This window comes from Lontra canadensis, unplaced genomic scaffold (genome assembly GCF_010015895.1).
Source record: "Lontra canadensis isolate GAN:19392208 unplaced genomic scaffold, GSC_riverotter_1.0 scaffold36, whole genome shotgun sequence".
In the NCBI taxonomy this organism is placed as follows: Eukaryota; Metazoa; Chordata; class Mammalia; order Carnivora; family Mustelidae; genus Lontra; species Lontra canadensis.
In genome coordinates this window covers 4379754-4522023 of record NW_022631030.1, presented here as the reverse complement: position 1 = coordinate 4522023, position 142270 = coordinate 4379754, and the positions used below count along the sequence as shown (strand labels likewise).

The window sequence follows — 142270 nt, the reverse complement described above, 5'->3', positions numbered from 1 at the left end:
TATACCCACATTATCTCACCTGCTGGGCAACCTCCAGCAGGTTGGTGAGTGAAGGCTGGGGAGTGGGGGAGGGAGCACCCACTTACCCTGCTGAGAGGGCCTAGGGCCGAGCTGCTTGCCATCTGGCCAGTCAGCAGGAGCACTGGGCTGTCTGACCCACTGACCTCACCGTGGGACTCGATCTGGGGTGGGGTCCCAGCGGGGCTGGGCCATAGTTCGGAGAATCATACTCAGGGCCAGAAGGGACCACTGAGACTGAGGGAATCCAGCCTGCTCCCCTATAGAGGAGGAAAATAGGGCTCAGGAGGGGGAGGTGACTGGCCCAGGTTCCAAGGCCAGCTCGAGATGGAGCCAGACAGAGCCCAGCTCTCCTGACTCCCTGATGGATGCTGCCTTTGCTGGACTCCAGCCAGCCCGCAGTGCTCTCTGCCTGGGGACATGTCAGAACCCCACAGAAGGGCCCAAAGGACAGCGGGAGGGGGCGGGGTGTGGTACCCCAGGTGGGCCTTGAAGGTTCTATGTGGATGTGAACAGGCATAGAGAAGTGGGGAGCATCAGGGAAACTTCCAGAGCAAGGCAAGGGCCTGGCTGGAAGAGGCCAAAGACCTATGTATTCAGCGAGCATTTCTCAGCATGTATTTGTACGCCAAACGCAGAGGGTACTGTAGGGACCTAGGAGATAAGCCTGTACCCTCCGAGAGGAGCAGCTTTCACCTGTCATGGTCTTCCAAGCCCTCTAAGGAGTGTGCCCTGCTTGTGTGTCTCCACCATGCAGGGGCAAATAGGAACCCCAAGTTTCCAGTCTTGAACCCCAGTCTCCCTTGGGGGACCACCGAGGCCATCCCCCCTGCTGCTGCGTCAGTCCAGGGCCTGGCATCGCTGTTACTGATGGTGGTCAGTAAGGATGTGACAACACAAAGTGTGCAGAGGCACAGCCAGGAACAAAGCTCAGGAATGAGCCCCGAAGAGACCCGCCAGAGGGGATGGCTGCCCTGAGTTCAGGGTTCGGGCAAAGCTCGACCAAGCCCTTCTTGTGGGAATGAAGCCAGCGGGGAGGAGACTGGGGGGGATTGATTCATCCGATGCCACCGATCACTCCCTCCTCTTGGCAAGTCTCTATTCTCGCAGGTTTCCGTTACAATTTTCTGGCAACAAATGTCTACTGAGCACCTACTGTGTGCCAAGACACCAGGCCCTGGGGATGTGGCGGGGGGGAAGGACCTGGATCCCGCTCTGGGGGAGAAGTCAGAGGCATGAAAGACCACATTCCAAGCCAGAAGAGATCTGTAATGGTGGGGAGGGTCTGTGAAGCTTCCCAAGGTGGGAGATCCATGGGTGGAGAAGGGGAAGAGCCTTCTGGGGCCTTCTAGGGAACCGCACGAGCAAGAGTCTGGGAGTGTCAGGAGGAGGGAGGGGGGACATGCAAACATGGCGTGTCTTGAGGAGGGGCCCGGTCTGACACAGTCGGAAGGCATCACGTGTGGAGAGATGGGGACAGAGAGGCAGAATATAGATGAGGGGATGTTGAAAGCCAAGGCATTTGAACGAGATTGGGAAGGAGCAGGAGCTGGAGGAGGCGGCACCTTGTGAAGCACCCACTTGCCCCCGGGGGCCTGGCTGGGCGAGAGGGACAGAGCCATGCTGCCCCAGCCCATAGGCACTCAGCCTCTGGGGAGAAGACCTGTGGGGATGGCCATCATGGCGGCCACCGTGAGCCATGTGCGCAGCGCTTCCTGTCTCCTGACACAATTTCTCCTCAGTCCCACTGATTCTCCTAGCAAATGCTGTGAGGTGGAGGACTGGATTTTATTCCCCATTTGCCAGAAGGGGACTGAGGCCCAGAAAGGGGATGAGGTTGGCAGCGCCCAAGAAGACAGCGCGCTGACCCTCCTCATCCAAGACCAGGGAGGCGGCGTGAGTTTACCGCCGTGAGGTGGCAGCCATGATGTGTCATGAGAGGAAAGGGCAGCTTCTGGAACAGTGCGTCCAGTGTATGATTCTGGCTCTGTGTGAGGGAGGGAAGGTCGTGCGCAGAAATAGAGGGAAAATGTAGAGAGGAGAAAGTAAAAGAGGACATTTCCTCCAGGATTATCGGTGATATTTTTGCGCGGCGGGATCCTGGGCAGTGCGGGTTAAACCCACAGCAGTTTTCAGTCTTGCCCGGAATGCTTTTAGTACCAGCCATCAGTGTTTCTGTGATCAGCATCAGAAGAGTAGTTCCGGCAGAGAGAGGGGAGCAGCGGCCGGGAGTGGGGGCGGGGGGCCGTGCCTGTCGCTGACCGCCCCCGCGTGTCCTCTGACCAGGCCCCCAGGCCCAGGTGGTCCAGGTGAACGACTCCATGTACGGCTTCATCGGCACGGACGTGGTTCTGCACTGCAGCTTTGCCAACCCGCTGCCCACCGTGAAGATCACCCAGGTCACGTGGCAGAAAGCCACCAACGGCTCCAAGCAGAATGTGGCCATCTACAACCCAGCCATGGGCGTCTCGGTGCTGAACCCCTACCGCGAGCGCGTGGAGTTCCTGCGGCCCTCCTTCACCGACGGCACCATCCGCCTCTCGCGCCTGGAGCTGGACGACGAGGGGGTCTACATCTGCGAGTTCGCCACCTTCCCCGCCGGCAATCGAGAGAGCCAGCTCAACCTCACCGTGATGGGTAAGCTGGCCCGACCCCTCCCTCCCTGCTCGTGCGGGGGGCCCGGGGCCTGGCTATCCTCACCGTGTGCCTCAGTGGCCCCGTCATTCGCCTTGGGTTGGCCTGTGCCCCGAGCCCCAGGCGTGGCACTTCCGGTCCCTGCCAGCCCAGTGGGGCCACAGTTCACTGGGGGCTGGGGGCAGGGCCTTTGCCGCGGACAGAGCTGAAGATCGGGATTCATGTCGGAGCCCCCTGGGGGCTTTGTGGGTGGCCAGGAAGCAGATGCCACGGGGAGGGCAAGAGCCCTTGGCTGGAGCAGGCCGAGGCTCTGAGAAGGCCTCTGCTTGACAGAAGCGGGTCCCAGCCGTAGAGCAGGAAGGATGTGGGTTAGGTGTGAAGCTGTCTCTGGAGAAGTGCCAAAAGGCGAGGATGGCCAAGGGCGCGTCCGGGGCCTGCACACCTTGGGTGAGGCAGTGGAGCTGGTCCCATGGTGTTCTCCACTTCCCCGCAGCCAAACCCACCAACTGGGTAGAGGGTACCCAGGCAGTGCTTCGAGCCAAGAAGGGGCAGGATGACAAGGTCCTGGTGGCCACCTGCACCTCGGCCAATGGGAAGCCTCCCAGCGTGGTGTCCTGGGAAACACGTCTGAAGGGTGAAGCGGAGTACCAGGAGATCCGGAACCCCAATGGCACGGTGACTGTCATTAGCCGCTACCGCCTGGTGCCCAGCCGGGAAGCCCACCAGCAGTCCCTGGCCTGCATCGTCAACTACCACATGGACCGCTTCCGAGAGAGCCTCACCCTCAATGTGCAGTGTGAGCAGGGCGCGGGGCGGGCCGGTTCCCCGGGGTGGGCACCGCCGTCCCCTGCCCACCCACCTCCCCCCGTGCCAGCCCTCCCTCCTCTGCTTCTGTCTCCTACTGCTCTCCCCTCCCCACCCCTCCTTTCTCTGGCCTCTCGAGCCTTCCCCTCCCTCTCTTCCTGGGGGTGCTTTGGCCTCCCTCCTCTCTTCCCCCATCTCCTCCCTTGGCTCATCTGTCCTCGTCCTTTCCTCAGTCCCCTTGCTGCTTCTGCTCTGAGGGTCCGTGATCACCACCCTCTCCCCTTCTCTCTCCCTCTCCCAGCTGGTTCCATCCATGTCGCTGCTGTCCGCCCTCCCTTCCCTGTCCGAGGCTCCCTCACCCCGAGCCCTGCTCTCCTGACCTCCCCCTTCTCAACATCATCCCTTGCCCCACAGACGAGCCCGAGGTGACCATTGAGGGCTTTGATGGGAACTGGTACCTGCAGCGAACAGACGTGAAGCTCACGTGCAAAGCTGACGCCAACCCCCCCGCCACCGAGTACCACTGGACCACGTAAGTGCTCTGGGGCGGGCCGGGCTCCCGGCAGGGTCCCTCACCGGTCACAGGGAGATACCCCACCCTACCTCCAGGGGCATTAAGTGGGGAGGAAATCAGGGTCTTCATTCAGGTTTCTCAGTGGGAAGGGGAGGGGCCGCGAGAGACCCCGTGTGCATACACCCCCCATCTGACAGCAGCAGGGTCAGTGGGACAAACCATTCTGCCAGAGGGGGATTCCCTCATGATCTGCCTGCTTTCCTCTCCCTAATAAAGAATTTTGTCGTTTTCCTTTGGTGATCTCAGTCTGAGTCACTCCCACCCGAGCCCCCGGTATTTATTTTTATCGAGGTGTCCCCAGGGAAGCTGGCTTTCTGGAGCATCCCAGATCTTTCTTTGTTCCCATTCCTTCTCTCCAGCACCCCCAGATTCTCAAGGAGAGGGCAGCCGTCAGCCCAGCATGCCTGTGTTCATGGCATGCTTATCCCTTATCCCGTCCTCTGGTTCCTGGCTTCCCAATCTTTGAACCTGGCTCTCAGAGGGTCTGGTCCGCTCCTGCAGTTGGATCTGATGGCCTGAGCCAAGGTTCTTTCCAGAGAAAAGCTGGATGGAACACGTAGAAAGACTGGTGTGGGGAAGCCAAGAAGCAGGCTGACGTGATGGCCAGGAGATGGCTGCCACATTGCGTCTGTACTCTTTCTCCGGGAGGCAGAGGGCACTGGCTTGCCCTAGCTCACTCTCCCCCTCCATCCACTTCCTGGAACCAGAAGCGCTTCTGAAGGTGCAGGTCGCCAGGGCCGGCTTGCCAGTGTCAGCTCTGTGTGCCTGGGAGCTGCCAGGTCCAACAGAACCATAGCTTCATGGATCAGAAGGCAGTTCCCTGCGTTTCCCCAGGAGAAAGGCCTGTGATGTGTCTAGCAGAACAATGAGATAGTGAAATGGGACTCGATTCCTCCGTGAGGGGTCACGCGAGCAGCTCGTTAAACCACAACCCAAGAGACCAGGTCTAGTTGGAAGAGCACTGTGCCAGGAGTCAAAGACCCGGGCTCCAGTTATGTCACAAGGAGCTGTGTCCTTGACTGTGAACTTAAAGAGTTTCTCATCAGTTCAGTGGGGCAAGTACCTTCCGGTCCTGTCTGCATTTCAGTGCTGGGACCATTGAGTGTGAAACACAGGAGATTACAGTTGGGGCTGTTTTTCTTCCTTCCAAGACAGACCCTGCCCGTTACTCATTCAGCAAAAGGGCTGGGAGTCTTGGAGGAGTTGGGTGACACTGGGGCAGCTTCTGGCGGGGAGAGTCGTAACCATCTGCCCTGTCTCCCATCCCCGCAGGCTGAATGGCTCTCTCCCCAAGGGCGTGGAGGCCCAGAACAGAACCCTCTTCTTCAGGGGGCCCATCAACTACAGCCTGGCAGGGACCTACGTGTGTGAGGCCACCAACCCCATCGGCACACGCTCGGGCCAGGTGGAGGTCAACATCACAGGTAGGAAGCTGCCCCCTGCCTGGCCTCTCTCCCCCCACTCACTGCTTCCTCCACAGCCGATGTCCCCCACCTCTGGCTTGTGTCATGGCAGGAAGATCACATCTCCTCTTCCTCCTCCAATTCCCCCTTGAGCTCTGGCCATTGGCCTTGCTTTGCTTTTCTGTTTCCTCTGTTATAAGGCTCTGTGCGAGACAGGGTGATCCCCAATCAGAGAGGGGTCGAAGGGAGGCAGTAAGCGCCGTCTGCAACACTGCTGGGGGGATCGGGGGGTGGTCGGGGGCGGTGTTAGAGCTGCCCGTGTCCTGTGATGCTGGCAGCCGGAGCGCCTCTGTTTCTGCAGTTCAGGAAACCCACGTGGGCGGCCGGGCGAGGCTTACCTCAAGCAGGGACACTGGAGGGAAAACAAGGAGATAGCCCAGAGCCATGGTGGTCCTGTGCCCCCCGACTGAATCGCTGTTTTCCCGGCATCTTCCTGTGTGTCAGTGCAGAAGAGGAAATTCAGACACCTGACTTCCCGGGCCCAAGGGAGGGAGCACAGGAGCCAGGATGTTCTGGGGGAGGCCTGCCATGGGCTGTGAAAGGAGCCCGGGCGCCAGCGTCAGACAGCTGGGACGTGGACAGGTCCTCGAGGTGCCTGGAAGCCTTGTTGTCAGAATGTACGAAATGTGGGCCGAGTACCTAGCGCAGACCAGTCTGTCAACAAATGGCCCATGCTCTGTGATTAGTATCTCGATCTCTGTCATTATCATGATTAATGGAAGAATCAAAACAAGCCAATAGAGGGGTACAGCTGCCCTCACAAGTTCACAGCCGTGACGGGGGTGTCTTTAACGTCGTAGCTGAGCTGGTCTCAGGATAGGAAAGTGACAGAAAGAAGTGCCTGGCGAGGGAGGTGGTGTCATGCTGCTGCCGCCGCGGAGAGGGACAGGAAGTGACGTCAGAGGGTGCGTGTTGTGCGCAGGAAGTGACGTCAGAGGGTGCGTGTGCGCAGGAAGTGACGTCAGGGAGCTGTGGAGCCTGTGGGTGGTTGGACCGTGCTCACCGGAGGGCCGGCATAGGACTCGGGCACAGACTGAAGAGGCCTCAGCTCTGGGCCTGGGTCTCAGAAAGGAGGAGGCCTCCTTTGTGGGTATGTCCAGGCACAGCTGCCCAGGGAGCAGCCGGACGGTGTGTGGGGCCTGCACCGACCTGCCATCGGGACCACTCCGTCTCACCCTCACCCGGGAAGGTGGCGCCCCTGGTCCTTTGCTGCTCCCTTCAGCCCCCTGCCCTCTGCTCTCTGACTGGCTGAGGTAGTAGAAGCATCCGAGGAGGAACCCAAGGAAAGCTAAGGCGGCCTGTCCCCCAGGCTCGGGTCTGGGCTGGAGGTCAGGGCAGATTCACACGCTTCTCGGCTCCTGGAGAAAATGTGGGCCGAGCTCAGTAGGAGCCTCACAGGGGCCCGAGCTCTGGCCGGGGGGCCGTGGGGCAGACAAGGATGAGCAGTGAGGCGTATTGGTAAGGGAGCATGACCACGCCGCCACGAGTCGTATCCTAGGAGGGACACACAGACAGGCCCCGGTTGTGTGTGCCTGTGGCTGTGCCTGTCAGTCTGTCGTACAGAGATCATCACACGTAGCTCAGGCCAGATGCCTGCTCCGCTAGCTTGCACACGCCAAGTACCTTCCCCTCTGGGGGCCACCAGCACCCTGGTCCACCCCACCCCCAGCTGGGGGACCACTGTGTCGGCCTCCACCACTCAGGCTCTTTGGGGAAGCTGCGAACCAGGAAATCAGGGGAGGAGACTGAGAAACCTGGGAGCAGTGACCCCCCCACCCCCCCACCTGCCCTGTGATCCTACCCCTGGCATGAGTGGACCAGCCAGAGGCCCTTCTAGGCTTTTGGGGCCAAGGGGTGCTACCCACCCCAGAGGCAGGGCTGGGCCAGCAAGGGTAGAGCCTCCCTTCTCCCAAAGCTCAGGAGATGTGGGATGCCCGGGAGTGCAGGGTTGCTCGTCAAAGTCACACCAGGTCCAGGAGCAGGGAGGAGGGGAAGGGGGCACTTGTCAGGCCCAGACTACAGAACAGAGAGGAAAGAAGGCAGCTGTGGAGACGGGCCATCTCCTTGTGCTGATGGCTGCAGGGGTGCCCCGCATGGGATCTGTGGTCGGGCCTCACTGGCCCTATGGGCAGGGGGACCAAGCTGCCGAGGACTCCAACTGGAGGAGGCACATAGCCTCTCCTCCTGTGCTCCCCAGAAGTACTGAGCGGGACCAGGGGTGGGGGGTAACCAAAGTCACATGCAGGAGTGGTGAGAAGGGCCTTGCATAAGGACACTCTTACTGACAGCCCAGTCAGGCAGAAGTCGAGGAAGCATGACGCTCACTGAATCACTCACTGGTGGTCCCAGGAGCGGTTTCACCGGCCATCCCAAGGGAAGGAGGGAAGCTCTCACATCCCCTCTGGAGGGTTCAGCCGGGAAGCCGGAGCCTTTTCAGAGCTGCGTGTTCTTGGGCTCACGGACAATTTCCGAGCAGCCGCCAATACCACCAGACCTCATCCCGTATCAGCTAGTGTCTGTCACATTCTCTGGGGGCCCCATCCGAGGGGCACAGCAATGCCCTGGGCTCCAAGCCCCACTAGTCAGGAGGGAATGCATGAGCGAGACGGATAAGTGGAAATTTAATTTTTCATCCTGGCCATCCGTTCGGGTAATAGCTTTGCCCTGGGCGCATCTGGAGAGGAAAATGAAGAGCAGCTGGGGTGGGGGGGGAGGCGGCGGGCAGCAGGGTGTGCGCCAAAGGCCCGAGCGTGTACAGGGCACACATGTGCAGGGCACTGCCCCCACATGGACACACTTTAGCGCAGGCTTCTCAGGGCCTTGGGTCCTGGGGAAGGTGGCATTTGAGTTGTTTCTACAGGGATGAGTGAGTGGGCAGTGATGGAGGATGGGGTTCACGGGCAGGGGAAGCTTGTGGGAGCCGAGTGGGCAGCAATGGAAGGAGTGGGGCTTTCTCTATGTTGTCAAAGGGGAGTCTCTGGAGGGTTCTCAGCAGAGAAGCAGCGTGGGGAGGCAGGCGGCTTAGACCAAGCATTTGAGAGGCTGCGTGGATGGCACCAGGGGACTGGTTAGGGGCTGTACAGTGAGCGTGTCCCTAATGGGAAGCAGCAGGCCTGCACTGCGGCCACGGGGCCGGTGGGGACAGACACACCAGAATTTGTGTGTACATGTCCACAGCGCCTGGGGCCCTCAGATGAGCCCATTTCCAGGATCTGAGTGCTGAGGAGCAGTTTCCTGGGGCTAGCCCTGTAGTCCCAAAACAAACCAGCTAGCTCCCCTCCCTTCTCCCTCTGGGGGTAACGCGGAGTGTTGGGGAGAGGTGCTCAGGGTATGGCCTTGGCCAGACTATAAAGGGGCTGATGGGGCAGCGTCTAGCCCTGGACTGGCACTGTCTGGAGGAGAGTCTCCAGGCCGCTCCAGGGGCGGAGCAGGGAGGGTGTCTGCCCCAGTTCCCACTTGCAGTGACATCCCAGGTTCATCCACTGGGGGTGACCACTGCAGGGTGAAGGAAACAGGTCTTCCTCTCAGACTGGAGTTCTCATGACCAAGTGTTGGTGGGGCTTTGGGGTCCGTCTGGAACGGAGGGTGTGTGTGAGCCTGCAACAGCACGTGCCAGGGCGTGAGTGTGGGGGTGTGCCTCTGAGTGTGCAAACGTGCCTTGGCAAGCCGGCAGGCGCCTGTCTGTATGCTGAGTGTGCACACGGGAGGCCCGGCTGGTGGATGGCAGCGTGCGGGGGGTAATCAGTGTGCAGGTGGCTGCATCCAGGCCCCTGGGAGGGCTGGGGTCCAGCCCCAGCATGACAAGGCCCTGCCGATGACGCGCTGCACAGCTGCTGTGGCTACTTTGGGAGGTCAGGGCTTCCCACCCTCCCTGCGGCCACAGCTGTGCACCCTGGGAACTGTAGTTCTTCCAGCCTCCATCTCCTGAGGCCAGAGCGCTTCCCCCTGCGCCCTCACCTGGCTTCCGAAGTCCGTCTGCAGCACCGGGAGGTCACCTAAGCCCTTCTAACCTAGACTGGCTTGGACGCAAAGCAGCCACAATAACCAGGGTTCCCCTTGTTCCCAAAAGATCCTCAGGGAAGAGTAAACCTCCTTAGGGCTTAGGGGGAGGGGGGAAAAAGTGAAACAGAAGGATCTAGAGGGGAAAGACACCCAGAGGCTCACCTCTAAGACAAGCCTTGCCTTAACGATCCATTCAACAAATAACTCTTGATCTCTGGCCCCCTGCCAGGCAAGCGAGGTTCTTGGGAATACCTCAATGAAGCCAAGTCCCTGTCCCTCTGGAGTTAGTGCAGAAGGACAGACCGCAAACGACAGAGGAACCACATTCGAAAAATCACATGGTTCTGTTGAAAGTGACATGGAGAAAAGAGGAGGAGGATGAAGGGGTCATAAGGGCTGGGGTAGGGTTCGTGAGCTGCGGTTGGAAACAGGGCAGGACTCGGCGAGAAGGGGATGCAATGAGAAGTGTGAGCCAGGCCTTGAAGGAGGTGAGGGGGTGACCATGGGACATCTAGAGAAGAGTCTGCCGGGGTACAGGGCAGCCGGTGCCAAGGCCCTGGGTAAGCCTTGAGCAGAGTGAGCCAGGAGGAAAGGAAGAGATGAAATCAGAGGTGGGAGCGGAGAGGCCCAGGTCATGTCGGCCATTTTAAACTTTCAGATTTGACAGGATCTCTGTGGCTGCTGTGTTCAAAAGGGTCTCCAGAGGGGAAAGGAAGAATCAGGGAAGCCAGTTGGACAGCTGTTGGCAATAATGCACGTGACAGGGCGCCTGGGTGGCTCAGTCTGTGAAGTGTGTGCCTTCGGCTCAGGTCAGGACCCCAGGGTCCTGGGATCAAGTTCTGTGTCAGGCTCCCTGCTCCACAGGGAATCTGCTTCTCCCTCTCCCTCTCCTCCCACTCCTTCTCTCAAGCTCTCGCTCTCTTCCTCTCTCAAATAAATATTTAAAAAATTAATGCAAGTGATAGGTGATGATGGCTTGGATTAGGGATGGAGCGATGGTGGAAAGTAGTCAGGTTCTAGATTTACTCTGAATTCGAATTTACAGACTAATTTGGGACACAAGCTGTTCTCACGAAATAGGTTAATACAGCAAACTCTACCACACCCTGATTAGCGGGGCCCAAAAAATTCAGTCTAGTCAAGTAAAACATCAGAGAGCTTTATTTTTTCGTTGGATCTCTGCCGTCGCAGAAAGCGTAAAAATAAATATAGTGGAACTTAGACTGCACACAGCTATAACATACGTGAATAGAAACAGTCCCAAATTATCATGGGGCTGCCACTTCCCCAACCCCGCTCCTCTTTCATCATTCCTGCAAAAAAAAAAAAAAAAAACTTTAGCTGTTCAAAAACTGAAGAAATGGAAATGGGCATGAGGGACTGAGGAAGGGCATTCCTGGAAGGGCCAACAGCATGAGCAGAGGCTTGCAATAAAGAATCAACTTGGATGGTTGGGGCGCCTGGGTGGCTCAATGGGTTAAAGCCTCTCCCTCGGCTCAGGTCATGATCCTGGGGTCCTGGGATCAAGTCCCGCATCGGGCTCTCTGCTCAGCAGGGAGCCTGCTTCCTCCTCTCTCTCTGCCTGCCTCTCCGCCTGCTTGTGATCTCTCTCTCTGTGTCAAATAAATAAAATCTTTAAAAAAAAAAAAAAAAGAATCAACTTGGATGGCAAGGCTGGGGAGTTAGCCATAGCCAAGATCAAGTGGCATGATGGGAGCTCTGGAGCCCAGACTGGCACGGTCCGTGGGCAGTGGGGACATCATTGCTACTCTTTGAGGAAGGGAGTGATAGTGTCTACACACTGGAAATTAACCTGGTGACTGTGGACAGAGCAACTCAAAGGACACAGAGACCAAATGGAGGTGGGAGATTCAGGAATCTCCTACAGTAAAACCTGGCATGAAGTGATAAAATATTGAATAGGAAGAGTCAACAGGATTAGATGGAAAAATTTGAAAGGAAAGGTAGGTCCCTCCATGTGAATGCCTTTCTTATTCTCTTGGCCTCTCCAAGTCCTTGCCATCCTCAAGGCTTGGCATAAGTCTTTTCCAAGAAGCCTTTGCTAACTCCAGACCACAGTGTTCTCCCTCCCCTGTACTCCTGAGGCCCCTCTCTGCCAGTGCCCTTGACTGTCTGCATGCTGCTTTGTCTCTAAGGGTGTCATTTGGTTCCCCAGGGAGGCTGTTTCTTGTATTCTGTGACCAGCAAAACAGATGCTCCATAGATGTTTGTTGATTGGGTAGATGGATGGATTGGTAGAGAAGTAGATGGCTGGATAGGTGGATGGATAGAGGGGTAGATAGGTAGAGGGATGACTGGGTGGCTTGGTGGGTGGATGGATGGATGGATGGATGTTTAAGGGGGTGGATAGGTGAATGGATGGATGAGTGGGTGGGTGGGTGGATGGATGGATGGATGGTTGAGTGTGTGGGTGGATGGTTGGATTAGTGGATGGGTCAGTGGGTAGGTAGATCAGTAGATGGGTGGGTGGATGGATGGTTGGATTAGTGGATGGATCAGTGAATAGGTAGATCAGTAGATGGGTGGGTGGATGGATAGATGAGTGGAGTGGATGGGTAGATGGATGGATGTATGTTTGAGTGAGTGGATGGATCGATGGATCAATGGATTGATGGAGAGATGAGTGGGTGGATAGATGGATGTATGGTTGGGCGGATGGATGGATAGATGAGTGGATGGATGGTGGAGTGGGTGGATGCATGGTTGGATTGGTGGATGGACCAGTGGGTAGATAGATCAGTAGATGGGTGGGTGGATGGGTGAAGTGATGAGGTAGGTTAGAGGTGAGAACTGAAGAGTTAGCAGGCAGGATGAAAGCACAGAGGCTAGGTTCCTGATAGCTGCCTTTCAGGCACGCCTTGTGGAGGCAGCTCCCACTTTGTGGGGGAGCAAGTGTGCAGCCCTTTTAAAGGCAGTAAACAGATGGGACCTGGTGAAGCTGGAGAAGCTTGAAGTTCCAGGGAAACGGTTCTGGAAGTACGCAGTGAGGACAAATACTCAGTAAATATTTATTGGGCAGCCACTTGGTGACCTGCATGGAGGACACAGTGGTGACAAGTGGCTGTGCCTCTCTCTGCCAACTCCTTCCTGGTGGAGAGGCCAGAACAGGAGCATCTGGGTGGTCCCTGCTCAGCCACGTGACTGCAGATAAATAGCCTCCCCTTCTTTTGGCCTCTGTTTTCATTAGGCCTTCCAGGCTGGACTCCCAGAAGTCCTTTCCTCTTCTAGAGTCTCGGGCCTGCTTCTGCCTGCTGCAGGCAGCACCCCACCCACTCCCACGCAGGGGCTAGCTTCGCCCCTGGAAGGACGAAACGGGCTCATAGGAAGAGCAGGTTCCCTTAGAGCGGGTGATGCCCATTGAGGGAGTGAGCTGGCAGGAACCGATTCCCAGAGACCAGAACAGATGCCCAAACCATACACCTTTGCCTGGGCCTGAGTAAGGAGGGCTTCGAACAGCCTGGCAGCCCTCCCAGGCTCCCCCGAACCTGCCCACAGTGCTCCTGACCCGGGTCAGCCGTGGTCTCCGGTGCCACCCTGTGGTGGTGCTGGGAACCGCCTCCCTCCGCCTCCCCTCTGGCCCCCTTCAGCCTCTGGCAAGGAAGGCCCTTTAAGGAGAGGGAAGGGACAGCACAGGCGCTCCCCCAGTCAGCCTTCCCTCCCACCTCCCGCTTCCTTTCTCTTTCCTCCACCTCTCCTGCCTCCTCCTTTCCACCCTGTCATTGGGGTGCACGTTTCTGCACGCTCATTCTGCCATGATGGCCAGGGTGTGCCCCGGCACACTCCCTTGTGTGTATGCGTCGTCGCCGCCATGTGTGCACATGCGCTCACGCCTCACTCCTGCACAGCCACGCTGAGCGTCTTCTGCCCCTGGCCCAGGCTGGCAGTGCCCTCAGCACCCACCTTGCTCTGCAGGGCCAGACCGCTGGCGTCCCTGGGGCCAGCCTGGGACCCCGTCCTCTTCCATGTGCCCTAGGGAGCACAGTGAAATCAGACGTGGGCGCCCAGTGACCTGCAGGTGTCCAGCACAGGCTCTCCATGCAAAAGAACAAACTGGTGTTGCATCATTGGCTGGTGGCCTCGGGCAGGTCATTCAAGCTCTCTTAAGCCTCATCCCCTCCTGAACTGAATAGAAAGTAATAGCACACTTACGTCATGCAGTGCTGTGACGGTGACTGGCGGCTAGGGGGACACTGGGTCCATCGCACCACTGATGGGGGTGGTCTAGCTGGCACCACAGCCAAGGAGAAAGCCAACACGGAGGCTCTGGGGCTCTAGCACTCTCTGCTTCTCCTCTCCCTCCACCTGCAACACCGCAGTATCTTGGGCTCCTGGAGGGGTTAGGAGCTCCCCGAGGCAGGGTGGGGGCTCCTGGAGGGGGCGGGGGGCTCCCGGAGGGGGTGGGGCGCCCCCGGAGGGGGTGGGGCGCCAAGAAGCCTGCCAAACCCTGCTGCCCTTGGGCCTTGGGCCCGCCCGCTTCCTGGCCTTTCCATCCCCTGCCTCCCTGTCATCCCTGCCGACTCCCCCCAGGAACAGACACTGACACTGTCCCCCTCCATGTCTTTTCCTCACCCAGAGTTCCCCTACACCCCGTCTCCCCCGGAACACGGGCGGCGCGCCGGGCCGGTGCCCACGGCCATCATTGGGGGCGTGGCAGGGAGCATCCTGCTGGTGGTGATCGTGGTCGGCGGGATTGTGGTGGCCCTGCGCCGGCGCCGGCACACCTTCAAGGGTGACTACAGCACCAAAAAGCACGTGTACGGCAACGGCTACAGCAAGGCGGGCATCCCCCAGCACCACCCGCCCATGGCCCAGAATCTGCAGTACCCGGATGACTCGGACGATGAGAAGAAGCCCGGCCCTCTGGGTGGGAGCAGCTACGAGGAAGAAGAGGAGGAGGAGGGCGGCGGAGGGGGCGAGCGCAAGGTGGGCGGTCCCCACCCCAAATACGAGGAAGACGCCAAGCGGCCCTACTTCACAGTGGATGAGGCGGAGGCCCGTCAGGATGGCTATGGGGACCGGACTCTGGGCTACCAGTATGACCCCGAGCAGCTGGACTTGGCCGAGAACATGGTTTCTCAGAACGACGGGTCTTTCATTTCCAAGAAAGAGTGGTACGTGTAGCCCCCGCCCCCCTCCAGAGCCTCTGTCTGCGCCTCTTTCTCCCCAGCCCCCACCCGCACGCCCCCTGCCCACCCCCGTGCCCACTCCTCCGGGAGCTCGACAGAGACTCACCCAGCTGCCCAAAGCCAGCTCCACACTCCTGGGGAGCGGGGAGCCCAGGGCACACATGACCTGGCTTGGTTTTGATTTCCTCCCCATCCCTGGCCCTCCCCATGCTGTTGTGTTCACTGTGGCTTTGGTGTTGCTGTACCTTTTCTCCCCTGACCCTCCGCCTGCCCTCTGTGCGGGGAGCCCTATTCTCGTCTTGTGTACCTGGGCACCCCTCCAGGGTTTGGGGAGCCAGCCCTCCCCCACCCCCCAACACTGGAATCTGTTTTCGTCCTTCCCACTGGGGGTGGAGGGCTGAGGGGGGCCCTGAGGGGGAAAGCCCCGCCCTACCCCCAGCTGCTGCTCCTCTTTTCCCAGGGAGAGGGAACCCAGTCCTCCCTGCCACCAGCAGCCGGGAGCTTAGACCCTGGTCTAGACGGCCATTGCACCAGAGAGGCAGGGAGAGGCTTCTCCAAAGCACCCAGGGTTGTCTTGTTCTTTATGTGAATCAAGTTGAGGTTTCCACCCAGGGCCTTGGGCAGTGTATTTTCCTGGCGAGGTTGGTTTTACATTTTTTTTCCTCATTGGCTGACAGAGAATGAAGTTGGCCCAGCCCTGGTGCGTCTCTCCTCTTGACCCCTATCTGCTCCCCATGCAATGGGGCTCCGGGTGGACCCTGGCCCATGCTTCCCATATGCCTCTACCAACGCATAACACAGACACCTACATGCACACTCGCCACTCATGTCCACCCCTCGTTCCCCCGGGGGCCACATGCCCTCGCAGGCTGGACAGCGCCGGGGCCCACCCCTCTCTGCTCCACCTTTTCCCCTCCCAGCGGAGGATGGGGACAGCCTTCAGAAGTGTCCAGGGACAGCTGAGACCAGAGCTCCCTGGAGCCTCTACCCTAGATCAGGCTGGCCCCAAAATGCTTCTTTCGGCAGGGGAGTTTCTCCCATTTCTCCCTTACCTGTCAAGTGCTGGTAACTGTTGATTCCCCGGGAGAGTCAGGGCTGGGGTCCCTAGCATGTGCAGGTGTCAGAGGTGACCGAGTACCACCAGTCAGTGGGGAAGGGAGTCGACGGTAGAAGCTCTGCGAACACACACACAGTACAGCGGGCAGCCCACCTGCCAAGGCCAACGCAGACGTTCTGGGCTTGCCGGAAATGCAAGGGGAGTGGGGTCACGAGGAATCCAGATTCAAGAGCTCCTGTTCACCCCTCACCACCTTCCTCTCTCCCCTCCCAGCTCAGCTATACCTGGTCTCCATTCTGGGATGGGGAAGGGGTAGGGGATCCTTAGGGAAGCTTTCCCTTTGAGTTACAGGTTCCCTCCTTGAATGGGGCTCTGGGTCCCCATCAGTCACCCAAGACGAGGGCTTCCTGTCTGACAGTGGGGGAAAGGCCCCTCCCAGCCCTCTCCATTCCCCCAGCTCAAAGTGCCTCAGTTCCTCCATCTGCCCACCCTGGTCCCCCCAGCACTCTGGATAGGAAAGACCCTGGGATGGGAGAGGCAGGCTCATGCCCGCCCATTAGGGTTCCAGTTAACACAGGCTGTCCAGGGCTCTGTGGGATGGCAAGTGTTGGGGGGGCAGGCAGCAGACCACTCTGTGCCCCACGGGCACCGACCTACCCTGCCATAGGCTTCCCAAGGGAGCCCCAGCACCCCTTCCTCCCTTCCCTGGTGCTGCTATTGAATCCCTGCCCAGCCCTGTCTCTGCCCTGGCAACCCTGGGCCCACCAGCTGGGCCACCCTCACCTGGCCCCCACTGCCCTCACCCAGCCCTGGCTGCCCAGTAGCCACGTAGCAGAAGTCTGAAGCCATGCCAGCCCTGGGGCAGCTCTCCCCTCTTGGCACTGTGGGTACTGGATGGGGTGGAGCTGGAGGAGAACGTTCTGAGGTCTTTCTAGCCACAGGGCAGAGGGGTGTGGAGGAGCTGGGCTGCTTCTCCTGGCAGTATTAGTGTCCCCCTCCCCACCCAGGGCAGAGGGCTTTCTCCATGTTACATCCCACCTCACGGCACTCTGGCCCCTCTGTTTGGTCTCCTTGTCCCCGGGGGCCTACTTGATAGAGGCATTCTCTGTCTTCTGGAAACCATGAAACAAAGAACTCTTCCTCCTGTGTCTCCCTTATCCTGCACTGCCAATCCCTGTTCCTCCTTATATGATGTACTTAGGAGGGCCCCTGGGCCCAGCCAAAGCACTGAGTCCCCTTTAAGACACCTCCATACCCTCCCCCCAAGCAAAGCACAAACTGTGGGACCCATGCCACATGCATCGACCATGTGGGAGGCTGCTGCCTGTCCGGGAGCCCAGCGGCACTCCCGGCAAGGCAGCTGCTACTCGGGGGCCGAAGGTAGGCATGAGGCAGGCAGGGGTTGGCACTCGGGCCTGGGGAGGTGGGGTTTTCTGTACCCCGAGTCTGCAGGAAGGTCGGACCTGCTGCTGGGCTCCCTGACACAGCCCGCTGGCGGCAGGGAGGCCTGGCCCGACAGAGACGAGGACGCTCCACTTCTCCCTCATGCCCCAGCATGAGCTGAGCTTCTGCCTTTGCTGGAAATGAAATAAACTTGGTATTCCTTGTGCCAAGGCGTCCCCCAGTTGTCACCCTGCCTCTTGTTACCCTCCCTGTTCTTGGCCCCCCAACCCCCTGACCCCCACCCATTTCTTTTAAGATTTTGATATTGTTCTGATGTGTAAAAGCATCTGAGTCCCCTTTCATCAGAAGGAGCTGAAAAGCAGCAGCACAGGATCGGTGATCGTGAGCAGGCGAGCGCAGCCACCTCCAGCCCCGTCCACGCACGCACGGGGCACCCCCACCCCCCAACAGACCTAAGCACAGGTGCCCTGGGCATGCACAGGTGTGCACGCGCTGCCGTGGCAGAGGACTGGGCTGGTCCTGCTGAAAGCCCCACAGGAGAGAGGTGAATTCCCAGTGCTCAGGCCATTAGAGAGACTCATGGGAGCCTCGTTTCCCTGGACCTGTGCCCCCTCTGCCAACCTCCTCCTACATGCCCAAGCCACTGGTGCAATAATTTTTTTCTGCCATCCTCCGAGCAGAGGAATCGGGAATTGTGTTCGGTGGATGTGGGCAGCTCACCCGAGGGGCGGGGGTGGGGGTGCTCGCAGGCCTCCAGGGGCCCATACGGACCTCTGAAGCCCAGCTGCCACCAGGAGCCCGCTCCTACGAAGGACTGGGCAGGACCCTCCCAGGCCCCCGCACCCACAGAGAGCCCTGCTCTGGCCACGGGCGCCCCAGGGGGGCAAGCCCTGGGGTCCTGGGGCCTCTCGCTGCTGCTGTCCCACCGGAAGGCCAGAGGAGCCCCCGTCCCACCGGTGCTGCTGCTCTTCTGACCCCCTGCTGTGAGGAACAGGATTCTAGGCCAGAAAACAATGGTTTCCTCTTTTTGTATAAAATGGAAACAAAAATCCAGGAGAAGCTGCCACTCCTCACCTCTGAGTGCAACCCACTACCTTGCCTTCGATTTCTTCGTCACCATGTCGTCTTTGGTCCCGGGGACGGCCCAGCAGGTTCTCCTGGTTCTGACCCAGGGGGTGTTTGCATCACCCCCTTTTACTTGTATTAAAAAAAAAAAAAAAGATGGGTTGAAAAATGTACTGAGGAAAAAAAATGTACTTTTTTATAAATAAAGTGTTTAAAACAACCTTGCTTGTCTGTGTCACTCCTCACCTCCCCACGGAGGTTGTGCCCTGGTCCCCAGCCGTGGGCGTGGGGACAGGGTCAAGCTGGAGACAGGCTGGCAGGGGAGTGAAGGGAAAGGAGCCCCCACCCCGCACCAGGGGCCCGTGTTCTGGGACAGCGACGCAGACCCCTCCAGGAGCCCACCCCTGGTGTGAGGGGCCTGCCTGAGACCTCATCCCAGCGCACGAGCTGCCACGAGCTGCCACGAAGCCTCCCCCACCCCCGGGAAGACTGTGGGCAGCAGTGGCAGGCCCAGGTGGGGAGGCCTTCAGGACACGCAGCCTGAGAGGCTGGGGACGGGCTGAGGCAGCCCTCCCCCCACCACGCCCCTGCCGGCCCTAGTCCCTGCCTCCCTGCCCCACAGCAGCACACTTCCCCCTCTCGCCCACTCCCTGCTGTCCTGCTCCTTCCTGCCAAGTCCCCTCCTGCTGTTGTTTGGAGGAGAAAACCAGCACTGTCACACCTGTCATGTCAGACAGACTGGGGACAGGGGAGAGATGGGGAGCTTTATCCTTTCATCTTCTGTTTCGAGGAGACCACCAGGACCTGTCCCCTGCCAGCTCTTTCTGCCAGAGACCCAGCTCCTCATCTCTCCAGGGGACTGGTTGCAGGGAAGGGCTCCTCCTTCCTTGGTCACCTCCCCTCCCCACTCCAGCACCATCTGCTTCCCATCTCCTGGGCTGGAATGCAGGACAAATCCGTCTTGGGTGGGAGTGGCAGGGGCTTCACTCCCCCCCCCCATCATCACCAGTAGCATCTCCTTTCACTGAAATCCACACCATTTGCCCCTGAGGAAGGTGGGGGGCCGGGGGGATGCTGGAGGCCAAGGTGGCCACTTAGAAAGCCCTCCAGCTCATCTGGGCTGAAGCCCGTCCTCCACACCTAGGATCCAGTGAAGTGGGAAGGCGGGGGCAGGCAGAATCGGGGAATCAGGCGTGGAGAAGGAGCCAGCAGCTGTTGGCAGCTGGCTGGGCCCCTTGCTGGGAGGCCAGACCAGCACCCTAGACTGTTTAGATGCTGGTTCTCAAATGAGATGCAAATTGGTTGTTTAAGTGGTCACTTCCTCAGTTTTCTAGGCTGTCCGTTTAAGTTAATTTTTAATTTGTGCAGGCAATAAATGCTTAATTACATTATTAATATATTGGAAAAGAGCAGTGGACAGAACGTCCTAATTGGCATTTAACTAGAGCGTTCCGGCAAATTAGCCAAGACTTTCCCCGGCAGCGGCAGCGGAAGGAGGGCCAGCCAATTAGTACCAGGCACAGGCTCTCCGGGCCAAGGAAGCCAGATCCGGCCCCTTCCCCCAGGGCCCCAGGAGTACAGGGCACACCTCACTCTCTAGTTGCTAGTTGAGCTAGGCTCAGGAAGAACTTTGCTCGTTAGGCTCCTTCTGCCCAAACCTCAACCCTCAGCCCTGTCCCCACATCCAGAAGACAAAATGCTTGGTGACCTGGGGACAGGACCCACCTGTGTGGCTAAGGTCCCCCTGGGATGTGCCCACCACTGCCTTCAGCTGTGGGCCTGGGACTAAGGTAGCTGGGCAGCTAGAGCGCCTTTCTGGGTACCATGGAGGCCTCTCTCCCTTCTTCCTTACCTCGACCACTCTGATTGTAGGATGTTGAAAAGAATGAACTTGATGAACGGAAGAATTCATTGTTTCACTCATGCATGCATTCATTTATTTGGCCACTCGGGGCCAGGCCACTCCTGAGTTCCTGTAACGGTCCCGCCCAGAGTCCTTCTTTCAAAAAATTCCGAGCGTCCAGGGGTCCCAAATTCCAAAACAGCCAGTGCCTGCTGGCCACGAGTCGAAGCAGAACTGTGCATAAAGCCCTATGGGGAGCACAGAACAAGAATGTCTTCATTTTACTTGGGAAGGTCTGAAAGGCTTGTGATGTTTCCCCTGGGCCTAAAGGATGTGTAGGAGTTCTCCAGACCAGAAGTGTTTAAGAGGATCCCAGGCTAACTTGAGAATTTAGCATCTTGTATTAGTTCTAAACGATCATTCTAGCCCAACATGCTCATTCGGCCCAATGAGAACTGAACCCAGGAGAGGAAGCTAAGGCTTGGGGAACAGACCATCAGAACGCATGCGCTAAACCAGCTCAGGGGCCCAGAGCCAGGTCTCAAGCAGCAGGAGGGGGAAGAAAGCCAGGGAAGGGGGTGGCACCAGCCTAACTCTGGAGAACGCTAGACCCGACACCAGTTTCAGTTCGCTCACAGAGCAGTGTGAACCCCCGTGGGTTATAAACGGAGTTTGTGGGAGCCACATTTGGTGTCGAGCAGAAGAGATGGTAGGATTCTGACGCCACTGCCAATGTGCATTTTCTTCCACGCCACCGAGCAATAAATTCAATCCAGAAACTGTCGACCTGGAGGGAGCATCAGATCCCAGAGGCTAGGGGCTTAGTCCCCCAAGACTGCCCACCCCCCTCAAACGCCAGGGTCACATCCAACTTGTCACCTGTGCTTCTGACCCATGGGCTAGAAATCAAAGGTTCCTTGGGTTCAATTAATTTGCTAGAGTGGCTCACAGAACTTAGGAAACCAGTTAACTCAGTAGATCACCTGTTTATTAGAAAAAGCTGTAATTCCTAGAAGAGCTTCGTTTAAGTCAAGGTGCATGGGAAGGGGCGGGGAGCTTCTCTTCCCGCATCTGCGTGGGGTCACCAAGCCAGAAGCTTCTCCAAACCCTGTCCCTTTGGGCTTTTATGGAGGCTTCAGGACACAGGCCTGATTGACTAAATTATTGGCCACTGATAACTGAACTCAATCTCTAGCCCCCTCACTCCTCCCTAGAGGTCAGAGGTGGGGCGGAAAGTTCCAACCTTTTAATCACACGGTTGGTTCCCCTGGCAGCCAGCCCCCATTCTTAGGTGTTTTTCCAAACTTCATTAACTTAAACCCAGGTGTGGTTGAAAGGATCTCTTATGAGTATCAAGATACCTTTATCACGATTATCACTTAGGAAATTCCGAGGGTTTTAGGAGCTCTGTGCCAGGAACCGGGACAAAGACCAAACACATGCTTCTTATTACAAATCTCGATTATCCCAGGTGGTATCTGCCGTGTGTTTGGAGAATGGGAGGTAGGTGGGTCGGAGGGAGGGTGCAGGAGGAAAGGCTTCTGTGAAAGCTGGCCGGGAGACCCTGCTCCTGGAGGCACCTCGGCCCTGACGCAGTCCTGGGGCTCTACCTTGGTACTGGCTTCTGTGGTCCCCAAACCCAATTTTCTGCCCTGATTTACAGCCTGATTTACCCATCAAGTGGGCCAATCCCCACTCTACTTCCACACCACCAGATCCCAGCGGAGAGGCTGAGGCACTGCCCTCTTCCCTCCCTCCCCAGCACGCATGCGCACCACAGCGGAGGGACTCATCCTCGAGCGTCCCCAACTCACCTTGATCTCCAGGGAGGCTCAGGAACAGCCCTTCTGGAGAACCAGCTCCAGGGTACCATCAATGCACATCACAGACTCCACTGAGCCAAAGAAGTGAACCCTGCACACACATGCCTGAGTCACCGGGGACTTAAAAACATCAGTCATCCAGGCCCCAGCCCCCATTAGTGGAGTCAGAGCCTCTGGGTGCATCGTCAACAGGCCACCCAGCAGACTCTAATAGTGCAGAAGCACCGGCCATGCCAGGTGTCACTGAGGAAGAAGCAGGGCTTGAGCTAGGAAGCCGGGCGGACGGGTGGCAAGGTGGGTGATTTGGTGGGTGAAGCACGTAAGAGCTGGAGGGCCAAACGTGCTGTTCGTTGGGCTGTCAGCTTGATCATGATCGTCACCTTCAGCTCCGACACCTGGGCCCCGGCTGCTGGTGACAGTAGTGGGGGACAGTAGGGAGCCAGGATGGGGACCTACCTGTAGTCCTCGGGACGCAGCTCTCTGCCGTTAGACCGTTCCTTGGCACCTGTGTCTGAGTCCACGCCAGAAGGCAAAGTAGGATTCTGAGGTAGAAGACGGGGCAGGGGCTCCAACAGGCCCTCCTGGAAGGGAGACTCTTGCTGCCTAGTGTCCTGGGAGGAAGTGGACGCGCTTTTTTTTTTCCCCCCCAGTGAAGGCCAGTAGCAGTTCTCTGAGATGATGGGGGGTGCACTGGGAGAGGCAGAGGGGAGGATGGCCAGCCTGTGCCCGGAGAGCCCTCTGAGGACCAGCCCCAGGGAGCGCTAGAGGCCTTCTCTGAGGAGGGTATCCTGCTCCCCAGGGAGCAGGCCTTTGGGGATGCCTGACTCAGAGACAACATGCTGGGGTCCCCTCAGCCCGAACTCACACCCACGCTCCCCTTAGTGGCCAGCACCTTCCCCTTGTGCTAAGCTCCCAGCACCCTCAGCCCCAAGAGAGCTTCCATGCCAACAAGAGTCAGCAAGGACTAGAACCCACTAGCTGCCTTCCGCCACTAGGCTGTAAGCCTCTTAAAGACTGGGAGCACATCTAATTCATCCCCAGCACCTGGCCCAGGGCAGGTACACAATGGGTACCCCAAAATGGAGGAACCAAACTGAACTTCTCAAAGTGAGAGTCAGAAGACCTACCAGGTGGAATGGCCCAAACTCCCTCAAGGTAGGGCTTTCCTTCAAGCATCCCAGTTACCTCTGATGACAGGCAGCTCACTACCTCTCAAGTTAGGCCCACCATCATTGAGCAACTCCTCTATTGAGATAGAATTTCCCTCCACTAAGTTTCACCCTTGGTAATTCCTTGACCTTCCTAAGACAGCCCTTCAAATGTCTGGAGATGGTTAGTCCTGGCCAAACCTCTTCATACACTTATCCCTCTGCTGTAATCACCAGGCCACTTAGCAACACATCTGTTAGGAGCCTGAACTTGAGAGTCAGGCATACCTGAGTTCAAGGCTGGGCTCAGCTGACCAGTCATTACAGAAAAGCATTATCATAATGCCCCTCTCAGAGCAAGCTTTCAAAGTCACATCAAAATCCCGGTTACCTATAGACTTTGAATTTTTTCTCTTTTTTTAAGTTTTTATTTTAATTCCAGCTACTTTCAGTGTGATATTAGTTTCAGGTGTACAATATAGTGATTTAGCCCCTCCCTACATCACCTGATGCTCATCAGGACAACGGCCCTCCTTCATCCCCAACCCCTAGTTTACCCTTGCCCCCACCCCCTCTACCTATGGACTTTGGGTGGTCATAATGTATCAACAGAAATAACAAAATGGATTGTAACAAATGTACCACTCTGGTGGGACTTTGGTGGTAGGGAAAGCTGTGCATAATGGGGTCACAGGGTATATGGGAAATATCTATATCTTCCCCTCAATTTTGCTGTGAACCTAAAACCGCTCTTAAAAATTATCTTAAAAAAAAAAATGTCCCTGATACTCTACAGTTTGGAAAAACAACAACACAGCACTAGCTCTCTCTCATTCTGAGGACCGGGGATAAAATATGATTCCTGGAACAGATCTGACCAGCAGGGGATGGGAGATGGAGGTGGGGGGTGGGGGGGGATTATCTGCATGTCTTCCCTGAACCTGGCCCATTCCCTCTACATGGTGGATACAGCCAACCCAGCTGACCTCCGTAATGGTAGTGACACAGAACACTGGGTGGCGTGGGCTCAATCCTGGGGGTTAAATTTCTGGGTGGGTGGGTGGGTGGATAGACGAGTGGATATGTCAATGGATAGATGCGTGGGTGGGTGGGTGGGTGGATGGACGTATGACCGGATGGAAGGATAGACGGATGGGTGGCAGATGGATGGTTGAGGGGATAGGTGGAGGGGGGATGGAGGGGGGATGGATGGGTGGATGGATGAGTAAACCTTTGAATCCTTTTCATGTGTGCTACTTCTAGACAGGTATCTCTCACCCAGTACTTGGGCTATTTTCTCCCCTAAATGTGGTGATTCTCAGGTTTCTCTGCTATCCATTTACCTTAATGAGCGGGGTCAGCGTTTCAGCCTGGCACAGTCCTTTCAGATGATTCTATCCCCAGTTCTGTTCACAGCAGACATCCGTTGAAGCCGTGGCGAAAGGAGAGAGGCGGGCTTGAGGGTCCAGCTGACCTTGAGTCCATCACTAGTTGCACCATTTCTCAGCTGTGTGTACCTAAGGCAAGTTGCTTGCCTTCCCTGGGCTTTATAACTCAAGCTCTGAGAAGAGACTGCTGAGATGAATAAAAACCATTGTATATAGAGAAAGTTATTTATAAAGCAGATGATGGTGGCACCTACCAGAGAGGGCCGCTGCAGGGATTAAAGGAGAATCATCCCTTTGTAAAGACGTAACACAACACCTGAAGCAGAGTGAGTGCTCAGTTGAGTCAAGCTAGGCGGGAATTATCTCCTACTATCATTTTCCCCACGGCCTATCTGCCCTAAGCCGCCAACTGCGGCAGAGAAACGGGACCTGTCACGGAAATGACATCAGGCTTTAGGACACTTGCCAAGTCCCGGGAAGGAGCCCAGCTCTGTGCCCTCGTGGCTACATGGTGACCACCATGGTTTGCATCTTCCCCCAGGACCCACCAGCTCCTGGGAGGGACACAGGCATGGAGGGACTGGGATGTGTCCCTCCAAGGCATGGCCCTGATTGAGATCCCTGAGGTCATGTTTACTCCAGGGGAAGGGCTCCCAGTGTGTCCCCCAGAGTGGCATCTGCCGAAATGCCCCAGGAGACTCCTGAGGTGGGAAGCAAGAGGATGGGTCTCGGCTTCCATCTCTTTTATCTACCAGGATTCCATGTAAGGTTTTACCACTTTGTTGCCTTTAACTTTACTTTTTTTTTTAATTTTTAAAAAGATTTTATTTATGTATGTATGTATATATGGGTCCTTGCTGTTCAGGGATGCGGGGCTCGATCCCAGGACTCTGGGATCATGACCTGAGCCAAAGGCAGATGCATAACTGACTGAGCCACCCAGGCATCCTATGTGTTTTTTTTAATTAATACCGTACAAACAAGAGAGTGTACAAACCTTAAGGGTACAACTGCACACATACACACCCACGTCACGCTCCCCCCACCCAGACGTTCACTCAAGCTCCCTCCCAGACAATATCCCCATTTGGGAACTTCACGGGAAGAGAATCATACAAAGGACACACTTCCTGGGGTGTCTGGCTCCTTCCACCCCCCAGGGTGCCTGTGAGACGTATCCACGAGGCGTGTACCTGCTTGTTGTGTACCATTGCATTGTGCGACTCCACTGCCATGTATTAGTTGGGGCCAATTATGAATAAAGCTGCCACGACATTCTTATAGGTAACTCTGAGGCACGTGACCCTCATCTCTGATCGGCGTATACCTGGAGGGGGCCGATCATTCACAGGTCCGGCCCAACCGTCTTCCAAAGCCGTTGTGCCCACTTCTGCCCCCACCAGGGGTCCACGAGTGTTCGAGTGACTCTACTTCCTCACCTGCACGTGGCGTCCCCACTGTTCTTTCTGGGGCAGCCACTCTGGTAAGGGCGTGGTGGCGTCCCTTTGTGATTTTCGTTTGCCTTTCCCTAATAACGAAGGATATCAAGCACGTTTTCACATGACTAGCTGAGATTCGGGGTTTTAAAAGGATCCCCTTCGTGAAAACCCACTGTGGTGCACTCCCAGGAGGGCTTAGCGTCCGTCAGGCCATGCTCCTCAGGCAAGTCCCTGGTCTGGAGGCCAAGGAGGCCCTGGAGAGGCAGGACGGGATGGGGAGAAGCCAGAGGAGGAGGGAGGATGGTGTGTGCTCGGGGGCGGGGTGGGGGGGAGCGTTCCAGAGTAGCAAGAAGGGCCAGCCATTAGGCGACTCCAATCCTGACGCAACATAGAGATGTCCTGTGTGGTACATGAGGCATGGAGCACCCCAGTGGCTGCGCCGGCGGAGGCTGGCTGGGAAACCATCCCCCGCGGCCCGGATTGAGTCTTCGACAAGCAGGTTTCCCGCTGTTTCACAAGAAGGGCCTGTGAGCCACACCTCGATGCGGTTTCCGAGGATGACTGTGACAGGGTGGAGAGGACAGGCTGGGAGGCAGAGCCGGGTGGCAGGCAGGAGGCAGGTAGGCACTGGGAAGTGGCCAGACCGGGAGTTGGGCTCTATTTCCGTCATGGCTACTTCTCAAGCAAGGCTCTTCACCTCTGAGTCCATGCCTATAGGCACGCAGGACAAAGAGCCTGGAAGATAGGAGCTTGGCAGCCTGTCCTGGGGCAGCTTCCCGGACACCACGTGGGGCTGGGCTAGCAGGTGCCCTGGAGCTCCTCGGCAGCCCCGACAGCAATGGGTCACCATCTCACTTCCATCTACCGCCGTCGACCGGAGAGCAGGTGTCCGGAGTGATAGTGGTCAAGGCAGCTTCCGGAGGAGTCTGGCTTGCTGTGTGGGAGGGCGGGTGGACACCTGTCGGGCCATTCTCCCCACTGGAGAGAACCCCCACTCCGCGCTCCTCGACACAGGAGTGAAGGACCTGCCCGGCTAACAAAGACTCAAGCCCCTGCCCGAGCTGAGCAGAGAAGGGGGCCCCACTGGGAGATCACAACAAGAACGGGTGAGAATGTCTTTTCTGACAGCCCACTTAGGGAGTCCCAGGGTGAGGAGAAGGCCAGCCCCCCAGGAAAGACTGTGGCTGCTATCTGTCTCCAGGATTTTCCTCCAGAGAAAGGAAAATTGGGGGTTTCGATCCATGAAATGTGTCAGTCCCTTACAGCTCTTTCAGGACGCCTCCCAGCCCCTATGGGAACTGGGGCTCCCCAGCTGGAGGTACTGGCCTTCCTACAGGCTCTGGATAGAGACGGCACACAGGGCCATCCCGGCTGGGAAGGCTCACCACCTGACATTGCCCTTCCTCTTGCACGGTTCCAGTCATCACCTTCCAGCAATTGGGTCCTCCTTCCCCAAGCCTGGGCCCCTGGGTGTCACCCCAAGCCCTACACTTCTGGCCCTAAACCACCACACACTCAGGTTCCAAGCAAGACATTCACCGGCCTATTTTAGAATTATAAATCATTAAAACCAGAAGACCCTCAAAGATCATGTGCCCCAACCCTCAGATGGGGAAACTGAGTCCCACAAGGCTAATAACAGTGAGAATTTCCTTACGTTTCTATAATGTTACAAAATGACCCAAGATCTTTTACTGGGAGCTAAGACTTAAAATACCATGAAGGGGCAGCATCTGATAATATTAAACCCTCACCCCAGTCTTGGGAGGGACGCAGTATTATGGTCATCTACCCAAGACAGAGAAATGAAGAGATGAGGAGAGCTGCCCAGGTCACAGAGTTAGCGCATTGGGGTGGGAGGGGGTGTTCGGAAGCTGTGTCTCTAACCACTGTACCCCCTGCCCACTGTACCCCCTGCCCACTGCCTGCAACCATAGAGACTCTGAAAAGCAGAGCCGTGTCCTGACGGCAAGCCTGGAGAGCCAGGAGAGGGGACCCCGCCAGCCTCGCTTGTTGGGTTGGGGGGATCCTGGGCCTGAAACAAGTTTCAGTATGCCCACAAAGCAGCAAGAGCTCCAGGCGGTGCACAACGGAGCTCGTGGGAACCATGTTTGGTATCAGATGGAGTCATCCGAGACAGGCGGGGCTGACGGAGGGGAAAGGTTTCCTGGAAAAGATGGTATCGACGATGGCTTGGTAAAACGGAAGTGATCTGGAAAAGCCTGTCGAAAACCCAGCCCCGGGAGGACCTCCGTGTAACTGTTTGCAGCAGGAAACAACCAGACTAGGCCAGGCACCCTGGGCCTGCGGGAAGGGAAGCTTGGTGCCCCACGATTCTCACGAGTGGCTGGGGAGGGAAGCTGGAGGCGGGTCTTTCTGGCCCCATTTAGCTGATGATTAACCAGAGGCTCAGGAAGTTAAATGTCTTGCCCAAAGTCACCCAGGTGGTGAGGAGGAGACCATAACTTGGACCCAGGCCTTCTGACTTCAAGCCAAGTGCTCTTTGCAATGTACCGAACATCATATTAAAAAGAACCAAAATGCCACCGTGGCTCAGTTTCGCAATGCTTGTAACTTGCAAAACACACTGCACACGCGCAGTCCCATGTGAGGTCGTGCTCCGGGGTCTTGAAGCGGAGCCCAGACGCCAGTGAACACTGGTGGGCTGGCCCGCTTTGGGAGCTCACGGGCCTGGGTGCAGCCTCCAAGTCTGTCTCTTGTTAGCTCGGTGATGTGGGGCGTGGAGGGTAATGCAGGCGATAACCCCCACTTCAAGAGCCGCAGAGAGGGTCAAGGAGGGCGCAATCAAGGAGCTTGTGCACAGGACCCTCCATCTCCACACCTACCCACCCCGCCCCACACGTCCACCCAAATGCTCAGCCTCGGTGCTCATCAGACCCTCTCCAGCACTTCTTCCACAGAGGACCTGGAGCCCAGGTGTCCCCATTTCTCTTCTTGAGATTGTTTTCCCCTGAGGGGAAAACAGATGAATCAAATCATCTCTCCCCGAGGCGCCCCACAGTGCTGCTCATAGAACTTGCCAGAACTAAACTGCCCCACTCCCCACCTGTCCTGGATGTGTCCAGGTTTTGAAAGTCTTCCAGAACTCTTGAGTCTTCCGCACCCTCTCGGGTTTTGGAGCTCATTGCCAACCCACCCCAACACACCCCATCTGAGAACCAGAGCCCCTCCTGAGTGGAAAAGATTTGCACCTGCCACCTTGGCAAGGCCCAGAGAAGAGCCATTAGGTTTCATTACAGTTTAACATAAGCATTTTCATATCGAAATCCCTTCTCATTTCAATAACTCCAGACTGTGCTGTGATTACTCACAATATATATTTGATTTTGGGAGACTTTCCACAAGGAGAAGCCATGATGTGGGGTCCTGGGATGAGAGAGGGCCCCTTGCCCAGAATGGACAGACAGCTGGGCCATCAATGAGCACCACTCCCAGGGAGACAGGCAGTCCCTCAGCTTCTGGACCCCCAGTCTGTCATGCTAACATGTCCTTGGGGGGAGAGTGATGCTCCCATGGTCCCTGCTGAGGGCCCGTTAACTCCAGAATCACCTCTGGCCACCTCCTAAGTCCTTGCAAATGTGGCCCAAACTTACTTCCAGCTTGGTGGGGACAGAACCACAGGTGCCCAGAAGCTCTGCTCCCAGGGTCTCAGAAAGTGAATCCCAGCGAGAGCAGTCGGCACCTCAAGGAGCCCCGGGAAAAGCCACTTTGATTTTGTGCCTCAGTTTTCTTACCTGTAAAAAGGGCATCAATCCATATTCTGCCTACTTCCTAGGATTATACCAAAGACCTGAGAAAACAAGTGAAAGCCCTTTGTAAACCCTGCCTTTCTGTGATTATAAAGAACCATCATTATGTGGTGACCTTTCAAAATCATCTCCCACCCAGGAGCCATCAAGGCCCTGCTAGCATACCTCCCATGACAGGCACCTCACTTCCTTGCAGGGAAGCCCAAGCTTTCTGCCAGCAGCGCTGACCTTCAGAAATTTCTAGTGAGTCTGTGACTGGATGACAAATTACATTAGGAGAAGAAATAGGTTCTCCATGAACTCGGCCACTCCTGTGTTTTTATATTGCCTGTTCTCATTTTCTTAGTAACTTTCCTTTTGAAGCTTGCCCAGCGAAATAAAGTGCAAGAATGACTTGGCCCTATGGGGAGTGATTGATGTGGTAAGCAGACCAGGCTGCCAGGGCCACATACCTTGGAAGGGGCGTGATTTGAGGACCGCCCCCCAACCCCACATGAGCCAGAGCCTGTTGAGAGGGGCACCAGGAGGAGAAGAGCCTGGAAGAGCTGGAGGTGTAGCCCCTTACAGGAGATCCTCAAACCAGGCAGGGGAAACCCTGGGCTTTGTGGGGTGAGTGAGGGTCTTCTTGGGCAGCACTAAGAGAGGGAGTGATGGACCCCCCTGAACAGGCAGTGGGGGGCTCAGGGGACAGGCTGTTCCTGAGACCGGGGGCAGTGTGAATGTTGGAGTGGGGGAGGTGCAGTTAGACCGCTTACACCCCCATCTCCCCCTCAGGAATGTGCGTGAAATCCCAGTAACTCTCTCCAGCTGGGCCTGACCTTGGAGAGGGCTCTGAGACAAACCCCGTGGCAGGGGTGAGCTTCTGGGAAAGTTAGCCTTTTCTGTGCACCATCCTTTTTTCTCCTAACGACAACTCAAGGTGTAAAGAGCAGGTGGGAGGGGCTGGGAGGCCTGGTGACACTGGGGAGAGCATTCCAGATGACCAGAATGCCTTGTGCAAAGTAGAGTGTCACAGCCTCTCACACTGTCTGCATGTGTAAACACACACACACACACACACACACACACGCAGGCAGACCCTGACCCGTTGCTGCTCACGCAGGCCTAGACAAGTTGGGGTTTGTGGATCATGACTGGCAAGAGACAAGGGAAAGCTGAGAGCAAGGCTGAGAGGCCAACAGGTGGGATTAGAGAAGGGGCCCTAGCCCCAGCCACCTGGAGATGCCCAAGAAGCAGACATGTCCCTGCCCTACTAGAAACAACACTTACTTACTAAGCACTGACTAGTCACAGGTACCGTGCTAAAGGCCTGAACCTCATGTACACCTGTTGTTAGTCCCATTTTACGGACAAGGACACTGAGACTCAGACGGTTTGAGTGAGTTGTCTAAGATTATACAGCTGAGTAAATGGCAAGCTCAAGACTCAAAACTGAGCTGGCCTGTCTTCCTCTCCAGATGAACTTACAACCAGAGGCAGCAGGGGTCACGAACCGCACCGCCTCCCCCGCCCCCACCAAGCAAGGTCCTCAAGGGGGCTGGTCAGAGCCCCTCACTGAAGATCAGATTGCCTGGTTTCCATCACCAGTGAGCTGTGTGACCCTGAGCATTTCACTGACCTTCTCTGAGCCTCCACTTGCCCATCTGACAGCAGAGGCAAAGGGGTGGAAGCCTCAAATGAGACGATGTAGGAAAAAGTGCATGTACTATGTAAGTGACATCATGACAATGTGGCCCCAGGTATAGCTTAGGGAAAGTCTTCAAACTTCCAGGGACCAACATCACCACCACCAATTTACATTGATTGACTAGTGATGACAAAAAGAGTGACCATTTCTTACACGCGCTCTGTGCCAATCACCCTAACCCCTTCCATAATCTCCATCTGCCCGGGACAAAAGATCACACAGCCGGGACTCGGGAGGGAAGACGGATGGTGCCCATCTGGAGCCCCCGGTCTCCATCCAGGAGGTCTGAACGAGGTGACCGCAAAGTGACCAGAGATCAGAACCTAAGCAAATTCGGTGGCCAAGAGTAAAGGGTATTTGCACTAACGCTGATGACCCCAAGCAGACAGGGCTGAAGCACAGCGCAGTCCCGCAGCTGCAGCCCCAGCACTAGTCCAGGCCCACCTCTGGCCCTAGGCTAGAGAGTCAGGCCTCCTAGCTCTCTAGCCCAAGGGAAGGAGAAGATAGAGGCCTGGCTGAGTCCAAGCCACAATGGCCAGCCAGCCACGGACTGGCTGCATGGTTCCAGGCCTCTGGGTGGGTTCCCCCACCACCCAGGCTCAGGGGGGCTGAACTGGGGAAGAAAGCAAGCGTCCACTCCTGGGCAAAGGGAAGAGATTTCCACAACCTCCAATGTAAGAGCCAGGCAAGGAGTTCATACGGGGCCTCAGGGGGCCAGCTGGGAGGTTCATCTTGATGCTGAGGCCACAGGGCTCCAGGGCCAGCACTGCTGGTTCCCGAGCATGGAAGGCTGAGCCCGAACCCCCGCCGTCCTGCACTGCCCTCAGCCCCAGCCTCAGTGGTGCCCTGGCCTGGGCCGCCAGAAGCTCCCTATCATGGGTGGATGGGGACCTGCATTCTCACAGTTGAGCGTCCCTATAACGACAAGATTAAAACGAGTCTCGGGAGCCTTGTCTCCATCGGATACTCAGGGATGCTCGTGTCCCTGTGAAGCAGCTGGGCTGCCTTCAGACCTACCCAAGAGAGGAGAATGATCCAGAGCATCCCCACTCAAGCCCTTGCCAGCTGCCTCCAGCTGGCGGGAAGGAGCCACTCCTGCACACCTGGGCTGGAGAGAGGGCCAGGTGGACTCTGACCCACTGGGTGGGCCCGAGGCAATGTAACCAGCCCCTCCCCCACCCAGCCAGTCCTACCTCCCGGCATTGGGTGGGGCCACATCCGGACACCCAGCCTCCTCCGAGCTTCTGGCCCCCCAGAAACACCTGTTCTGCCTGCATCACTAGATGCGAGCAGAAGGCAGACTACCCCGGGAGAGCTTTGTGAGCAGAAGGGCCAAGGGCTGCCCCGAGGAGCTCGGGAAGAGGCAGCTACAGGGGCGCTCTGGTCTGTCGAGCTCCAGAGAAAGCAGTGTCTCTGTCCCCAGGCAGGGGTAGCGGGACAGAGCGTGTCACGTTACCTATGGATAAAGCGAAGCCTGTGAGTGGGGTCTGGCTCCTCCCCTGCCCCAGATTCCTGCTCTGTCTCCCCTTGCCTCCCATTTCCCAGCCACATCCCAAACTTGCAGTATCTCTCACACAGTCTGCGTTTCCCATAGGGTCCTTGCCACACTCCTCACCTTGCTGACAATGTTCTTCCGGGAAACTCCTATGAGCCTTTCAAAACCGGGCTCAGAAGGCTCCTCCTGTGCGAAGCCATGAGCTCCGGGAGCCCCCCACTCTCTTCTCCACACCTGTCCCGGGCCTGGGACAGACTTCCTTTGAGGAATCACAAAATAGGGTACTTATTTATATACATTTCTGACTTCCCCACGAGTCAGAGGCAAGACTGCCATCACCCGTCCCCGTGCCCTGCACACAGAAGGTGCTCGGGACGTGTTTGCTGAGCTGTTTGCTCAGCCACATGTTTACTGAGGGGCGACGGGTAGAGCACGCGGGTGTGCTGTGAAGCCACCGAGCACGGGCTGGGGTTCAAGACCACTGATGACAAGTGCAGGGTCAGGGTGGTGAGAGAAGCAGACATGGGGTATTGAACACGGACTGGAATCCGAGCTCCTCACAGTGCGGAGGGCAGATCTGGTTTCTCTCCCTGGCCTGCAGCCCCCCACCCCCAGACTGGACCCCAGTCTGTGTTTACCTCCTAACCGGGGAATCTCGCGTTCTCAGTCTAAGGGCAGGAAAAACGGGTGTGTTATCACCATGTGACAGGTGAGAACACTGAAACTTACAGGAGTCACTGGCTCAGCCCCAGAAACCAGCAGAAGGCAGTTGGTCCCCAGGGCCTGAGCCAAGGCAGGTGCACGCTCTGCCTGGAGGGGGGCTCCTGTGTCCCAGAAAGACCAGGCCATGCCCACCGAAGGAAACGAGGGACTTCAGAAGTCGACCTTGTTCGATTCCAGCCGTGGTGTTCCTGGCAGTGGGACTCCGGACAACCCACTTGACCCCTTTAAGCTTTCTCAGTCAACACAACCAGCCTCAGCCGGGCACCCAGCCTGGCTCACAGGAGATGCTCTCTAGAGGCCTGACCCCCTGCTCACACACAGGTCCCCCGCTCTCCCAGGCCCGGCTGTCTGCAGGTGACCAGTCCTGCCCCAAAGCCTGCGGCGCTGGGTGTGGGGGAGTGGATTTGTCCCGGTGTAACCAGAGAATGTCTGAGGGCCCAGCGCCAGGACTCCAGCGGGGGCCAGCACGGGGCCCCTGCCTCACAGCTGTCAAGGGGAGGCTCAGACACAAAGCAACACAGGGCGAGGGGGTCGGTGGGGATGTGTCTGGTGAGGGGTGAGGGGGACGCAGCTTCTCACCACACGAGGGGCCGGACCTCTAAGATGACCCGCAGCCTCATCAGAGAACGTCACCCAGATGTAGGCTCCCGCGCCTGCTCCGCCACCAACTGGCTGGGTGACCTCAGGCAAATTACTCAACCTCCCTGAGCCCCATTTTTCTCACTGGAAGTACCATTATCAAATTTCACAGCCTCGACATGATCCTCAGACAAACCCCACATCAGCACAGGTGCCTGGCACAGACTTCAGCCAATTTCTCTCGTCTTTCCCTTGTCGCCATGTCTCATTCTCCCTCCGCCTTTCTTTCTTCCACCAGGGTGGGACCCTCCGGAGGGATCAGGCAGGGTCCCGGGCCTCTTGGGATCTGGCACTCCTATTTTGTGAGGGTGGGATAGGCAGAGAGGGCAGTTGGGAGGGAACAAAACCCGAGTTATCCACTCTGGCCCTGGCCCTTTGTGGTCTTGGCCGCAGAATCCCGTCCACTTTGGCCCTTTGCCCTGATGCCCACAAGGGCATATCCGCGGTGTCACTACCATATGTCGCTGTCTGCATTGTAAGCATGTCCTTACAAGGACAGCTGTCTCCCTCTCCTGCTGAAGGGGCCCCAGAGTCCCAGGGGGCGCTCACCTGGAAGCAGGGAGGCAGGGCTGACAGGAACCGCTCTCTCCCTCCTGCCCAGATGCTCCGTGGGGCCGCCACCCAGCCCCCAGGGTTAGCTGGCTGGGGGAGGCAAGAAACCTGAACGCTGTGAGCCAGACAGGCTTGTGTCCCCCTCTTCGCTTTCCCACTGCTGCCCCAGCCAGTCCTTTGAGATGCCAGCCTACCTCGGCTATGCGGAGAGACATGGGGTACAGGTTTGCCTTGTGCCCCTAGAAACAGAATTCCAGGAGCCAGTGCCTTGTGGGGGAGGGGCTGAGGCCTCTGCACCCAGTGGCAGAAGCAGAGGGTCTCTTGGAAGATTTTCAGCAGAGATGCGGCCTGAAGAGGTTTTTAGAAAGATCACTGGGGCTCAAGGGTGGAGAAGGGCTTGGAGGAGACCAGACTGGGGCAGCGAGGCCAGGGAGGCTGGTGGCATCGACCAGGGTTGGTGGCACTAGAGCCGGGGAGGAGCGGCTGTCCTGGAGAGCTGCTGGTCAGGAGGAAGGAATGGGAAGAGGAATAGGAGGCAGCAGAGCTCAGAGGCAGGGCCCGGGCCTTGTGCCTCCCTGCTGCCCGGGGCCCAACAGTGCCTGGGACACTACAGAGGAGCAGGACAGGCCCACAGAACTGGAGCAGCAGCAGAGTCGGAAACCAGGGCAGAAGCAGGAAGGCTTGAGGACAAAGAAGAAAGGCCATGCTGAGATGCTACAGTTTGCAGGAAAGGGGGCAAGGTTTTGTTTAAGTGATCTCAGTTATCCTGGCCCGGGGAGTCTGTGGCAGTTAGGAGACAGTGCTGGCAGAGAGCCAAGGATCCAAGGCAAGGTCTCTGGAGTCCCCATCACACACACACGTACACACACACAGACACCGCCCTCCCGAGGTGGCCACGGCCCTCCAGCTGTGGATTGACAGATGCTAGGGACAGACAAGAGCCTTGCCAGGGAGACACTGCAGACTCGCTGGGAGCCACGGCTGGTGTGGAGGTCTCCCCCAGACCCCGCCTCTGTCAGGGCCCCGGGATGGCACAGAGAGAGAGGCAGGTGCTTGTCAATCCCGCTTCAGGAAAATTGGCTCCATGATGTTTATTGCAAACTGCAATTTAGCGCCTCTATTCAGGTGCTCTTGTGTTTAATTATATATAATACGGTGTAGGGAGGAGAGAGGGAGGAAGTACATAGGATTTTCTCACCAGTCCCTTCCTCGCTGCACGTTGGAAGGAGCAGAGGTGAGAAATGGAGCCCAGCAGAGGGAGGGAAGGGAGAGGCCTGGCGCTGCCCTGGTCTCACAGGCCAACCTAGGTCATCAGGGCCGCTAGCGAAGCAGCCTGTGCTCCAACCCCCCTTCCCTGGCTCAGGCTCCTTTCCAGCAGCCTCGCAGTGTTCTTATCTTCAGGGACAGCCAGTGGCTCCAGCTCAGACTGAGAACTTGGTCAACGAACCTTCACAACCCTCCAGGACGCTTTCTTCATGATGCCCAGAGAGACGAGACGGAGTGATTCGCCCCACCCATCACAGAGCAGGCTGAGAGGGGCTGCTTGTACCCAGCCCCACTTCCTACCCCTGGGGCTAATGCCCCGGGGCAACAGCCAGGTGCCCCCAGACAGAGGACGGCCTTTCCAGACAGAGGGCTTCGACAGTGGCCCTCCGGGTTCTTCAGTTTCCACAGTGGACAGACTTGGTTTGCCACCCACCCAGGGTCCCCATGCAATCTCAGAGTTTCCATCTTCCGTCCCGTCCTCCCTCCCTCTCCAGAGCTGCGAGGGCAAAGCACCAATTAGTTCATTTGCTTGTTTAATTGGGTAGGGAGGGGAAGAAAATTAAACTCCTCAACAGGAATCCTCCCTGCAGGGCCAGAGAGAGAATGGGGGGTGGGGACCCCCATCTCTGAGCACCCCTCTGCCTGCCCTGGTTCCCCCCTTTCCCACCCCCACCTCCATGCCCCAGATCCCCAGATCTGAGCGGAGTCTGGGATTAGAGGGCCCTGGGGAGGCGGAGTAGGAGGTCTACCCACCCTAACTGGGGCAGCCCCTCCCAGAACTGGAGCATGGGGGGGGACGGGGAGGGGGGAGCCACGGGGAAGGGGAGGGCAGGGCACCGCCTCAGGGTCTGATTCTTCTGCTTTGTGCCCCCTCTCCTACTCTGAGAATCCTCTCTCTCTTCCTCTCTCTCTCTCTCTCCCTTCATCTCCTGGCTTTAGAAAAGCCCCTCCCCCGGGGGGGGGCCAGGACGCGTGGCCAGGTTCCTAGGGGGAACCGTGGCCGTGGTCCTCATCCTTGCCGTGGCTCTTGCTGTCCTCTTACTGCATCACCAGCAGCAGAAGAGCCGGCTGGAGACAGACAGCGGCGGGTGAGTGTTGGCAAGCCCGCTCCCCTGCCCACCCAGACGCCCCCTTCAACAGCCGGGGCCGCTCAGAGAAGCAGGTGTGCGACCGGGATCCGCGGCTTACAGACAAGGAGACCATAGGTTAAATACCTCCCACGAGTCTACCCCAGCAGTGGACACGGGTGAGGGCAGAAGTCCATGAGGAACGAAATATCGACGAGTTAAGTAAAAACAGCGTCAGGAATAGGGCCACACAAGCTATTCTGGAGCACGAGGCAAAAGGAAAACTCAGTAACCCCAGCCCCACCTTTTTTTCAACACGTTGGTATTTGGTTCATGGATTTTTGCCTGAATTTGGGTTTTTTTTTTAAAGATTTTATTTATTTGACACACAGAGAGAGATCACAAGTAGGCAGGGGGTGGGGGGGAAGCAGGCTCCCCACTGAGCAGAGAGCCCAATGCAGGGCTTGATCCCAGGACCCTGAGATCATGACCCAAGCCGAAGGCAGAGGCTTTAACCCACTGAGCCACCCAGGCGCCCTTAATATGGGTTTTAAATATATTATATTACAATAGTATTTATTGCGCCATCTGAGATTTCTGGTTCCCCCAGGCCACATAGAGACCTCCCTCCCCTCACCCCGGTCCTAGCCCAGGTGCAGCCTCTGGATTTCCTGCTGTCCTCCAAGATAGGACCCCTGAGACTCACAGGGTTCCCACACCTAGGCTGGAGGGAGGGACAGGCTGGGCTGGGGCAGACATACCCAGGAGCCTCCACCCAGCGGTGCTGGGCGACAGCGCCCCAAGCTCTGACCTGCCTGAAGACAGAGCTCCGGGGGCCACCCTGGGAGTGGGGCTCGGGGACCGCTCACTGGCAGATGGCCTGACAGGAACAGAAACCCTGTGTGTGAGTCTCATTCTGTTCTCCCAGGACGGCCCTGCCCTCCTCCCAGAAGCTGGAGCCTTCTCCCGACAGGCACAGCCACCGTGCACCTGAGGACATCCAGGTGGGCCCGAGTCCCTGGAAGGAGGGGGTGGGAAGGAAAAATGGGAGATGGCCCCAGGGTGGGACCCAACCCAAAAACAGAGCCCTCCCTCGTACACGGGTCCCTAAACGGACCCCAGCACACAGCTCGCAAAAGGCCAGGCCTAGGCGACAGGCCGCTGCCCGGACTTTCCCCCTTCCCCATGCTGCAAAATGACACACTAGGACCGTCAGGCCCCAGCCAGGGCCCACAGCTCTTCCTCTATCTCTCAGCCTCCCACTGCATTTGTTCATTAAAAGCAAATCCTCAGGCACCTAGCAGATGCCTGGCCCCGTGCTGGTCCCTTGCGCCTCCTTCCTCCCAGACAGGCACCAGCATGGTGAAGGCGGGGATGCGGGTGTGTGTGAACAAGCTGGGGGTGGGGGGAGTGGTCCAGGAGGGCTGCCTGGAGCAGGACAGGGGGAGCAGGACAGGGGGAACAGACTGTGTAACCGCTCGCCTCCTCTTTCAGATTCTCCACCTGGAGCCAGGGAAGCCCCCACAGCCGCCGGAGCAGGAAGAGCTAGAGCAGCTGCCCCTTCAGACCCCCTACTATGATCTGGGCACCTCGCCCTCCTACCGCCCCTCGGTAAGGACCCCCAACCTCCGGAAGAGTGCAGCCAACCCAGCTGCACCCAGCCAGGGTCCCGCTGCCTGGAAGGAAAGTGGACACAGGAAGCCCAGGAGACAAGGCAGGGAGGGCGCTTATCAACCTGCCAGGGAGGGCAGGGGTGGCCCTTCGTGTTCGCACACGGCAGGTGCCCTGGGCAGAGCGGGGCTTGGACAGACCAGGGCAGGAGGGTATGGTTTCCCAACCTGATGACCCGCTCTCCCCTCCACTCGCCCCAAGCCGTGCCTTTCAGCTCTGTGCCCTGCACCCAGTCCCCAGTCCTGCCAACTACCACCCAAAACCCACGGCAGCCCCTCTCCCTGGCCCCACTCCCAGCCGCTCAGAGGGCCAGGGTCCGCTTGAATGGCTGCTGCCTCTGCCCACAGCTTCTGCCTTTCAGCAGACACGGGGCTGGGCGGCGCCCGTACAGTGCCAGCCCAGAGACCCAGGCCAGACCACCTGGGCCCAAAGATAACACATTCTCTCCTGGCACCCGTGGGAGAGCCAGACCTTTGTCTTCATACAACACAACCATCCTCCCTCTCTGCTGGAAGTGCCAAAGTGAGTCCATCTTGAGAAGCCAAATCCTGCCCCTGGGGAGGGAGGGAACGAGCGTTCCCAGGTGGCCTAGCCCAGAGGACTCAACCTAGGCCCTACTTTGAGATTCTATGCACGGTAGAAGACCACCAGCCATTTACTGTTCCTCCCCCAACCTAGAGACATGAATGTGAGCTAGAACTCACTGTGGACAAAGAGTCCACTCCTTAGACAGGCACTAGACCGCCCCTTCCCATGTGGGGGTGCACACCGACCCCTGTGTCCCAGCATGCACTGCGCAGCCCTGCCCGTTCCAGCAGAAGAGACCACAATGGCAGTGTGAGCATTTGCTGTGTGCCAGGCATTTTGTGGTGAGGTTTCAAGCCCTCTTCTGCCCAACCCTCACACCAACCTATCTTGTGAGTCCTGTTGTCGCCCCCATTTTCTAGAGGAGGAAACTGGGGCTCAGTGGAATTGAGGGTTGTCCAAGATCACCCAGTGAGTGCTGGGAAAAGTGCTATTCCAACCCCTGGTCCTCCGGCTCCCCAGTCCGGGCCCTAACCACACAGCAGCCACGAGGACGAGCATACCTATGGGGCGTCTGCCTAAAGACAGAGGAGCCCGAGGAGGCTGGCAGAGCCATCTTGGGCATCGGGCTTCCTGTCCACAGCAGAATGCCCAGCTCTGCCTCCTGGCTGTCCCTCAGCTCCGGGGGCGCAGAGAGCACACAAGGCAGCCCCCAGAGCTTGGGTTTTGTGTCCTGAGTTGGGTATTGGCTGTCACTTTGGGCCACATAATAAGTACAGAGATTTAGCTCACCCACCCCTCCTGAGGACGGTGAGAAAGAAACCCGTTCCCAGGCCTGAACATGGTCAAGGTAGGAGGGAGTGCAGAGACGCCGAGAGTTCCAGAAAGGAGAAAGCCGTGCCCCGTTCAGGATGCTCTAAATCTGCCTCATTCCTCACTCAGCCCCTAATCTAGAGTGCATAAACTTGCCAGAGCCCTGAGAAGGGGAAGGGAGGGGAAGAAGCAGAAATGGCAGGCGGGGGCGGGGGGGGGGGGGGGTTTTGGGGGGGGGGGCGCTGAGGCACAGGGGGAGGGGTAAGTGATGGCAGTTACTGATTCAGAAAATCATGGAAGACTCCAGTGGGACCCCCTGAAGAGGGGGGCCAGGCTCGGCATAAAAATCGCTCTGATGTAAGGGGACAGCTGCAGCTGGCCCCAATCCCCACTAATGACTTCTCAGTCCTGCTCACTGACTGCTGCCCTCTCAGCCTGGCATGCACAGCCCTCCCTGGGGGCATGGGAGGGGCCGGGCTCGGGGATAGTCCCACCACCTCGGACCCCCACAATGCACACTCGTCCTCTCTCCTACACGCCCCCGACCCCGGGACAGCCCACCTCGGCCCCACACCCCCAATACACACTCCCCTTGGCAACCTTCTCTCTCATACAAGCCCCCGACCTCAGCACGTGGCTCTGACCCCATCCGCTCCCTAACAGCCCTCCCTTCCTGGCCTCTGCTCATACTGGATTGAGGGAAACCCGGACGAAGTTTGTGCATTTGAGAAACACAGTAAGACCGCTTGGGACAAAGAACAGAGGGAGACAGCTGCTACCCACCAGCCACGGGCAGGCGGGGCCAGGTGCCAGGGACGCCCTATGTCCTGAACAGAGGCCACGCGATTAGGGCACTGAGGCGGATGGGTGCACATGAGCGTGGCCTGTAGGGTGGCGTAGGGAGATCAGCTCTGGCGTCCTGGGGAGACACTGGTGTTCTCACCAAAAGAAGTGTAATTCCTTTTGGCCTGCAGAGCAGTTGCTGGGCCGAGAGCGGATTTATCCCCAGCACTTGGGGCTGTTGACACAGCAGCTTGTATACAACTCATGTTATTGATGTTGTCATCAATTCTCCTTCCCAACAAGTGGTGAGAGGGAGCCCGGCCGAGAGCATGCACTGTTCACGGAGGCAGGGCTCTGGAGGGGCGGGGGAGGGCTGCCAGAGGTTTGGGGGCCAAGAACTAGAGCCTCACCCAAGCTCGGTACGCCCCCCCACCCCACCCTGGGCAGCCCCATCGCCATGCTGCACACGTGCCCTAGGCCGCTGACCAAGCCTGCCGTACAGCCCTCAACCTCCATCAAGGTTTCTGGGCTAGGACACTGCTCAGGTGGCAGGTACCATTGGCAGACCTTGGTGGCTCTAGACTAGAACTCAGGAAGGACATCCAGAGGCTCCAAAGCAAGAGATCTAGAAGAGCTGGGAGGAGGAGACACTTCGGGACATTTAAGGAGAGGGCCCTGCATCTCCTCCATCTTGGGAAGACCAAGCCCAGAGCAGGAGCAGAAGACGGCACCGAGGAGTCCTGTGACCATTATGTCCGTTCAAGTCTCTCAAGACGGAGCCACCAAGACGGAATGAGATGTGCAGAGCTGCGGTGGGGGTTGGCGGTGAGGGACCAAGGAGGGAGCAGGCAGGGAGAGCCAGCAGCCCCTGCTGCAGGTCTGACACCCGGGAAGGGAGAGAGGAAGGAAGGAGCGTTGGGCGGGAACGTCTCCGGCTGCATCGAGGTCTACAAAAGCTTGGGGCAGGCCCCAGAGAGAGAGTCCTAGAGCCGCAGCTGGCTACGAGAGGATTCCTGCAGCCGCAGGAGGAGTCCTGCACCCAATCCCTGTCATGCTCTGTCCTTGGTGGGGGCGGCCTGAGGACAGTGATGGGGACTGTGAGCTCAGCACACACGCAGTGGTGGATCAGCCCCCAGCGGACCCGAACCGTGCGTGTCCATGGATGGGAGGATCCACCCTGGCACCACAGGGGTCTGCTCCCTGCTCCACGGGCTCCTCCATACCCCCAGTAGATCTCAGGGTCACAATTGGCACTCATCTCTCCTTTCCATACCTCCTCTAGCATCCCCTCGCTCAGCTACCACCTCGCTTGGCAGGTCTTGGTGGCTTACCCAGGGCTACGACCCAAATCTTCATTCCTGAGGGGGTCTGAGCCCCAGACCCTCATGCCCTCCTCAGCCAGGCTGCAGCATGTGCCCATTCACCATTAAAGGAGAAGAAGCCCCAGGAGTCACCTGTGCCCTACACACACCCCTTGCCCCCTCCCCGCAATGTGACAGCAGCCCCACCAAGAAGGGCTCCTTCTGGGTTGTCTGAACACGAGGAGCCCCCTGGGCCGGTGACAGCCTCAGCTGACAGTTCAGTGGGGCCCTCTGCCCTGTAGAGCCCACAGTTGTGAGAATGGGAAATACAAATTCTCCCTGGGCCCCTGGGAGTGATGGGCAGGGGGGCACTCCTGTTTTCCCTTGGGTCCCTGGACCTATATATTTTCCTGCTGGGGGCCCAGCACCCCAGAGGGGCCCTTCCAAGTCTTGCCACTGAACTAGCATGTCTCCCAGCATTTAGACGGGCTGCCATTTGATTAAGCCTACAGTAGTCAGCATTCTCTGGGCTCCTTTCTGCAAGGCAGACTGAGGAGTTAAGACAGGGACCACCCCTGCATCCTTCAGGGCTGTCATGATGGCATTAGTCTCTTCCCAGCCTCCATATGACATCACTTTTGACTGGCTCTCTTGGCTGGTGGGGGCAGTTCCAGAAGTTTCCACTTGGCTCTTGTCCCACAGACCAAGGCTCCAATGTGGTGTTAGCACCGCGATCCCAATTCTGCACTTGCAATGGGAAATGCCATGCCCCTTACCCATGATCTGGCCCATTCCCTGGGGTCCTTGCCAGAGTGTTGAACCCTATGTCCTGAGAAAGTGCCACCAAGTGAATGCATTTTTGCTTATGCTGTCTTTGTTCTGGCCCCTTTGGTCAAGAACACTCAAAATCCAACCCAGGAGGGTTAGCCGGGCCTCTGCTGTGATACGCTATTGGATGTGGTCCGTCCTCCTTCATCAGGCTGCTGTCCCCCCACCCCCCCGGCTCCTGCTGGGCTTTATCTTCCCTCATCAGCCAGGCAGCTAGAAGCAGAGGTGGGGCAGCTCCTGGGAAAGGTGCCTGCTGCCTCCCAGCGTCTCCCCATATGGAATGGTGTTCACTCTTAAACGGGGGACAGGCAGGCCACCTGTGTGCTCTGAGGGACACATCCATTTACCCTCACCTCAGCGGCAGAGTTCCAGATTTCCCCAGCCAGAGCCCTGACCTCAGCACAACAAAGCTGGTTCGGCTGGGCATCTCTGGAGCTTCGTGAGGCTTCTTCCCCAGTCCCAGGTCTGTTCTTCTGCCGGGTCCACTCCACTGTGGGAGGAAGTGGGAGCTCTCCATAACCCCCCAAGATGTTCCTCTGGCTCTCACACTGAGCGTCTAACTGTCGGGGGCCCATGGTTTCTCATTTTCCCTCTACAAGGGCCCACAGAAATAACCACCAGCCAACTCCATGGCTTCTCTGACACCGTTTCCTGCGTATCTTAAAGGCCTGAACCACTGTAGCTGATCCCCTCTGCCAGGATGCCCTCCCAGGCCTCCACTGGGACTGTGTTACCCCTGGGCTGAGTCCCACCTTGCCCTCGGAGCGGGTCCTAGCTGGCAGACCCAAATTCCTACTTCCTAAGACCGTTCCCAGCATCACTTGTGTTGGCTCAAGACTTCCCAGAAGAGACAACAAGACAAGATTTGATGTCCAAAAGCTTCGCTGGGTGGGGAAGGCCTGTGAAGGATAACGGGTAGGGAACAGGAGAAGGCCGGGACAGGCATCAGACACAGTCGGGCCCCAAGAAAGGGGAGGGGAAGAAGGGGGAGTGTGTGGGGAGAATCTCAAACCGCAGCCTGGCTGTGACAGCGTCAGCCAGGCCCGTGGGGAACCCTCCAGCCTGAGTCAGAGAAGTCCTGCCCCTCAGGAACAGGCCCCCACCAGAGCCTGGCCGCACTCCTCAGGGGCGAGAACAGCAGAGCAAGTATGGTCACGGCCATGCCATGGTGGCCGCTGGGTTGTCCCCAGACAGTGCCCCCCACAGCAGAGCTGAGTGGTGGATTTCCATGGTCAGTACCGCTTCAGACAAAATGGAGTATGGGAACTCCTAGGCATCCATGAGCTCATGGTGGGGCCGGTAGTTGAGTTTCCCAGGGGCCATCTCGGGGTTCAACTGCTACCCATTGCCCGAACTTGGGCTGGGAGATATGTGCCTTCTGGGATGAGAGGGGGGACCAGAGGCAGAGCAAAGCCAGTGCCCAGGCCTGATCCTGGCCTGCAAGGCTCCTTGACCTGTCGCCAAGGCATTCCCCCACCCCAAGCAGGGGTCAGGTCACTGCTCTACCTTTGAAAACAGTTCTATTAAGACTGAAGGCGAAGCAGCCAGGGCACCCTCCCTGCCGGAACCCAAGAATGAACGGGAGACCTCCCCTGCACCCAGCTGGGTGAGACGGTCCCGAACCACCTTTTGCCGTCACCCCCAATCTCTCTGGCCTCAGCGGGGGTCAGAGCCAAGCCGCTCCGTACAGACGGCACTCAGTTGGGAAGGGCCCACATAGAGAAGTCTTCTGGATGCTGATGGCCTCTCAGCTGTAGCCTCAGTGCAAACATCCCTGGCCTCCCAGCCGCTGGAAACACCGTCCCAAGGCATCCACACGATGGGAAGGACAAGAGGCAGGGCCCATTCATCCTGCTGTGCCACCGGACAGAGTGGACACACGGAAACGATAGTGTCTGCCTGCCACAAAGACACGATCACTGTGTCTATCCCCCACCTCTGCAGGATGGTCTTCACGCCATCCCAGAGCGGCAGAGCCACCCCTCCCATCTGTGGGAGTCTCCGCTTATACAGACCAAGCTCCTCCTGCTTCAGGGACTCTCAGGGGTGAGGCGGGTCTGTGCTGCCTCCAGCAGCTTCTCCTCTCAGCAGCTGCTACTCACACACTGCCCGGCTTTCCTTGAGCCCACCGTCCCATCCCTCCACCACCCACCCTCCTAGGCGCTCCAAATCAGGGCTTGGGAGCCAGACCTCCTGTCTCTTCAGCCCCCTTTCCCTTCCTTTTGGCTCCAGTCTCCTCTGCCCTCAACCTCCCCCCTCGCCTCCAGGCCAGCTCTGGAAGCACTGGGGGCTGCAGATGGAAAGGCGTTAGGGTGTGAGTTTCACTCCTGGGAAATCAGGAGCTAATTGCTCTAATCTTAGCCCTGCCATGTGTCCCTGACCGGTCACCGATGGGCACGAGATGGGCGTTGCTGAAAGGAACTAAAATCAGGACACTCAGCCTCCCTGCTATGCAGGGAGCCCAGCCAAGGGGAAGTGGGCACCAGCCTAGGTCATAGGGGTCTGCCTCCCATGGTGCGGAGCCCTCCTCCTTGACCCCAGGCTCCTGCCCTCCTGGCCAGGGAGAGCCTCCACCCTTGCTCTGTTGACAGGACCACCTGTCCATCTGTTTGACAGAGCTGTTTGATGGAGCTGAGGAGGAGGAGCTGGTGAGGAAGGCTCTAGAGCTAAGAGCTGGCAGGGCCTTGGAGGTCATCGAGCTACCCTTTTGCCTCGCTAAGTGGGAAACTGAGGCCGGGTGAGGGAGAAGGGGCTTGGCCCAGCCACAGCGTGAGTCATCACTGGAGCAGCAGCCCCTGCCCTCAGATGACTCTTGTTCTGATAATTGCCAAATCCAGGTAAGAATCAGCAGTAATGCCATGCCACTGAGCTCGGGATAGAAGCTGGAGCCCTAGGTTCCCATGATAGTGCAAATCCACGTACGTTTGCTTCCCCCCATTTTACAAATGAAAAACTAGGCTCAGTTGGGTCAACGAATCTCACCAGCCACAGCAAGAAGCTCAGCTCAAGTTCAAAGCCAGGTCTTCCAACCCTAAGTTGCATTTTAGGCCACCGCTGCTCTGCCAGCATCTTCCCTGGCACCCCGGGCACATCACCTCCCCTCTGTGGGCCTCAGTCTCTGCCCTCTGCAAAATGAGAATGTGGGCAGAAATAACCTCTTGGAGCCAACCACAGTGGGGCCAGGAGCAGGACCCACCCTGCCTCTTGGGGGGCCCTCCAGTGATCCACAGGGACACAGCTTAGCAGTGCATATAAATGCTTTGTGACCAATTTTGTTAACACCTTCACCAAAGCCCTGTGTTCTCTGTTGCCACTGACAGACAGACTGCTTTTCTGCTTCTCGCTCTCCCTCCCTCCATAGCTCATAATTCTCCATGGCTCCCTTTTCTCCCTCACTCCCACACCTCCCCATCTCATCCCAACGCTTGGCTCTGAGGCACTCTGTCCCTGTTTTACCCACCTTGCTCCTTTCTGCCACCTCTCCCTCTGCCTCATTTCTAGGGCTCTCACCTAAAGGACACAGACATCCACTATGCAGAGCTGGAGACCTCTGCCCTGGAGCTCGTGTCAGAGTCACGGACCACCGTGCCGGGGCCCGGAGAGGTTGTGGAATACGCCACCATCCAGCTGAGCCCACCCTAGTACAGGACCCCTAGCCACCCAGCCCTACCTCCGGACTACAGGTACACTCCGCCCACCACCCTCCCGCCCTGTTGGCCTCTCCTCACCTCCCCGGCAGGACAAATGCATGGAGGGCTGGAGGGTGCAGGGGAGGTGGGTGAGGCATGTGGAGGAGGAGGTACCCACCCCCAGGTGCCCCGGGGGTGCTGGAATACAGTCTCACTTCCGCCACCAATTTACTGTTACCTCGAGCTTATCATTTCCCCTCTGGGAGACTCAGTTTCCCCACCTGTGAAACAAGGAGGTCAGAACCAACCTTTAGGGCTCCTTCCTCCTCCAGTGGTCCCCATTTATCCTTCTGTGGCTCCCATGGGCACACACCTCTCCCAGTAGCCGCCTCACTGCCAGCATCATGGTTGGCCTCTTAGCCTCACCAGGCACGTGTGTGCTCCACTTTATTTTCTAATCATGGGGCCTCATGGTCAAGGCTGCGTGCTCCCATCTCCTCTTGACCTCCCTTGGCTCAGCTGAGCAGCTTGGTTCAACCAACCTTTAGTGAGCAGCTGTTCTGTGCCAGGCACCGTGCTAAGGGCTCCGGTTTCAGAGAGGGACAAGGCAAGTTCCTGCCCAGGGGCTCCCAGAAGGGTGGAGGATCCCTGAGCCCCTGGGCAGGAAGGGGGACTGCTGGGCGCTGCAGGGGCGGGTGAGCGGGGCTCTCTCTGCAGCCTGGGTCCTAGAGTGGCATGGAGGCCGCGGAGCAGAGAATCAGGGACACAGTAGGGTCACCGGGGATTCAGCAAACATATGAGCCTCCCTGAGGGGTTAAAGGAAACTGAAGGCCCCTCAAACTAAGACACTAGAATCACAGGGCTGGAGACTCTAGTCTGAGGGCGCACTGCTCCGGCGGCAGGTAAGCAAGCCTGAGCTCAAGGCCCTGTGCTTGAGCAGGATGGCGGAGGACGGAGGATGGAGAAGGTCAGGACTGGCCAGGAGAAACACAGTGGTGCTGAGCATGAGAAAAGTCCCAGGAGGCCGGTGAGGGCTGGCATTGCGGGGAGGACCCAGGAGGCACTCTTGGGTGACCCCTGTAGAACATTTCCTCCACTGGGTCCCAGGGCCCAGAGGGGCTGGGACTCTGCTCTCCAACCATCCCATGGGTGTTCTCCACCCCGCTGCCTCTCAGCAGCACCCCGTCTACCCACCGCCACCTCTACCTCCAGAATTTCACCCAGCCCCAAAGCCCACATCAGGTATGGAGGAGCGAAGACCCAGAGGGATACAGGGTCCTCCCCAAGGCCCCTGCTCAGCTGTCCCTGGAGAACCTGGCATTGTTCCCCTTTCTGAGGACAGGCTGGACAGAAGAGCTACAGCGGAGCCTTCTTGGGAGGTCTGGGCCCGGGGTGGGGCACAGCGGGAGGAGGGTGTGACGCTTACAGTGAGACAGGCTTGGGTGGGGAGGGGACAGGAAAAAAGGGCATTAATCCCATAAATCCTAATTTGGAAGCCCTCCCAGCCTCTCTGAAGTACAGGGAATTGGGGCGGGTATAATCCTGGGCGCTCCTGGCAGGAACCCAGGCCAGGGAAGGGTTCTGCTGCCGCCGCCCTTATCAGCTTTCATTTGGCACCGCCCCCAAATATTCCCACTGCCAGCAGAGCTAAGGGGTGCCATCGGATCCCAGGGAGGCCCTGTGTTTGGGTCTGAAAGGCGCTGGGCTGGGTTCCGGGTACCTAGGCAGCGTGGGTGGGAGTGCAGAGCAAAAGCACAGGGCAGGGCAGGGCCTTGAGCTGCTGGATTGGGAGAAGGAGGCTGCTGGGCAGGAGGGGGTGGGTTGGCCTCTCCCAGCTCCCAGCCCCTGGCCCCTTCCCACCATGTGTTCTTACTTCCCTGCTTACGGCAGCCCTGAAGGAGGAACTGCGATGTCAGACAGGAACAGGTGTACAGCCACGAGGGCAGACCCTCCCGGTCATGGAAAACTTGGGCCATGAACCCCAGAAGTCCAGGGGTGAGCACCTCACCTCCCTCTCACCCCATCCCTTAGGCCATTTGATGCCTTCAATGAGACCTTGGCCAGAAACATGTTGGAGCCTTCGGATCACTTGACCAATGATCAGCCAGCAGCCCAACTAGCCAGACAGAGGTGCCTCTGCTGGGAGAGGGGATGGTAGGAGAGGGACAGGTGGGCTTCATGGTGTAGGCTCACCCCAGAGCCCAGATTCCAGGGCAGAACGGCCCAAGCCCCGCTCCCAGGCTACTCTCTCCCATGCCTCCCCCCCACCCCGTGCCCCGAGGCCAAACTCAGCCTTTTTCCCTTTCTCCCCCTGGCCTGGCCAGTTCCTGTCTGCCCACAGCATTTCTGGTTTCTGTTTCCCCAGTCTCTCTTCCCCACCAGCCTTTCACTCTCCCTTCCACCAGCTGCTGGCTTCCCGGTTCTCATTCACACATCTGTTCTCTCTCCGGGCTCCTCACTTCCCCCCCTACCCTCCCTTCTCTCTCCCACCCTGGCTTCTCCTGGCCTTTCATCTCCCCCTTCCTGGAGCTCACCCCACTGAAGCTGCCGGTTCCAGAGGCCGGGACTTCAAAAGGAGATCAAAGCTGGGTTGCCCCATCAAAGCCTGGGCTCTACCAGGAACACCCCCCCCCTTAGACTATAACTCTCCTTGACAGGCCAGAGTCCCACATCCCAGCACCCCAGGAAGCACGTTCTCGGCCAGAGCCCCAGGCTGGAAAGGCTGCTGTGTTGGTTGGAAAGTGCCCAGTGCTTGGGATTCAAAAACCTAGCCGGAAACCTGATACAGCCAGCCCCATCCTGGCTGTGTGACCTTGGGTAGGTCACTGAACCTCTCTGACACATAGCCACTTTATGACTGAATGGGCTATTGTTCACCTTATGGGACTGACAGGTGGATTAAGGGAGGGGATGCAGGTCAAGTACCCGATACTATGCCTGTCTTACAATAGCCGCTCATAAATTGTTGCTCTGAATATTACTGCTCTTAGAAAGTCCTCCAGAAAAGAGAATGTGTCGAGACAAGAGCAGAAGTGTCCACGGAGTGAGGCCTGCTGCTGCCCTGAGAGGCAGGGATCCAAACATCTCAGTTTGGGGCCCCGAAGGAATGGCTCCATCTGAACCCGCTCTCGGCCCGGGCCCTCACCAGGCTGTGGTGATCACTTGGAAGCCCACGCCCCCTCCCAGCCACTGGGCCCTGCGGCCAGCCTGGGCCCTCCCAGCCCAGCTGCCCCTTCTCCCCAGCCCAGCCTTTGGCCCGGGTCCTCACTCTCAGCCTCAGCCCGGCCCCACAACCCTCAAGGGGATGATGGCGTCTGGATGGGGTGAAAGGTGGGGCTGAGAGGCCGAAGCTGCATTTAGGAAACTTTTCTTGGCTCTGAACATCAGGGAACTTCAAGGAGGACGTGACTTGAGCAAGTCCCTAAGCCTCCTGAAGCTTGTTTTCTCATTTGTAAAATAAGGGGTTAGCTGCTTCAAATCCCCCTTTGGCTGCAGGCTGTGCATACATTATAATTTTAAAGAACCAAGAAGGCAGAGCTGGAGGCTTTCTGAACCCCTCAGGACCAGGAGGCTAGAAGCTGATCTGCAGTCTACACGGCTTCCCACAGCCTGCAGCCCGGGCCACTCGCTGCCTCTCCCAGAGCCTCCCAGTCACACCAGCAAGTGACGGAGGCTCAGGGATGTGATGGGGGCATATGGAAAGGGGCATATGGGAGCTGAGAGCCGAGGCACACAGGCCGGGCTGGGTGCTGCCAGCCCACCCCACAGCCTGGGACCCTGGCACCTCCTCACCCCCAGCCCAACACTGGCCCCAACCTGGACAACTGCCCCCCTTCCTCCGAATCCCCTCCCTGACCCCCCTGTCCCCAGGCTCCCCACGGCAGGATCCCACCCTCCAGATCGCCTGCCCCCACACACAGAGAAAAACAACCTGCTCCCTCCCAGCTTCCTGGCTCAGTAAGCCCCCCACTCCCCGAAACACACACACCAGGGTCCCCTAGGTGCTGAGGGCCCACACCAGAGCTGCCCAGTCGCCCATGATAACAAATGAGCTCCACATCTGTGCCCTTTAGGGCACGAACCCCATACTGTTACTCAATATAATGTTACCTCATCTTCATTAACTTACACAGTGGCACAAGGCAAGGCGCCACCATACTGAACTGTACAGAGAGGCCCCCGAAACGTCAGGCCTCTGCCCTCTCCTCAGCAGACACACTCAGCAGTGGGCGCTGTCCAAAGCAGCCTTGTGGGATGGTGGGAGGCTGAGTAAGAGAAGTTCCTGCCCCCTGAGCTCCACACACTAGGGCAGCCTCGAGCAGCCACTGCCCAGTGGTGACCAGGCCCAGAGCAGGGCAGGCGAGTGGAGGGTGGGGCGCCGCCCTGAGCAGCAAGTTGTCTCTTCATGCCACAAACCCCTTGGTGGTGGTCTGCGGACTGGGAGCCCCCAAGACTGAACCCCGCTCCCAGGCCTTCTGATGAGTTTTCCCTTCCCTTGCCGGGGACAGCCGTTGCTCTGGGGACCCCTTGGCACCTCAGGTGTTCCTCCTCCTCTCTAGACCTGGGAGAGCAGGAGACCCCAGCTCACACCTGGAAGGGGCCTGGGAGCCAAATGGCCCCAGTCTTATGTTCAACACCATGGGAGGCCACGAGCAGCCTAGGCCAACCAGACCAGACAGGCCAGGCCAGGGGCAGAGAGGCCAGGGGCAGAGAGGGCAGGGAAGCCTTCCCCAGAGCCGGCCAGGCTCCACTGCTCATTAGGCAGACGCACTCTGGCCTCCCCTGTCTCAGCTGCCCTGGTCTTTGGTGGACCCTAAGAAACGGGGTTGGAGGGGCGGGGCTCCCCCTGCTGGACAGTCCTGGAAAGGACCTCAGCCTCCCCCAGCGTGAACTCCACTAGGGCAGTGGCTGTAGTGGCTGTAGTGGCTGTAGATGGGGTCTTGGGGACCTGGGGACCCTGAGATGTCCCAGCCAGGCTCAGGGATGTGGGCTAACCCACCTCCTAACCCACCTCCCAGCAGACGGTTACGGGGGGCGAGGGAGGAGATGCAGTAGGCATCTTTCTCACCAGTCCCCTTTCTCCACCCTCCCTCTGCCTCTCCCCTCTTTCCCTGGAACTCTGGGATGAGACCTGCCAGGCCCCTAACACTCCAGAGCCACCCTCACCTCTGGGAAGACCACTTGCTGTTGCTGCTTGCCCCCCTGCCCCCGCTCCATCACCCCTGGGGCCACTTCCTCCAGCCTCTTCACTGGCCTCCCTGAGCTCCTTACCTGCCTCTAATGGCCATCCACATAGAAGACTCTGGCCCCTCTCACATACTCACCCTGGCCCCCAGCTGCTACTCGAGGCCAGCCCAGGACAGAAGCCTCATCCTGCACCCCAGTACCCTCTGCCCAGACCCACAGATTCCACTTCCCTCCGGCCCCACACTTGAAGGGACAGGGGTGAATTTGTGAGTGAAGGATTGCAGTCCGAGCCCCCACCCCACCCGCCACGGACAAGTGTGTGCAGGTGTGCGTGCCTCCTACCACACACTCTCCATCCTCTCACAGAAGCTTCCAGACAGAGCTGCAGCCCTGATTCCCCCTCGGCCTCCCAAGCTGAGCAGCATCCAGGCCTCTAGGGCTGAGACCATGCCCCTCATCTCCTGCCCCATGGGGCAGTTCCCCCAGCTTTCCAGAACTGCTCAAATCGCCTCCAAACTCAAATAGCAAGCTCCTGCTTCCTACTCCTCACCGTCTCAGGCATATGAGCAGATCCCCTAAATGAGTCAAGCAATTCAGACCAGATCGTAGCTTCTGCTGGCCACTCAGAGCCTGGGTCACCTCTATCTCATTAGCTCCCCTTGCCCACTGTCATAAACAAGGAAGTCTAAGAGGCCTGGGGGCTCCTCGACCACGAGATCTTCAGGCAGGAGGCTCGCAACGCCTCTAGGCCAGTCCTGTGCCTATCAGGTCCTGCCTGGACTCGGGGAGAGCCAGCCCAGGAAGCCACAGAGAGAGGCTCCCACCTTCTAGACTCCTGGCCTAGCACAGGCTCCATCTCTAGAGCATGCTCCTGCGCCATTGATGGAGAAGGCCGTAGGGACATTTGGGCAGGACCAAGGCTGCCATCTCTGCCTACAGGCTACCAAACCCTGGAAGGGCAAGGAGGATGGGGGAGCAGTAAGGTCTGACTGCCACAGTCCCCAGAGCCCTGGACCAGGAGGCAGCCATCTCCAAGCTCCGAGTCTGCCTTCTCCTTACTCCTGGGCCAATGAGGGCCAGGGGACACCAGATCAGACTGGCTCATGGGAACAATGATGGGAAGGGGGCAGGAATGGGTCAGCCCTGGCAGCTTAGGAAAGCCTCCATCTTCTAGATAGGATAAACTCCTCCTCTCCTACAATGGCCCATCTCTTCTAGGCCTCCCTGGGATGAAGAGGCTTCAGGGGACCTTCATCTTCCCCACCAACACTTCCCCTCCCACCCAGGATCCATTATGGGGATCCATTGAAGATGAAGCCAACCCTGACAGAGGCCCAGGGAGCTCTGGAGGAGAAAGGGCCAGCAGAGGGCCAGGGCAGCAGAAGGGAGTGTGTAGATGAAGAGGCCTAAGAAGGATCTGGGCCCATATAACCTTTCTGGCCTTGGACGAGAAAAGCAGTTCATGCCATCACCCGTATTTCTAGCCAGCGTCCCATCCCCAAGCCTTGCCCCCACCAACCAGAGTGCAGTCCTCACCCCCAAACCAGAATTATGCACCCAGCTACGAGAGGTGTGCAGGAGGGCCACAAATGGACTAGGTGTCCCCGCACAAACAGACTTGTACAGAGAAGGTCCTAAACCTGCAAACATACAGACACAGCCTAGGCCTGTAACCTGGGTTCTGTCTTTTATTATAAGACAGGGTGGATCACTGTATCATTAATCACTCTATCCTGATTTCAACGAGACATTTGTCCAAAAGTGAATGGGACAGAGAGGCAATGGGCTGTGTGGTGCCACTAGGAAGGCTACAAAAGTCTGGACCGTGGTGCCCTGAGCTTTGCAGTGTTGTTTTACAGAATTCTGTCGTTGGCCTAGTTCCAACTTCTTCATCGATTCTTTGAATGAAGAAATTGTGCTCATCAAAAGAGACAGAGTTGAAAGGAATTTGGAGGTATTCTGTAGTTAAACTGGTAATCCAAAAGGTCTGTAAAAGATGTAAGGTGAAATCAGAACCCCAAATTTAAATTTAACAGAGATGAATATAAAATCCTTTATTTAGGTTCAAAACTCAGTCACATGCATTTGGGATTAGAAATTCCTCCTTTAGTTGTAGGTCATGTAAACCATTTCATCGACAGCCTATTTAAAATGAGGTTAACAGCTTTGGGAATTTGCTTAAGTTGGTAGATGGTTAACTCAGCTTACATCAATGATGTGACCACATCAATGTCCTGTTTGTTTGTTTGCTTGCTTGCTTTCAGGCATGTTTATTTGTTTTGTTTTGTTTTTGTTTATTTCTCCCCCATTAGCCTCAGTCTATGCACCTTGCCTTCAAGTCAGTTCGCCTTGTGGTCACAGCATGGCTGCCACAGTTCCAACCATCACATCTAGGTTCAGATTTCTAAGAGAAAAAGAGGCCAGCTCTTCTTCTGTCTTTTTAAAAGGGAGGGAATCTTTCCCAGAAGCCCCAGGCTTCTCTCCACTTCCAGAGCCAGAATTATGTCACATGGCCATATTTAGGCCACATTTAGGCCATTGCCTAAATCATTCATTGGGAGGGGAAATGGGCTCCCTATGACTCCATAGGCCAGTTATGATTCTCCCTTTGGCACATGGAGGGGGGTGGGTACTTGCTTCAAATTAGGTTTTGAGTTAGGAAGGAGGAAAGGGGATGACAGAAGAGAGATGATTAGTTTCCTCTTCACCACCACATCTGGGCAGCAAAGACTCCCTCAGGAGACTGGCCTGAAAGCACAGGCAAGGCCAGAGCAGGGGCTTCTGGGCCAATCCCAGCCTCCTTCTGCCCAAGTGTGGGCTCTCAGCCCAGCCTGGGACAGAATTAACACCCACTGTTGCAACAGACGACAACGGAGCCACTATTGTGCCTAAAACAAAAGGATCCAAAGAGAACTGTCCATTTGATTCCTGATTCAAAGCGCTTACAGTATAATTGGAGGAAGGAGACAGGAATACATGATGGAACCAAAAAATAGTAATTCCATTTTCATAAACCACACATGAAAATCAGCCAGCTTTCTCATGCCGAAATAGGAAAATAGTCGTTTAAGATTGGCGCTCAGCAGCGCAAGAGCGGGGACACAAGGAAGAAGAGCAGTGTTATTACTGTAACTACATTTAGTTAATAGTTATAGCTGGCAGTAACAACAACAAAAATGGCTATTTCCGGAGAGAGGAAGACCATCCCTTGCTTGGGAAGAGTCACCAGGGAGACTGGGCAGCAAGGGAAGATACAAGGAGATGACCTTCCCCCAGCAGATTGGTGCCCGCCTCACTTCTCAGATCTTTTTATCCTCGCTACATGTAAATTAGGACATTATATAATGGGGGGTGTTTGTTTGTTTGTTTAAGAATAGTAAGTCCTAAATTTCTAAGAGTGCCCTATGTGTTGGGCCCAGTGCGGGGAGCTTTAGATACATTATCTAGTTTGATTCTGAATGAGCCACGTGCTCTCTTGAAGCCCTCTCTGGAGTCACTCTTTCCTTTAATATTCAAACATGGCTCCACTCTGCCGGCTCTCCAAGATTCCTGAGAATTGCCAGGAATTACCTGGCATTTTCTTAACCACCCCCCACTCCCCCGCCCCCCTCACACACTCTGATTTCCTCTTCTTTCTCAATTTTTCTCTGAGTTCCAGAGTCTGTGTCTTTTTGTCTACATGCTGACTTGCAGAAGTGGGGATTCTGAAACCAGACCTGGGGTGGGGGCAGGGAGAATCCAGGAAGGCTGCCTGGAAGAGGGTGGGGGAGATTCTGCCTTTTCCTTCATCCCCCTCCCCCAACCCCAAATATTACTGATCAGAAGGTAGAACCTATAAGAGAATTTTACTGAAAGTTGGGAGGAACTGGAGAAGAGCTAGATGTTTTCTGAGGCTAGCAAACAGCTTGAAAGTTAAAAACCGACCTCCTGTCCCTGCGAGTCTCTCCTCTGCCCTCCGTTCCTCCTGAGCTGTCTCTTCAGCCTCTACCCTCCAGTCCGGCTGTTGGGCACTCTCACACCTGCCCACACCAGTTTGGCTCTCCCTGCCCGCATCTTCCTCTGGGGGCGAGGGCTGCCTGGAGAGCTTTATCTGTCACCCTCAAAAGGGTCCTTTTCCAAAACAAGGATCCCTGTCTCCCTGCCAGCCATTAGCGCCTTTCTCTAGAATGCAAAAGCAGCTAGAGACACACACTTGATTCACGACAATCTGCGACACAGTGACCACCGTTTACACAGGAAGGAACTGAGGCTTAGTGTGTGCACACTAAGAGAAGTCACAGAGCTCCAGTACATTTGAAACAGTTCTGCTGGCCCCAGACCCACCCCTTTTAACCATGACCTCATCTGCAAAGAGGCGAGGCTGGGGGAACCTTGGAGGTCAGGGAACGTGGCAGACGGAAAGCAGAGGCACTCGTGGAGCCCAGACCAGCTGAGCCGACCAGAAGGCCAGAGCAGGGCCGGAGGCAGGGAGCCTGGAAGGAGGCTGGAACAGAGGCAGAGCCCCCCCATCTTAGCCTGGGGGCCCCGGGGAAGGAGATCAGGGGTAGACCAGGAGCCTAAGGAGGAGGGAAAAAATAGACAAGTGGGTCAAATCCAACAGGCAGGAATCGCCCAGATTTCTGACAGGGAAATGGGTCTCTCTTCACTGAGGTAGTGACCATGGTGGGAAGGGGGGACGGTATTTACAGTGTGTCCCAGTTGGCACACGGGGAGATGGAGGTGCCTGGGAGACACCCAAGCAGAGACGTCCGTAAGCGTATGTATGTCGGGATATGGCGCTGCTGCTGCTGAGGCAAGCCCACACTGGAGAGGCGGTCATGGGCCTATGGATGGTAATTAAAGTCAAGGGGAGGATGAGCTCATGCAGGGCAGCCTGTGGAGGGAGAGGAGGGGGGCCTCAGATATAGCCCACAAGGGCTCCCGGGGAAGGAAGGGGCCCAGGAGAGCAACCAGACCATGGCGGGGGCCAGGGGGAGATGGAGAGCAGCCATTCAGGTCAGGGGACAGGAAGGAGGGACAGGGAATCCAACAGGAGGGCTTCCATGTTGTCAAAAGCCTGAGTCAGAGGCTTAACACCTGGAAGCCGATTTTTATTGGCTTGAAAAGTAAATGAGAAGTAGGAACATAGGACAGCAAGAGATGAGTGGGGAGGGGAAGATTAGATGTGGTCTGAAGGGATGGGAGGGCGAGGGAGAGAGGGTTTGGTTGGAGGAAGGATAAGGGTTGAACAAGCACAGGGGATCATGGGAAGGAGCCAGCAACGATGGGCAGAAGCACTGCGGAAGGCAGAAGGGAAGCCTCAGATGGAAACAGACCAGAGACCTCTGTAGCTCAGGGACAGAGGCTCCCACCAGCCTCTCCTAAAGACAGCCTCTGTCAGAAATATCTGAACCGACAGAAATCCACTAGGAAAGCTGCACCTGGGCACCAGCCGTGGTCCCAGGAGGGTCACAGAAGGAGCAGAGATGGCTCCTGATGGACCATCCCGGCCCCGCAGCAGGGCCGAGAGCCAGAGGATGGGGAAGCAGTGCCCGGGAAATGCTGTGGCAGCTCGGGTCCTCCTGGGCCGCCCAGAAGCCCCCGCCTGCCCTCCCTGGAAGGGCCTCCTGGAGCTACCCCTGCCGGCCTGCATGGACCTGGGCCTCTGGGTCCCTCTGCCCTCTGGGACTAACCTGTGTGCCTACAACTCCCACCCGGTGCAAAGCATCCTGGCTCCCAGCTCCTTGATGCATAGCAGAGAATGTCCGAGAGCCCTGGTGCCCAAAGAGCTCAAGCTCTTCCTTGAGCCTATCTTCCCCACAGCCTCCTGAAAGATGGCTTAGACCCAGCTCCTCTGGCCTCCCTTCCATATCCCCAGCTTGCTCAGTTCCACCAGCAAACCTGTTTCTACGCCGTGATTACGGCAGCGTTCGTGACCCATGCCGCTTCCTCATTTTTCCATGGAGCGCACCACGCGGACCACCCACTCCACGCCCAGCCCCTCGCCAACAGATCTGTCCCTGCCCCTGTGCAGTCTGCAGCCTCCTCCAGAACTGGGCCTGCCAACTTGGCTTCTTTTATCTCATTTATTCTAATGACAACCCTATGAAATAGGCATCGCCATCTCCTTTTTTTAAAAGAAAAAACCAAGGCACAACATGGTTAACGGCTCCCCAGCTTGTCAATGGCAGAACCTTGCCCTCCCCCCTTCAGAGTCTCCACCGCCTGCAAGTAGAACCCACCTTCTGCTTCTCTTAGCACAGGATCTCCGAGTTCCTGTCTCGAGAGCCACCCCTTCCCCTCCTTCTGTTGCCTCCTGCCTTCCTTCTCTCCCATCCCCCGACCGACCTTCGGAGGGAAGGGCATGTTGTTGAGTCCAGAGGCCCAGGTCTGAGGCTGGCTCCCTGACCAGCCGGGTAGCCTGCAGCAGGCTGTCCGAGTGGCTGCTCAGACCCCAGGTCCCCTCCTCCGTGAACTGAGGGTGCCGGTCTGGGCTCTGCCCTCTCCCAAAAGCACCGGAAGGAGTAAAAAGGTCGGTGATGCAAAAGGGCTTTCGAAGGCTCTCACGGGCAAGGGGTGCCTCTGATCAGAACCTTCTCCACGCACAGTCCCAGCAGCAGCAAATGACATGCTCACATGGGCCACAGCCACTGAGTTCCCTGGCCCCGGCTGCTCCCCCAGCAAGCCCTTCACTAGCTGGGTCATGAAAGGGTTTTCCTCTTCGCAGAGAATGTCAGGTGTCCTCTGACAGGGAGAAAAAGGAGCGGGAGGCTTTCCTTGAACTTCTGAAATCCCAGCCAAGAAAAGATGACAAGACTCGTGTTTAATGAGCATTTATTACACACAGGACGCTCGGCTGAGCACTGAGCGTGGGACCTCATTTATTCCTCACAGAGGTTTCAGACTAAAATGCCAGCATTCTTACTTTATAGAGAAGAGAATTAATTCATCCAAAGTAACAAAACTTTGAGGTCATGGATTTAGGACTTGGACCTGGCCCTGTGTGATCCAAAACTCATGCTTCTCACATGAAGAAAAACTCAAACCTGCCTAAAGTCCTCCTGAAAGCCATGCCCCCAACCACAGCCTTGGCCCTGGAACTCCCAGTAGTTGCTGCTTTCCCTCCCCAGCTGCCTCTGCGCTAGGGCACCTGCTCTTTGAGGACGCAGACCCTATTAAATTGTTCCTTGTGTCCCCAACCATCAGCACAGCACCTGGGCCATGGAAGGCATCGGCAAACATCAGCTGAATGACCAACCGGTCAAAGGATAATTTTTGTCTTAAGGATAAAATCATGACTCTCATATACAAATATAAACTCAACCTGTTTCCAAAATCTTATTTTACTCCCTAGTTAATGGGGGAATCAGTGAGGTGTTGAGATTGGTTCAAAGAAAAACTCAAAAGAACCTCAAATACAAATGTCCTCGTCTGCTCAGGCTGTCACACCAAAATACCTCGGGCTGGGTGGCCTAAACAACAGAATTTACTGCTCACGGTTCTGGAGGCTGGGAGTCCAGAGCCAGGGTAAGCATGGTAGGTGTCTGAGAGCTCTCCCTCTGTCTCTCTGGCTCATGGATGACTACATTCTGGCTCTGCCCTCCAAGGCCTTGGCTTGGGGTGTGCAAGGAGGTGAGGGCAGTGGCTCTCTGGTTTGGCATTTTACAAGGACACTAATCCTACCCAATCAGAGCCCCACCCTATGACCTCATTTCACCTCCCCTACCCGCCTCCAGGGCAGTTTCCAGCTCCTAATTCAGCCACACTGGGGGTCAGGGCATCAACATATGAATTTGAGGGGAGAGGGATTCAAGCATTCCGTTGCTAACGGTAGGAAATGCTTGCATTCCAGGGAACCCAGGGGGCATTTTTAAAGACAACAAGCATTTGCATTACAATTTCCAGAGCTGTAAAACACCTCAAAGACAATGAAAGGTTGAAAGAAAATGAAACAAAACAAGAATGTGGGGGCCTTTTGCAACGTTTCCCCCATAGAGTGATCAATGAAAACTGGTGTCAGAGCCCAGAGGCAGGAAACGCCCACTCCCCAGACGTCCCTAATGCCGCCTCCCTCGGACTGCGCCTTTCCATGCTTCCCTCCACCTCCAACGCCAGGGGGATGGTCCTACCATCGGGCCTCTAGGTCTTCCGACTCCCACCCACAGTGATACTAACAGCCAAAATTCTCGCATTTACAGCTGCCTTTGTAATGGAGTATCTCCTCTGTCTAGACTGGAGGAAAGCAGGTTGCTTTAACACTTCCTAAAAGGAGGCGGTCCTTGAATGCTGAGAGACTGGCTGACAGCCAGGGTACAGGTGGACTGGGGAGAAGAGAGCCCCGTGGTGCTTGGAGCCAGCCGCTCCCAACTGGCACTGGCCCATGGAGGATGTGCTTAGTTTAGGAACGAGGGCGCACTCTACAGTCCTGCTAGAAAGGGGCATCACCAGGCTGCTTGGACCCCAAGGGCTCCTAACCGAGCAGGTGCTATTGGAAAGTTTCAACCCTTGCCACAAACTGCACCTGACAGAGGACAGAGAAGGCAAGAGGAAGCACAGGAGTGTGGAGGAGGTTCCCACTGGAAAAAATCCATGGAAAGGGAACCCTGGGATGTCTCAATGCAAAATAGAGCCCAGCTAGCTCATTGGGAAATTCAATCCTGACTTCAGATCCTCTGGAAACCCAACCTTCGCTCTTGAGAAACAATTTCTGGTGTCTTTCTCTGCCTTCCTTTTATGAAGGCCAAGTTCTACCTGCAAAATGGAGTTTGTGGTGCAGATCCACAGTGTTTATCTCTGGAAAAACAGTCCATGCAGACTGGCGAAGATCCACATCAACAAGGGACTGCTCCCATCTCTAGACTGAACTAGCAATAACCTTGAACCATCTGGCCGGTGTCTTAGACTGCCGAGGCTGCTGGAACAGAGTATCATAACGACGTCGCTTACAAACAACAGAAATTTATTTCTCACCCTTCTGGAGGCTAGAGCAGCATGGTCAGACAGAAAAGAGAACAAGAGACATCTCTAGGGTCGTTTATAAGGGCACCGATCCCATTATGAGGGCTCCATCTCCATGACCTCATCACCTCCCAAAGGCCCCCTCCAAAGGCCATCACACTGTGGGGATGGGGCTGATTTCAACACAGGAATCTGAGGGGGACACAAGATATTGGGTCCATTGCAACTGGCCAGCTCCCACCCATCCCACCTAGGTGCCAGTCATCTTTCTAGACATATTAGCTTGATCATTTTCCTGCCTAAAACTTTCTGACCTCCCGTCCCCTAACAGGGTAAGGCCCATGATGCGCAAGGCATGCCACACCAGCACTGCTCACAGCCCCAGGCTCCTCTCTTCACTCCCTGACCCCCACTTTGTGCTCCAACACCACCAACTCACGGTAGTTCTCTGTCCACACTGGGCCATTTCTCCATGCCTCTACTCACGCTGTTTTCACACTTGGACAGTCAGTCTCACATCCTTTCCCTTACCAACTTACTAACTCATCCCTGAGGAGATTCCTTTCAGAATCCTCTATCCCCTCCTCCGACACCCTCCTGCCCCCACACATAAGCTCTCTGCTCCAGCACGGCCTTCTCCCCATTATGCATCACTGCTGTTCATAGGTCTGCACCCCCTTCCACTCAACCGTGGGCTCCCCGAGAGCAGGAATGGTCTCCCATACAAGGTTGAATAGTGTCCCCCTCCGAATTCATGCACACCTGTACCTATGAATATGACCTTATTTGGAAATAAGTTCTTTGCAGATGTAATGAGTGAAGATGGAATCATGCTGAAACAGGATGGGCCCCGAATCCAATATGACTGGCATTCTTTTAAGAAAAAGGAAATTTGGAAGCCGAGACCTACAGGAGAGAAGGCTGTGTGGAGAGACAGACTGGGGAGATGACTTTACAAGCAAACAAACCAGGGATTGCTGGTCACCACCAAAAGCTAGGAGAGGAACATGTCACAGATTCTTCTCTAGAACCTGAGAGGGAGCATGACTCTGCTGTCACCCTGGTTGGGGGCCTCTGGCCTTCAGACCTGTGAGGGAATAAATTTCTATTGTTTTAAGCCAAGGAGCTTGTGATACTTTGTTACTACAGCCCTAGGAAGCTAAGAGACATTTTGGTATGAGGGAGTGGTGTGCTGCTTGAACCAATACCTAAAAATGTGCCAGTGGCTCTGGAATTGGGTAACGGGTAGAGGCTGGAAGAATGTTGAGGCTTAAGGTAAGGAAAAAAATTAGACTGGCAGGAGGAGGTCATTGGTAGAAATATGGACGTTAAAGGTACTTCTGGAGAGATCTCAGAAAGAAAGAACGAACACGTTACTGGACACTGGAAGAAAGACAACCCTTGTTATAAAGAAATCTTTGTCAAATTGCATTCTACCATTGGATGGAGAAGTAAAACTTGGATAGTTAGTGGAGAGATTTCCAAGCAAAGTGTGGAGCCACAGCCTGGTTTCTCCTTGCCATTTATAGGAAAATGTAAGAGGAAAGAAATAAATGGAAGAATGAATTGTTCCCAGCATCTGATGTGGAAAATTCTCCACCTATCTAAACAGTAAGCTCTGGAGACAGGGTCAAGGGTATGACCGGAGAACTTTTGCTAAAGACTTTAGGCATGGTGACCTAGGGATTCAATCGACCACCTCAGCAGAAGTCTAGGAATAGAGGTGTGATTATCTAGAAAGGATCTGTGGAGACCCCTCATGGCTAGTGGTAGGGATACTTTTGACATACATTGGAGACCCACAAGATTTTAAAGAATTTTATATCACTAGAAATGCTAGAAGTCTAGACCAGAAGGAATAAGGATGGGACAAAATGAAGGAAGAATGGCCTGGAAGGAAGAGTCACAGAGGCCTAGGCCAGAAGAGGAAAGCCAGCCCTGAGGGCCCACAGCAAGGATCATGCCACAGAAAATTATTCTTGGGCCCTGAAACCTAATGAAACTTTCCTTGCTAGATGGCAAACTTGCTTTAAACCAGTAACCCCCTGCCCCTCCACCTTCCATTTTTCCCCCTTCAGAATGGGAATGTCCATCCTATGCCTGGCCCACCACTGGACTTTGGACATAGATAACTTTTGCTCTAGTCTCCACAGATGGCAGGAAAGTCTGCCCCAGGAAGTCTCATCCTCAGAGCCCCATCCATGACCAATGTAAATGACTTATGTGATGAGCTCTGGAACTTGATAATATTTAGATGAGATTTTAAAGCTAATGCTATAATAGTTAAGACTTTTGAGGATGTTGAGATCAGGTGAATGTATTTTGCACAAGAGACAGATATAAATCTGGGGAGACCACAGGGTAAAATGTATTGGATTGCATATTGTACTTCTCCTCCAAAATTCACATCTACCCAGAACCTGTGAATGTGAACTTTATTTGAAATAGTCTTTGCAATTGTAACTGTGTCAAGATGAACTTACACGGGGTTAGGTAGTCCTTAAATCCAATATGTGTGGTGTCCTTTGAAGAAGAAGGAAATCTGGAAATAGAGACACACAGGACAGAATGCCATGTGAAGACAGAGCAGACTGGAATGATGACTCTGCAAACCAAGGGACACCAGTGACTTCCAGAAGCCACCAGAAGCTAAGAGAGTGTCATGGAACCAATTGCCTAGAAACTCTGAGAGAGCATGACCCTGCTGCCACCTCGATTTTGTACTTCTGGCTTCCAGAATTGTGACAGAATGAATTTCTGTTGTGTTAGGCTGCCCAGCTTGCGGTGCTATATTACTGAAGCCCTAGGAGATGAACAGCTCTCTTGTCAGAGCCCTGGCCCTCACTACTATTGCATAAGCTCCAGGGTCCAGGGGTCCCCTCAAGGCTGGGACCTGTACACAGACTGACCCTCAGCCGCAGAACCTGCCTGCCATCCCCATCTTTTTAGCTCTCAGGAAGGAACCTTAAGTAGAGAATGAGTAGATATTAGCCAGACAAGAAGGGGAACAGTGTTCTGGTAGAGGGAACAGTATCTGCAAAGAGCCAGTTGTGACAGAGAAGATTTCTCGGAGGAAGTGAAAAAAGATTATCAGTGAAAGGAAGGGAGTGGAAGGAGATGGAACCACAGGAAAGAAACCAGATTAGATCAGCAAGGCCCTCGCAGACAGACTAAGGGCACTGAAGTTCATCCTATGGGACAAAAGAAAGCCATTGGTAAGGCTCTAGGATACAGAAAATACATACATAAAACCCCTTACATATATAAATAGAGATGTAAGCCCTTACAGCTCAGCAGCAAAAAGACATAAAGACCAATTTAAAAACGGGCAAGGGATTTGAATAAACAAAGAAAAAATATAAATGGCCAATAAACCCATGAAAAGATACTCAACATTATTAGCCATCAGAGAAATGCAAATCAAAAGCACAATGAGACACCACTTTACACCCACTAGGACGGTAGAGTTCCCATATGACTCAGCAACTCCACTCCTACATATATGCCTCAGAGAACTGAAAAGATGTGTCCATATATAACTGTCCACTAATATTCATAGCAGCATTACTCATAATAGTCAAAGAATGGAAACAACCCAAATGTCCCTCAGTTAACGAATAGATAAACCAAATATGGCTTATCCGTACCATGCCTTATTTTATTTTATTCAGCCATAAAAAGGAATGACGTCCTGATTTCATGCTACAATACAGATGAACCCTGAAAATAGGCGAAGCGAGGGAACTCACATACAAGGCCATGTATTATAGGACAGCATTTAGATGAAATGCCCAGAATCGGCAAATCTACAGAGAACAGTGTTGACTAGTGGTGGCCGAGGACTAGGGGCATTGAGGGACTAAAGATGTGACTTCAAATGGGCACCTGGTCTCTTTCTGGGGCGATGAACATCTGCGAAAATGGATTCTGCTGAAAGCTGCATCATTCTGTGACAATACAAAAACACACTGAATTGTATACTTTAAAATGGTGAGTTTTATGGTTTGTGAATTATATGTCAATAAAAACAAAAAGTAAGCCACTGAGCAGTTTTTAGTCAGAGAGTGATGTGGTTTGTCTGCATTTTAGAAAGAATGTGCTCTGGGCCCTGGGTGGAAAACAGGCTGGAGGCAGAGAAACCCTGACGGTTATAGTCTTGGCGAGAGATCCTGCCACCCAAAGGAAGCGGCAGTGGGGGTGGACAGAAAAGGTCAGATCAAGCAGCATATAGGATGGGGGTGCCTGGGTGGCTCAGTCAGTTAAGTGTCTGACTTGATTTCAGCTCAGATCATGATTTCGGGGTCTTGAGATCGAGTCCTATATCGGGCTCCACGCTGGGCATGGGTCCTGCTTGGGATTCTCCCTCTGCCTCTCCCCACTCTCCCCCCTTTCCCCAGCTTGCACATACCCACTCATGTGCTTTCTCTCTCTCCATCAGATAGGAAGGAAGGAAGGAAGGGAGGGAGGAAGGGAGGGAGGGAGGGAGGGAGAGAAAGAGAGAGAAAAAGACGTGTAGGATGGATGTAACAGGTCCAAATATACACACTCCTAACAGGTGTACAGAAACATGACTCTCTTTATCTCTCTATAACTGAACTCCATTCTTATGGTGGTTTTTTAAAGTGTCCTCAGGACACCTGGGTGGCGCAATTGATTAAGCCTCTGACTCCTAATTTCGGCTCAGGTCACAATCTCAGGGTCCCGGGATGGAGCTCTGCCTCAGGCTCTGTGCTCTGTGGAGAGTCTGCTTGAGATTCTCTCTCTCCCTCTGCCCCTCCCACTCCTTGTGTGAACTCTCTCTCTCTCGCTAGAAGAAATACATTAATTTTCAAAAAAAGCAAATGTCCTCAAAATGTAGACCAAACTTAGTGACTTACTTCTAACTAATAGAATGTGAAGATGCGTAGGTAACTTTCAAGGCTAGATGATAACTAGATATGTCTGTCTCTCTCTCTGTCCCTCTCAACTACTCGCTCCGGACAAAGCCCACTGCCGTGTCATGAAGATACCCAAGCATGCCCATGAAGACCGCACATGGAAAGGAATGAGCCCTCCCATCAACACCCAGCACCAACTCGCCAGCCACGTAAGCGCACCACGCCAGAAGCAGAGCGGCAGAGCCAGTGAGGCCCTCGGGTAACCCCAGCCGCTGGGTTTCTCAGCTGTGGTTGCAGTCGTCACTGAGCAGAGAAAAGCTTCACCTGCTTTGTTTCCCTGGATTCTTGACACACAGAAACCATGAAAGATAACCAAAGCCATTGGTGCGCCAGGCCACCCTGTGCTGAGATCATCTGTTGCGCCGCGGCAGAGAACTAACACAGCTCCAAAGCCCTAGTTCTACTGAGAGCAGAGATCGTTTCCTCTTGCCAAGTAAAGGCAATCGAGTTGCTTTCCTTTTAAAAGTTAAGTCTCTTTAGGGTCAACGGGCAGGTGGTTCCAGACTCAAAGTTCAATGTCCCTATTGGGGCTTCTGGTTTTCTCTACCCTTGCTCCTCCCCAGGATGCCTAAGTCTATGTAACCCTGAGGGCTGGCTCGCTGTCCGTGGTCCTCAGGCAGCTGTTTCAACCTTTGCCACTGAAGTCGCTGTGGGTGGAATGACCTGCGATTAAGCAGGTACTCCTCTCCTGCTAGCCCTGACTTCTCCCACCAGCCCTCCTCCCACAGGCTGGGGGCACTCTGGATTTCCTGGATGCCAGCCACAGGCCAGGAACCAGCAGGGGCAGCAGCGGGAAGGGATCTCAGGCCCTCTCCGTCTAGAAGGTCCCCTCCTGCTCTGCGTTGTCTATCCCCTGCCAGTGCACGATGTTCTGGCAGTTCTGAAGGGGCGGGGACGGAGGGCATGAATTGCCTTGGACAGGGCAGGCTCACCCCGTGGCCTCTATCACCCCCTGGCATTCTGGTTCCTAAGTGCAAGCTGGGGGCAGGGGGACAGACAAGAGGCTCAACTGCTCCTTCTAAACTCTGACTCTCTGCCTCTTTGGGCTCTGCAGCTTCCTAGGAAGGAGCGCTATCCTGTGTGTTGGCAACTACCCTCAAGTCCTTGCCCTGGGGTTATAACTGTGTTTTCATTCACACATTCATTTAGTCCTTTTTTTCCAGACGCTCCTTGATCACTACTCTGTGCCAAGCATTTGCTTGATGCCAGAGACACAGAAAAAAACCCACTACTCATGGGGCGAGCAATTAAGAGGGACCAACATACCCAAATAATGATAGTAAAGTCTTCCATATAAAGCACAAAAATCAGTGTGTGCAGGCTTGGATACAGCAGGGAAGAGGAAATGATCACCTCTCCCAGGAAGCCTCAGGACGAGGGAGGTTAGGTCTCCCCAAGCCCACAAAATGTCAACAGAGCTTCCCCTAGAGAATGGCACCCAAAAGAACCTGGACTAGAGTAGCCGCAGTTAAAGAGAGAAGTCACAAGACTGATTTAAAGAGAGAGGGGCACTGTTACAAGGCACAGCAGTAGGCAATTCACAGGAGCACATTTGTAACCTGGGGACAACCCCAAGACCCCTTTAAGAGGCTGCTCAGTGTATTAAATGAGATACATCAAACACTCAACCCTGTGCCTCATTTGCAGTGAGCTACTGTGTAAGCACAATGTTAAGTACTATCCCTCATTAAATCTTCAATCTAATGTCAGAAGCCCCGAATGAGAATCAAGGTTGAGTCCTATAGATGTTTGCACATGGAGAAAGGTTAATTCAATTGGGGCATAAGCACCTACCACCTCCCTAAACACCCTATGGTTAAGTTTTAAAAAATTCAGTGATCAGCTAAGCCTTCTTGGAATTTAAAGCTAAACCGTTTCTGTCTTAAGCTCTAGATCTTGCCAATCAAAATCATTCTACTCATAGGCTGTTGTAGGTGCGTCTGCCTCAAGTTGGCAAATCCACCCCGCAACTCAACTGACTTCTTTGTTCTAGGCTCTAGCTGCTCTCCCCGGAGGCATGGGTGCCATTGACGCAGTGGGTGCAGGGCGCCCTGCCTTGCACTTCAGCTTAATATCTCAAAAACATTATTCAGCCTCTTGGGATACCAGCAGGATTTAAGGATGAGGCTTGAGGGATGGGGCATGAGAGGAGGATTAGATCCAAGGGGCTTGATTTATAGAAAGGTTTGTCTTTGGGGGGACTTCTTTGTCCCTCCTAGGAGAAACTAAGCCAGCCTACTGAACTGTTTCCGCTTGGTGGGAAATCGGATGGCGTGTATTAACAGAGCATCTACGCTATGACTGCTCTGTTCTAAAGGGTTCTCCCAAACAGTGAGGCAGTTTTGCTTTTGTGACTTCCGCCCAAAGCACCTCGTGGGGACCTCACCTGAGGGATGGAGTTTAGAATGGTCCAAGCTCTCAGGACGCTACTGTGAGGTCCTCATGTGATCCAAAATCTAGAAACGTGAGCCCATACTAGCCCGTTACTTGAACGCAAGCAGGATTCCTAGCATTCCAGTAAACTGATTCTGCTGGTTGTATTTCTATTCCTACCCTCCATCTTTTCAAAAAATGCAGTTAAATTTGAAAGTAGCAGCCTGTCCTTGGCCATATTTGGAGAACCAAAGAAAATATTTAACTTCAGCCTGAGCTGAAGTTAAAAGAGAAAAGCTGTCCCCTCCCTCTGAGGGGCTGGTCCCCAAGTAGACAGGAAACCCTGGGGAGGAGTCTTGGCTGGTGGGGAAGTCTCAGGAGATGGGGTAAGGCTGGGTTCCTGATTCTCCTGATCACCCCTGTTCCAATCACAGCTCCCTTCCTGCCCTGGGGGACCTATGAGAGCCCCCCATGCCCCCCTCTTTTTTTAAAGGGTGGGGAGGGCAGAGGGAGAGAGAGAGAGAGAGAGAATCTCAGGCAGACTCCATGCTGAGCATAGAGCTCAACGCGGGACTTGATCCCAGGACCCTGAGATCATGACCTGGGCAGAAATCAAGAGTCAGATGCTGAACTGACCGTGTCACCCAGTGCCCCCTCCTTGCCCTTCCAACACCCGCCCTGTCGCTTGAGCTGGTCTGAGTGGCTTCCTTTCTGTTGGTTCCAAGTCACCATCCCTGACTAGAAGAATGTCTTAGCCCAAAGGCACGATTCTAAGAGTAAGAATTCTGGGCAGAGAGGGGGGAAAAACCACCCTTAGACACTCGTGATGCTTGTCTTCCTCTCAGCAGGCCACTCGCTCCTTTGTTCATTCCACAAATATCTATGAAGTGCTTACTGTGTGCCAGGCACGAGGCATAAAAACGAATAAAGACACAGCCCCTGCCCTGTGGAGCTCCCTTCCGGCGGGGAGACAGATGGGTAAGTGGGTTGCGTGAGTGTTATGGGGATATCAGCAAGAGCCCCAACTCTGGAATTCCCTCCTCCAAGCCACCCCGTTAAAATTAACTCCACCAATTAAAGGCATCGTTAGAAGACAATGCTGCCTGTCTTCCTCTTTATTTTTAATTACAGGGCCTGGCCTAAAGTTGTCAAACCATTTATAATTAGAGCAGAGCTCGGAGCAGGAGGCTGGGAGAGGGACGGGAAGAAGGGGCGAGGAAGACAGGGGTTCCTGCCCAGCCCCTCCCAGTCCTCTGCCTCCAGTGCTGCCCCGCTAATGGACTGGGTGGCTGGGAAGCACTCTCCATTCGCTGTCCCCCCTGCTTCTCAGCGCATACCCTGATTATAGTCATTAGGGAGTCACCGGGAGCGACAGGAAGACAGGCGGCTGGTACCACAGTGGCCTGGAAGGGGGAGGCGGCTGCAGCTGAGACAGGGCCAGCTCAGGCTGGAGAGCGGAGCCTGAAGAAAGAGCAGGGGGCGAGGCTCCTCTCCTGCCCTCTCCCTGCAGGGAGGCATCCATCTCGCCCTAAAACAGCCCACAGTTGGCACAGCCAGATACTCATGACGAGGACGGGGCGGAGAGGCAGCCAGCCCAGTGCAGGGGGCTCTGCAGACAAAGGGGCGCCCCTCCATCTTTCCTCCAGGCGCCAGCTTGGCTTTCCTGCACCCTGCACCACAGACAAGTGCAGGGCCAACTCCCGGCACTTGGGGCAGCTGCTGGGAAGGGATGCAGGAGGGAAAAGGCCCGGAGCTGGCTTTCCATTGACCTGGTGGGACTGGGGCTCTCACCTTCACCTTCTGCTCAGACCCGGGGGGCAGAACTCCTCCTCTTCCTGTTATACAGGGAAGCTCATGTGACAAACAGGGAGGGTGGTTCAGAGGGGCCCAGACCCCCAAGTTCCCAGCCCCCCACTGTCATCTACCTGGGCCAAAGAGGGGTAGGATGGGGAGGCCAAGCAGGCCGTGAACTGCCCAGCACCATGGTTTCCCGCCCTCCATCGTGTCCCCCACCTGGGACCCCCTCCAAAGTGAGGACCAGGGCAATCAGGAACCAACCAACCAGCCTCCTCTCTCCATCACCCACCCTGACCTGCCGTGGTCAGTGACAGTGTTTTGACGGAATTCTACGTTCCTGGAAAACAGCAATTGTACAGAAATCCCCCACCTTTTTGGGTTCCCAGAAAAGACTCACTGCCGAAAAGCACACTTCCCCCTATGACTTAGATCAGACTCAAAGATGACCCCTTGTTTACCTAGGACAATGCCAGACACAACACCTGCAAACTGCCTCTTTCTGCTTCATAAATGATAAGCCAAACTATTTGTGCCCACTGGCCAATCTGAACAAAATGCCTGTTCACCTAACCTGACCAGGCCCACAGCTCTCCCCCAGACTTTGACCCCCTGCCCACCCCCCACAGCCTGAGTCAGCCTCAGCACCTGGGAACAAACACTCTGTTTAACCACCTCTCCCAGGAATTGGCTGACCTCAGAGAAGAACCTTCCCATCCAGACCACCTGCTGTCCCATCCCTTGTCTGGTTCTTCTGTCTTGTTTACCTTCCTCTATTTAAAAAGAAAAAAGTCCTTTCTGTCTGACCCTTGAGATGCTGAGGCCCCTTCCTCCCACTGCGGTTGTCTTTTCAAATAAAGTGTTTCCTCCATTCAGCCTGATTTGGTCTTTATTTGATAACAGCCCAGGAAAAAAGACCTGCCCTCTTTCAAAGGCCATGTGTCCCCAGTGACCTCCAATGACCCACACGCCTGAGCCCCTCTATGAGGAGCCTGGTTAATGGTTCATGGGTGGGAACTCCCCTCTCTCAGCTCCCAGCCAGTCTCCAGACACGCCTCTGTCAAGGCTTATGGCTCCCCAACAAAAGCGAGCATATCGTGAACATTGCTTACCAGCCACGCTCTGTGCGTTTCTCAGGCAGTTTCTCAACCCTCATGTGCTGGGCATGTTCTCAGCTATGGAAATTCACGCTCAGAGAGACACAGAGCTGATACGGACGGTGCAGAAGCGGGGACGGAAGGATGGCACAGCCAAAGGATGGCAGCTTTATGGGTCTACCCCACAGGCCTTAAAATATCATTTTCTCCTTGCCTCGCAGGTTCATTCTGAGGATTAAATAGCTTACTATACCCACAAGTGCTTAGAATAACAGTGTCTGGCATATGGCAGGTGCGACATAAATCGGAGCTATTGTGATTTCTAGTACTACTACAGTGACAATGGCAGGTGCCACAAAGTCAGGCAGGTTGTGTAGTGCTGGGTTAAGTAACTGGCCCTCAGAACTTACTTCTATAAGATCACACTGTTTACTTATTATGTTCCTTATTTATGGGCAACTAGAATGTGAACGCCACGAGGGTGGGGACCACCGTGGGGCTCCCTCCCTGCCGTACCTTCGCCAAATGCCTAGAATGGGTCCAGAACAGTTAACACTGTCGAATGAACGAAGGAATGAAAGAAGCCCAAGGCTTGTGCTCCTAGCCGTTGTGTTCTCAGCAACCTTCTTCTGGTCTCAGCCCTTCAGCCTCTTTTTAAAGGCAACCTAACTAGTTCCTGACCCAGAAGGTAAAAACAAACAAGCAAACAAAAACACCCAGTCTCTCCAGTCGCATCAGTAACAAACCCTTTATCCAGATACCGAATTTGTGGGTTCTGGAAATTTGTCACATGCCTCATCTGGTTTGAACCATTATAAGTGTTTTTATCATCTCTAGTTTAGAGGAGAAACTGGGGTCCAGAGAGGGAACCCCGCCTATCTGTCTCTCCCTCTTCCAACCCCTTCCCCCTGCCCCAGATCCTAGTATCCCACGGCTACCCTTCCCCCAGGTCCCCACTCCCCACCTGCCCACCAGACCCCAGCTCTGCATCACCCCTATCCCCCATTCCCCACGACCCTTGTCCCTGACCCTCGCCACCCCCACATAGTACCCAGTTTCAGACAGGGAGCCTCTGAACGGGGAGCCTGGCGTCTTCCCTTTCTGCTCTGCTAATTATCCTTTTAACTCGCACTGGCGTATTTTTGCCGTGCGATCTGCCGGTTTATTTTTATCCACCTCTCTATAATGGTATCGGGGCCGTTACTCAGGGAAGCTCCCGGCTCCGAGCTGCTCCCCAATTTACAATTGCAATTATGATCTCCGACAGAAACACATGCAGCTGGTGTCAATTTTAAGCAATATTTTGATCATAATAATTAAAAAAGTAACTTATGGCATGCACGCCTTGGATAAATTAATGTTATTCCAAGCCTCTGCTAAAAGGCATGTAAGGGAGAAAGGAGTGAAAACGGAGATGGTGCTCTGAGATCTCTGGGCGGCCTGGGAGTCTGGCTCCAGCAGCCACTGGCCTGGTGACTCCCGAATTAACTGGCACACTGAGTTTAATATCTGTGTGTCCTTCAACTTGAACGCTGCCTGTCCCCGCCCCTTCCCCAACACATGTGAAATTGATGGTTATTAAGGTATTTGGATATAAACAAGCACATTTTCTTGTCACTGTTCCCTGGGCAGGTGACAGGCAGCTGAAAGGATGTTCTCCTCTCTCTCTAACTTACTGTTCTAGACCCAAATGAGAGCAGGACCTGACGGCTTGGGGGAGGGGGTGGAAAATGGCCCAAATCCCTGATGTGCCTCCTTCCCAGAACACACAGAATGCACATAACCACCTGGACCCATGTACTCATTCATTCCCAAGTACCATTACACACACACACACACACAAATCTACCTGACCGACACAAGTTTCATACCCACATACACCACCACACACTTCCATCCACGGACAAGTCCACATAACTTACACAAGTGTTTATATAAATCTGCTCTCTCACAAGTGACTCACAATCACAAAACAGATATCCCACACTTTCATCGACATGCAAACTCACACGCGTATACACATGAACACACACACCTGTACCCACACATTGAGTGACAGGCACCACATACACAACTGTCTGTCCACAGACACGTGGCTCATAATCCCAAACAAGGCCCGCACACAGTCACACAACGAAACTCACAAACATGTGTGCATACGTGAACACACGCCCTGATGAATTCTCTCCCACACTCTCCGCTCTGCACAGGCAGCCCCACACCCCAAAGCTGGCCGGGCAGCGAGGTGGTGTCAGGGGCTGATCAGCTTCTGAGGGATGGTTGGCCCCACAGAGGGAAATGTATGGACACACAAACCTTCATATGCCAATCCGACAATTTACATCCTTTCTGAAACCCACCTAGGGTCTCCGGCTTAAGTCCCCTCATCTGGAGGGTCCCAGGCAGTCCTGTTCCCGCCCACTCTAGGCTGAGTGTGCAGAAGGTTGGGGATGGAGGAGGGGATGGGAAATTCCACTGTCTGTCAATAACAATTTACTTTCCCTTGTTTGTATGATGACCATCACTACTTTGGGTAAACAGCAAATAAGAAATCTATCTTTTTAATACTAAAAAGATTTGGGGTTTGGGGGTTTATTTTAAGATTTTATTTATTTGACAGAGCAAGTATGGGTGGGAAGGGGCAGAGGGAGAGGGACAAGCAGACTCCCCGTGGAGCAGAGAGCCCGATATGGGGCTCGATCCCAGGACCCTGAGCTCATGACCTGAGCTGAGGGCAGATACTTAACCGATGCTCCCAGGTGCCCCTAAAAAGGTGTTCTAGTAAGAAAACAACAGCTCCAGTCCCCCACAAGGCCTCGGACATGGCAGAGTTGGGTTTCCAGGTCTCAGGGTCAGATGCTTGGCTTCAAATCGCTGCTCTGCCACCCACTGATGAAATGACCTTGGAAAGAGCTTCATTCCCCTACTTCAAGAAGCCAGCACAGGGAAGTGAGGGGCTGAGTGCAGCACCTTGCACAGGGCAAGAGCCCGGGACACCTCCTTTGCCCAGGGTTTTGTCACTAACATCATCTGGAAGCCCAAGCTTCCTCTCCTATGGGAAAGCCACTTCCTTCTCTTGTCGGCCAGCACCCCCCTCCTTCTCCTCCTCTGCCTCTCCTGCATCCCTTCCAGGAGAACCCAGTCCTCCGGACCCTCCATGCCTGTCCTTCCACAAGCCTTCTTCGAGGCAACTGCCCCTACTATCATCTACTAGGATGGGTTGGGGCAAGCTACAGAACTGGGGGGTAAAAGATGAGTTTTGATTGTGAGCTCATGGAGTTAAGTCATCTAACCTCTTGGGAACCTCGATTTCCCCACTGGTAAAATGAGGAGAACGGCGCCTGCCTTCCCCACCGGGCAATGCTGAATGAGGTCAGGTCTGACTCTGAGTGCAAAGCCCAAAACACATGTCAGTTGTCATGGTAGACTTTGTCTTACCATCTGGGAGATCTCCTCTAGAACTGCAACCGCCAAGACAGCAGCCCGTGCTGGAGTCAGCCCCTCTCTCTACCACGCATGCGGCCCAAACCTTCCCGGTTCCTGCAGCTCCTCTCCTGCTGTTTGTTTCTTCCCAGACTCCATCCTCGGACTCTAAGTCTTCCCCTCAGGCTCCTCCCTCCATCCCTTCCCTCCAGTCATCACCACTGTCTTCTTCAACTTTCAAGGCTGCTTTTTCCCCTCCCCTCCTTCCATCTGCCCTGGCCATCACCCAAGCCTATCACCATTTTTCTGAAAATCACTGGCTGGTTCCCTGCCTCCAGCTTCTCCAACGGCTTTGTCCTGCTCTTGGTGGGGACTGTGTACCTTCTTCACACACACCAAAGGCAAAATCCAGTCGCTCCAGCCCCCCAAGTAAAGTCCAGATCCCTCTGCGTGGTTTCTAGTCTCCCCAACAATCTATCTTATTTTCCACCTGTGAGCAAAGTACAGGTAGGTGGCATTTCACCCAATCAGAGCAAAGAACCTACGAAACGTGCCTGCCTCAGGACCTACCTGGCCATTCCCTCCGCTCCCAAAGTCTTCCTGCTTCCCCGACCCCAAACCTATAGAACTCTGCTCTAAGTTCAATACTCTGCTGGAGGAACCCCCTTCCACAGGCTGGTCTGACAGCTCCAACCCACAGAAATCCCCGGCCTGGGGTCTTCCCTTTGAAACATTTTTACGATGAAAGATTACAGACATACGAAAATGTATAATAATGTAACAAAATGTACACAATTTTTTTTTTAGCTCTAGGGTTTTGTCAATGCTATAATGTACATAATTGAGTTACATACTTCTACCAGGCTCAGTATTAAAAACAGAACAAAACACAACAGCAATCCCCTGCTCCCCTGCCACACGTGCACCCCCGGCAAGGCACCCCTCCCGAGGGGCAAATACTCTTACTGCTTTTAGGTGATGCTTTGGATATTTACCTCCACCTGTCTTTAAAATGTGCTTATGTTGCTACTTCTTTGTTTTTCCATTTTGGGCATTATGTATTGACTTCCCACTATGTAGAATAAGGCTCTGGCTCTCCTCCCTGCTGTCTCTTTCTCTCTCAATCTCTCACGCGCACATGTGCACACGCACATACATACACACACACACACACACACACACACACACACTTCTCACCATCCCCCTCCTGACTATGTGTTTATATCTTAATTTCTGATAGATTACAAGGCACAGGATCTGGACTACAAGGATGCCATCTGAGGTATGATCCTTTGCAGGAAGTTTACAGACTCTCTTCCCAGTGTCCTGAAATTTCACAACGTTGCGCCTTAGTGGTGGCTGTGTTCCCACTCTCGGGCACCTGGTGGGCCTTTTCCATAGGGAAACTTGAACCCCTCAGGCCTGGAGCAGCTCCAGCTAGTTCCCAACTTCCTCCTTTGTGTTTTCTTTTACCAGAAACCCTTTGATTCACATGGAGGACTCCCCCTGAATTACACCTTCAATTTTTTTCTTTTTTTTAAAGACTTTTAAAAAAATATTTTATTTATTTATTTGACAGAGAGAAAGATCACAAGTAGGCAGCCAGGCAGGCAGAGAGGGGGGAGGGGAAGGGAAGCAGGCTCCCTGCTGAGCAGAGAGCCCAATGGGGGGGCTCTTGATCCCAGGACACTGAGACCATGACCTGAGCTGAAGGCAGAGGCTTAACCCACTGAGCCACCCAGGAGCCCCAAGACTTTATCTTTATTTTTAAATCATCTCTGAACCCAATAGGGTACTCAAACCCACAACCGCAAAATCAAGAGTCACTGACTCCCCAACTGGAGCGGCCAGGTTTCCTTATCTTTCAATTTCCTTATCTTTCCTATTTTCTCTGCCTTTGTCTTCTTTGTTCTGTTTTCTGCGAGACTTTTTAGACTTTATCCTCTTCTGCGTCTGTTGAATTTTTCATTTCTGCTATCGTATTTTTAATTTACACGAACTCTTTTTTTGTCCTTTCTTAGAGCATCCATTTCTTATTTCCTGTAATTATCTCCACTTATCTCGCAAAGGATACTGGTGGTAACTTTACTGTTTTCCTCTTCCTGCATGGTATGTCGTTCTGCTGAATTGCTTCTTTCCGTTTGTCTCGGCCCCCATCTGTCATGTTGGCCACTTTCCCATATAAATCGCAATCCTTAGTTGTCAGCAATAATTTAAGAGTAGAGCACCAAATGCTGATTGGGAGTCTTAAGAGGCGAATAGGACTTGCGGACAGTGAGATTCATGTAGGTGATTGGCTGTTCAGTTGGGAAACCCCCAACATCTGTATCTTTAAGCCTTCCCTCTTGAGCTGATGGGATTCTCCCGAGAAAACTTCCCAGGCCTCCCCTGTCGAGTCTCCAGAGAGTAAAGTCCTCGCCACCCACATTCTAGGAATGGGGGTACAGAGTTCGCGGTGCCCTATATATAGGTGTTCATTTCATACCCCCCCTTTTTTTTCAGTGTGGTATCGCTTCTCAATCTGGTATACCCATCGAAGAGCCTCTATTTTACCATTTCTGGGAACAAATCTCAGTTTTCCGCCCCCAGGTGGAAGCAACTATCCACCTGCACAAATTCAGGGAGGGGACCCAGAGATCAAAGTTCTCTGTTTTCAACCAAGATCCCTTATTTAGCTCCCTCCCTTGCTCCACACCCAGTGACACCTGAGACTCTGGAGGGGTTGGAGGAGGGAGTGGATTTTCAGCTCCATCCTCCTCAGTGGTTCTGGTCTGCTAGGTCCCCTCATCATTGCCTTCTAGTTTCCATACTTCTGTTGCTGATTTCGCCCCTCCTATTCTCTCCATCCTGGTGGGTTTCTGACTTTTCAAAAATTTATGGTTGCTTTGGTACGGTTTTCAAGAAAAAGCAAAATTAATTGTGTGTGTTCAGTTCACTATCTTTACTTAGAAGTTTCCATCTGCCTTTCACCTCTGAACGGATGGGCCCACGGCTCTTAATAAAATCCCTTTATTGCCATTTTCATGGGGTTTGAGGAGACACAAACCAATGGATGGTTTCAACTTGCCATCTTTAACTGGGAACTGCATTGTTCTTTATTGAACTTCTTTCTAGATATAAATGTCTTTCTCTCCACTAACTGTGAGCTTAAGAGATGCCTTTTTTATCCCCTGCCTTATTTTGTTGTTGTTGTTGGCCTCAGGAAAACAAAAACAAAAACAAAAAACCAGCAAACAGCACAATGGCTGGATATGGTAGGAGCTTCAAAGGATTTCTCACTGGGCTGTGCCTTCCTATATTTAATCTAGCTTCTCTAGCCTTGACAAATGGGCATTCAACAAATATTTACCAAATATTTACTCTCTGCCTGATAATTCTCCAGGTCCCAGGCATACAGCAGAGCTCACACCTGGGTCCCTCCTCACACGGAACTTGCATTCAGCTTGGTTCCAATGTCTCCAGTGCTGTGAGCTCACTACCTCCCAAGACAGCCCACCTGTTGCCAGAAAGCTCCCACCAAAACCTGGTTCCCTATTATTCCCACTCATGGTCCAGATTCCTCCCTGCAGTGACTCCTCCTCCTCGGGACAGACCTCTAGCTAACTAAAGGTCATCTCTGACCCTGTCTTCCTCCTAGTTTTCTTCTTCAACCTCCCCCACCCCGGGGAAGCCACCAACCTCTACCAACGTCACAATTCTCCCCATGGCAGCCAGGATCTAGATCCTTCTGTGACTAGGAAGGTTGTGTTCTAAAAAAAAAAAAAAAAAAAAAGATTTGGTCTCTGTCCTCCCGTTCTTGGCACAGAGCTTCCAACACCCTTGGAATTTCCTGAACGCGCTAAGAGGACCTTTTGTTATCCGTAACTTGCCTCTCTCTGGCTTCTTTCAACCACACCTGAGTCTATGCTAAGGCTGTGACTCACAGGGAGGAACTTGGTGGTTTCAGAATGAGGGCTGGGCTAATCTTCAGGAAAACCGACCTCGAGAGAGCAGGCAGCCAAAACTTGCAGCCTCAATCTCCCAGGGCGGAGAGAGAAGCTGGAGCTGGATTTCAATCAAGGGGCCGATGATTTAATCAATTGTGCCTAAGTAATGAAACCTCCATTAAAACTCTGAACCACGAGGCTTAGAGAACTGCCTGATTAGGGAGCGGGTCTGAGGGAGGGAGATACACCCCGATGCCACGGGCCAGAAGCTCTTGTGCTCGGAGCTCTTCCACACCTGGTCTACTCCTGTTCATCTGGCTGTTCACATGGGTCTTTTCTAATAAAACGATACTCATAAGCATATGCTTTCAGTGAGTTCTGAGTCATTCTAGGAAACTGTTGAACCTGAAAGGGGTGTGGTCAATGTGGGAAGCAGAATTAATAGCCAGCCGGCCGGCCGGGAAGAAGTGTGGGTGGCTCGGGGACCCAGGACTGGCAGCTGGCATCGGCGGTGGGGGCAGTCTCGTGGGACGGAGCCCCGTGACCTGTGACATGTCAGAACTGATCTGAATTGTAGGAGAGCCAGCTGGTGTCAGAGAACTATGTTGAAAGGTAGAAGCCAGGCCCACATGCTCCCAGGCACCCCATGTCCCCCTCTCTCAGCCTCTCGAGCTCCCTGCCCAGCTGAAGAGGACTTCATTTCCCCAAGGAGGGCCACTGTGGCAGGGAGGGCCTCGGAGGTGAACAGCTTCCTTCCTTCTACACTTGGGAATGGCAGGTTCTGTTGCCTATTATTTCCCTGTTCGAGGGGTTACCTTATTATCTCAACTGGTCTGTAAAACCCTTCGGAGTTTCCTAAGGCACTCAGCTCAGGGTGGGCTCCCAGGGGATGCCGAGCCATGCCGGTTGGCATGGGCTGGTTCAGTTGCTATTAACCTGTCCTTTGGGGAGAACTTCCCCTTCTCCCGCCTCCCTCCCATCTGCAGGAGCCCATGAAAGCTTCCATGAGTGGTCAGAGGGTCCTCACCTTGCTTAGACCCTAGAGCCTCCTGTTGGATGGAGAGGAACCCTCTGGATAAGCATCACACCCCCAGTGTTTGGCGGTGGTCGCTGTTTCACCTTTTACTATGGACCATTCACCTGTCTGGGTGGGTGGTGCCTTGATGAGCCACGTCCCTACGAAGTGAAGTGACCTGGCCAGCCTCTCCCTTCCTGCTACACAGGACTGGGACCGCAACAGTAACTCGCATCAGCACATCGCTCTGCAGACGTCATGTCCTTTCCCAAGCTAAAGCTCCCTTACTCCTCCAGCCCAGTGTTTCTCACCTTGTTCTGCCTCTTTATAGACAATAAGGTTAAAGTTAGGGGACAGTTAGCAAAAGAAGAGGCCTCGGGTCTTCCCACTGCACATCCCTCGAGCATCTGTTCCAGACTGTTTGATTCACCGGAGGACAGAGGGGGCCACAGTGGCTGGGCAAAGGGGAGGGGTAGCAGCCCAGTCCCTCTCCTCTCTCTTCTGTCGCCAACCTGAGGCTCCTAACTTACCTACTCCAACTCAGAGGCCCATTTATGGGCTTCCACCAAGCACTGCTAAGGGTGGGGATGGCAGGAGAGAGCTAGTGGCTAGGAAACATGGGCACCCATTATCCAGCAGCACCCCCCAGAGGGAAGGCATTGGGACTGGGGGAAGGGAGCTAGCATCAGCTGCCCTCCCTCCCTGCAGCCCTTCCCTCAGCACTGCCTCTGTAATCTGTCCCCCCAGACGGCTGATTTAGAAGAGGACCAGGAAGCGTCTCCCTCAAGTTCCTTCTGGGCAAGGAATGTCAGGGCTTAGCTGAAGCTTAGCGCTGGTGTCCAGTCCACCAACCTGGAGCAGAGGGAGGGAAAGACAAAGGTCCCTTGCGTTACATGCCTTCTTTTAGGCTTTGCTACCCTCAGAGTCTCTGCAGGGTTGCCCCATCTGATGGCCCAGTACATACTTCCTGCCTGCTACTTTTAGGGGTCCCGAGACCCCAAGGGCCATCAGTGTTGGTCTTACTTGTCCAAGGAACAAAGGCCAGAGTTAGATTTTTAAAAGTCTTATTTAACTTGATTACAAAACCTTCAGAAAAGATGAGCCAGAGATTTGCCTATGATGTCACCTGGTGATCTGTCTTCCAACACAGGTGCAAAGGTTCCTAGAGATACTTTGCTAAGAACAAGATGAGGGAGCAGAGAACATGAGGATAGTAAGTCCCCTCACGGAGGACCCGGAAAGGGTGAGGCACGGGATGGGGAGCTCTGACATGGCTTTCTGGGGACTGCCTCAGCATCGGGACCCAACATCTTCCTTGTGATGCGTCAGGATGAGCTGGTGACACCCTTCACTGTCCTAACTTCCATATGATTAAGGTACTTTCCCCACCTACCTCATGTTTTAAGCCAAAGGGACATTTTAAGTGGCGCTTCTCTCTCAGAGTCCCTCCCCACCCCTCAGTTCTCTGCTCTCCCGTCCTAGGGGGCCACCTTGCTGGCTCTCTTCCCTAAATGGCAGTGGGGAGAGCCATCCACTACTGCAGGGGAGGAAGATGGGAAGGCGGGCTTGGTGGGGGAGTGGGAGCTTGAGTAGTTTCCTGATTTGAGAGGAAATCTCAAGGAGACCAGATGGAAAATCTGTCTCGATTTGTACAGATAAATTACCCACACTGTGGCTTCACTGGAGGCAAATAACCCACATTCATGTGGAGAACACCCCCTCTTCTATTTGTCCCCAGGCTTTCAAGAACTCAGAGGGAGTCGTGCAGCCTCAGAAAGCCAGCTTGTGGAATAAGAAGGCAGACAGTTCTGAGGAACCCGGTGTTCCCATTGGGCTATCCTGGGCATGTGCCAGAAGACTCCGCAGCCTGACGGGAAGGGGGGGAAGGGTCCAGACGCCCCTCCATCAGCCTCTTCATTCCAGCCGTCTGGGGACTCTGAGAAGTCCCAGTCCCTCAGGCCTGGGCATTCTGTTCCACAGGCCTCTTCATCCCACACAGCCTGGATCAGCCACCCTGGCGCTCCACTGGGGCGATGAAGAGAGAGGGCAGGGCCACTCCACAGCCTAGCAAGTGCCATTTCCTCAGGGACTAAATGCCACCCCGGGTCCTCCTAAGGGATCTCCAGAACCACAGAAGGACTGGCTGGATGGAGAAGGCCCCCAGCCCTTGTACAACTGAAGAGGACAAGGGACTTGCTCAGGTGACACCAGCGCTTTGCAGAAATGCCAGTATCTGGTCCTAGACCTACCCCTAGCCCCCGCCCCTAGGGCTCTTTCCAGAACTGCTACCTGAGCAGGTGGCCTCTCAGGGGTGTCCACGGCCACACTCATAATCCCCGCACGGTAGGAGGGGGGTGCACATTCCGCGGGAGCTCTAGAGCGGCACGGAGCACGGCCTCGCTTGCTCCCCGCTCCCGGGCAGCTCCCCCTCCCTGCTGGGCCCGGCTCCAGCCCTCGCTGTGCCCTGGCAGCTGTCTGCCGCCGCCAGTGAAGGTGATTGCCATGTTTGCAGCTCCTTTCCTTGTTTGGAAAGATCTGGAGGCAGGTGAGGCTGGAGGAGAAGAGGGACTGACAGGTTGTGATCAGACTGCTCCGGAGAGTTGTCTTGGGAAGACTGGCTGGTGGCTGGAGGCTGTGCCCGCCTCTGCACCCCGCAACCCACGCCGGGCGCCCAGCCCTCGACGACCCAGTCCCGGCCCCCTCCCGGCCCCGCAGGCCCTCCCGCCGCAGACCCCAGCAGAGCTCGCCTGGCCCTCCTTCTGCCTCCGACGGACCCCTAGACAAACCCCCACCCCCTGCTAGTGGCCCTCCCCCTGCCCCCGCCCCCGCCCCCCGGGCTGTCCCTCCTGGTGTCTAAGTTAGATCTCCGCCCCGGCACCACGCCCAGTCTTCGTAGGAAGGCGCGTTCTGCTGTCGTGCCAGTCCCTTTCCCCGCACTTGGAGGGACCCACCTAGACAGACATCAGTCACGTAGGGATTTTTCTCTGCCGCCTGACAAGGCAATTTGTGAGGAGCAGGGCTTTCTCTCCGGCAGGATGCTAAGTGGGAGCCGAGGAGGTGGGTGTGGGGGTGTTCTAAAGAGATACCCAAATTAAACATCCAATCTGCCATGTCCTGTGTCATTCAACGCGATTCATCTCCCGGGCTCCCCGCTGGGACGGCTCCCCCAAGCCGGGGACGTGGCGCCGCGGTCGTTAGCGGCGCTGTTTATCTGCCTCCTCCGCCAGGAGAACAAATGGACACCCCGCGGTCCCCGCCCCCCCACCTCCGCCCCCGCCCCCGCCCCGTTGTCATTCATGGAGCCCGCGCTCCCGCACTCCGCGGCCCGCCGAACTCCCGCCCAGGCTGCGGGCCGAGCCGGCTGCGCGGGAGCCCATCTGTGGGGCGGGGCGGGGCGGGGCGGGGCGAGGCGGGTCGGGGTGGGGGGCGGGTGCGTGGGAGGAGGGGTCTGGGGCTTTACAGGGACCCCCGCCGCTGCACACGGGCTCAGAAGCACCTCCCCCACCCCCCCACCCACACCGCCCACCGTCTGCCTCAATGACGCGGCGGGGAGGGGATGGGGGGGGTGGGTTGGGGCCCGCTGCTTAGGGTTGTGTGTGTGCTTGAGTTTGCACATTCCAGAACATGGAAGGGACTCTCTAGTTCTTCTGGGCCTGCTAAAAGGCTTCCCCCGCTGCTTCCCCCCAGCTAACTGCACCCTTGCCTGCCTTGCCTGACTTCATGCCAAGGAGGAAGGGCTCTGGGGCTCAGAGGATGCACTGCCAACCCCTTGGAAGCCTTGGGGGGTTTTGTGTGTTTTTTGGTTTTGTTTGTTTTGATGAACCTCATATTTATTTGCATTGTTGCTTCCCAAACTCTGAGGTCCTGGGGCTCACTGAAGAATGTGCCCATAGACCAGGAGGAGGCACTCTGCCCAGGTTTGATAAGATGAAGATGGTTTCTAGTGGAAAACCAAAGGTGAGGGCCTTAGAAGGTCAAGGGGGAAAGCGGGGTGTGTGTGTGTGGCAGGAGACCCTGAGAGTCACCCGGATAGCTACTCCAACCATAATCACCTCCAAGGTCCCCCTCTCCTTTCCCCAGGTCTAAGGATTTGCCAGCAGGCTCTCTAGAGCTCACTCTGTCCATCCCCCTGCATGCAGCTGGACCTTCCCCTAAAGCAGCACGGGGCTGAGTTCCCCTTGAAATCCTGGTTTGTGTGAAGGTAAAAGCAGCAGATACCATGGGGGATTCCAGGCTCCCTCACCGGGCATGGTAACAAAAGCTTCCCACTTCTGATTCTATACTTTTTGTCCCAGCTTCTAGTCTCAATTCTGACACCGATTTTCTCTATGAATACAGATGGCCACACATTCTCTTTCTTCCTCGGTTTCCTGTTTCCAGCAGGGAGTTTGGATACTTTTGCCTGTCCTTCCAGATTCTTTTCTCCTTGGTCCCCCGCTCTGGGTGCCTGCCTCCTGGTTTGGGGCAGCAGTGAACATGGGGAAAGGGAATCCCGGAAGTCGGTGACACAAGACAGGTTCAGGTACAAATGCCCTGTCCCTTTGTCCTTAGAAGTTCATGGACACTTAACAAACTCAGAGAGACTAGACTTCTCCTTTGGTCAGAGCGTTCATTTTAAGCTTCTCCCGGGTAACAGGCCAGGGAGGTAGGGGAAGCTCCTTACCTAGGGCATATTTTGATTCCAAGAGGGGTGGTGACTTGGTGACTGAGAAGAGGCATAGCAGGCTCAGAGACCAAGTGTCCTGTCCCCCAGGCTGGGGTCCCCCTGCAATGTTCCTGAGCTGCCTGTAGGAACGAATGCCTTGTACCCCCGAGCCTCTTCCGCTGTTCCTTCAATGCCACCAACAGGTCCTTCTAGTGGCAGCGGTGACCAGTGGCTGGGCAGGCCCAGCTGAGTCAGTGTTTGCGGGCTGGTTGCGAGAGGAATGATGAACAGGTCCGCGTGGATGGAGAGGTCCGACACAAAGCTATGCTAATTCTTCATAAGCTCTGCCTGCCGCCTTTTATATATCAACCTGAAATGTAATTATCTTTATGGCTGGCAGAGTAAATCACCAGTATGTGTCAAAGAGATTTGCTCCTGTGTTTTATTATGTAATATATTAGCTCTACAGTTTTAAGATGTCATTACTTGGCTAATCACATGAAACGTTTTCATGAGCAAACAGTCACACTGGCGGGAGCTGGGGCCAGAGACCTATGGCAAAACCCTTGCGGGAAATGCTGAGAGGTCCCAGGAGGTCATTTTTTTCAACCCTCTACCTTTAGGCTTAGTGAGGTCTAGGCAGGAGGGGCTTTGCACAATTTGAGGACTCTGAGAGGAAGGAGATGGAGAGCAACAACTGTTTGAGAGAAGATATCCAGACAACCCAGTGATTTCACTGTGAGGTGTGTATCTAACAGAAATGAGCTCTTTGGCTTATGTCCATCAAAGGACATGGGCAAGACTGTTCAAAGTGGCTTTATTCCTAATAGCTGAAAACTAGAAAAAACCTAAATATCATTGTAGAAAATGAACCACCTTTCCTTGGCCCTTTTAATTCCATATCTGGGGTCTGCAAATTAAACGAACAAAATGCAGATTAACTGAAGAAGGCGTATAGGTGTTATTGACGTTAGTATTTCTACAGGCACTGAGCTTCACGGAAAAGAAGTGAAAACCCGAAGAGATGGCTAAGTCCAGGCCTTATATTCCAGTTTAACAAAGTGCAATACATTAGAAGAATTGATCAGACAAAGGAACGGGGTGGGGGGGTGCAGTTTCAGCTTCTGGAGTGGTAAATGGTAGGAAGGTGACTAGGAAATGCATTATTTTGCTGCTGCGCCTAAAAGCCATAGTATGGCTTCAAACTCTTCTCTGGCTGTGAGTCTGGGGGACAAGGATAGTATGCTGTGACAGCACGTGCACGGGCTCTGCAGTGAGACCCACCTAGCTCTGAACCCTGACTCTATCACTTGTTCCTTCTGTCATCTTGGATCAATCGCTTAAGCCTCAATTTCTACAACCGCAAGTTGGAAATAGTAATACCTCCTTCGCCGGCTATTGCGGGAAGTAACGAAAAAACATGAGCAAACTGATTTGGTGACTAGCATGTTCTTTCTTGCACCATCCATGCAATCTTTCAGTAAGCATCTACTGCCTTCCTGCACTGTCACAGGCCTCGGGTGGGGAGCCGGCGCACAGCATTGCCACCATCCATAGCATACGAGCTGTGTTTTTGCCTGCTTAGCATCTGATCTGCTGGCATTGTGACTTCCCTTTGGTGAACCGCCCCTCCTTCACCTGCTTGTTCAAGTGTTTCCACGTTGGCTAACCTCCTCCCCGTTCCTCGCCACCACCCCGGTCCCCAACACGGTTCAGGACATTCATCTCCCTGGCCACCGGGATTGCTCCCGGGATGGGCTCATGCATGATCCAGACTAGTTTCGCGCAAGTCAGCCCTGAGACTTTTGCTGGAGCTCTTGAGAAAAAAGAGTTGCTTTTCCACTGCGGATGATCGCGGGTCAAATGGATCCCTGGACCTGCTAAGGAGATGTCTTCACCACCTCACCAGGAGGTCGTGCCCAAGAATAAAGACAGCACAGACAGATGACAGATGAGGAGGGAAAGTTTCCTAATGGCCTCATTTAAGCACCCAGATCCAGCCACACCAGGGCTGAGCTGGGTTTCAGATACTTGCAAGTTAAATAATTCTGATGACCATATTGTTCTTGAAATAAGTACCATTCGAGTTTTTTTCTGGGCACCCACATTGTGCCAAATGATTTACAGGCACCATCTTATTTAACCCTCACGATAATCTTACGAGGGGGGTGTCGTGGGTTAAGTACATGTCTCCTCCCAAAATATAGGTCAACCCAGAACCTCATAGTGTGACCTTATTTGGAAGTAGGGCTTTGCAGATGAATGAGTTAAGATGAGGTCATAGTGGATAGGGGTGAGCCTTAAGTCCAGCAGCTGGTGTCTTTGTTAAAAAAGGAGAAGACATACAGAGAGAGCGAGAGAAGAATGTCATACTAAGGCTGAGGCAGAGATTGGAATAACGCACCTAGAAGCCAAGCAGCACCAAGGTTTGCTGGGTACCACCAGAACTAGGAAGAGGCAAGAGAGGAATTCCTTCCCAGAGCCTTCATAGAACACACCGTCTCGCCAAACCTTGATTTCAGACTGCCGGCCTCCAGAGCTGGAGAGAGAACGCACTGCTGTAATTTGTTAAAGCAGTCCTGAGAAGCGAATACAGGAGATAGCAATCAGTATTGTTGTTGAAGTGAGAAAATTCAGGCTAAAGAAGTTAAGTAACTCGCCTGAAGTCTCGTAGCTAATTTAACCAGAGGCAGGATTCAACTCCAAGCCCTCGCCAGAGTGCTCTCTCTTAATCATTAAATGTTACACAGCAGGCACATAAAAATGCCAGTTTCTTTCCTTCCGGGATCATGTTTCCTTGTTCTTTGCATCCTCCTTGCCGAGCTTGGTGCCTGGCATTTTGTAGGTGTTTAATAACCATTCATGAATTAAAATCCCTGAGAGCCCTTACTGAGAAGGCAAAGAGGATGAGACAGCCCTTGACCTCCAAGGGTTGCAATGTACATGGGCTACAGAAGGAACATATGCTCAGGGCTGAGTGAGAGCTTACAAATAAGCCGTGGAAAAGCTCTGAGATGGGAGAGCACTAAGGGCTGAGCCAAGAGGAGGCTTTTTCACGAGAGATTGACCTTGAGTTGGGCCCTGAAGAACATAAGAAAGAAGTAGCCAAAGACCGATAAACAAGGAGAGCCACGTGAGCAGAGGCTTGGGGGAAGGACTTAGCTGGTTACTCCTAGAGCACAGAGTTCACCCTGGGGAGCAGCGGGTGATGGGCTGGGGAGCATTAGGTGGGGCCAAATCACTGAGGGGCTGGCAGGAACTTGGACATGAACTGGTAGGAGGTTCCTAGAGGGTCTTGGCAGAGGAGGTTTGCTGCATGTGTCACTGCAAGAAACAGAGACTTGAGGGCGGAGTGTGCTCCCCACATCTCCCAGGCCCCCTGCGGCCACCAGAGCCAGGCACCTCGTAGCCAGTGTGCTGCAGGTCTGAATGTCACCTCCGCCAGTGGTCTCCCTTCACTCTTTGTGACAAGTGTGGCATGAGCTAAGATGGTGTCTTTGCCAGATCTGAGCGGCTTGGATCCCTGGGGACAGCTGTCCTAGAGTCATGCAAATTTTTGTGAATAAGAATCAAGCACGTATATACTAATGAGGCCACTGAGATGAGGGGCTTCAGTTACCAGGGTGCAAGTCCAGCCTCTCCTGACTAATAAAACGCCCTGAGTAACTAAGAGCAGGAGGCTGAGGGGACTCGGGTCAGGGAAAGGGTGGAGGTGGGGAGAAAGAAAGGGTTAGGAGAGAGAGGTGTCTAGAGATGTTAGCAGAGGGGAGGATGAAGTAGATGAAGGTATTAAAGAGGCTGATGAGTTCAGTGAGGCCACTGGCTGAGAGATGCTAGACCAGGGCTGGAGTGGGGAGGGAAGCTCGCTCTGATGGCAAGTGAGTGACTCCAGTTTTGTGAGGCTGGTGAAGAAATCCGGAAGGAAGGTCAGGAAGCAGTGGCAAGCGTGGGAGCAGGCGAACAGGTGAGCGGCACACCCTCCTCCTCCGGGCCTTTCTCTGATGACACTGGCCACCCCTGCTCCGTGGGCCAGCTGCTGGCATGGGGCAGGGGGGTGGGGACCCTCAGGCAGTCTTCTCTTCTTGTCCCAAGGTCAACAGCAGCAACCCCCAAAGGCCTTGCTAGACATGATTTCATTCTGTTATCACAGCAGCCCTGGGAAGTGGTTTACAGAGTTTACAGAGAAAGAAATGGGCTCAGAGGAGGGGAAGCCACAGGTCCTTGGAGCCGGCTGGAGCCGGATGGGCTACAGCCTGCCAGACCTCCGACTCCCAGAGCAAGAGCCACTCCCCGCCCCCCACCCAGGGCTCCTCTCCCACACACAAGTGAGGCCACATCCCAGTCCCCCAAAGCCGGAGCCGGCCCAGGAAGGGTGAAGAATTGAGGAGGGCATGCTGCCAGTTGTGTGCCTTCTGCCGGCGTTCACCACCCAGTGAGCTCTTGTTCGAGGAGCAAGTGCTTCTCCAAAGCCCCGAGGCTACCAGAGGACATTGTCACCACACCCCAGTAGCAGCTGGCACCATTCAATCATACCAACACCCAGACTGCCCAGCAAATACACTTAGGAAAACACTCCTTGAAAATATATACATAGCAAAACATTTCTTGCTCCTATGAAACAAGTCACAACCCTATCACTGAGTTCTGAGCAAAAGTTTTTGAGTGAGACTTCCAAGAAACTTCCTCCAAAGACAGATGAACAATTGGTATGGGTTTTTTTTTTTTTTTTTTTAATCCTACTCTCTTCTTCCTACTTCCTGCCTGGAACTCAGACTTGATGGCTGGAACTCCTGCACACATCTTAGACCATGAAGTCTAAGAAAGCCACATGTTAAGGAGGGTAAAACAGAAGTACCTAAGAAGTCTAAGTCTCTAACGTCCCTTGGTATTGCCCTCCCAGCAGCAGAATGCCCAACTCTAGATTCCTCTGTGAAAAAACAAGCTCCTAATTGGAGTCAGTATCCACAGTCAAGTCTCTTGGTAGCAGCCAGATGTAATCCAACATTGGTTATGGTAGCTGATTCGGCCGCTACCCCAGGCTACTCCTTCTTTAACCATGAAACAACAACACTCACATCTGCTTGATGGCATTTCAAATTGGGAGAGAGATCATGGATTTTCAACCTACCATGGGAGAATTTTTAAAAATAATGATCCAGAACTGGGGAAAGATCTTCTGATGAAAAACCAGAAGTCTTGAAATAAAGAATTGATCATTTTAACCTCATCAAAATGAAAAAAATTTCTTAGTGACAAAAATCATCTCTGTCAAGATAGGCTAGTTATGCTGCAGCGAGAAAAAAGCCAAAGTCTTAGTAGCATCAAACAACAAAGGATTCTTTCTTGCCCATGCAAGCTCTGTGTTCTCTCACAGACTGGCTGGGGTCTCAGCTCCCATGTTGTCACTACTGCCACCTTCACTTTGGGTTCCTCGGCTGGAGGCACAGCCATCATCTGCGGTGCCAATTACCATGGCAGCAGGAAAGAGGATGTGTGAAGCATTGGCAATTCAGACTTCAGCCCAGAGTGACAAACATGTCTCTGCCCACATTTAATTGGCCAAAGCAAGTCACACAGCTACCCCTGGTCAATGGCGGGGGGGCGGGGGGCGGGGAGCAATATAACACCTTCTCAGGGAGAAAACCTTTTGCATGCTTATGAACAGTAATCTACAAAAGCAACAGGGTTAGCCCATCGGAAGCAGTTTTAGACATTCATCTTACAGACAAAGAGCTAATTTCTCTGGTAAATAAAAAACATCCACAAATCATCAAGAAAATAATCACAACCAGTTGAAAAATGGGCAGAAGGTACGAACATTTTGCCGAAAAGAGAATTAAGGATGCTTTCATTCACTCATAATAAGAAAACTGCAAATTTAAAATCACACGTTTTTCACCCATTGGATTGGTGAAGGTGTGGGCGAACTAACCCACTCATACCTTGTGGATGGACAGTGAAATGGTATCACTCTGTGGAAGGCAATTTGGCATCAGGTGTCAAGGTTTAAAGTTCACAGACCTTTTGATGAGGTTCTTTTACTTTTAGAAATGTATCCTATGGATGAGCTCAACACAAGGGATACGGTATTATTTTTTTAAGATTTTATTTATTAGAGAGAGAGAACACAAGCTGGGGGAGGGGTAAAGGGAGAGAGAGAAGCAGACCCCCCAGGGAGCAGGGAGCCCGACTTGGGGCTCCATCCCAGGACCCTGAGATCATGTCCTGAGCCAAAGGCAGACAGACATCCAACTGACTGAGCTACCCAGGTGCCCCAGGACATGGTATTTCTTCAAGGTTTTTCATTGCATTGTTTGTAATAATAAATGATGGGGGAAAACTAAATGTCTTTTAATAGGAAATTGATTAAATAAATTATTCAAATTAAATAAATTATTTCCTTCCATCCAAGGGAGTACTACACATTTATAAAAAGAATAAAAAGTTATTTTTGTAATGATATGGAATAATCTGCAAGATTTAAGGTTAAGTGAATAAAGAAAGGTGCTGAACAGTGTGTATTATATGTCACTATTTGTGTAAAAAAAGGAAGAACACATATTCATAATTGTTCATATATGCTAGAAATGTCCAACAAAATACACTTAAACTGGGAAATACTGGTTGCCTCTGAGGAAAGAATAGGAATTCTTCTGTACCTTTTAAATTGTGAAATAATATGGATGTGTATTGTCTAATCTAACAATAAAATTAAAAACTAAAAGTAGAAAGAGCTGACCTAGCCATTCCAGTCCTAGGTATATACCCTAAGGGAATAACACACATCCACACAAAAACTTGTGCGCAAATATTTGTAGCGGCATTATTCATAACAGCAAAAGATAGAAACAACCCAACTGTCAGCTGATGAACGTATAAACAAAATGTGGTATAGATATACAACCGATCATTATTCGGCCATAAAAATGAATGAATTGCTCTCAAATCAATGTGGTACATCACATCCATGAGAGAAAGGATAAGGACCACATGATCATTTTAATAGATGCAGAAAAACCATGTGACAAAGTTCAAATCCATTCATGATAAAAAGCCCTCAATAAAGCAGGTTAGAGGGAACACCCCTCAGCATTATTAGGCTACGACACGGAGCTAAGAGTATGATGCTAAGTGAACTAAGTCAGAGAAAGACAAATGCCTTATGATTTCACTCATATGTGGAATTTAAGAAACAAAACAAAGGTGCAAAGGAAAAACAAAGTGAGAAAGAGACAAACCAAGAAAAAGACTCTTGATAGAGAACAAACTGATGGCTACAGGGAGGAGGAGACAGGTGGGGGATGGGTGAAACAGGTGAGGGGATTTAAAAAAAAAATGGAACGAATTATTGATCCATGCTAAAACCTGGATGAACTTTGAAAAAATTATGCTAAAGGAAAGAAGTCAAACACAAAAAAGCCACATATTGGATGATTCCGTTTAAATGAAACTTCTAGAATGGGCAAATCTAGAGAGACAGGAAATAGATTTGTGGTTGCCTGGGGTGGAGGGCAGGTTTGAGGGGGAAATGGGCAGTGACTACTAATGGGTGCCATATTTCCTTTTAGAGTGATGGAAATATTCCAAAATTGATTGGGGTGATGTTTGCACAACTCTGTGAATATACTAAAAACTATTGGATTTCACACTTCAGATGGGCGAGTTGTATGCTGTGTGAGTTAGATCTCAATAAACCTGTTTTTTTTTTAAAGGAGAGGAAAAAAAAAAAAACAGCCTATGAGACAAATGCCTAAGGACACATGTCACTATATCTGCTGTGACTCACTTTTTCAGGCTCTGTGCAAATAGTTCATTCATAAAACCTCCAAAGAAATCCCACAGGACAGCTGTCATTCTGGGTCCCCCAAACGTAGACTTCCGTGCAGGTAGCTTCGTTGGGGAAGTGATCCCTGGAGAAGCCACAGTGGGAAGAGAGAAACAGGGAAGGAGAAAGGCCAACCCAAAGGTAAATGAGCTGGTTACGTTAGAGGCAACCAAGGCGCAGTCCCTCCAGGGAACCCCTGAGAACCATGCAAAACGCACCACGACAAGGGAGGAATGGGAGAGAGAACCGAAGGGGATAGCAAGTGAAGCCAGGCGCTACGTGGCCACGTCCACTGTGGCCACCAGAGGTGCCACAGCAGCAGAATAGCAGGCCGAGAGCGGAGGATGGCGGTGGGCAGCCTGTGAGCCCCTCTGGAGCCCTCACTCTTCGCTCCGCAGAGCTCTCCCTCTTACGTGGTTCTCCAGCCTATGCTCAGAGAGCCTCAGCTCCATTTCCAAAACCCAGACCCGTCCTCAAACAGCAAATACCACCTGCCTTTGTGGATTCTCAAAGGCTTTGGCTGAAGGCCACTGGATGCACCAGAGGCGTTGTTTTTGTTTTTGTTTTTGTTTTTGTTTTTGTTTTTGTTGTTTTAAAACAGGAGCATCCAGAGCCAGGCCTGGCACATGGAGAGCCACGAGGCTGTGCGCTGCTGTTAGGTCAACAGCAAGGAGAGACTGTAAAGCAAGGTGTCTCCTCGCTGAAAGGGGCTCTGAGGGCAGTGTCCTCAGAGAGTCTGAGAGGTGCGCTGAGTCACGGGGGCCTTGCTGGTATACGTGTGATGCCTTAGATGTGGGCATTTTTCATGGGACAACAGGCATTCAAATGTAGAGCATGATAATACGTAGGCAGCATGTGGGGAAAGTAAGGGGCAGGGCTCTCTCAGAGAGCAAATACTCAGCCTCTCCCAAGCCAGTCCCTCCTCTATGCAGGTTCTGTGGCACTTTCCAGTGTCTTAAAGGAAACCTAGAGGCTGACTTCATCCCCCCTCACTGGGATGCCAGGGAGACGGTGCTCTTCATGCCACAGCCCCCTGTGCCCGCAGCTGACGATGCCCAGGGAAGGCTGTCCACAACCCCCACCCATGCTTGCAGGAGGGGTGATGGCCTTGTGAAGCAGGGGACACATTCCTTTTGAACCAAGCTGCCCCCGACACTCAGACCAAAGTTCTGAGACAGAAGGGGACTGACTAGGCCCCGGCTAATGTCACCGCCCCAGTGGGACGCCCTCTTAGGAACAGCACAGCCCTATGAACCCCCTAGGCCCCATCACTCTGTTCACTAGCCACCCTCAGGTACAAGCTGCTCTCAGGGTAAGGGTCCCCCTTACCTCCAAACCTAGAGCCACCTTCTTCTCATCTGCTTAAAGTTCAACAACTCCAGTGGGGGCCGGTGGGGGAGCGGAGCTGCTTTTCCCTAAACACTCCATCCCCATAAGCCTGGGTCGCTCCTCTTCTGAACTAATGGAGAAGGTGATGTAGAGACAGACGCAGAGATGGGAGTGATATGGCCACAAGCCAAGGAACACATGGAGCCCCCAGAAGCTAGAGGAGGGAGGCAAAGACCCTGCCCTAGAGCCTTCCGAGGGAGCACGGCTCCGCCACCACTTTGCTTTCAGACCCCTGGTCTCCTTCCTGTGAGAGACTTGGCTTCTGTCCTATTAAGGCACCAGTGCGTGGTAATTTGTCACGGCAGTCCGAGGAAATGACTACAGCCCCCTTTACTGAAGAACCCCCCCTCCCAAAATAAAAAGTGCTCCTATGCGTGAGCACGGCTGGCTGGTGAGACACACACATGGATCACTGAAAGCCTCGATGCCCAAACTCGGGCTCCTATGTGCCTCAAAGTTCTCGTGAGCACATGAAGACACCCGCCAAATGTGGCTTGCCTCCGATTTACTCAAAGGTTCTCAGGAGAAAGTTCAGTGATTTGACTGGAAAGTAATTTAAAACAAAGAAGCACACACAGTGAACAGCGGCGGGGCGGGGCGAGGGCCCGAAATTTTTTCAGATGCGGCGGGGCGGGGCGAGGGCCCGAAATTTTTTCAGATAAGAAAGTTGCTTCGAGGGGTGCCTGGGTGGCTCGGTGGGTTAAAGCCTCTGCCTTCGGCTCAGGTCATGATCCTAGGGTCCTGGGATCGAGCCCCATGTCGGGCTCTCTGTTCGGCGGGGAGCCTGCTTCCTTCTCTCTGTCTGCCTGCTTCTCTGCCTACTTGTGATCTCCGTCTGTCAAATGAATAAATAAAATCTTTTTTTTTTAAGTTGCTTCGATGGAAAGCTGTGGTTATTTTGGGGCTCCGCTCCTAGACGCCCCTGTGATGCCTATCGCCTGGGATGTCCACCTTCACCCCTGTGGACAGAGATCTCCCCCAGCAGGAAATCCCGAGTGACAGGAGGTGACTCTGCAGATATCCCACAAGGAGGCTCAGCTCCCGGAACTTGCTGGGCTTCCCAGAAGCTGTTCCTCAGCCTGAAGGCTCTCAGGGAAGTGCCCTGAGGGGAGGTGGATCTGGCCATGGACCCTGGACCGGGCAGAATAGAAGCTCATATGACTCCCAGCCCTGACCCCAAGCTCCTGAGAAAACTGCCTTAACCTGGTGGTGTCTGGTGGTCTGCTCTGTCCAAGGAGCCCCCGCCCCAGCCCGGGCCGGCCTAAGGAAACCTGAGGCTCCAACAAGGCCGTCCCCACCACGCCACCAGGAGGACTCCTTTCCATGGTGGGGGTGAGGAGACCAGGCTGGCAGGGAAACTGTTCTTTCCTAGGATGGACAGAGGGGACAAGTTGCCTCGGATTGGGAGAACAAGAGAAGCCCCCTTTCCGACACAGGTGTCCTCAAGACTTTGGGGGCTCAGAGCCCCCACTCTGAGCGCTGACCCCGAGGCCTCAGAGCTGAACGGAGGGCAGGAGGCAGCGAGGGTCACAGGCCAGGGCCCCTCCAGCCACTCCTCCCACCAGGTCTGCACTCGGAGGGAGGCCGCTTGGAGGTTGGCGCCAGGCTCTGGAGTTAATAAATGTTGACATCTGAAGAGTGGGAGTCGTCGGCGTGTTTTATTGGTGTTAATGTGATGTGGGCAGGATTAGCGACTCCCCGAACTGTTCTCTGGAATACAGCAAGTGAAGGCAGAATGGGTCTCCTCCCTCCCTCCCGCCACTCAACTTGGGATTTGATTAAAAGCATCTTCCTGGCAAGGACGACAGAACTGCCTGACTTGCCTGTGGCCCCAGTGCCTGCGGCGGGGGTAAGGGAGGGCAGGGGGAGGGCACTGGCCCTCTCTTCCCCGCCTCCTTGCCTTTCTCCTTGGGAGCTGGAGGTGCCCCAGCACCCCAAACTTCTCCCTGTACACCTGCCCTCCCCACAGACCTGAGCCCCAGATGTCTCTCCTGCCCTCGCCGCCCTCTCCGTCACTCCCCATCCCTTCGGCACAGGCCCCTCTGGGCATCCCTGTCTCCCTCCAGCACAGGATCCTGTGATTACTTCCGCTACCTGGGCAGGTGGGGACTAACCCTCCCACACACACCACAAGGGCTGTCTCTCTGATCCGAGCGTTCCCTGCTCGGCTCTGGAAGCTGCATGGCTCCCACATCAAAAAACCAGGACAGAGAGGAAGGGCCTCAGGAGGCCTGGCCAGGCTGCATTTCTCTGGTCCCACCATAGAGAGAGGAGCTGGGGGGCCACGAGGGGCCTGTGAGGTCATCCAGCTCAGAGGTTCAAGGTTAGCAGCCTGGAGACTACAAACAGGCCCCTGGGAAACTACCATTTTCACACTGCTGGTAGGTTTGGTGATGGCTTTCCTTGTTCTTCCTGTATTTGAAGACCTTCCAGTCAGACGTTCCCCCTTGCCCCTCCTGCACGGCCCCCAAGGCCCCAGCCTGTTCCCCTTCTCACTACAGTGTCTCCTCAGCCCCTCGCTTACCCCCATGGCATCACCTTTCCCTTCAGTTGTGTCCTTCCACCTGGGCTGCCCAGTGCCCAGTTCCTCTGTGGGCCACACAGCTGGTCTCCTCTGAGCACAACCTTCTTTGTCTCACCCTTGGTCTTGTGGGGAGGACTGCCCCGGTCTTTCCTAGAGGTCAAACTCCAAGCCTGCTCAGGCTGTGCCATGAGGAGGCCTCCCTGTGGAGACAGGTGCATGAAGGCAAGCCAGGGGTGTGTACACATGTCTGATGGCGTGGGCACCCCAACACATGTATTCGGCCTCAGCTTTCTAGATAATGGAGACTAATCCCCAAGAGAAGTTTCCAGAATCCAGTCATGCTGTGCCTCAGCCCTGTCTACACCACGTCCAGAATGGCTACACGGAACTGAGTAGTCACCACTGCCTGGGCGCTAAGCTAAGGGCTTTACATGTACCATTTTATTTACTACTTGCAACAACCCAACATTTTACAGATAAGAAACTGAGCAGCTCGATTCAAGGTAACAGAAAGCAACTGACCAACTAAGACTCTGCACCAGGTTTATCTGAGTCCACAGCTCACGGTCAAATACGTTTGCTTGAGGCACGCTGGGCATACGCCCGGGGAAGTGAGCAAAGTGTCCACAGATGGTTTCCTTCCAACTCTTCCCATTAAAAAATTCTTTTTTTTTTTTTCACATTTTATTGTGGAAAATTTCAGAAGCTGGTAAAATGAAGCCCCATGTACCATTAGCTAGCTTCAAAACTTACCAACATTTTGCTAATCTCGTTTCATCTATTCTCCCAGACACAGATTTTTTTTTTCTGCAGTATTTTAAAGCAAATCTCAGACATCATTTCATTTCACCTGCAAAGCCTCCAATCTGTACCTCTAGCAGATAAGGACTTCTTTTCCTTTCTCCTAATTACCATACCATTAACACGCCTAACAAAATTAGCAATGGCTCCATAGCATTATCTAACACTCAATCTAGGTTTCCCCAATTGCCTCAAAAATGACTTTTTACAGCTGGTTGGTTCAAGTCAGGATGCAAACAAGGCGGGTCCATTGCCTTTGGCCAATGTCTCTTGAGCCTTCCCAGTCATTAACTGTCCCCCACACACTCCACCCACGACCCTGACCTTGTTCAAGCAGGCCGTCTGTCCTGTAGAGCGTCCCACATTCTGACCAACGGATCCCATCCTCACCGTGTCCAACCTCCTCTTCAACCCCTGAGAGAGATCATCTCCAAAGTATCAAATAGGTCACACTGCTCTCTGGATTAAAATCCCTCCGTTGGCTCCTTGTTGTCCTGGAAAGTAAATCCACACCCCTTTCTTGGTCCACAGGGACCTGCCATGTAATTTGGCTCCGGGTTCCCTCTCGGTTTCACCTCCCTCCCTTTCGCCTCCTCCTGCCCCAGTCCCATTGGCTCCCTTTCCTGCCTTTGCCACCCGGAGGCCAGTGCAGACATGGTTCCTTCTTGCCAAAACGCTCCTGGGGGCCAGTGCAGACATGGTTCCTTCTTGCCAAAACGCTCCTGGGGGCCAGTGCAGACATGGTTCCTTCTTGCCAAAATGCTTCCCCTCAGCTCCGCCACCAGCCAGCCCTTCCTCACCCTCCTGAGGAAGGCCTGCCCTGGCCACCCTCCCCCAGTGGCTCCCGCCTCCGTCTTTTTGGTGACGGAGAATCTGCAGTTCTTTTTGCTATTCGTTTCCTTGATTTTTAAGAGCCTCCTCCCTCCTCTGCCATCCAGAAGGCAGGCTTTCTGCGGGCAAGGCTGTGTCTGAGGCCTAGAACAGGGCTCAGCACATAATAGATGCTCAAATAGTTGATAGCTGATGGGACTAACGGAAGGGAGGGAAGGAGAGAGAAAAGGGTGATCTTTCAAAGAATTCACAGTCTGGTTGGAGAGGCAGGAAAACAACGAGAAGGCAAGCCCTTTTGATCAATCAGTCAATATCTATTAAGCACTGACTAATAACCTCCACACGTTTCCAGGCACGGAGGGGATATCCTGGGTGTTGACAGCACTCAGTTCACCGATAACCGGGTGCACGCTCTCAGTCTGGGTGGGAGTATTCGCTTAAGGCTTCATGGGGGAGGAAGTCCTGAACTGATCGTCCATCAGCAAAAACCCCTCAGGCTTCCACGACACCCTGGGTTCTAAAGGATGCCTGGGAGGCAGGCCAGGCCAGGCCAATGTGATGCTGAAAACAAATGAGTACATTTGAGAGACAGGGTCCCACGGCCAACAGGGGACAGAATTGAGACAGGAGCTCACAGGTTGTCACTCCGCCCTTCCCTACTGGGCTGGCAGGTGTAGTGAGGAGGGCAGAAGCAGGGAAGGGGGCGGGGACCACTTGGGCGAAGGGCAGGTGGACGCATGAGCAGAGGCCAGGGAAGGTGATTCGGGAGGCCAGAACTGTGTTCCCAGCCCAGAACTGTGGAATCCCAGGGGGAGACACTCTCCTTTGAGCCTGTGCCATCAGGTGGCGCATCTCAGTATCTGGCCTGGGGTCCGGAGCCTAAGAGAAAGAGCAGGAGAGCCCCCATGCTTGGTTGGCCCCTCGCTGCAGCTTCTGGAATCTCCATGCGCTGAACCTCGGGCTCCCTACTTTATGGCTTAGTTATTTTTAATTTAGACAAAAGACCTCACTTGGCCCTTTATGGTCTCATCCAGTGGAGTTTTTTGTCTTTTTACCAGTGCTGTCTGTTTTTACTGTTTTTATCTCTACTATTTTATTAAGTAATCCTTTTGCCTTTTTTTTTTTATTCCTCATCTCATTTATTTTACTTCTTTTTTCTCCTTTGCTTTTAAGTGCAAACGGAGAGGTGGCAGCATCATCAAGATGAGGCCATGAAGGAGTCTAATGAGACCTGGGACCCCAGAGCATGCGTCCTGGCTTAAGATGTGGTCCCCCAGGAAAGACCGATGTTCCCATTTTAAAATGACCTGTTTCGGCAGCACAAAGATTCACAGGGCCAATGACCCTCACAGGAGAAGATAAGATTAGCCCCTCCACAGGCCAGAGAACTTACTGGAACAGAGGGCCTTTTATTTCTGGAAGGGTAAGTGACATCATGATGAATCCATTTTGAAATGAAGACACTTGATTAAACCTTTAGCATGTTCTTATTGTCAGCTATGTGCAAAGCAGACTGCCCACCCCAGCCCCAAACCCCACCCCAGGGCTGAGGTGAGAGGCAAAAGTCTCCACAGCAAACATCTCTGGGTAATATGGGACAGACCTACTACCTTTCGGCACAGGTGCATCAAAACGTCTCCTGTCCCCTACCTGAGGAGTTCAAATGTCCTTCCATTCTCATGTTTGGAGTTTTATTTGGACATGTGGGTACCTTTGAAAAACACGGTGTTGGCTCCGCTTTGAAATTTACATAAATGGTTTCACGCTACCAATTCCATTCTGTCTCTTACAATTCCTCCCTCTGGGTTGTTTGCTAGATCTCCCCAAGTTGCTCAACGCAGACGCAGTTCATTACCGCTGACTGCCCCACGGTATTCCATCATCCGCTGAGGCCACATTTTCTCTAAGCGCCCCCCATCCCATCCCGCCCTGTGAAGGATGCCGGGCTGGCACAGATCCTGACCACAGCTCACACCTCCTTGCACATTTCTCCCGTGCACTCCCGTGCTAGAGACTCCACGAAGCTGTACACCCACAGCATGTGAGGGGCAGTGATGGGGTATCAGACCCTCTGTACCAAGGTCAGCGGGTTTCTCTGTGCATGACTTATACTTTCCGTCAGTAGGAACTGAAGGCTTTCTCTTTCCTGTGGCCTCACAGGTTTCCTAATTTTTGTCAATCTTGCGGGGGAGAGAGGGAGGTTGGTAAAATGATACCTTCTTATTTTAATTTGTGTTAAAGAAATTAAGCAACTTTTATTTTATTTTATTTATTTATTTGACAGAGAGGGAGATCACAAGTAGGCAGAGAGGCAGATAGAGAGAGAGGGAGAAGCAGTCTCCCTGCTGAGCAGAGAGCCCAGGGCTTGATCCCAGGACCCTGAGATCATGACCTGAGCCAAAGGCAGAGACTTAATGCACTGAGCCACCCAGGCGCCCCAAGCAACTTTTTGTATAGCTATTAGCACTTCAAATGGCCACTTCTATAAACGGCCTATTTATATCCCACTTCCCTTTTTTTCTTTTAGAGACTTGTGTTTTTCTTATGGATCTGCAGTTTTTTGCATATGCTGGATATAAAACATTTGTCAGTTGTCGACTTCCAAAAAATATCTACTCCCAGTCTGCTACTCCTCTGTTAACTTTGTTTATACTGTCTTTTTTTTTTAAATCTCTAACGTCGATGTGATCAAATCTTTTTATTTTGTGCTTTATGCTTTGTGTCTGGTTATTTTTTAAATCATTTCAAAGAAATGCTCACTTTAAGGTTCAGAGTTGGTTTTTTTTAACACATTTTCTTCCATTTGTGTTTATAACTTTACTTTTCACATTTAGGTCTTTCTCTACTTGGAAATTTTTAAAAAATCTAGTGTTGAGTACCAATCCAACTTAATTCATTTCCAAAACAGTGAAGCATCTTTTTTTCTGATGACTTTTACAAAATAATTTGTCTCTTACCGATTTGTTACCCCACCTCTCTCTCATAGGGAGTTCCCTTATAGTTTTTCTTTTAATTTAGACTTTTTATTCAGTTTATTTATGTGTGTCTAGGTATGTTTCTGGTCCCTTATTCTGTTCCGTTGGCTTATTTGTCTGTCTCTATGCCAATAACACACTTTTATTATTACACTTTTATTGTAATCGGTTTATCAGCAGAACCAATATTGCTTCTTTGTTGCTTTTTTAATTGGATTAGCTATTTGTGGATCTTGATTCTTCAATAGAAATTTTATACTCACTTTGTTTAATTCCCCAAAAATTCCTGCTGGAATTTAATTGAATGTAGAAATTAATTTGGGGCTAATAGACATCTTTCCAAAATTAAGTCATTCCAAACATGGATATAGTATTTCTTTTTATTTAGGTCTCTCATTTAATGGTTTTCGTAAAGTTTAATGTTTTTTTTTTTTTCCTCCTTGGTGGTCTTGGGCCTTTGTTGTTAATGCTTGAGGCCTTTGTGATTTTCAGGGCTATTATCTGGATACAGGTCTGCTATCCTCTCTGGTGACCCTAGGAGAGGCCTGGAAATGTGTCTGTGCTGTTGCAAAATTGCGAGAAAGTAGAGTATTTTAACCACAATCAGTCCAGACTGCGTTATCTCCATCCCAGCTTCCCCTCCACAGCAACACGGGGCGGGAGGGTGGGGGTAAGGATATCTTTTTGAGCTAGTGTCTTCATTTTCTTTAGATATATACCCAGTAGTGGAATCACTGGATCGTAGGGTGGTTTATTATGAACTTTTTGAGGATCCTCCAGTAATACTGTTTTCCACAGCAGCTGCACCAGTTTTCATTCCCACCAACAGCACACGAGACGTCCTTTCCCTCCACATCCTATTAGTCTGTTCAGGCCTTTTGTTTCTCTTGTGTTGATTTCACTATTATTTTCCAGAAATTTGCACATTTCATACACGGCCAACTGTATATATATTTGTATATACACTATATTGTGCTAATATTGTATTTATATTTTAAAATCTTAGTTCTACCTCACAGTCTTTCTTCCTGCCCCTGGGAGAGGACCCTTGGCTCTCACCCTCTGAGGCTCTACAGAGTTGAATTAATTCTGCAGTGTATTTTAAAATCTGCTCTCTTGTTTTCTTGATGTTTATTTTATGGGTCTTTTAAAGGGTGTTCATTTTGTCTTTTCAGGGAATTTTCTGTTTTTAGTACTCATTTCTACTGTTTTTGCTGTTCTTGGCATCATTCTTCATTTCACTGATTTCTTTTCTAATCTTATTTTCTACTTGCTTGGGCTTTCTCTACTGCTTTTTTTTTTCCCCCCTCCTTTTGATTTGAATACATGACTCATTTGTTTTCAGCCCTTCTTGTTTCCTGACAGATGTATTTAAGCTATAAATTTTCCTCACGGGACTGCTTTAGCTGTAGTACATAAATTTTGACAGGTAGAGCTTTCTTTGACATTTAATTCTAAGTAATTCATCATTTCCTTTAAAACTTTCTCTTTAGTCCAAGGGCTATTTGGCAACATGTTCTTATTTTTCCCACATGTGGGATATTTGGGCTATTTTATTTTTTTTCTAAGATTTTATTTATTTGAGAGAGAGGGAGAGAGAGCATGAGCAGGGGAAAGGCAGAGGGAGAGGCAGACTCCCCACGGAGCAGGGAGCCTGATGCATGACTCAGTCCCAGGCCCCCAGGAACATGACCTGAGCCAAAGGCAGATGCTTAACAGACTGAGCCAAGCAGGTGCCCCTGAGCTATTTTGGTTCGGTTTGGTTTTGGTCTCTTCCCACCTCTTTTCTCTCCTGAGTGCTATCATGGTGGCATGATCTGGATTTTAGTTCCAGATTGTGCCACAGAGTCATCGTTTATATAAGCAACAGTAAAATCTAATAAATTCTTTTGCACTATTTGTCTTATATCTGCTTCTTAGATTCGCTCTTTTTTTATTTGCTGGAATACATTCTGCATACTTCTTTATGCCTGAGGATATCTTTATTTTGCCCCCCCCCATTTAAATATTTAGCTACATAGAGACTTCAACAGTTTCTAGCTATCACCTCATTGTCATCTCATTGTCACTATGATTTCTTCTTATTTATAGGTGATCTGCATGGAAGTTTTCTCTCTGAGATGCATTTAAATGTCTCCCTAATTGGTCTGTGAATGAGGTTTTTCTTCTTCACCTTGTTCAGCATTGTCTTAACCCCTTCCCCTCTTAAGGTATATATGTCCTTTTAATTCGGGGAAAAGTTAAGTTACCGTCTCTTTCAACATTTTCTCCTTTCTATGCATGCTTTTTTTTTTTTCTTCTCCATCAGAGACATCTATTAGTGACTGTACTCATATCCTCCATGTCTTAATGTTCCCACAGCACTTCTCTCTACCCCTGGGAGAGATCCTTGAGATGTAATTATCCTTGGAAGCTCCACAGAGTTGGGTTTAGTTGGTCCAGAAGGATAACTGGGCTGCAGGGAAGAAGAGCTTCAGCCCCAGAGTTCCCTCCTGCAACCCCCTTGGCCCTGACAAGAGTAAGGAGGGAGTGGTTCCCACTCATCCTCCTCCCCACGGGCTGAGCCAGATGCCGGTGCAGGAGGCATAAGGAGCCACCACTGTGCCTGTCCCTCCGTTGTCAGGAGAGACTTGGGCAGGATAGCAGCATGACCCTCACTAGGCTCACCACTGCAGCAGACTTCATAAGTTTGCAGAGGGCTTTCCCACCCTCTGTCTCTTACCATGACGGCTCTCTGAAGCGAGTAGGCAAAGGATTGTTCCTTCCTATTGTGTCGACAAGGGCACTGAGGTCCAGCGAGGTAAAGTCATACACTAAAAGCTGCCCCACGACCCCAAATTGGTGGTCTACAAGGACTATACTACCTCATGCTGACGAATTGTGGTTACAGGGGTGTACATGCACAGAAACGCATTCACATGCGGATGTCCATTAGGAGTTTAAATGTCCATGGTGTAGGCCTTCCTGGGCACAAAAGCCAGTGTGAATGCCATATGCAGGGGGAGCTGTCTCCTGAAGCGGGCCCCCGCGGCTCCCAACTCTGTTGCCTGGGAGTTCTAGCCATGCCCATTATCTGTGGTCTGGTCCTTGTTAAGTACTCTCTCCACCCCCTTCCAACCTCCCCCTCCGGAAGAGGTCTTCATCCTGGGCTGAGATCACCAACACACCATTCTTGCTGCCAGCAGAGCTCTGTGGGCACGGGGCAGCTGCCCCATCCCACAGAAGCTGTCCCGCTCACACCGCCACGTGCCGGGTTCCTGCCCGCAGCTCCAGCCTCTCGTCCTTTCCTCGACGACACAGACAGCAGGAAGTTCACCTTGGATCTGACCTGCATCTCTCCTAAAGAAACAGCCCCTTGTCTCCATCTGAATTCACCAGGATGCTCCCACCCCCACCCTGGAGCCCTCATCTCCTGCCAGCCCAGGACGGGCCCTTTGCCCATCAGAGGAGAACAAGGCTCATTCCCCTCCAGGTGGGGTTCAGGGGTTCGGGAGATGCCTTTCTTGCCTCTAACCGCTCTCTGCTCTAACACAGCCATCATCCACAGGGCACAGTAGCGAGTGGGGAGTCAGGGCTGCCGTAGTGGCTGTCAATTTTCCAGCTGGGCTTATCTGTACTTTCACATGGCGTTCTTTTGTCAGAGGAGCCAGGGGCTGTGTGTGACAACCAGGCTGACTAAATGCTGTCTCCTTCCCACCCGCCCACCCCAATCCCCTGTCCTTTCGCTGAGGACAACCAAGCATCCCCTGGAAATCACCCTGGCTTCCATGGAAGATGTTGGTCCATTGTCACCTGTCCTTAGCTGATTAGTGCCTTACTCCAAATGCCTGGGGCCATCTCTCCAGAGAGGGAGGGGGCGAGGGGGAGAGAGAGAGAGAGAGAGAGAGAGAGAGAGAGAGAGAAAGAAGACAAGTCTCATCTCCCCTGCGCCCTTTGCTGCCTGAGCTGCTGGCTCTGGGAAGCTGTGGGTGCGGGAGGCAGGAATGGAGGGAGCAGGGTGGAGAGGTGGTCCAGCTGAGGTTAGGGAAGCATGAAAAGGAAAAACCACAGAAGTCAGGAGTTTTGAGGACTGTTAGCCTAGGATCATGGCTTCCAGATGTTGATTCCTAAGTCTTTTCCAAACATCCTATGATCATCCTCCACATGCCATCACAACCCATGGTGGCTTCTCCAAGCTCTGGTGGCAGGAACGGATAAGGCAACCTGTGTATTTTCACTGAGGCAGGAGAAAACGTGTGTTCCAGCAAGCCCTGTGGTGAACACATGGTGGTACATACCCGAGGTCTGGGACCTGGGTTCCCCCGGGGACCTGTGGCTTCCGTGAACACGAATGGACCACGCCAGACCCAAGAGCCATCAGATAAATATGCACCTTGTTGGCAAGGGGTCCTGGAAGGGAGTGTGGTTCTGTCCCTATGAGTCCTTCTCCATGGCTGAAGGAACAGCCCAGACTTCACTAACTCCTCAGAGGAGTCATTGGCCCCATCCCATTGTCTCCTTCCATCTTTTTCAGCAGTCCTAAGACAGCCAGTGTTCTTTTCAACTCTCCAGATAAGGAAGCTGAGGCTCAGAGGGCCAGATGGCTTTCTGCAGGTAACCCCCAGCAGGCAGCAGCACCAAGACTCAGAACCAAATCTCCCAAGGGCAGCGCCAAAAATCCCGCCATGACTCAAGCTAGAACCAACGGTAGCCAAAACGACGGCCCCCGCTGAGGTGCGAGCTACTCACTTGCCAGGTGCGCCAAGAACAGAATGGTCAGGAGTGGGGAGGTCCACCCAGCCCTCTCAAACACAAGTTCTCTGGTGCTCTTGTCTTCCTTCCTGGGCAGCCTTGAGCTGAGCTGGCTCCTGTTAGACACGGTCCCCAGTGAACACCAGCTGGAACACCAACTCTCCCGCATACTCACCATCCACTGCCACCTGCGAGCGAGTGCTCCGGCACTGTCTCTGCCCCGACCGCATCCCCTGGGAATCCATTCAGATCTAGTCAGCAGAGCAGCAGGGAGAAGAGGATAAACCTGTATTTCTCTTCGTCTCTCTTCTTGTGAAAACAAGAGGACCCGTGCAAAGCCTCATCCAATATTCACTAGGAGTCATCCTGACATGATCCCAGGAAAATAAGTCCTTTTCAAACCCACAGTTCCGGTGCTCCCTTTCCCACGACCGAGCAGGCAGAGCGGGCCGCGTGCAGGTCTCCGCGGCTGGCGGAGGCACTCGGCGGCAAGGTTTAATTATGATTCATGGAGTTGCGTTGTGGAGATGGTTTAAAGCCACTTAATTAGTGTAGGAATATACCGCCATAATTATCCTGAAATATGACCTAATTAACCTATGGAAAAGCCAGACCCACTGCTCGGGAATGCTGGAGACATTAGCAGTCTACTAATATACTCAGTCTGCTCGGGAGTGCAGCATTGGGGGTACACGGGGCTGGGGGGCACAGACAGAGGAGAAGAGGGTTTGCCCTGAAGGGTGATGATGTTTAAACTGTGTGAAGTAGGTAGGGAAAGGAGAAGGTATGCTATTTACTGAGCACCTATTATGAGCCAAGCAGTGTTTTAATCCGATTCTTCTTCAATCTTCGAAACAATCCTTTAGTATAGATATTAAAGTTCAGAGAGGGTCATTAACTGCCCAAGGTCACACAGTCAGGAAATAGCTGAATTGTAATTCATTCTCTAGTCAGGCTGTTCCTAAGGCCAAACTCTTCCTGTTATTACTGCCACAAAAGACTCAGCAGAAATGGATAAGAGAAAGAAAAGAGGCCCTTTCAACTCTCAGAAGGTCCCTCTCTCTCTGACAGTTTAGAAAAATGTAGTCATTCAAGCTTCCTGGAGGCAGGTTCGGGCTTAGAAGTATGCCGTGTAGGCTGGACACTGGAAAGCCCCAGGAATCCGAGCTCACACGGGCCATAGTGGGAATGATGGCCCACCACTGAGAGCCTGCACAGCCATTCCCAGCAGTCCTGGGAGACTGCCCTATGTGCCAACTTGATTTCCCTTCCCACCCAAGTCACCAGCCCCAACCCAGGCTTTGAGTCCAGCTGTTGGCCCAAAGCCAGGGAAGCCAGATTTGAACCCACTCCTCTCCTGGGGAGACCCCAGTGCCCAGGGTCCGCAAGGCACCAGGATCAAAGTCCAGAGCCCTCCAGGGGGAGCTCAAGAACCAGACTTCCGCCTTGAGTCTGTCTGGCCAGCAGGTCGAGGAATATTCCAACAACGTCCTCATTCTTCCCTGATCAAAGGAGCTTGGATTGAACCTGCTGTAATCATCCGTCGGGGAGTTTGCTTAAAATTCCCCTAATTACGGGAGAGCAGAAAATTGCTACGCCTCAGACTGAATAGAGAAATCGAAGGCGCCCTGCTCCCAGCTGCCTGGGGAGACAAGCCAGGATGGGAATAGAAAGGCTGGGAGAGGCGGGGGGCGGGGCGACGACGGACGGGTGGCAGCAATGGGAGGGAGAGCCAGGGAGTGGGAGAGGAAGGGAAGGAGCCTGCTGTGAGGGGAGTGGGTGCGTGGTAACTGGCTCAGGTGGGGTACACCACCTCCCCTGCGGAGAGAAGGGTATGCGAATGGAAAGACGGCCATGTAAGGAAGAATTAGCCAGAAGGCACCCTCCCATAGCTGGAGTTAGTTTCCTAAAGAGGCTGGGGGAGCCTTTAATTCTGGCTTAGTTTTGAAAGTAGATTCTGGAATGTCCTCCCTGCCAGAAGAAGGGAGGGAAAGAGCAGATGTACAGGTCAGGAAGGCAGCAAGCTGAGCAGACTGCCTCTAGGCACTCTCTCTGGGCTCCGTGCTGTTCCAGGCACACTGACGGTTCTAGAGGGAGGGGGAGGCAGGGGATCCCTGCCCTTGGGGAGTCTCAGGCTGATGACCCGAAGGGGATTGGAAGGTGCTGAAGGGGGTAGCATCGGAGGGGAAGGCTTGCGGGGCGGGGGGGCATGCAAATGCAGGGCAAGAGGACAAAGATGGGACAAGGGAGGGAAAAGTGTGAAGGAGCCCTACAAAGTACAAAAGGTTGTGGTTACCATTTTCTGGTGGGGGAAGCAAGGCTCAGGGAGCTGAGGTCACTCAGCTCATGAGAAGCTGAGATGGGGCTCAGGCTCAGGCTTCAGACTGCTGGCCTATGCGTCGCACCCCCATGCAGCAGAGTAACCGGGGTGGGGGCAGAAAACGGAATGCTAGAAGGAAAGCTGAGGCCCACTCACCAGCTACTCGATGTCGAGAGTAAGGAGCCAACAATATTTCAAAGGTCTCCCCTTGCTAGCAACCGCCCCCGCATGAGCACCCTGGGCTCCCTGCCCGCGCAGTGTGGAGAAGCTGATGCTCTAGGACGCCCCCAGCCTTTCCCCAGGGACTTCTCGGCGCCTCACTCGAGTCCCTCCGTGGGCCCCTTTGGTTCTCTGAGGGCCTGGCCGCTCTATCATGTCTGTCCTGCTTACAGAATGGCGGATGCACTGAGATGTGGGGCTTGCTTGCAGGCTATAGAAATCCACTCAAACCAGCGTTTAATAAAAGAGGAAGTTTACTAAAAGGACACAGGAGTGGCTCGGAGGCAGGAATGTCGTCAAGGACTGCTCTAAAGGACAGGACAGCCCCACAGGAACCAGGGTTCCCACTGGCCAGCTCACCCTTCTGCTTCTCCTGGTGCATCTGGGCAGACCTCAGCCCTCAAGACGGCTTCCACAGCCCCCAGGCCCACGTGTGATAAAGAAGAGTGTGAAGAGACAGCCCCTGGGCCCCACTAACCGTACCGCGCACCCCCGCCCCCCGCAATTGAACTCTGAAGGGCTCAGCTTGGCTCAGGCGCTTGTTCTCATCCCATCGACCTGGGTCACAGGGTGGCTGCCGTGGGCTCACCGCTGCATGGAGCAGGCCGATTCGGCCACCACGGTGAGTCCGACGGAAACACCACAACTGTCCAGCACACCGGGGAGACTACCCCTGGGTGGGGCGTGTGCGGCAGTCAGGCCTGGGGGTGCAGATCCGGGCTTCGCCATCTCAGCAGGGGCTCTCAAGGGGGTCAAGGCCTCCCTCAGAAGCCAAGGGGTGAGGGACACCCAGGGGGCCTAGGAAACTGAAGGGAAAGGGGACTCAGCCTGGCCCCTGTCCCCACGGGGGCTGAGGCGTGCGGCAACGGGCCAGCCTATGAGGGCTGGAGTCCTGGCATGGGGCCTGCTGGGAAGGCGGGCCAGCCTCCTGGGCCCCAGGGTGGTTATCTGAGGCTGGGAAACCTGTACTTTAGAAACTTGACTATTTTCATGCTGTTTGTATTTTCTGTAATTACTTCCCTTTTGTTCTCCCTCAGTATTTATGGAAGTCCTTTGTGAAAATGCCAGCGCATCCCAGCAATGCCGAGAGGAACCAGCAAAGGGGTTTGTGTCTCTTCCTGGGCTCAAGGTAAGAGAGACACATCCTGGAGCCTGGGAATGGAGGTGGCAGGAACCTGGCCAGGAGGACAAGGGAGGGGCGGGAAGGGGGACAAGGACCGTGGCTGAGAGTCTCCTCTTCCCCTGGCCTTTTTCCAAGCTCGCTCCCAAAGATGGGAAACCCCTGAGCTTCCTTTGAACAAAGTCTATTGTCCTGAACTGACTGAGAAAGTGGCAGAGCTACCCACTTCCTATCTGCCCCATCTGCCAATGCCACCCCCAGGCCAGTCTTGAACGTGAACTCCTGAGGAAGCTGAGCCCCCTGCCTGCTCCTCAGGCACTGGGCAGGGACGAGACTCACACAGGGGCTAGCCCAAAAGAGGGGGCCCTGCCCTGGGACCCAGGGAATGAGAACCTGAGTCCCTGGGACAAGTTCTCCCCCGGTCCTGGTCTCCACCAGGATCCATGTCTTCCTCCAAGTTCAACTTCCCAGCGCTGATATTTTGTTGGGCCCTACGTTAAAAACCCTGCATGGGCATCAGAGCCACATGAGTGTGGGGGGTGGGAAGGAAGATGGCGGGGAGGCAGGGAGGTGGGGGTGCTCAGTTTCTCCCCAGACTCAGGGTTCTTTCCTGCGTGAAGAGATGCATAAGGCTTTGGTGTTAAGAGACCAGAGGGACCACTGTGGTTTCTCCGGGGCCATAAATGAAGGTCCAGAGTGATAGAGTCATGGAGAACTCTGCCCTCTGATAGTAAGATATTTGTAAGCAAATTGTCATCAAAGCATCACTGGAAGGTCCCTGGCCCTGTTCTCCCCCCTCCCCACTGTGGCTATTCCTGGCCAGATGGATTTGCCCTGGGTGGCTAAGCAGCCCCCAGGAGTGAGGCGTCCACAGGCATAGAAGCAGCAATGACATGGGACATTAGGTGCTGATGGCTTTGCTGAGCAAGAGAACTACAATTAAAGATGCAGTGGGTCCCTCTGGGGGGCTGTCAGACGAGGATCCAGAACAAGGGCCCAGGAGCTGGGGGCTTAGTAAAGCAGCTGGGATAGGGAGTCAGGGAGAGGGGGGCCAGGACAGGCCTATGGGGGTGCGGCCTCCACCCCTCTCAGCAAGCCCGTCAACAACAACACGTGCCATTAACCAGGTGCCCAAGGTGCCCCCACCAGCAGGTGGGGGAGTGCCATTGTCTCACCTTTACAGATAAGATAAGGAAGGACTGGAGGTTAAGACACTTGTCTGAAGTGTATAAATAATGGAGGTGAAATTCAGGCTCAGCTCCACCTCGCACCAAAGTCAGGACTCAGAACCACCACCATGGGGCCCACTCTGCGCGTTCCCACACTGGGCCCACTGGTCCCCCTCCCCCGGGGACCACAGGGAGCACTGGCTCAGCTGGGGCCAGTGGGCTTGGGGTCACAGGCGGGTGAAGCCCTGGGGGATGGGGAGCTCACCCAGACTCTCTGGCAGCCCCACAGCCACCACCACATCTCCACCCTTTTGTGGGGGAAGAAGAGGAGGAACATCTGGCCTGGGTGACAGGTGGAGACTCTGAGGTGGCAGACCCAGGAAGGTGGGAGGTGAGGAGGAGCGCACATGTCACCTCGAAGCCCGAGTCTGAGCTCCCCACCCACCATGCTCAAACCTCCCATTTCAGGGAACCCCACTCCCAATCCTCCCGTCTTGGGCTTTGTGCAGTGACATCACCGTCACAAACAGGCACTGCCTTATCTATACCAAACATGCCTGAAAGAGAGACACCTGCACCATTCTCCTGGCCCTGCTCATTTGCACACGCCCACCAGGCCCCACAGTGATCCTGAAGGTCAGGCGATATGTGGGAAGCAGCCTGTGAAAAACTACCCTTTGTAGGAGCTGATCATATCACGCTCCCAGAATGGAGGCTGGGAGAGAGTGGGGGAGGTGGGAGGGGAGACGAGATGAGAGAAGAGGGGAAATGGGATGCTCAGAGGCCCCCGAACCTCATGCTGGGGGTCAAGGAGCAGTCAAATGGGGGGCTGGGAGCCAGAGAGACTGAGTCATGAGTCTCAGCTCAAACCCGCTCCCCGCCCCTGGGTTTTGAACCTGTCCAGGAAAGGCTTTTACCACAAACTGCCCCTGTGGGGCGCTGTTTCATCTGGTCAGAGCCCAAGGAGGTAAAGGGTATCCGAGGCTACAGGCAGGAGTGTCACTAGTTCACTGGGGAAATCTGGGTGCCTGGAGCCCGCAGGACTCACTCCTGAGAGCAAAAGAGCTGACTAGATGTGCTATGGTGAGTGATGTGAAGTGTGTAAACCTGGCGATTCACAGACCTGTACCCCTGGGGATAAAAATATATTATATGTTTATAAAAAATAAAATTTAAAAAAATTTAAAAAAAAAAAAAAGAGCTGACTAGAACCCCTAAGGAAGTGGGGAGCCTGGGGGTTCAGAAAGGGAAGACAAGATTGAGGGGATTCAAGATGATGCCCTATTTCACCTACAGCACCTGTCCCTTCATTCCCAGCAGCCCAAACCTTACCCATCCTTCAAAACCCAGCAGAAATGTCACCTCTTCCATGAAGCCTTCCCTGACCTCCAGATGAAGTTGGCTCTCTAAAGTACTTTATCCCGCAGATCTCCTGAACCTTGTCACTTCCTTCTTCTCATTGTGCCACCTGGGCTAGGTGTGGAACTCTACAGGGCAGGCCAGCTCCTGCTTATCACCCCATTGCAAGAGCTCTGGAACTACTTAGATAAAGGGAGAATGATGGAGAGGAGGGGTTTGCTGTGGAGCTGGACAGGTGGCAGAGCACTCCTGGGGATGGGGAGCTCACCCAGACTCTCTGGCAGCCCCACAGCCACCACCACATCTCCACCCTTTTGTGGGGGAAGAAGAGGAGGAACATCTGGCCTGGGTGACAGGTGGAGACTCTGAGGTGGCAGACCCAGGAAGGTGGGAGGTGAGGAGGAGCGCACATGTCACCTCGAAGCCCGAGTCTGAGCTCCCCACCCACCATGCTCAAACCTCCCATTTCAGGGAACCCCACTCCCAATCCTCCCGTCTTGGGCTTTGTGCAGTGACATCACCGTCACAAACAGGCACTGCCTTATCAGAGGACACAGGAGGGATTCAGGAAACATCAGCTGAAACGAGGCTCAGAAAAGCTGTTGCTTGCTTGCTGAAATCCAGATTGCATTTGGGATCAACGAGAAAAGACGCCTGTTTTTCTAGAGTCCTAGGGAACTGAGCAACCAAAGGTAGTGCCCTCACAGGACAGGGAGGCATTGGCTGCTGGGAGAATAAGCTAGAAGGGCAAAATGGTGCCACCCTTCATGTGGTTTGGGTAGCAGTTTTATTTCTGTGGCAGAAATAAAAATCACTTCGTTGTTTAATGATATTTTTCACCTCGGATATTCTGTTTCCCTCTTTATAAGTTCCATTGGGTTTTTGAAATCTTCCATTTTTCTCCTCATTGTGTTCATGATTTCTTTTACGGTCCTGTGCGTATGCAGCGCATTTGTAATGCCTGCTTCGGTATCCTTGTCTGTTAATTCCATCATCCTTCTTATTTGGGGATCTGTGTCTGTTGATTGACTCATCTCCTGGTTATGGGTCATGTTTCCCTTTTTCTTTGCATGACTGTTATTTTTTTACTAGGTGATGGGAATTGTGAATTTCGCATGGGGTTCTGGATTTCGTCGTAGGCCTTTAGAGACAGCAGGACTCTGTTCTGGCTCCCAGTTGTTTGGAATCACTGTGACCCTATGAAGGCTTGCTCTGAAGCTCTGTGAGATGGGTCCAGGGCAGCCTTTGGCCTCTAAGGTAATACCCACTGCACCACATACCCCAAGCCCTCACCACCCTGAAGTATACAAATCCGAGCCATCCCCAGCCCCGTGTGAGCTCAGGAATTGTTCGGTCTTCTGCTTTCCAGCAGCTCTTTCCCCCAATCTCATGGTACTTCACCCCAATTATGTGCAGATCAGTGTTCATAGTTAAAGTTTCAAGGACCCTTCTGCAGATTTTCAGAACTCTCCATGGACAGCTCCCCCTCTCCAGTGTTCTTTCTTACAAATTCTAGTCTCCTCAGCCCCTATCTCAATCCTCAAGCCTGGGTCCTAACTCAACCCCCAGGCTCTGTCTGGGACTCTCCCCCGCCCTTTGCTCTGGCCTGGAGGTAAACTGATGCACAAGTGGGGCCTCCGTTCTCTCAGGGACCCCCCCGGGGCTACCTGTTGCCTACTGTCTGAAAGTCACGGTTTCAGGCATTTTTTTTTTATCCCCTTTTCAGTTGTTTTCATCAGATGTGCAATTACTGTAGGAGTTAACTCCTCCATGGGCAGAAGGGGAAGCTCCCTGGGCAGTAACTATTCACTGGGGCACTCCTGTAAGTGTCTTCAACAGCATGCTTGGGAAGGCTTCACTAGTGGGGCAAACTGAGCAAAGTCCTAGAGGAAATGAAGGAGTGAAAACACACATGCAAACAAAGACCGTGAAGTGGAAGAAGGCCCGGCTTGCTCCAGGAACAGCAAGGAGACCAGTATAGCACTGATAAAAAGACAAGGTCAGATAGAGGAGGAGGGGCCAGACTTTGAGGAGCCCCAGAGGCCCCTGAAAGAGACCAGTGGGTTACTCTGATCATCCAGACATGAGAAGGCCAGAGCTTGGGCCTGGGCGGTGGTCAGTAGAGTCAGAAGATTCTGGGTGTTTTGCTCCTCAGTTTTTTGGGCTGAGCAGCCAGAAGGGTAGAGTTGCCACTGACCAACACAGGGAAGACTGCAAGCTAACGGGTCTGCGTGCTGGGGGCAGTCCGTTGGAATGTGGACGTGTTAGGTCTGAGATGTGTACTAGACACCCTCGTGGAGATATCCAGCACAGAGGGAGGGAAGCTAGGGGAATATCCTTCTGCCGCCACGGAAGGGGGCAGCTGCTGGCAAACCAGGATGGGCTCTTCAGAGACTAGGTCATCCCTCCTGTCATTCCAAGAAAGTTGGCTTGAACCATTAAGGGCTATCGGGTGGCATCCATGCCCAGGAGCCACATACCAGGGCCCCAAGGAACGGCTGCAACCGTGGCTCTGTCCCCCAGGGCCCATCTTTGGTCCTTTGCACACTGCCTGGTTCCCATCCATGACTGTGGACAACAACATCTGCCGCTCTTGTCTCTAGGACGGTTCCCAATAGTGTGCACTTGACACTTACTTCCCCTCTAATTCTGCCTGGTCCCTCAGACCAGGACGCTTGTTGACTGTGGTTTCCAAGCAGCCTCTGCGACACCTCTCCCTTCAGGCTGCTGTCACACTGTGGGATAGCAGCAGCTGGGGTATGACTCGGGGAAGATCTCTCCCACCCCCCAGAAGATCTCTCCCAACAGCCCTGGGATCTGCAAGTCCTTCCAGATGTCTACCCTCCATTCTCATCATTTCATCCTCTGTCCTGTTATCTAATGTCCTCCACCTGGAACAGATGCACCCCCGGCGGCCCCTTCGTCTCTTTCTCTGGTTCTGCTCCCTCTCAGGTGCTCTCCCCTCCCTTCTGTTCTTCTGTGTCTCCCGCACCTTCCATATTCTGTCTGGTGCCCGCCCTGGTCTCTCACCTTGCTCCATCAGTGAACCATTAGTCTCAGACAGTTAGCTCAGGGGAGTGTAGAGGAAAACCTTGCTGACTCTGGTGAAGGTCCTTTTCCCTCTTCACCCAGGGGAGGCCAGAAGTGAACTTGATGCCCCCAGAGTCCTCTCTGCTCCAGATGGTTCCTCTCCCTCAGACACCTCCACGACCTCCCCACATTGTCCTGTTGCTGCCCTCACAGCGTCCCGGCTTGGCCAAGAGGCCCATCCCTCGGGAGAAGAACACCTTCCCTTCCACAGAGACAGCCCCTCCTGTTCCCCTGCCCCCCACCCACACATGCACACACACACGCGTGCACATGCGCACACACACATGCACACTGCCCCTTAAGTGATGCTGAGGGCACTGGCCGCGTGATCCATAGCTCCTTTTTCTTCTGCTTCTGCTACTGTGGTAAAATATGGACAGCGAGAACCGCGGGAGAAATGAGGCATGAAAATTAATCTGCTTTACAATCCTCATGAATATTTAAAAGCTGATGAATATGTAACTACATTTCTTTTCTCCTCCATTAGTGTCTGCTTTTGAGTTACTCTATAGCTCCCTTTGGTTCCTTTGGGGGCTGGTTGGCTAGACTGATTTTTAAATTGGTTTTACAGGTGCTGATAGTTCTTGGCTTCCCCCACCCCCAATCTGGAGAAGAGGATTTGTCCCTTTAAAATTCCTGAGGAAGACCTGGCAGAGAGAGACACAGAGAACCCCCTCCCGTCACACAGTGGCAGCCCGGAGACAGAGAGGGCAGCCTTGAGGGAAGACACAGTTATGCACAGAGCGTACCTCTTAAGGATAAACCACCTCCTTCTTGCTGAGCCTCAGTTTCCCCTCACTCCCCACCATCATGGGTCTTTCAAGACCCTAGTCTGGGAGGGGCTTGAGAAACCAAGAAATCAGGCAGCAAAATGTTATTTTTTTTGTCTACTCAGAAGAATCTGATATTAAGCTAACTGGTGCTTTGCACATACCTCCTGGCCCCTGGAATGAGCCACTCCATCGAGAAAACTACCATGTGGAACATCTGGGCCACCCCCGGCCTACCCTCCCTGCCACTCTTCTTTCGAGACTCTGGGAGTCTGCTTCCCACCCATTCCAACCATCTGAACCGGGCTGGGGGGGGGGGGCTGCTCACCCACCTCCCCACAGCCATCAATCACCCCAGAGCAGAGCAGAAAGAGCAGCAGGGCCTCTTCCCAGAGCAGCAAGCTTTTTCCTGGGCCTGAGGCTGGATCCAGCACTGAACTGGCATCCTGTAGAGGGAAGGCTGAGTCCCGGCTGGGGGAAGGAAGGCGCCATGGGGCAGGGCAATGGGGTGTGGGAGCCCTCCATCCTGCTAAGTTCCAGAACACAGTCCAACTTGGGTCAGAATGTGCAGAGGGTCCTAAAGCCCTGCAGCCACCGAGAATTCCACGTTCCACAGTCAGCACTTTGAACTCCAGCTCAGAATGGGACATGGCTAAATCTCGGGGGCTCGCCTGCCCACACCTGTCCTCTCTGCATCCAACCTTCATTCTACACAAAGCTTTGCAAAGCATCCCACACTCTGTTTTGATCTTATTCCTACCATCTAACAATCCTCAGTGTCTCTGTAATTTCTAGCTTATCAAATTCACCTGTGACCTTCTGTCTCCAACATCAGCTCTCCAGACCCCTCACCCACTTACGTGCTCCACCTCTAGGCCCATCCCAGCTAACAGGCTCACCATCCCAAACTTTTTATCCCTTCACTCCAGGCCTTCTGTTTTGCCTCTAATGCACTTGTCATCTGCTTCCTTCCAGACTCTACTCAGAACTGCTCTGACGGGAAGCCCTCCTTGGTTGACCTCAGCCCCAAAGAACAATCCTGTCATTTTTTCTGGTTCCCAGATTCTCAGTGCAGAGTCCAAGAGGTGTTCCTTGGCACCATTTTCACATGGGTGCTGCAATGGGAACGGCTGTTTGTCATGCAGTGTCTTTTAAAGCAGACTTGCCCACACAGGTGACAATCATGTCACAGCTCCCTCCCAGAATGGCGGCACAGCTAGGGCATTAAGTCTGTGGAAATACTCAGCAGGACTGTCTCCCACGTTCAGATCAGCTTCACTCCACCTCTGGTGACTGGCCTGTCCTACTGCAGGACCTTCCCAACGCAGGAACCCAGGGCTCCGCTCCCAAAACTCCTGCCACGGGGCACCTCACACGGGAACCTCTGGAGTGACACCAGGGAGCCAAGGAGTGGCTGTAATGGATATCTTGACCGACTTGGGAGACAGAGAAGGAGCTTTGACATCCAAGTCAGGAAACCAGGCTGGGACATGGCTCTGCCCTGTGATCGTGACCAAGCCACTCCCATTTTCATCATTCAAATGGGGATAAAGATCTGTCCCTCCGTGAAAGGATTATGGCGAAAGAAAATATGAAAATGCTTTGAAAATCATAGAACACAATATAAATATTGGTGTCTCTGCTATTATAATAATTATAAACAAAAATAATAATAATAATTATAAACAATCAATTGTTGTAACTGTTACCGTATGTACATGACATTCCCCAACACTCCCTGTGTTGAAGGAGTCCTCTTGCTGAGCCCCCCACCCCCTTGCTTTCCTTCCCCTGGTCAGGGGAGGAACACAGGTGCCCAAATGGACGAGTGCCCCTTGGGATCAGCTGTTCATTATCCCTGATAGTTTCCCCAAGTGGCACCGTCACCTCCAGGCCCTGGCCTCTCCGCTCTGCTCCTAAGCTGCCTCAGCAGGAGTAACAAGAGTGTGCCTTGTCAGACAAGCCCTGCATCTCCACAGAACATGCTCTAAGCATAATTACCCATCGGGAGAAGTGTGCAGGCCCCGCCCTTATTACAGAGCGGCTGCCACACCGGATTGTTGCCGCTCTGCTAGCTGAAGGCTGAGCTGCCCTGGACCTCGGAAGCAGGAACAGTCCTCCAGCTGAGCAGGGCCAGCTAGAGCCAAGTGCTAGAGAGTTGTCCCAGGACCCTGGCCGTGAGTAGCTGGGAAGCCTCCAGCAGCCCAAGGAAATGCTGAGCCTGGATTCTCTCCACCTTTCCACCACTCCCCATATTAGTCTCTGCCTGCTCATTTTGAGGCTCTCTCTGGATTGGGACTGTATCCACCCTAAGCTTCCTGGCCCTTGACATGTCCCTTATTGGCCTTCCCACACTCCCGACCCAACTGCTCCCAGAGGCTGAGATGCCCCCCGCAGTGCTTGAAGATGCAGATAGGCAGTTAGAGTGGGTCCCACTCCCCAGCACCAGGTACATGGTAGGGCAAGAGAGGTGCCACTTCCTTCCTCCCACCCCACCTCAGTTACATGCCTTCCCCAGGTAAACCACTCCCAGATAGCCCCTTGGGAAGATGTGTTCCTGCCTCCCCCACATCTCACCGTGCCGCTACATGACTGACTTCACACCATGAATGTTGTTTCTCCCACTGTCTGGGTAGTCCATCTGCAAGGGAAATGACCCAGTCCCTTGGGTCCAGTGGAGGTCTGCCTCCTCCACCTACCAGTCTCTAGACTGTCTAAATGGTCTGTAGACTATTTCTAAAAGAGATGGGGAAGTTGAGCCCTGAGTTGGGCCTCGACTCCTTCAATCTGATCCTCTGAGTGGGGCACAGCTCTGAGGGCGAGGAAGAAGCAGAGGACATTTGGAGGTCCTTGGGATGCAGTCCTCCCAGCTAGGCTGTCAGAGGCATCAGGGACACCTAAGATGCTCACTGTTTGTCCTCCTAGGAGTTCCACCCTATAGGAGCAGGGGCTCTGAAGGAAGCTGATTCTGCTCTTCCTCTGTGTAGAAACCCCATCCTCACATCCCACCCTCTGCCAGGTAGAGCCCCAGAGCAGAGCCTACTTTCTGCCAGAACAGGGTCTGCAGAGACCATACTATCTCTTGAGCCAGGTATGGGCTCCTTCAAGCAGCCCTAAGCCTTTCTGGGACCACAGTCCCTGCCCCCAGGGATACCCTGCCTGGTGCCATCTCAGAACTTCTAGGGGATTATGTCTCAAATCTAACCTCAGACTAAAACCCAAGCCAGACCCTTCCATCCAGGATTCTAAGACAACCACACCATCTCTCACTCTCAACCCCGCATCCTGTGTCTTGTCCTAGCCCTTCCCCACTTGAACTTCACTACTGCTATAGTGACAGCTCTATGGATGGGATGCATTGAGACAAATGAGGCTGTGATTAACCAGCCATCAATATCTCTTAAAAGCCCATTCCCTCAAGAGCTGGCAGGTCCCTCTAGTCTCCCGTTTCCCTGAGCCAAGCAGAGATCCCCAGGGCAGCTCTAGCTTCCCTCTTTCTTTCTCCTTCCCCTCCTGCTCTGGCCATCTCAGCCAGATGGATTATGTCTTATTTCATTTGGATTTGGCTGCAGGAACCAAACAGCATTTAAGGCTATTGATTGTTCAAAAGGCCAAGTGTATAATGTACCAGAAAATTAGTTTGGAATGCCCTGCAGGAGAGCAGCTCCACTCTGGCTTCAGATGTATTCTGTTCTGGTGGACCAGGAGGGGCATGGGATGGGGGCCAGTGTCCCTTTCAGTCTCCCCAGGAAGTTCTGGGAAGTCAGCCTCTCCCTGGTGGCCAAGCTGGGGCCTTCTCACCAGCTAGTTTACCCAGGTGAGTTACATTATAGCAGTACCCCTCCTTCACTTCTTCACTTCAGCCCCGCCCATTCACCATTTATCCCCACCCCAACCCATGCACGTGCACATGCACACACACGCACCCACCGACACGCACACTAAATACACTCACGTCACACACACACCATGTTTTCTTAAATGCCTACATATATGCATGCCCATTAGACAGTCCTGTGCTTACTAACAGGAACGCGTCACTCTCACTTATGTGCACGTGAGACTGACTGGGCATCCAGATAAAAAGCTTTCCCTTTGTGTAAAGAATCTGGTGCTTAGAAGAGTACCAGACACAAAATAGGCGATCGCTGACATTTACTGACGTCCGCTGAATGGCTGCAGCACCATGGACAGCTCCCCGAGCCCTCCACTCCATGAGTTCACCTGCCCAAAGGCAGCTCTACCTCACAGCCAGCTGGAGTCACTATTAAGTTGGTAATCATGATAACGCTTTCATTTTTGAGCTTCTAGTCTGTATCAGCCACCAGCCAAGCTCTTTGCATGAGTCATCTCCTTTGGTCCTCATGACCTCGCAGGATGGAGTTATTACTACTCCCACTCCACAGATGACAAAACTGAAGCTCACAGAGGTGGTTAATTCTCCAAGGTTTTCATTGAACTTGTCTAAAATAACAAAGGCAAGGGCACCTAACTCCAGGGGCCCCTGTTAAGCTACACAATCTTCATATGACAATAACTTCACCAGACAGATTTTCCCTGAAAGCAGAAGACGAGAGACTGACATGTATCAACCCATCACGTATTCTCTATCTCTACCACAGCTGGGCCCAGCTGGCCTGATGCAGACAGGAAGTGGCTCATTAAAAAGTGAGCAGGTATTCCTGAAGCCTGAAAAACGGAGCCTAAGGCATGGAAAGCTTGCAAAGAGGACACTTAAGAGGCTCAAAGAAGTGTATGGAAGTGAGATAATGTCCAAGACAATGGGATGTCACAGACACACCAGGTTGAAAGAAAAGAAGATAACCAGGGCATTGCCAGAAGCAACTGTCCAGCCCCTCTCCTGCCCTCCCTGAAGCCAGTGGAAATGCTGAAAAACGCAAAAGATTTAGTTCATTGAAAGGGATACTTAACAATGAGAATGATGACTGAATTGCTCAGCTAAGGCAAAGAAACAGATTCCTGTTTGAAAAAAAAAAAAAAAAAAGAACAAGGAATTGTTTCATAAAAGGTTTAGCCATCCCTTTGTCATGGGCAGAAGAGAAATCATTTCTATGTATTGTGTCTTAGACCATGCAGCACTGATAGCCACGCTGACCCACTATCTGAGAACCAATGCATCTGTCAGGAGAACTCCAACTCCCCAGACCCAAAAAGTGGCTTAAAATCATGAGGAGGAAAGCTCATGGGCCATTTGGTTTTGAACATCAGTGTCCACTCTTCCCTCACCCCTCTTCCCCATCAAATAGCCACTCAAGCTTTATTTCATGCGTCAAGATTCTGAGACATTCAAGAAATCTTCTGCACAGCAATAAGCTGGGACCTGTGGAACATTGACTGTCTAAACTACATTTCACTGAGCAATGTTTTAAAAGGTAGTGAGCCAAAGTAGAATCACCTACTTTGGTGTCTTACCTGATTCCTCCAACTTGAATCCACATGACTTTGGGGTATTTCCAAAGATACAGTTCACCCTGAAAAAGAGATAAATATTTACTGAAAGTCAAGACCATATGCCATAGGGGAGTTCCAAAAGTGTTCCAAAAGTGCCAACAAAGGGACATGATTGGCATATAAGCAAACTGTCCAAGTGGGCTACGTGGAAGGACCAACACGCACTTGAATGGGAAAGTTCAGACATGTGAGAGAAGAACTTAGTCTAATTTTTTCTTGTCACATTGGCAGCGAACCACCAGCTGTGGATCTAAGCCCTTTCTTATGTTTGCTGGTCCTTATGCTGAGACCCGAAGAAGGGAGAAGACAAGGGTGGCTCAGTGAAGCAGGTGGGGCATTCTACCTGGAGTCAGGACTCCAGGGTTCAGTTCTGGCTCTACCTTTAACCACCTGTGTGGCCAAAGACCTGAATCCCTTTGAGGCTCAGTTTTTTGGTTTTCTTGTCATGGTTTGTTTTGCTTTTTTCATTTCCAAAATGATACCAGTTACTGGCAGGATTGTGATTCTGGCTAAATGAGATAGAAGACCTAGCATGGTGCTTGGCACACAGTATGCATTTAATGTATGTTAGTTGGTGTTTTGGGGGGAAGGCGTCAGGCAGTCACAGGTCCTGATAAAGGCCTGGCAGTTGTCCTGAGGCCTGGAGAAAACAAGAGTAAAGATGGGAGCTAGAGACAGAAGAAGGGCAAAAATGGGGAGAGATGAGCATGACCCTAAGAGACATGCTTAACCACAGCGGTTATCTTGGGATGGGTCTTCCCGCAGGGATATAGGAAGGAGGCAGGGTTTCATCCGTTACCGAAATTAATCTAGGACCTGAACTCAGGAGGAGAAAGAAAGCAAGGTGCTCTTAGAAAGAAACTCTTCATCATCTTAGTGAAAGGTTCAAATTGGCTCACAATGCTGTGAAAGAGGGCAGTTAGACAATAAGAACTTCCAAGCAGAGCAAACCCCTTACACAGGCTGCTCCCAGGGGCTCTTGAAGTTGGACAATTGTCCAGAGACAGGGGAATAGATGAAATGGACTGGGGAAGCCCCAGTTCTCCGCCTCTAAGATTCAGCCAGTTGAGGTCTCTCTTATCAGCAGCTCTCCAGCACGGGAAGGGGGCCCTGCGAAGCCCCAGGAAAGCACCAGTGTGGAAACTTAGCAGTAAGCAGCAACATTAATGAGTGCCAAGAATAACAGTGGCTTCTTAATGGAGCCCTTAATGAAGACTCATTTTGGATTTTATTAACATAGAGAAAAAGCACATATTCTCTCCCCTGCTCTCGGAAAGCAGGCCAAATGAAGAGCAGCCCCAAACACGGACCTGAGCCCATTCCCTGGATCCTGCTGTCAGTACCATAAGTGGCTCTGGAAGTGGAGAAGGAAAGGCAGCTTCAGAGCCCCGAAACCTTCCTTTGCTCTTCAGATAATCTATTTGGATCCCTGGATCCCACATGGTCTGGGGGTGGGGGAGGTAGCTTTCCAGCTGGGCTTAGCTCTGCCATTTACAGACAAGCTGCAAATAAGAACACAAAGGAGACCATCCCCAAGGTGGTAGCAGTGATTTGAACAGGCAAATAACTCCCTTTAAATATTTAATTAGAATACAATCCCACCAAAGCTCTTCTACTATGAAAGACTAAAAACCACAGCCTTCTAGGACTTAATGTGATGTTGGTCACTTACTACCACATACAAGTGTCTATACCAAGTCTATAGTCTCTGTTGGCTTCACATACAGCAAGAGGGATTCAGGTGAGACCTCAAAATTCTGAACTCTAAAATTTACAGATGACCCTGGGGTTCATCTAATCAAATCCCCTGTTTTATGAGGAAACTGAAGCCCACAGAAATTAGAAATTCATTAGAAGTCAGAAATTAGAAATTCATTTAAAAAATCAAATAGCCAGTTGTGTCCGAGTCATAATCCATTCCCCCATGACACCAGCCTCTGCTGGCCCCCTTCTCCCAGGGTGATGGAACTCGGCTAATTAACCATCCCTGGGACTGAGTTGGCATGTGCAAAATGGTATTGGGGGGCATGTCTGGGCGGGGACCTGGAGGCGTCTCCAGTCCCCAAATAGGAACCCAGGATGCAACTCAGGGATTGCTTTGCTCTATCATTTAGATGCTCGAAAACTCTTTATTGATTAAATAGGAGATCCCTATTTTGAAGATCACCCTATTTTGATGATGAAAATCACCCCTAAATAGCTCCACTGTCATCCCAACCACACCTGCAACTGCTTCATCAATTGTTAATGCACAGTTACCAACTTCATAAGAGGAATGTCCTGAGAGCCTATGAAGGCAGGGAGGCAGACTTTTTCCCCAGGAGCCTGAACCCTCCAGGATGGGGACTTCTGCGGGGTGCTGGGACAGTCAGACAGGAGGCATCTCCACCAGGGACGACCCTACCTGATGGGGACCAGCCTACCCCCACCCACCCACAGGCAACAGTGATCCTGCTGAGTGACGGCCGTGTGCCTCACATCGTACTGGGTGCTGAACCCACGTTATTTTGAACCTGATTTTCACAGCACCTCTGTAAGGTTAAGTATTACTTTGCATCTTGTAACAGAAAAGGAAAATGAGACAGAAGTGGAGTAAGACACAAATGGCTTTAAGTCAATTGCTACAAAACAAACACCTCAGTGTCTAAAGGACACCAAGCACTCAGACGGCCATCACAGGGAGCCAGCTGTGGAAGGTCTCCCAGAAAAGGCCAGGGGTAGCTGGGAAGACCTTATCACCAGGTGACAGACCTGTCAGAAAAGAAGTTGATGTTTATTGAGCAACTGCTCTGTGTGCTGAGCTCTCTGCCATGCAGCTCACTACACAGTCTCCTCTGATTCTCACAACCACTTTCAGACATCAGAGTTCTGATCCTAATGAGACTCAGGTTCAGAGAGGGCAGGTGACTTTCCCAAGGTCACACAGCTAGCAAATGACAGATTCAGGATCTGAAACTACACCTGTCTGGTTCCAGTATGGGAGGATAAAACCACTGGATTGACCAGTGGGGACAGCAGCTGCTGGGGACAGGCTTAGAGGCCCCTGGGGGAGACATCTCTTTCTGAGAATAGAGGAACTTATTTCAAGAACCTTAGCTCTGAAAATAGGGAGAAAGGACCAGGTATGCCTTAACCTGCAGGCATTTTTCCCTGCTGGATGTGCCCTTCCTCCCCCAGGAGGGCCCATGGCGATGACAAAGAAACACTTGGGGGTAGATTCCATTAACATGCAAGGGGAATGCAGGGATTTCAGCACCAGCACAGCCACTTTAATTTGTTTTTCCAGAGAGGTTTATGCCCCATCTGCTAACATGGCCCATGGCACAGCGTGACTAGCTGGTCAGCACCCTTGTGAGCCACAGAGATCGATCTGTGATCAACAGCAGGGGCTTTCAAGGCAGACGGAACAAAGTTCAAATTCTGGTTTCTCCAGCTCAGAGCCTCTGTCCCCTCATCTCTTAAGCAGAGCTAATCAAGCCTGCCTCCCAGGGCTGTCAGAAGCATCAAAGGGCTTGTCACCAGCCTCCTTCACTGTCCCCCTTGCCAAGCCAAATTACCCCTACTCCACACGATTCACCTGCCACTTTGTCTTTAATAGGGGAGAAGACTGAGTCATTTGGGGCTCCACTCTGTGGCCAGAGCCACCCTGATTGGGAGGAGGGAGCTGGAGGGAGCTCCATTTCTGGGGAAGGCCAGACAGAGGTGATCCCAGGAGGGCAGGGAAGTAGGGAGACCACCCAGGAGATTCCGGAGGCAGAGGGACTGCAGGGCCCTAAGGAATTCCTAAGGAATGCCAGGAATCAGATCCCTCTGCTTCAAGGGTCCTGGAAAGAGCCTGCAGCCTCCCTGGGCACCTGGTAGGGAAACTGAGGCACTTGGGCACTATAACGGCTCCCCTTCCTCAGAGGCCTAACCAGAGTCAGTGACAGAGGATGGCCAGGCCCCAGCTCTACCCACGCAGGCTCAGTGTGCTGTGAAGGGAAAACACCCACCTCACCCCCTGAGCAACTCCTCTTTCCCCTCGCCTGAACTTACTCTTTCTCAGGCCCTAGACTCCAAGCCTTCTCCCCTCAGAGCCTGTTCTCTACACAGGTCCCTTCTCAGCAAGACCCTTCTGCCTTCCCCAGCACCTCCCTAAATCCGCCCATCCTTCCAGGGCCATCCAGAGAGCCCCTTCTCTGTGAGCCTAGCTCCGCCCACCTCTCCCAATCCTGTCCCTCCCAGCCTCCGTAGAAGCAGGTTTTCCCCCTCTTTCGGAAGCCCAGAAGGGCAGGGCTGGGCTGGTCAGCCCTGCTGTCCCCAGCGCTCCACACGGGCCCTGGCAAGTAACAGGTGTTGGGGAAACCTTTTCTTTCCACCTCTTCCTCTGGATCTGTAGGAGCTGTAAGCAGAGGACTGCTGACCCAGAGCAAACTGAGAGATGTCCTTGGCTGGTCCCAAACACCTTCTCTGATACTTCTCTGCCCTTCACCTCTCAGTTGTAAAGCTCTTAAAGAGAACTTGCCTCTTATTAGCACCCTCCTTCTTCCTACCATTGCCAAGCAAACGTCTGCCTCCTCTGGATCTCCCTCCTCCTGGGCCTGCCTACCCATCCCCACCTCCCCAGCTCCCCATCTCCCCTCCCACCTCAGCCCTGTAGCAGAGAATGTAATTAGGCCTTTCCCCCAGGATGGCACCCCCTCCATACAGTTGGACTGCCCGTCCAATGGGGGATAATTTATGGAAATGGGTAAAGGTGTTTTAAATTATTCAATTTAAATGTAAATAGGGGAGATGGTTTCTCTGAATAAATTGTCTTATTTATGTTCTGCCCGACTCCCCTCCCAGGGAAATATGGAGCAGTTGGAGCCCTCTGGAGCACAGGGCCCTCTACTTCTCTTTAAGCAATATGGGACCAGCCCATGTCCCTGTGGGGGGTGATTTGGACACAAAGGTCCCTGATGAACTCTGGCCAAACCAGGCCATGGATATGGGCAGAAAGCAATGCCTCCAGCTCTGTTTGCTGGAGAATGATAATGGGTCAGGGGGCTCTAGCCCCCCCACTTCTGCCCAAGGTCTCTTTCCATCTGAGTCCCCAGCAGTGAGCAGAGGTGGGGGGGGTTACCTCCCTGACAAAGTCCTTCATGCTCAGAGCCCCTCATGCTGGGTGACTATGGGCTAACAACTATTCTCGGTGTCTTTCTATCTCAGTGTCTTTCTATCTGTCTTTCCTCTGGGAAGAAGGGGGATGGGGTTGTCCCTAGGCGGAGAGCTGCCTTGAAAGGAAAGGACCTTTCTTCACACATCTTGGACACCATCCCATGTGCCAATGGGAAGGCATTTGAGGATGAGGAGAGGGGCCCATTACACATGAGTAACCAGCAATCAATGTAGCTGTTAGAGGGCTTTCGGGAGCATTGAATACTGAACAGCTCAAAGTGGCTCACATACATGGAAATTGACTAGCCCTGGAAACCTGGAGTTAGGGCAGAGTCTGGGTGTAGATGTGGCATGACCTGAAGTTTGCTCCTGTTTCCCTGTGATTCTTTTTTTGTGTATCCATCATCCTCAGACTAGGCCACAAGATGGCTAGGACAGTTAGGAGCCTTATATCCACTGATGACAATATTCAGAGAAAACCAGAAGAAAGCAACTCTCAGAGACTCTTCCAGAAGTGTACAAAAGCCTGCCCCTCACCCCTCGGGAAAACTCTCCTTGCACCTCGCTGGCCCATCCTGACCAAGTGCCAGCAGGGACTGGGTTGACTTTAGACCAATCAGGTGGTCCAAGATGTGGGGGCAGGGCAGGAGCAGGGACAGCTTCTCCCTGAGGCCCACACAAACACGGGGAGGAAGAAGTGGAGACTGGGTGCTGGCTAAGAGAGTATCCACTGGAGTTACAGTTGAACAAGAAATTGTTGAAATCGATGCATGTTTTAATGGCCAACCAGGCTATTTCAACCTGCCTTGTTTGAACTGGGTCAATTCCTTTCTGCCTAATCCTAAGAACCAGATCACTGCCCAACCCCAGAGAGTCAGGAATCAAATCAATTACCCAGATAGCAGACTGGTTGACAAGATGGCCCAAGTAAGACACAAGGTGCTGTCCAGATACCTTAACTCTTTCCCGGGATATCCATAACCGAATGCCAGCTTGCCCGTGCCCCAGCAGCACCCATCACTGCCATTTATTCATTCATTCTACAGCTATCTACCTGGCCAGGCACGAACTAGGGGCAGAAGGTTCACTGGCAAAGCAAAGATACATTTCCTATTCTCCCTACACATCCACCTCTCTCTCTCTCTCTCTCTCCCTCCTTCCTTGCAGTGGACTTTAGCATGTTTGTTGTCAGCTGGTTTGGCTGCCCACAAATATCCTTGCTGAGTTTGGGAGTCTCCGGCCTCATGAGCCTTACCTAGCCTCCTTTGCAGCAGATGGGCACAGACTTATGATTCAGACCCCACTAATGACACTCACCCATAGGACACTTCACTTGAGAGGGAGGAATTTGATTAAGTTCATTGCCCAGAAGCCACTGTGCTAGTGAGGGTAGACAAGGAGGTGTCCAGGTTTGGTAGAAGTGATAGTAGAACTGAGTTCCTGGCCCAGAAGCACAATTGGTGGGGAGTGGCAGGAGCCGCTGAAGTTCCCTGGTATCTGGTGGGACAACAGCAATGGTTGGGGTTTCCCCCATCAGTCTGGGTCAAGGGTACAGAAAGCATCTTTCCTGAAAGCTCAGTCTTGAGTCTGGTTCTCCAGCCCTCCCTGTGATTAGATGAGACACCCACTGTTTTTCTAATAGAGTCCTTTTCTGCTTAATCAGTCAGAGTCACTCCTCTTGCTTATGGCTATGAGCCCCAGCTGATGGAGAAGCATGCACCACCCTTTGTGAAACCAAGTCATTCTTTCTTTTTTTTTTTAAGATTTTTATTTATTTATTTGACAGACAGAGATCACAAGTAGGCAGAGAGGCAGGCAGAGAAAGAGAGGAGGAAACAAGCTCCCTGCTGAGCAGAGAGTCGGATGAGGGGCTCAATCCCAGGACCCTGAGATCATGACCTGAGCTGACGGCAATGGCTTAATCCACTGAGCCATCCAGGCGCCCCAAACCAAGTCACTCTTAAGACCTAGACTGGGTAGCCCCTTCTCTGAATTCCCCCAAGCCCAAGCACTTTGTCCATCCTCTTACAGCAGACTTAATAAAGCCATGAGGCCCTGTGGGAGTCTCCACTACCCCCCCCAACACACACACACACTCTCATTCTGATTTCCATGGGCTCTGGGACCACACCTTTTTCATCATTATATCCTTGGGTCTAGTTTCGAACCTGAATCAGAATAGGTGTTCACTAAATATTTGCTGCAATGTGATTATTGCCACTGTCTTTATTGTCGACACTGTTTTTATTTTTATTATTGGCGGATCAAAATCCACCAATGTCTGACACTGGTTTTTGAAACACACATAGAGAATGGCCCACATCTTGTCCCACTTTCTGCAAAACCCATTACCAGGTTCACATCCATGGACTCTAAGCTCTGCAATCCCTACTAGAACGTTCCTTAGAATAACACAGGACTGTGCTCTGATCCCTACACCCAGTTACCTAATCACCTGTGATGGTCTTGCATTTGCTCCTTCCAACCCACTGTTCCCATTTCTGCCTTGATGCCACTCTACCCTTGACCCTCTCAACCCTGGGAAGATACCCACTCTTGGACATGGAGAGGACATCCCAAAGGCCCCTGAAGAGATATGCCTGTATGAGTTATGTTGCAAGCCAAGGGTGTCCCTCATCTTATCTAGCCCTGTGCACACAAACCCACTCTACCCCCTCTGCAGAAAGAGCCAGAGGAAACAGACAAGCTTTCTGGAATCAATTTCATGCCCTTGGGCATGATAAACAACTAAGCAGAGAGCAGCACCCAGGGAGGGAGCTAATGGCCTTGGGTATCTGAGTGATGCATCAACTCCCTGAAAAAGCAAGCCTGACCTCAGACGCTCTCTCCACATGCACTTTTTCTCCATACAATGTCCTACTTGGAGCGGACTCATAGAAGCCCCAGCTGCACCTTCCTGGGCATAGACAGTACTTCTGTTTTCCCCAGGTAGCACACCGCCTCTCATCACCCAGGGGTCTGGGGAGACCTAAGGCAGCAAGCACCTGGCCCACCGCCTTAGCCAAGAGTGCTACACTACGGATGGAACCACGCCACTGGGATGCACACCCCAGACTCTTTCTCACTGTCTGTGTGACCTTGGACAAGTCACCTAAATAGTAAAAACCTCACAAGGCTCTTCTGAGGATTCCATGAGCTACTGTTTGCAAAGGGCTTAGCACCGTGCCTGGCACAAAGTCCTTAATAATCTTAGCTATGACTGTTTTTATCCTGGGTCCCTGTTGTCAGCAAGTTCTTGGTTCCTCTAACCTGAATACTATTCACACAGCCTTTGATGCCCATCCCAGCTTGTTCTGCTCCCAGGGGTCCCAGAACTGAGCAGCCCCCAGTGTGATGTGGTGAGAAAAGCAATAGCACTGGAAGCAGACGAGCTCCATCCAAACCTCATGTCAAGTCTGTAGCCACGATCTCCTCACATCTAGTCGGCACGAGACAGATTCTAAATGCACAGCAATTGGCTGTGTGGAGAAACGAAGGTCTCTGTGCTTCTCTGAGCCACATGCTACAGCAGCCTTGTTTCTACACTGGGAAAGGAACACTCGCCCAGCAAAGCCACGGCGAGGATGAAATGCAGTGACATCTGAGAGAGCACCTGGGATGGCAGGTGACCAAGATGTCAGTTGAATCTGAATCTGCTCAAAAGCTCAATTTGCAAGACTTAGTTCCCTGAGCCCTCTTCCCCTGACGACAGAGATGACCCCATTTCTACATCCTTCACCCCTTCATGTCTAATCCAGCAAATTCCGCCATGTTTCGTCAGCCCAAGGAGCACTGATTTAACAGCGAGAATCCAACATCAGATTTTAGCAGAAGTGAGGAGAATCCTTGCAGCTCTCCACAGGAAGGCCAATGTCCAGGAGAGGGCTAGTGACCCTAGCCACTGACACGTGCACCACACTTCACAATTAACTAATGTGCTGTCAGTTAATATCTTACTAAATACATGCAGTGGCTGGTTTTGCCAAAGGGGAAACTGGCTTAGACTGGGGAGCCAACTTCCCCACAGAGGTAGAAGATATGAACTCACATTGTAATCGGTCTCTGTCTCCAACCCATTGGCACTCTGCCCCCTGCCAGCATGTCCACCCACACCAGCCAGGCAGGCCCTTTCAGATCTTCCAGCCCAATATCTGGCACATCTCCTAGCACAGAGTAGGTTCCCGATCATTCATCATCTAACTTAATTATCAGATTTAATGCAACTACATCATTTCACCAATGAGGAAACGGAGGCAGAAAGCGAAGAAGTGAAGAGGCCAAGGTCACACAGCTGGATGGTGATGTGATGAACCCATTAACAGAAGAACAGGAGCTTATCCTAAAATGTCAGAACTAGAAGCAGCCCAGGAGGTCACAGGGTCAAGGCCCTGCCCAGTCCTTCCCTGGTGACCAAGCCATGTTCTCCCACTCAGACCTTGGAGGAGGGGAAACAAGAAACTTCAGAGGCTGGATATAGCAGGTGGATTGCAAAATGCCCCCAACCTCCCCTCCCCCCCACCTACATCTGTGCCCCTTGACAACGTGACTTTGCAGTTTCTCCCAATAAGAAGTAAAGTCTATTTCTCCTATTGAATGTGGGCTGCCTTGTGACTTGTTTGGACCAAGGAAGTTCAACAGATGTGATAGCATGCCGATTCTAAGGCTAGTCAAAAGACCTTGCAACTTCCCATGCTCTCTTAGAGCCCTGCCAGCACCATGTGAGCGAGCCTGCGCTAGTCTTCTGGAGGATGAGGATATGTTGAGAAGAGCCCAGGTGTCCCATCCGAGGCCTCCCTAAACCCACCTAGGACCAGATGACCCCCAGACATGAGAGCCCAGAGATTGACAGAGGTGCCTTCTCTACCCACAGCCGACCAAAAGGACACGAGTGACCCCAGTCAAGACTGGGGAACCACCCAGATAACCCACAGGCTCATGAGAAATTGTTTCAAGTCACTGAGTCAAGTCACTCAACAAATACCTTGAGCCTTACGAAGAGACAAGTCATAGCCACAGCCAGAAGTCAGGGTTAGTGCTCCAGCGGGGTCTTGAAAGGGTAGGACCCTTTCTGTAAAGAGCCTGACAGAGTTTCCACCTCCTCTGTCCAGCCCCCAGGCTCCAACCCAGCCCCAGGACCTGTGAGGTCAGTTCTGGCTTGGGTCCTACCCGCCCACCCATCTTCGTACCTGTGAACCCCCCACTCCATGGTAGTATCCAGGAGGGGTAAAGACCCCAGTACACTGACCATGGAGGGCTGCCATGAGACTTGAGGCTGTCCATCCTAGGAGGAGCTCTCCTCAGAGATAAAACCCCAACAAAGCCCCAGGGGGGGACCTCAGTGGGAGAAGCCCAGGGCCAGGCCCCTCCCCCACCCAGGGGGAGCAATCAGCCCTGGAGGAGCTGAGAAGGCGAGAAGGCCGCTTGACATTTGATGGGAGTCATTATCAGACACTTATTCCCAATCAAGGCTCAAGTGCCTCTGAGGGTCCCTCTGCTGCCTTCTTATTCCAGGGAGCATTCATGGGAGGCGGGGAAGGGGCACCCACCCCATCCAGGTCTGGGCAAAGGCCCTCATGACACGCCCCTCTGACATTAGCCTCCTCTTCTGCTCCTGAGGTCCCCAGGAGCAAGCTACCACAAGCCAGAGTGTGGAGAGTGGGAACTCCTGGGTCCTTGGAAAGACTGCGCCACAATGACGCTCAAAGGGATATGTGCAGGAAGGCCAGGTCAGAACTCAGATTCCTGCGGGACTCAAGAAGAGCTCTGTCCTGAAATTTCAGGCTCAGGAGCTCCTGAGTCCCTGTCCCGGGCAGCCACCTCCTCCTCCAGACAGTCCTCCAGACACATACCAAAACTTCCTCTCTTTAGCTAGACGCCCCACTGCTATCTTAAGAGAGTTATAGGTCAGGAGTGTGAAGGCCCTTTAAGGCTCTCCCAGCTCAGAGAAGGATCTTGGGCAAGCCCACCTAACCTCTCCTGTTCTGAACAAAGGGCAAGGATCCTTGCTCTGCCTCTCTCTGCCGGAGACTAGTATGGGAATCTCTTTCTTTAATGTATGGGAAAGCACTGACAAACTGTAAAACAAGGGCTAGGTCCAATTATCACCAACTAGATCCTCATCACAAATACAAGCGAGCTCAGATGAGCCCCATGCAGGCACAGGCTGATAAGGGTGTGTGTGCGTGAGCGTGCGTGTGTGCATGTGTGTGTGTGCGTGTGCAGCTGTCTCACTGCATGCCACAGCACTCCAATACCAATATTTCATGGTTTGGATTATCTGTGGGTTTTCACCATCTATGTCTCTATTCAGGCGGTGAATCAACTGTATTGATGTGTTACAGTCAGAATACAGAGGCACTTTCCAGTTAAAAAAGAAAGGGAGGAGAAAGCCTTGTAGTGGTTTGATAGGAGAGAGAGAAGATACACACACACCACCCCTATGCTCTCAAGGAACTTAAGGACTCAAATAACTGACTATAAAGAAATAGAGAAAGAAGGGGCTGGAGAGTCGGGAGATGAGGAGTCCTGAGAGCAGTCAATCTAGAAGGCTTCCTGGAGGAAGAGATAAAGTCTGAGCTGGGTTGTGGTAGAAAGGTTGGGCATGCAGGCAGCAGAGAAAATGGTTTTGGGAGGAGGATGGAAATGGATCAGTTTTATGCATTCTTTTTTTTTAAATAAAGATTTTTATTTCTTTATTTAACAGAGAGAGAGACAGTGGGAAAGGAAACACAAGCAGGGGGAGTGGGAGAGGGAGAAGCAGGCTTCCCGCTGAGCAGAGAGCCCGATGCTGGGCTTGGGATCCTGATCCCAAGGACCCTGGGATCATGATCTGAGCCAAAGGCAGCGGCTTAATGACTGAGTCCCCCAGGCGCCCCTTATGCATTCTTGTCATCAAACCACAATAGCTGTACTTCACCCTTGTAGAACAGCTGACGGTCTACAAGGCTTTCCCACATGTATTTCCTCACTCAGGTTTCATTACAGTCCTCTGAACTAGACAAGTCAGTTTTTATTATCCCCATTTTACAGATGAGGGAACTGAGGCTCAGAGAAGTGATTTTCCCAGTGTCTCCAAGCGCACTGGCCATGGAGCTAGTGGAAGTGCCCAGGGCTCCTGACTCCTACCTAGCCCAGAACCTTTCCACTGTCTCTCTCCAATCCTATCCCCACACAATGTCTGCCTCTGTCTGTAAGCTCCTTGGAGGCAGGTAGCGGGTCTGGGTAATGGACTCTGGGCAGTGCTTGGGAGATCAGTCTAGGAGAGGGAGTGGCGTGTGTCTAGAGTCAAACACAACTGAGGTCCTACCCATTTACCTTGACTTTGCCTGTTACTCCTCTCTGCACCTCCATTTCCATGTACCTAGAATAGACTATTACAAAGACAAGAAGAGGGAATGCCTTGGAAGCCCTTAGCATGGTTCCTGGCACATAGTATTTGCTCAATTAACTGCAGCCCCCATCATTAAGCTCTTGGTTATTGGGTTATTATTGCTAATCGGAAGACTTTCTTCATGACCATTCTGCACCAGTTTCTCCTTTCCAGGATAAATGGGTCATTTAACACCCACACTGTGACCATTCATTACTGTCCTGAGAGATGGCTCTCAGCGAACACAAGCAATACCCTTCCCCTTCCAGCCACCTGGCCCACGTGTCTGGCCTGGACCCCAGTCTTTGGCCCTTCTGCACCAATCAGAGTCAGGCCTGACCCCTCAGCCACCTGTTGAAATATATTTCAGTCACCAGAGCTCTCATTTCTATTAAAAGTCCATTTGCCAAGAAAGTGGAAAGGTAATTATGAATCCCAGTCTTAAATCACTCTGCCGCTGAATTATTAAAGGGAAGAATTAAAAATAATCAGGCTTTTTCATTACACTTCATAGCAGGGAAATTAAAGGTGTAAGAATGTATTTTTTTCCTCGAATTTAAGTATTCATTTTAGAGATTTATAGGGGAGTTGAAATGATTCCCTGCATGCCCAGCTCTCCCTTTTATGAAAGGGGGAGAGGGGGAAAAAACCTTGTAAAATTAAGAGAGAGATAGAGCGAAGAAGGGATTTAACATAAAGAAGTACAACTGAGTGTTTTGCATTTTAATACATTTTTTTCTGCACAATTACACCATTGAGTGATATGGCAGAGAGAGATTAGACTGCTGCTAATTTCAGATACTGGTTGCGGAAATAGCAAGGGGATTCTCACCAGTTGTCAGGTCAGGAAAAGCATGCTGGGTCATCCATGCTGGCTCCCCAGATCTCTAAGCACTGGGGGGAAGGGCCTATTTCAGCGCCAAGACTCCTGGCACCCTCTTTTCTTTGGGGGAGAACAGGATGAGGGACCCTGCTCATTTCACAGAGCAGACATCCAAGACACCAAGAAAGGGAAAAACAGCAGCCAGGAGCCTGGGACCAAAATGCGAGGGACACGGAAAAGAACTTCCTAACTAGTTTTCAGGTCTGGAAGAAGGTGGAAGAAAGAGAGATGGGGGTAACTTTCCATCTGCTCACCTTCCCATTTCCTCCTGACGGATGAGGACAAAGGTTGATGAAGTCCCTGCCTTCCCCAGTCCCAGCCAGTGTTTGGGGGGGGCGGGGGTTGAGGAGTGGGTGGGAATGCAGACCAGACTACCCAGAGTCAGGTAACTAGCAGGTATAAACTCCTTCTATCCGGGACCAGGTACAGAAGGAGGGGACAATGACAGCAGACCTGGAGGGGACTCATCCAAGGAGGCTTCCAGGAGAAAGGGAGCAGAGAGAGTTGGAGGCAGATAGAGGCACTGGAGCACAGAGCTCATTCATTCCTCCTGCTCTGTAGCAGCTGGAGACCCCTGCCTGTGCTCTCTCCCTGCTGGGGGCAGTTTGAGGACAGAACAAGAATCAGATTCCATCAACACACAGGCATCACTAGCGGCAGCTGGGAGGTCCCAAATCAGACCCGAGGGAGGGCGCTAAGAGCAGGCTTGTCCCATCCAGATGTGCTCCAACAGCTGGCCTGCCTCTCCTTGGGGCCGCCAAGCTGGAACACCTCTGTCCCATGTCCCTTCCACCTACACAGGCAATGACTGGACCGGGGGAGGGGGTGGGGCTCCCTTGACGAGCCCCTCAGCTGCCCGCCCCCTCCCTGGAGATGGTAATGAATTGCAGGGAAACGCACTGAGAGGTGTCAGAACAATTTCTATTAAACATAATTTCCTAATGAAAAGGTTACGAGGGAGCCGATGGAGCTAATCAGGATTGAATGCTCACTCCAACCCGCTCTGAGGGAGGGGGCTCGAGGCCTGGTCCCTGGTTCCACCTGGTCTAGGCTGGAGGGAAGGCCCGTGGCACTGGGGAAGGCCCTGGACTGCCTCCCACGCATCTATCTCAAGGTCTCGAGCGTGCCCGTTATTAGGAGCTTGCAAGGTACCAGGCACTTTGTCAAGTATCTTCCACGTCTCATATCCTCACAACATCCCTGCAAAAATGGCAGTTATGTCCCCATTTTCAAGATGAGCACGTTGAGACTTTGGAAGGTCACGTGGCTTACCCCAGGTCCCATCTCCACCAATTAGGAAGCCAAGGCAGGATTCTAACCCAGATATGTCTGATGGGAAGTCATGCAGCAATGCCATCATCGCTCCCCACCTTCTGGGCCCTGAGCTACTCCGAGGTTGCACAGTCTTTGGAAGGGCAAGCAGAGCCCTAGGACGAGGGCAGGGCAGAAGTGCTGCAGAGTGGGCCTGAGTCCTGCGCAGGTACCTACCCTCCACCCAGTCCCTTACCGATGATTTGGAGATCTGTGAGGAAGGAAACCAAGGTCATTTTCCAAATGGTTCTGTCTCCTCAGAGACTGGCATGGTGCCCTGCTGAGTCCGGAGGGGGCACGCTTGTCGATGCAGCCAACTCAGGGCTGCTGAGAGCCCTTTGAGTCTTTATCTTGAGAACAGGAGGCACTGACCCCATGCAGTCTGCCCCCTCTACCTCTGGTCCCAGAGAGTGTCCCTAAACAAAGCTTGTCTCTGAGCAGGGACCCTGTCCCTTTACTCTTCCCTCACCCTGGATCTCAGATGCTAAAATTGCTACATCACGCCTGTGCTGAGGGTGGGGCCAATGTGGCCAAAACTAAGAAAAAGGGATTTTTCAGAATGTTCAGAGATTCTCCCTAAGCCCTCAATTATAAAATCTTTAAAAATGGCCTTGGCTTTTACTGGTAGAGGCTGGGGACAGGGGATGGAGCAGGAAGGGAAGTGAATCTGAGACCAAATGGTAATGAGCCTTATTCCCTGTAATTCAGAGGCTCCTGATACCACCAAAGCCCAGCTGGGAGTAGTTTCAGGAACACTGGGGCTTTGCTCTACCAGAAACTTCTACAGCTGTTGAGACACCTCTTTGGAGAGGGAGGAGTGTTCCAGATGGGGACAGAGGCAGGCCCTTAAAGTCCTCCAGGAAACTCACCACCACCCCTATATCCTGTGGGAGAAGGGCGCTGAGCTATGGGAGGGGCCCAGATCACAAATTCTCCTCCCCCCTCCCACCTGGGCCCACCCAGTCCTGCCCTTGCTCCTCCCCAACCACTGTCTCTCCACCCTGCCCCCAACAGAGTGCATCTCCCTATCCCTCATTACAATGAAGCTGTCACCTACTGCCAGCGCCTGCCTTCCTGGGACCTTCAAAGCCAGGAACAGCATGAAATATGCAGCCGCTTTCCCAGCTCCCACTCCCTGTGCAGCCCCCTCCAACTGCTCCGGGCAGATGAAACTTGGATGTCACAGCTCTGGCTGAGGACATCCAACACTTACATTCTCCAGAAACACTGGAGGCTGCTTCTGCCTCCAGGCAAGAGGAGCTCAGCCCCTGAGTGTCTGAGGTACTGCGCCTCCAAGCCCCCACCACCACCAGACACGCACCCCTTAGACTGAAGTCTCCCTGGACAGCAAGGTTTTTGCGACAAACATCAGTGGTTTTCCAAGTGTGGTCCCTGGACCATCAACCTTAGCATCACCTGAGAACTTGTTAGAAATACAAATTCACAAGACCCCAGCCCAGGTTTACTGAATCAGAAACTCGGGGCAGGGCCCAGCACTTTGGAGTTAGCAAGCCCACCAGACAATTCTGATTCAGGGTTAGGTTTGAGAGCAGCTGAACTATAGACCTGTTCAACCAGCATCCAGTCAACCAGTCAGAGCTTCTTGGGCCCCCAGGGCTGTGTTAAGGTTAGCAAGGAAGAAAGCAAGGAAGCAATGAAGAAAGATACCAGCTCCCCTGCACCAGGGGATACCAGGCTCCCCATCCATGGCTGATAGGACAGGCAATAACCAATGACCGCTGCAAGACCAGTGGGAGGATCCTGGAAAGTACAGAGGGGAAAGCTGCAGGGGATGAAGGTTCCACAGAGGAAGGCAGTTAAACTAAATGGGGGCCAAAAATGTAAAAAAAAAAAAAAAAATACTTGAGACGAAATGCCAATCAAAATCACAATGAGATATCACCTCACAGTTATTAGGATGGCTACTGTTTGAAAAGCAAAGACAAACAAAACAAAACAAAACAAAACACCACAGAATTATAAGTGGTGGTAAGGATGGGGAGAAATTGGAACTCTGTACCCTGCTGCCTGGAATGTAAAATGTTGCAACCACAGTAGAAAACAATAGGATGTTCCCCCAAAACTACAAGGAAAACTACCACATCAGCCAGCAATCCCACTTCTGGGTATGCATCCAAAAGAAAGCAGGGACTCGAAGAGATATTTGCTCAACCATGTTCACTCAGCACTAGTCATAAGAGCCAACGTGTGGAAGCAATCCAAATATCCACCGATGGATAAATAGGTAATAAAATGGGGTGTGTCATACAATGGAGCATTACTCAGCCTTAACTAGGAAGGAAATTCTGACACATGCTACAACATAGATGAACTTGGAAGACATGCTAAGTGAAACAAGCTAGTCACAAAAGGACAAAAACTGTCTGACTCCACTTACATGAGGTACTTACAGTGATCTGATTCCTGAGAAGTCTGGGATGGTGGGATGGAGAGGGAATGGGAAGTTGTTATTTAATAGGTATGGAATTCCAGTTTGAGAAGATGAAAAAATCCTGGAGATCTTTTGCATAATAATGTAACCATAATTAACACTATTGAACCATACCCCTAAAAATGGTTAAGATGGGGATGACTGGGTGGCTCAGGAGCATCTGCCTTCAGCTCAGGTCATGATCCCGGAGTCCTGTGATCGAGCCCCACATCAGGCTCCTCTCAGAGGGGAGCCTGCTTCTCCCTCTCCCACTCCCCCTGCTTGTGTTCCCTCTCTCGCTACATCTCTCTCTGTCAAATCAATAAAATCTTTTTTTAAAAAAATGGTTAAAATGGCAATTCTGTATTATGTATATTTTACCATAATTTTTAAAAATTTTTAGATAATAATGGGAGCCAAAATGTGCACGGGACAGGGGACGATAACCCCAGCAAGCCTCACATGTGCATCAGCCACTTGCCGACACACCCTCCGCCTCACTGGGAAAAGAGCAGAGCAGGCGTGACCATCCCATTGTACAAGGAGATGAGCCAGAGAGGAAGGGTGCCTGGCCAAGGTCTCAACACAGTGAGTAGAGAGCTAGGGCCGGGGCTCAGCTCCTGACCCCAAGCTGGTAAAGAACCCTCATGGCAAAGAGGCCGCCAGCCCTGGAGGCTGCAGACCTGCACTGTGGCAGATCCTCGAGGAGCTGAGGGTGGAATTGGGAAGCCCTGGGGTTGGGCTGGAGGGGTGAGACCACAGGGTACATCCTGCTATTGTACCTGCTACTCAAAAAAATCATTAACAGACCTCCCTTCATTTTCAGCAATGTCCCAGTTCGGAAGACAGATAATATTCACCCCAAGCAAAAGTGCCTAGAAAGCCAAGGAGAAGAGTTGAGTGGAATCTGACAGGAAAGAGGATAGGGAAAAGAGCCCTTACAAGGATCACCTCACCTCACCTGACTGTGAGCAGGAGGCTGGATGGAGGAAGGAGGAAGAGGACAGAGGCAGAAGTCTGGGGCATGGGAGGAGGGGAGAGTCATTAGACTGGAAAACATGCACCTTCCTGTGGACCCCAAGGAACATAACATACCTTCTCCTGGCCGCCATTCTCCCTTGCCTCCCCTTCTCCCTCTCACCCCTGGGCTCTCCACATGAATACAAGAGCAGTCCCCTCGGTAGGAATGGGCCATGAATTCTCTTGCCCCTCTGAGCTTTCCCCAGTGCCTGGCTTTGGGCCAAGGCAAAGTCCAGACAAACTCACACTTGCCACTGCATTCCATTGGCCAGTCTCAGCCGCGGCCAGCCTCTCTCCTTCAGTGCCTCCCTCAATCCCCAACTCACCCCTCCTGACAGTAGAAAAGCCGCATGCCTTCACCCCTGTAGCTGTTCCCCCAATCCTTTCTTCTCTAGGACCCTCCTCTAACTTGCCCAGCTTCACAGGCATACACCTCAGAACACCTCAGCATTTACATACAAACCAGCTGCCTGCTTTGCCTTTGTGAGAGTTTCCACCTCCACAAGGAGTACCCTGCTCTCCTCTTCCTCCCCCACACAGCATGCACAATGGACCAGAGGCCCGAGGAGACCAGAGTCAGAGACACATTGCAGGTGGAGAGCAATGGACAGGAGCCATGGCCCACCTCCATCCTTTGCCTTTGCAAAATTATAATGATGTCCTCCCCAAAGACTTCCCCGCCTTGGGAGAATGTCATCAACATGAGCTTGTTGGGGGACATGACCAAGTCCCAGTGCCTGCCACAGACACTCAGCTAGGTTTATAAGGAGGGAGAAGAGAGGACGGGAGGAAGAGCCGGTCTGCACAACCCCAAGTTTTAAGGGTTCAGGTTCAGTCTGCAATGAGGGTGAGGGGTGAAGTGAAATGCTAGGGTTGAGGTTACACCTGAAGGTAAGTGTTTAAGATTTATCTTAGGAAAGGGGCAGCGTTGGGCTGAACCTCAGATTTGTATTGGGTTCCAGTGTGAGTTCTGGTTAGAGCTGTGGTGAAGAGGAGCTCTAAGGTACAAGTTGTGATTGGGGAATAGGTTATTGCTAGCACTAAGGCTTGAACTAAAATTCCTCTTAGAGTTAGATATGTCTGAGGGTTCTGGGATTTGCAGCACGGGATCGGGGTTGTGGGCTTGGGCAGGAGATCTACAGGCAACAAGCCTGGCAGACAACCCGCCAGACAGTGCCAGTTGGGATCTGAGGCCAGCACCATGGACAGCTCCAAGAAAAGAGCCTTGATAAGCAAAACCCCAGAGGTGTTCTTAGCTGCCTTCTCCCACCATCCCTTCCAATGACATCACTACTCTGAGCTATTCACCCAAGACTGACCCCAGAGGAGACCAAGGGAGCACCATATCCTCTAGAGAATTTGAGTCTCCCAACTTAGGGTCCCTGCCTTTCTTTAAGAATCATTAAAACCCTATATCCCCTGGGCCTGGAATCTAGATTCCAATGGAGAAATCTCTGGTTTAGGCCTTTACAAGATGATCATTTTCGTAATACTCAAAGTTTTTCTGATTTAACTCTTGATGGCCAGGTTGACTCTACTCTGTTTAACATAACTCGTTCCTCTGATCGCTCTTCCCCACAGGGAAATCAGAGATTCCTTAAGTCTTTTCCTCTTATCTCTCTCATTTTCCCCTCATCTCCCAAGCCCTCAGAGGCAGGATGGGACCCAGGTGAGGCCCTCAGGTAGGTGCACAGTGGAGAGCACAGAGAGGCAGGCAGTGTGCAAGGGTCCAGATTTCTACCCACTCCTGGCCAGACTGAGAGCTGCTCTTCCCTTCTATAGCCCCAGACAACTCCGTCTTGGGAACAGTAGATATGAAGTAGATATGATAAGAGTAGATAAGAGTAGATACGGAGTGAGGACCTCCTGAAGGACCCCAGATGCTGCATCCACCAGCCCGAGGCCCTGGGAGGTCCCAGAGAAGACATTAGAGGTCTTCAGCCTCAGACTGCCAATCTAGCCCACAGACTATTCCATTTCTACAGATGAAGAGACTGAGACTCCCTAGCAAATAGCAAATCTTGGATTTGAACTCTGGACTGTCTGGCCCTCAGCCTGCGGGCCCAAAGCTCATACTTTTTCCACACCATGAACTCTGGTTGTTAGAGGCCTTAAAATCAACCTGGCAGGAACTCTTTGCCCTCTAGTCAGATGACCTCATAGAGTCACCAATCTGGCTTGGGTGTGGCCTCTCCATGTGTCCTGGGTGTCCTAAGCCTGGGAAGAGGGGCCTCTCCTCTGCCTGGAGTGATCCCCTTTGAGAGCCCAGAAGGTCCTGTGAGCTGCCTCCTAGTGGGCAGCAGGCTCACATGATGGCCCAGCAATTAAGCAGTATAGTTTCTTCTGAACACTCCCCCCTACACCCACCCCCCTCCCCGCAGCAGCGCATCCCCAGGAGACAGGTGTCCATGTACTATGGATACTGTCCTGAAATTACCCTCTAGGGAGGGGAAGTGGAAACGTCCAGGAGCCCCCTGAATGGAGCCATAATGATCCAGCCAACCCATCCCTCAGAGGTCACTGGCGCTGGGGACAAAGGTGATCCTCGAGAGCAGGAAGGCACTAGTCTGGGAAGGCTCTAGGGGAGCAGTGAGAGGAGCCTGGCTCCCCTCCTGTCCCTCTGTAGTAATTAACAGGCCTTTGTTCCTGTCCCTGATCTCGTCTGGCAGAGCCTTAATCATCCTCTTCCCTGCAATGAGCAGCCTTCTCATTAGGGCCTTAAGAACCTCTATTATAAACATGTAAATGGAACTCAACGAGGAGGGAAATATTTGACTGCTCCAATTTCCTTTGTGCTGCTGCCAGCTTTGGGCTGCGCACGCCTGTGACTTCGCTGCTCAGCAGCCCAGCACCAGCACGTTGCCCCTACCGCCCCACCACACAGCTCCATCTTCTCCTATCGGAACTTAATTACCTTCTCTGGCGAATGTTTGGAGAACCTCTCTCCATCAATTGATTCTCAAGTCCGATTTTTATTCCAAGATACTGAATGGCACTTGGGCTGATGGCAGCCTGGGAGCAGGTGGACCCAGGGCCTGGGGAACATTTTAACAATGGGGTTAGGAAGGGTCATAGGTTATTCCCCTACCTCTGAGCAGGTCAGCCAGAGAAGCATATTCCTGAGATTCCTGCTGGTCTGGACTAGAAGTTCTTCTTGATGTCTGCCTGATGCTGGATGAGCACCCCCCGCCTTTTTTTGTTTCCATTTTAGTCCTTGAGGCAAAAGGAAGAATGCTATTAGGTAAAAAGCCCAGCCACTGCCTAAGAAAGAACCTGATGATAGGATCAGCATCTCCTCCTATGTCCATGATGGCTCTTCCCTGTCATCAACCAAATGGAGACTGGCTCCCTGAAGGCCCAGGGCAGCTGCGTGTGAAGGACTCCCCCAGCATGCTGAGTCTTTCCTGCACAAGAAGTTTTCATGTGCCTGAATCCTCCTTAAGGCTAGAGATGACAGAGATGTTTGTCCCCACTTGCCTTCTTTCTGAAGTCCTTGTCAAGTGTAAATTTCCATTCTATTCATTCTTCAAAACCCAGAGCCCTTCTCCTCCATGAAGCTGTCCCATACCATTAAGATCTAGCCATCCCATGAGGTGCCTGGGTGGCTCAGTGGGTTAAGCCTCTGCCTTT

The 142270-nt window shown here is 53.3% G+C and overlaps 1 protein-coding gene and 1 long non-coding RNA gene across 2 annotated transcripts in view; one reads left to right on the top strand and one right to left on the bottom strand.

The window, feature by feature from the left end:
- NECTIN1 (nectin cell adhesion molecule 1) overlaps positions 1-18117 on the top strand; it is a 62601-nt gene extending 44484 nt beyond the window's left edge. The window contains exons 2-6 of the mRNA XM_032868735.1: positions 2305-2655; positions 3146-3448; positions 3871-3988; positions 5303-5454; positions 14090-18117. Coding sequence (XP_032724626.1) covers positions 2305-2655; positions 3146-3448; positions 3871-3988; positions 5303-5454; positions 14090-14637 — 1472 coding nt within the window. The 3' untranslated portion in view covers positions 14638-18117. The remainder of the gene's footprint in view (positions 1-2304; positions 2656-3145; positions 3449-3870; positions 3989-5302; positions 5455-14089) is intronic.
- Positions 18118-28694: 10577 nt separating this feature from the next.
- LOC116874352 lies at positions 28695-120498 on the bottom strand. The gene is made up of 3 exons (XR_004383975.1): positions 120449-120498; positions 29565-29620; positions 28695-28780 (listed from the first exon to the last, which is right to left on the bottom strand). It is a non-coding gene; the product is annotated as an uncharacterized LOC116874352 (long non-coding RNA).
- Positions 120499-142270: the final 21772 nt, after the last annotated feature.